Raw genomic sequence first — 122,146 nt, forward strand, 5'->3', positions numbered from 1 at the left:
TAATGAATGTATTAAAATTTGAAAGGAGTTTTTGAATACCCAGACATTGACAGTAGTAGGGAATTTAGTGCAAGAACCCCTCCACTTTGGTATAGAAGGCTCATTTTTGCAACAGTGGTTCTTTGGGTGCTCCTGAGTGGATTTCCGTCGGTAGACATCGGGAGCCCCCCCTGTGGTAGCAGGGGGAGGGGGGGCAAGTTTCCTTCCGCTGCGCTTCACTTTAAGGCCCATATCTTCAAAACTATGGGTATTAGGGCAAGTGTGGTATCATTTTCGGATAATTAAAGGATGGCAAATTCATTTCTAGAACAAACTTTTTGCCTTTTCATACAAAAAAATTGAAATATTGAGTAAAATTCACAATAATCAAAAAGTATTTTTTTTAATAAACATCGTTTACTTTTAAACCACTGGAGATAATCTAATAAAAAAAATATGACCTGAAAGCTACATTTATCAGGATTATAAAAATATAACATTGTATGGTACTTTTTTCGCAAAAAGTAGGTGAAAAAAATTTTTTCTTCAGGACAGCGGGCGAATTTTATTGCGCATCGGAAAAAAATATTTATTTTATCCATGAATTCATACTATGTGGTTCATAAGCAAGCAAGAATTATTATTTTAGAATTTATTTAGAGTTGCTGGCACATCAATCTACCATGATTTGTATTTTTTCGTCAATTGATTTTGAACTCTATGTGTGAGACATAAGGTTGAAAATAATTTAAATACATTTTAATATTGAAAATATCATAAGAAGAAAGCACTAAATAAAGAACTTTAATTTGTCTAAACGTCTTAATGATTATTATTATTTTAATTAACACTTTTATTTGTACATACTATTGTACCAGTGATTTAACGGAAAGGTAAGTGTGAGGAAAATGAGGTTTCACAATCATAGTACGGGAGATATTTTTAGTACAAAGGTTACGACTGTGACCGTTTTAGTTGTTTTTTTCAGACAGCACCAGCTTCTGCACTACTTCTTGCACTTACATCTCACCATTTCCAGGCAAGCCTCGACAGCTACGGGCAAACCGGTCCATGTAGGCTCCATCTTGCTATCGACTCTGGTCCACCCCCAACCAGTCGGGTAAAGGGAAGACTCGAGTCGGTTGCTTGCACCTGATCCTATACGCGAATCCCTTGATATACTGCCAGTAACCAAGGCTGATACAAAGCTGCTGCTGCTGTCTGGGTTATCTTATGTAGGGCCTAAGCTAAGCTAGGTCTAAGCGTAGTCCACAGCGACCCATTAGGATCTTTATGCTCCATTTTTTATTCCCTATCATCCAAAAAAATCCTATCCATTAGGTGAATTAAGCGTCTGAGTGAAAACCTTCTAAGTCTTCTGATGCCGGATATGCTGACCCAAGCAGACCCATCCTTACAGTATTGATTCATGGACCCCACATGTATTCCACATGCTCGAGAGCTGTCTTCTGTTGTTAGGCCCATTTTGTGGGACATGTGGTTCGTTCCATAATGCCCAGTTTGCGTACCAGTAATTGCTTGGGCTTAGATACCTTAATGCTTAATGAGTTTTCTCCATGACCCTGTGTTTCCCTTTAGGAATGATTTGGAGAGGCTTATCTTATATCGTTGGAGCTTTTCCTTTTAGCACTGTGCTTCTTGGATATGGCCATATTATGGCCATGAGGTATGCCGTTAGATAAAGGTAAGTATCCTATTCTGACCCAATAAGTATCGCCTCTGACCCTAGTTTCGCTAGACTGTCGGCTCTCCCATTGCATTTGAAACGTGTATGTCCAGGTATCCCACAGGATCAGGATGTAAATATTGCGTTTTTTACACCCCTGTTCTTTAGTGCACACATATTATAGCGTAGAATTCAGCTTGAAACACTGTAGCAAACCTCCTTAAGCGTTCACTATGTTCGAAGTGTTTACAGTAGACGCCCGTTCCCGTTCCCAAGGCCATCTTTACAGTGGCGGCGTAAGTCCTAAGGCACCCCCTGGTAACCCCCACGATTTTGGGGTTACCTACCGATTCCAAGATTGAAAGACAATGACATAGACCGCAGACTTGCTATGCAGATGCGCCAGTGAGTACTTATCTGTGCGACATGTGTCACCCTCTGATGCTTGGCACCACCCCCCCCCCCCCCCCCCCCTACGCCACTACTGCATCTTTGAGTTGTCAGTAAACCAGATTAGGCTGTTCTGTTGGGATTTTGGTCCTCTTTTCTAGTCGTCCCTTGTTCAAGATCTATCCACTTACTTATTAGATCAATCCAAGGGGTTCGCATATAGGATTAGTTGCAAGCAACCGACTCAGTCTTCCCTTTACCCGACTGGTTGGGGGTGGACCAGAGCCGATAGCAAGATGGAGCCTACATGGAATAATAATAGTTTATCTTTTAAAGACCATGTCAAAAAATATTCTAAAATGTTTAAAAAAGTTTGCTACTTGGCTAAATCTCTGTATATACGAGATAAAATAAACAACGCCAATAATAAAATAAAAGAGACATGGAATGTAATAAATCATGAAACTGGCAAAACTAAGCCGCGTGACAGTGAATTTGCACTCAAAATAGATGATTGTTCAATTAATACGGACAAAGAAGTAGCAGACGCTTTTGATAAATTCTTCTCTAACATACCACTTGTTACCACTGCAAACTTGAACTCCTCATCTACTGAGGCTGAATTAATCCTTAAAGATCATGTAGCTCCCTGTGACTCACAACTTACCTTTAAACACATCACTCCTTTGGATATTATAAAAGCTTTTAATATGCTAAATGTAAAAAATACTACTGATCTATGGGGAATCTCTGTGAAGGTAGTCAAGCATATTATCCACATCATTGCCCCACAGTTGGCGATTATATTTAACAACTGTGTGGATAAGGGGGTCTTCCCGGACCTTATGAAGCATAGCAAAGTTCTGCCGCTCTTTAAGTCTGGCAGCAGGCTCGAACCTGGTAATTTTAGGCCAATTTCAATCTTACCAGCTTTAAGTAAAATTTTTGAGAAAATTATACAAGAACAGCTTACGATCTATTTCACTTTAAATAAACTTTTTCATAGTGAACAGTATGGTTTTACTAAGGGTCGTTCCACTACCGACGCTGGTGCTACTCTCCTCAAACATATTTTTGGGGCTTGGGAGGATTCTCAGAATGCCTTAGGGGTGTTTTGCGACCTATCAAAGGCTTTCGATTGTGTTGAACATCAAACGCTAATTCGAAAACTAGAATATTACGGAGTCAGGGATTCAGCACTTTCATTAATTCTATCGTATCTCAGTGGCAGGATTCAAAGAGTAGATATAAACGGAACTATTTCATGTGGGTCACCCGTAAAAATGGGAGTTCCTCAAGGGTCCATTCTGGGTCCATTGTTATTTCTCATCTATATAAATGATCTTCCATCATTTGTAAAGAACTCCTGTGAAATCGTATTATTTGCCGACGACACATCTTTGATTTTTAATATTAATAGAAACAAGGCTAACTTTGACGATGTAAATGATGCACTATCAAGAATTCTAAGTTGGTTCACCGCAAACAATCTGCAGCTCAATGCTAAAAAAACAAAATGTATTAAATTCACTCTGCCCAACGTAAAATCTGTTGATACCCAAATAATATTGAATAATGATACAATTGAGCTTGTGGATACGACGATATTTTTGGGACTTACACTGGACTCTAAACTTCAGTGGGGACCCCATATAACAGCTCTAGCAAGTAGGCTTAGCTCAGCTGCTTTTGCAATTAAGAAAATAAGATCTCTAACTGATATTCCAACAGCTCGCTTAGTTTACTTTAGTTACTTTCATAGCCTGCTATCATATGGAATCTTACTATGGGGAAAGGCAGCTGATTTTGAAACTATATTCATCCTACAAAAAAGAGCTATTAGGTCCATTTATAAATTAAAACCAAGAGCATCCCTCAGGGAGAAGTTTAAAGAAATTGGTATTCTCACGGCCGCCTCACAATACATCTTAAATTGTATTATATTTGTTCACCAAAATATAAATAAATACTTGAAAAATAGCGACGTTCACAACTTTAACACGAGAAACAAAAATAAATTAGCTATACCTAATCTTAGACTTCAAAAAGTATATGGTACTTTTATGGGACAGAGTATTCACTATTATAACAAAGTTCCTGAAGACTATAAAAAACTACCCATTAATAAATTTAAAAGTATAGTTAAAGAACACTTACTAAAAAAAGCTTATTACACTACAAATGATTACCTTAATGATAAATTACCTTGGAAATAAGTCTCTCAGGCTCTCACAATGTACCTAATTAATTGTATAGATACATTAGTTGCCATCTCTTTCTATTATATTATGGTGCCTTGCTTTTCTGTCTGGAGTTTTCATACCACAGATAATATAATACTTTTCATACCTTGTCTACTAAATAGTTTTATATCTGACACTTAGTCAGAAGGGTATCTTGGACTTGTCATGCTCACTAAAATGTCTTTGGGGTAGTGGCGTGTGAGGCGGGTCGCTGCATTCCCTACAATATGGTCGAGTGAAGCGATGGCTGGTTCACACGTCATGTCTGTGAACAGGCGCTGCCTTCGGGGACTGGTCAAGACAAGATATACCTACCTTAAATTTTTTAACATAACAATTAACAATCAACTTAGACAGTGGCACGGCACTAAATATAAGTATATACAATTTATTTAAAACTACCACACGGTTTTGTTATGGTGCCTTGCTTTTCTCTCTAGAGTTTTCTTGCCTTGTCTCCTAAATAGTTTTATATCTGGCACTTAGCCAGAAGGATATCTTAGACTTGTCATGCTCACTAAAATGTCTCTGGGGTAGTGGCGTGTGAGGCGGGTCGTTACATTCCCTATAATATGGTCGAGTGAAGCGATGGCTGGTTCACACGTCATGTCTGTGAACAGGCGCTGCCTTCGGGGACTGGTCAAGGAAAGATATACCTGACATAAAATATATGTATCAAAACGCAACAATTAACCTAGAAATTAGCACGGCACTAAAGTAATATATTCAAAACTGCCACGCGGTCTCGTGCTAGATGGGCGTCTTAAAGGCCACCTTCTATCAACGGGAGCGCGTGGTAAGTAACTTGCTTCTGAATGTATGTAATTTCCTACTTTTTTATATTTTTAAACCGGCAGACAGTGGTGACTGAGTTTGTTGCGGCGCTTCTTCTCAGCACTTGCCAAATGTTTGTCTCGAAGCGCTGGTAGGGCAAAAAAAGAATGAGACATGTATAGGCTCCTTAAGAGCATTTGACGATTTGCAAGAACTAATTTAATTAGTCTAAACAAATAAAGATAATTTTGATTTTGATTTTTGATTTTGATGGACCGGTTTGCCCGTAGCTGCCGAGGCTTGCCTGGAAATGGTGAGATGTAAGTGCAAGAAGTAGTGCAGAAGCTGGTGCTGTCTGAAAAAAAACAACTAAAAAGGTCACAGCCGTAACCTTTGTGCTAAAAATATCTCCCGTACTATGATTGTGAAACCTCATTTTCCTCACACTTACCTTTCCGTTAAATCATTGGTACAATAGTATGTACAAATAAAAGTGTTAATTAAAATAATAATAATCATTAAGACGTTTAGACAAATTAAAGTTCTTTATTTAGTGCTTTCTTCTTATGATATTTTCAATATTAAAATGTATTTAAATTATTTTCAACCTTATGTCTCACACATAGAGTTCAAAATCAATTGACGAAAAAATACAAATCATGGTAGATTGATGTGCCAGCAACTCTAAATAAATTCTAAAATAATAATTCTTGCTTGCTTATGAACCAAATAGTATGAATTCATGGATAAAATAAATATTTTTTTCCGATGCGCAATAAAATTCGCCCGCTGTGTCCTGAAGAAAAAAATTTTTTCGCCTACTTTTTGCGAAAAAAGTACCATACAATGCTATATTTTTATAATCCTGATAAATATAGCTTTCAGGTCATATTTTTTTTATTAGATTATCTCCAGTGGTTTAAAAGTAAACGACGTTTATTTAAAAAAAAACTTTTGGATTTTTGTGAATTTTACTCAATATTTAATTTTTTTTGTATGAAAAGGCAAAAAGTTTGTTCTAGAAATGAATTCGCCATCCTTTAATTATCCGAAAATGATACCACACTTGCCCTAATACCCATAGTTTTGAAGATATGGGCCTTAAAGTGAAGCGCGGCGGAAGGAAACTTGCCCCCCCTCCCCCTGCTACCACAGGGGGGGCTCCCGATGTCTACCGACGGAAATCCACTCAGGAGCACCCAAAGAACCACTGTTGCAAAAATGAGCCTTCTATACCAAAGTGGAGGGGTCTCCATACAAATCATTGCACTAAATTCCCTACTACAGTGAATGACCTACATACATTTTCAGAGAGTGCAATTTGTTTCTCACGATTGTGTACAAGCAAACTAAGATTTAAACTAAACAATTTTGTTCCATTTACATTTGAAACTACGAACAACAAGACAAACTTAATGAAACTTGTAGCAACGCAACTCAAACATGAAGCTTTACTTACATAATAAATGTCGCGTTTCAGTCCAGTTGCTTGCTACCAGTTCTGTAATCATATTCTTGTTATAATAATATCACAACCAATGGTATGTCGACATAATGAATAAAAATCCCACTAATCTCTAACTTTTCTTTACAGGAAATGCCTGTGTCCGATGATTGGTTGTATGTAGGTAAAGACGAGCTGGCGTGTCTTCGCCGTGATTACCTCTACAAATGTTGGATTAGGTAAGTTTTTTAATACCTATGCAAAACAATGTTTTTGTAAATGAGTCCTTTTTTTGTAAATAAGTATTATAAAGAAATTAAGATTCCTATCAGCCTGTCTGTATAAAGTTTGTTATTTGTAGATTCCAAGATCCTGGGCATGAGTTTGAGGATTTGAATGAAGAATATCTGCAGAATTTGAAACTGTTGCTGGGCAATGATGAAGAGAAAATCTTGGAACTTCAACAACTCATAAAGAGTAAGCTATGTTATAAAATATGTTTATTTATTAAACTTATTTAAATATTGTACTAAACTAACACTTAAATTCCGTCCGATCAAAAATTTATGACCCGCCAGGCGTGTCATGTCATTGGTCCTCCTGCGTGATGACGCGCTAAGTGTGCCATTCGTTTATTAATTTCTAAATTTAGAGAAAAGCGATATGCATATTCATAATTTCAAATCTGCCCTAATTTTAAATAACAATGTCCTCCACCCTTTTTTGCGGCCTGTGGTTATCGCTAAGGCTCAGTGGTGTGCATTAGGGGATGCACATTTCCAGTATTTGCCACATTAATACTATGTAGGCCCTTTCTAAAGCGCTTATAATCTTATTCCCAGAATACGAAACCTGCCTCGAAGACGAAGCTGAAGCAGCCGCTAGAGCTGACGAAGCGAGACGAGTCGAGAGACGAGACGCGTTACTAAGCGGCCTCCGTGCAGAAAGGGCAGCCCGCCGCGCCGCCATCGCCGAGGCTGCCGCTCAAAGGGCGCTGCACACAGACCACACTGATGCTTTGAGGCAGCTGGACTTGGAGATCGAACGAGCTACGTAAGTCATTTCAAATATAGGGCTGAAGCGAGGAGGGTTGAGACGAGACGCGTTACTAAGCGGCCCGCCGCGCCGCCATCGCAGAAGCCGCGGCTCAGAGAGGATTGCATACAGTTCATACTGATGCCTTGAGGCAGCTGGACGTGGAAATCGAACGCGAGGACCTAACACTATTGTGTTATAGGTTTCCAAATTCGATGGGGCAGCCAGATCCTTGATTGGAAATTAGTAAAATTACCTTAAAGAGGTGTCAGGGTTGTCTTTAACTGGAGGCCTGTGAATTTAAGAATCTGGATCACCTTTTTACATTTTTGAGAGCATACAGCGGCATCATTCGCAGTGCTCTGGGCACATGGCCATTGGGGAAATTGGCCTGGTTGAAATGATTATTTATTTAAGGATAGTACACAGCACAATTTATCAATTTAGATGTGTTTTAGTGAGTGGTAATAAATTTTCCAAACCGGTCGTTGCAATACAGCTCTTATCCCCAGGGCGGAGAGTCAGCAACTGAAGCGGGAGGTGGAGCAGCAGCCGCTGACGGTGGCGGAGCGCACGCGGCTGCTGGACGACGTGGACTACGCGCTGCGCGTGCAGGACTCCAAGCGCGCGCTCGCCATCCAGATCGACAAGGTAATGTTTTCAACCGACTTCAAAAAAAGGAGGAGGTTCTCAATTCGACCCGTATGTTTTTTTTTTCTATGTTTGTTACGCGATAACTCCGTCAATTATGAACCGATTTGAACAAAACTTTTTTCGGCGTATAGGTAATACCTCAAGGGTGGTCCCATTTAAATTTAATAATAAAAAAAAACAACCCCCAAGGGTGGAAAATTGGGGATGAACTTTTTTATACGCAATATCTCCGCCGATTATGAACCAATTTGAACGATTATTTTTTTGTTGAATAGGTATTGTCAAAATTTTTTAATTTTTAGTTTTTTTTTGTGTTCACGCATTTGAAGTCGGTTATATTTTTTTTAAAAAGGTAATTATTATTTATCTACAACGAGGAACCTCTTGGCCTGTATCTCACCTGATGGTAAGCGATGATCAGGCCGAAGGTGGGAGCGAGCTTCACCCGGAATCCTCAACCACGGAGGAACTGGCTATCTTGCCTCTAACTGCCGGAACACAACATTGCATTACATTATTGTAATGGCGACAGACTTAGGTAAGTTGGTGGTAGGCAGCCAGGCGGACTTAGAACAAATCTACCACCAACCAAACCGAACAGAAAAATCTGCTCCGACTGGGAATCAAACCCAGGACCTCTGCATCTGGAGCAGGTGGTCTTACCACTACACTACGGAGGCGGTTAAAATGTAAAAATGTGGGCATTAGGTCCAATTCCCGCTGCAGCTGAGGCGGGACGTGGCGGAGCGTGCAGGACTCCAAGCGCGCGCTCGCGCACCAGATCGACAAGGTAACGTGGGCTTTATGGCGAGGACATTAGGCCCAGTTCCCGCTGCAGCTGAGGCGGAGCGTGCAGGACTCCAAGCGCGCGCTCGCCATCCAGATCGACAAGGTAACGTGGGCTTTATGGCGAGGACATTAGGCCCAGTTCCCGCTGCAGCTGAGGCGGAGCGTGCAGGACTCCAAGCGCGCGCTCGCCATCCAGATCGACAAGGTAACGTGGGCTTTATGGCGAGGACATTAGGCCCAGTTCCCGCTGCAGCTGAGGCGGAGCGTGCAGGACTCCAAGCGCGCGCTCGCCATCCAGATCGACAAGGTAACGTGGGCTTTATGGCGAGGACATTAGGCCCAGTTCCCGCTGCAGCTGAGGCGGAGCGTGCAGGACTCCAAGCGCGCGCTCGCCATCCAGATCGACAAGGTAACGTGGGCTTTATGGCGAGGACATTAGGCCCAGTTCCCGCTGCAGCTGAGGCGGAGCGTGCAGGACTCCAAGCGCGCGCTCGCCATCCAGATCGACAAGGTAACGTGGGCTTTATGGCGAGGACATTAGGCCCAGTTCCCGCTGCAGCTGAGGCGGAGCGTGCAGGACTCCAAGCGCGCGCTCGCCATCCAGATCGACAAGGTAACGTGGGCTTTATGGCGAGGACATTAGGCCCAGTTCCCGCTGCAGCTGAGGCGGAGCGTGCAGGACTCCAAGCGCGCGCTCGCCATCCAGATCGACAAGGTAACGTGGGCTTTATGGCGAGGACATTAGGCCCAGTTCCCGCTGCAGCTGAGGCGGAGCGTGCAGGACTCCAAGCGCGCGCTCGCCATCCAGATCGACAAGGTAACGTGGGCTTTATGGCGAGGACATTAGGCCCAGTTCCCGCTGCAGCTGAGGCGGAGCGTGCAGGACTCCAAGCGCGCGCTCGCCATCCAGATCGACAAGGTAACGTGGGCTTTATGGCGAGGACATTAGGCCCAGTTCCCGCTGCAGCTGAGGCGGAGCGTGCAGGACTCCAAGCGCGCGCTCGCCATCCAGATCGACAAGGTAACGTGGGCTTTATGGCGAGGACATTAGGCCCAGTTCCCGCTGCAGCTGAGGCGGAGCGTGCAGGACTCCAAGCGCGCGCTCGCCATCCAGATCGACAAGGTAACGTGGGCTTTATGGCGAGGACATTAGGCCCAGTTCCCGCTGCAGCTGAGGCGGAGCGTGCAGGACTCCAAGCGCGCGCTCGCCATCCAGATCGACAAGGTAACGTGGGCTTTATGGCGAGGACATTAGGCCCAGTTCCCGCTGCAGCTGAGGCGGAGCGTGCAGGACTCCAAGCGCGCGCTCGCCATCCAGATCGACAAGGTAACGTGGGCTTTATGGCGAGGACATTAGGCCCAGTTCCCGCTGCAGCTGAGGCGGAGCGTGCAGGACTCCAAGCGCGCGCTCGCCATCCAGATCGACAAGGTAACGTGGGCTTTATGGCGAGGACATTAGGCCCAGTTCCCGCTGCAGCTGAGGCGGAGCGTGCAGGACTCCAAGCGCGCGCTCGCCATCCAGATCGACAAGGTAACGTGGGCTTTATGGCGAGGACATTAGGCCCAGTTCCCGCTGCAGCTGAGGCGGAGCGTGCAGGACTCCAAGCGCGCGCTCGCCATCCAGATCGACAAGGTAACGTGGGCTTTATGGCGAGGACATTAGGCCCAGTTCCCGCTGCAGCTGAGGCGGAGCGTGCAGGACTCCAAGCGCGCGCTCGCCATCCAGATCGACAAGGTAACGTGGGCTTTATGGCGAGGACATTAGGCCCAGTTCCCGCTGCAGCTGAGGCGGAGCGTGCAGGACTCCAAGCGCGCGCTCGCCATCCAGATCGACAAGGTAACGTGGGCTTTATGGCGAGGACATTAGGCCCAGTTCCCGCTGCAGCTGAGGCGGAGCGTGCAGGACTCCAAGCGCGCGCTCGCCATCCAGATCGACAAGGTAACGTGGGCTTTATGGCGAGGACATTAGGCCCAGTTCCCGCTGCAGCTGAGGCGGAGCGTGCAGGACTCCAAGCGCGCGCTCGCCATCCAGATCGACAAGGTAACGTGGGCTTTATGGCGAGGACATTAGGCCCAGTTCCCGCTGCAGCTGAGGCGGAGCGTGCAGGACTCCAAGCGCGCGCTCGCCATCCAGATCGACAAGGTAACGTGGGCTTTATGGCGAGGACATTAGGCCCAGTTCCCGCTGCAGATGCAAGCGCGCGCTCGCGCACCAGATCGACAAGGTAACGTGGACTTTATGGCGAATGAAATAGATTTCTTTTTTGCTAGTGGAAACTTTGATGACCATTTTTTTATATTATTAGGCACCAAAAAAATTACATATAGTAGATACTTTTTAACTATTTTTTGTAAAAATATTGACTTGTCAGCGCATGCGACGATAGTTTAGGCTTCGGTCATTTATAAATGCCATACATCGCGTACAGCGTCACGCGATAGACCGCGTTAACAATGCTTACTATAGAAATGTAGGTTCAAATTCAAATAATTTATTTGTGAAACACAGGTAAGCAGTATGATGTACAAACAAAATATGTGTTCAAGCCGTGATCAGCCTTGTCGGCATACAAATGTTAAAGCGTGATTAGGTACTGGTAAGTATTAAAACTATGACGTCGACAGGAACGTTTGACGCTGACGTCGCACTGTTTAGCATAGTTAATGATCAGTAAAATCATTATCAAACCAAAAAATGACTTTTAAATTCAAGCCTCTTTGTCTATGAAACGCGATTTTCAGCCCACAGCGCGTCGTACTCGATAGACAAGCGGTTCCCAAACTTATTTAGTCTACTGCCCACTTTGAGAATAAAATATTTTTTAGCGACCCCCATTTTTGTAGTCAAGAGTCGAGCTCAGTCGGTGTCTAAGAGTCCTCCTAGTAGATGACGCCTCCCAAGCCTCTACACAACGTCCCGATTTTTTTTTCTGGGTCTCTTACCGCCCCCCTTTAAGCCTGCAGCGCCCACAAGGGGCGTTTTCGCCCACTTTGGGAAAGACTGATATAGACCATAGCATAAATGGTATTTCCTAATCAATATTTGTTGATGTTTTGAAGATGCTGCTAAGCAAGGAGACAGAGCTGGCTCTGTGGCAGAAGAAGACCCTGGACAGCTGCGTGGAGTACAAGCAGGGCCTCATCCATCTGTCCGCGCAGTTTCCGGAGCTGGCGTCACTTGCTATTGATGAGAAGTGAGTTACAATTTGTTGTTGTTCAGGTGTGAAACCAACATTTCAACATAGTTATTGTGCTCATTAGGGTTTTAATTTTATATTTTACTAGCTTTCCGCCCGCGACTTCGCCCGCGTGAAATTTAGTGCCACAGATCTGGGTTACAAATAATAATACTGTAAAGTTTCAACAAAATCCGTTCAGTAGATTTTGCGTGAAAAAGTAACAAACATCCACACAAACTTTCGCCTTTATAATATTAGTAGGATAGTAGGATGTGACAAAAATTTTATAATGTGTTTATAAATCACACTATGTATTTTGTATCTACATTTATTGAATTTTTTGATACAATTTTTTTATGACACGCCTGGTGCGTCATGGGGTTTTTCTGCATTAATTAGACAACGGTGCCATCTAGCTAATTATAATGAAAATTATACTGTTACAATTTTTTAAACCTTACGTAAAAATCGAGGTGCTAAGTTAGACGTGTTACTTCTGTCACCGTAGTGACCCGATTTGCTTAAGTTTTATTATTTGTTATATTCGCAGAGAACTGATGGGCCGCGAGTGCGCGGCGTGGGTGCAGCGGGCGGTGGAGGCTCTCCGCACGCGCTCGCAGCGCCTCGCCGACCAGCGAGCCGAATTCGCCGCGAGCAAGAGTGCGCTCTGCCGGAAACGGGCCATGATGCTGGTGAGATAGCACACTTCTTTAGACAAGCCCTAGATAAACAGGAGTCGTCATCTTTGCCATACAAAATCTATGAGAGCTACTCTCACGTTTTGAACGTTTCAGCTCATAATGACAACTTCTGAAAATGACAACCGGGACGAAAAAATGTCCACTTCTCGGAATGACAACTTCGCTAAAAGACAACTTCTCATATTATGTATATTTTTCACTATGACAAATTCGCATTTGGTCAACTTCGCATAATATCAACTGCTTGTTGATATTTTATTTTCATTATTTCTAGAGTTGTCAATTACTATTTTTAACATGTGTTAAAAATATTTAAATTGTGCTGAAAACATTGTAAATTTATTCCTTTCCTTCTCATAGGACGAAACCCGTACCAAGATAACCGAGTTAAAGGCCACAATTCAACGCGAGCAAGAGTCCCTCGACAACGAACTGTCCCGCGAGGCGAGCGAGGCGAGCGCGTGGAGCTTGGAGCAGCGCGAGCTGGGAGCGCGCCTCGACGCGCTGCGGGCCCACCAGGACGACTACGCCAGGCTGCAGGCCGAGCTGGACTGCTGGGAGAGGCAGGACGACGCGTGAGTGTCCCCAGCGAGTGTCCCGCAGGCGAGCGAGGCTCGCGTGGAGCAGGACGCGCTGCGGGCCCACCAGCAGGACTACGCCAGGCTGCAGGCCGAGCTGGACTGCTGGGAGAGGCAGGACGACGCGTGAGTGTCCCCAGCGAGTGTCCCGCAGGCGAGCGAGGCTCGCGTGGAGCAGGACGCGCTGCGGGCCCACCAGCAGGACTACGCCAGGCTGCAGGCCGAGCTGGACTGCTGGGAGAGGCAGGACGACGCGTGAGTGTCCCCAGCGAGTGTCCCGCAGGCGAGCGAGGCTAGCGTGGAGCAGGACGCGCTGCGGGCCCACCAGCAGGACTACGCCAGGCTGCAGGCCGAGCTGGACTGCTGGGAGAGGCAGGACGACGCGTGAGTGTCCCCAGCGAGTGTCCCGCAGGCGAGCGAGGCTCGCGTGGAGCAGGACGCGCTGCGGGCCCACCAGCAGGACTACGCCAGGCTGCAGGCCGAGCTGGACTGCTGGGAGAGGCAGGACGACGCGTGAGTGTCCCCAGCGAGTGTCCCGCAGGCGAGCGAGGCTCGCGTGGAGCAGGACGCGCTGCGGGCCCACCAGCAGGACTACGCCAGGCTGCAGGCCGAGCTGGACTGCTGGGAGAGGCAGGACGACGCGTGAGTGTCCCCAGCGAGTGTCCCGCAGGCGAGCGAGGCTAGCGTGGAGCAGGACGCGCTGCGGGCCCACCAGCAGGACTACGCCAGGCTGCAGGCCGAGCTGGACTGCTGGGAGAGGCAGGACGACGCGTGAGTGTCCCCAGCGAGTGTCCCGCAGGCGAGCGAGGCTAGCGCGTGGAGCTTGAAGCGGAAAGACCATTAGGACTTATACACAGCATCATATTTCAAGATCCTAGGAATGCTGTTTCGAACATTGACACCGCTGTCGCTGCTGTCGCGCTCGCACACTCACTGCGGGCGCGCGTCGCACAGTCGCGACAGCAATATAATTACGCGCGAGCGATAAGGATGGGTAGCTTGGGGTCATTGGACAAAATTCTACGTGCTCAGAAATCAGACTATAGACCATTGTTGTGAACCCGCACGTAACACCTAGAATTTAACTTGTCATGGGGAGTTAATAGTCCGATTAATATAAACTATTTTTTAAAATCGATTTTTCTTCTGTTCCCAGATGGCGCGCCAAGCTCAAAGCGCTAGAAGAATACATCGAGTCGCAGCGCGCTGAGATCGCTCGCGAGCTAGAATCAGCGCGAGCTAAGCGCCTGCGCTTGTTTGTGGAAACCGTACGCGCATGGGACGAAAGGCTCGCGCAGTGAAAAGTGAATGAAAATTATTCTTAGTGAATTAGAGTTACGATAACTTTTACGCGTCCCACCCAACATAACGATTTTGACATTAATACCCTACTACAGTTTGGGGACGAGCCAGTGCTGACACTACAGAAAAAAAAAAATTATCACCCTTTTTTTAAACAATTTTACAGAGTTATGTACTGTTTTAATTAGGTACGAAAAGCCTTTTGTAATGTACTTCTCAAAAACTTTTATACAACAAGCATTGCCGACTGCTGGATTACAGTCGTTCATTACAGCTTTATAATTATGTACTGCATGTAAATAATACCAAATAGACAATAATTTTAAATATTTTATAAGTTTACAAATAAAACAAAAAATATTTACACAGCCTATTTATTCACCTCGATCACCTATTACTGTTCTTGATGACCAAATCGACGCTGTTTTCGACGTTTTCGCACAAAGTTTTGAAGTCGTTCTGCACCCACGTGTGTCCATGGTTAACGGATTTGCTTTTCGGTTTGTCGCTCTTCTTCGGGGGAGGAATCGCGGGTTTGAACGCCATCTGCGAGCCGTTGTACGCGTCGAATATTTGCAACGGAGATCTAAAAAGATACAAGTTGTATGAGTTGCAATGATGTAATGCCTTATTTATTACAACCTATTTACATGACTTAGATATTGAATGGCGACTAAACTTATTTTATTTTTTATTTTATAAACTTGTAACAAGTGGGAGTCAGAAGAAAAAGCTATTCATGGCGGATGGCACCTTAGAGGTGTCATCAATTTTCCTTGGCACTCCAGAGGTGTCATGAAACTTTTTTATTTAATTAAGGTTTTTTTATTTTAACGAGTTTCATGTCACATTTGCGCACATCGGGAAAAATGTAGCGGGGACGGGACTACATAAATCTTCGCCGTACCACAGAATATTGTACACAGTACTCACAGTTTGTTCAACTCGGCCACTGTCTCAGCCTGCATCAAAGCCGTGGCCTGCTGCCTGAGTCGCGTGCGCGTTGCAGTGCTCGGGAGAGTGTGTCTTAGCAGTGAAGTGTACTCGATTTGTTCAGCTCGGCAATGGTTCCAGCTGGACCTGGTTGCATCCTGCACGTCTATTCCCGTAGGGGACACAGGACTGGCGGACATCTAGGAAAAAAGTAGCGGGGACGGGTTTCTTCTATAGTACTCTGTATATCCTGGTTGGTTGTACTCACAGTTTATTCAGCTCAGCAACCGTCCCAGCTTGTATCAACGCACTTACGACCGGATGGTAGTGCATCCAGCATGCCTATGCCAGAGTCCTCCGTTGGTGCATATCGGAAAAAAGAAGCGGCGACGAGACTAGTAGAGCGCCTTTAAATGAGAATTAGCATTTGGCGCTGCGACTCCACTTCTAGAAATTCTATGAAAACTAGTATTGACGCGTCAAGCGTGCCATAGTAGCGCCATGCAGCGCATCCTGGTGCCTCTAATTTGAAGGCGCCCTTACTCTATATCTGTCGTACTCTCAATTTGTTCAGCTCAGCTACAGATCCAGCTTGCATCAAGGCCTTGCTGCCTGACCTGCTCATCTATTCCCTAGTTTAATACTGGCGAACATTGGGATAAAGTGGGACAGGATTCTTCTATACTCACAGTTTATTTAGCTCAGCTCACTTCTAGAAATTCTATAAAAACTAGTATTGACGCGTCAAGCGTGCCATAGTAGCGCCACGCAGCGCTTCCTGGTGCCTCTGATTTGAAGGTGCCTTTACTCAGTTTGTTCAGCTCAGCTGCAGATCCAGCTTGCTGCCTGACCTGCTCGTCTATTCCCTAGTTTCCTACTGGCGAACATTGGGATAAAGTGGGACGGGTTTCTTCTATAGTACTCTGTTTATCCTGGCCGTACTCACAGTTTATTCAATTCAGCAACATTCCCAGCTTGCATCAAGGCCGCAGCTTGCTGCCTGACGACTGGATGGTAGTGCGTCCGCATAGCACAGAGTTCGTGAAGCGCGGCCGCGTGCGCGTTGCAATGCTCGAGCGACGCTAACGTCACACTTCCCGAGGATGACTTAGCAGTGAAGTAAAGTATCCTGGCCATACTCAGTTTGTTCAGCTCAGTCACGTTTCCAGCCAGACTAGACCGTAATCCGTCCAGTATGTCAATTTCCGAGATCCCCCTTTTTTTTGAAGGAACGCGCGCTGGTAGCTTGAGCTTTTCCAGCTTCACCGGGCAGAGTGGCGAGTATAGAAGGTACTCTAGCCGTTTGGCGGACCGACGTTCGCGATTGGGCCGTATCGAGCGCATAAGGCGCCCGATCAGTGGCGAACTCAACTAGAGGGTTGCCCACCGCGGTGTTGGACCAAAGTCCAGTCTACGGTGGGCTCACTAGTGCGCCCGATCGAGGGGATCCGAGATCCCCGAGGCTGGCGCATTTTAATATAAAGTAGAGGGGATAAGACTAATGCTCTTACATCGCCGCGGTACTCACAGTTTATTCAACTCAGCAACATTCCCAGCCTGCATCAAGGCCGCTGCTTGCTGCCTGACCACCGGATGGTAGTGCGTCCGCATAGCACAGAGTTCGTGCAGCGCGGCCGCGTGCGACATCATCATACACTCTGCATCAATTCTGAGTGTATGATGATCAACTCAGCATCATACACTTCCCATGTGTCTTAGCAGTGAAGTGTACTCAGTTTGTTCAGCTCAGCAAAGGTTCCAGCTGGACCTGGTTGCATACTGCACGTCTATTCCCGTAGGGGACACGACTGTCGGACATCTAGGAAAAAAGTAGCGGGGACGGGTTTCTTCTATAGTACTCTGTATATCCTGGTTGGTTGTACTCACAATTTGTTCAATTCAGCCACTGATCCAGCTTGCATCAAGGCCGCGGCTTGCTGCCTAACCACTGGATGGTAGTGCGTCCGCATAGCACAGAGTTCATGAAGCGCGGCCGCGTGCGCGTTGCAATGCTCCGGCGATGGCAGCAGCGGCTCGAAGCGGCCGGACCCTGCTTCTGAATCCGGTTCCAGGAGATTCGATACTGCTTTGCTTTGCTGGAAGTGGATTTGTTGATTAGTTTTTGAAGGGAGAAAATTGACGTTCACATTTTCTAAAGTTGTTCGGCAAAGTTTTCGATCCCGTCGGGTTTTTTTTTTATTCTTTACAAGTAACTTAAATCAGATCTGCCAAACTTTGCGACAGTTTGTCGGCAGTAGCTCTTGTCTTGCTCTAAATGCGGTGTAAGTGGGCCAATCTTGCCTACCGCAGAATCTTTCCGATCCTCGAATGAAGACCACGTACTCTGCATCTTCTATAAATCGCCTGCTTGATGGACCAATAAATAAGAAAATAACTGACAGTGAATGGACGAAAAAAAACCGGAAATCGTGCATGTGAAAATAGCTGGTAGTGAAGGACCGGTCGTTATGAAAATCTTTGGGGGAAGCCAAGCTATATCCAGCAGTGGGCGTGATTTCGCTGAAACGAACTCACCTGAGCCAACTGCTGCAGCAACGCCAGCGCCGCCAAAGCTGCGTGGTGCTGGGTCTGAGCCGCGAGCGTGGTCAGCCGCTTGGCGAAAGCTTGTAACACGGCGGACACTCGCTACGTGCGCTAAACCCGTCTCCCACGTCCTAAGTTCCTAAGTGGGTCAACATTGATTCGTTCATTTCAGCCAAATGACTGCTGCTGGACAAAGGCCTCCCCCAAGGTTTTCCACAATGAACGGTCCTGCGCTGCCCGCATCCAGGCTCTTCCCGCAACCTTTGCCAGATCGTCGGTCCACCTAGTGGGAGGCCTGCCCACGCTACGTCTTCCAGCCCGTGGTCGCCACTCTAGCACTTTCCTGCCCCAACGGCTATCTCTACGAGCTATGTGCCCCGCCCACTGCCACTTGATTTTAACAATCTGCGAGCTATGTCGGTTACTTTGGTTCTCCTGCGCATCTCCTCATTTCTGATACGATTCGGGTCAACATTGTCTGCCGCAGAATTTTAGCATATCTGCTGTAGATCGCCTGCACGCTGGATAGATGACTAAGAAAATAGCTAGGTGAATGGATGAAAAAAGGAGCCAACCTGTGCCAACTGCTGCAGCAGCGCCAGCGCCGCCAAAGCCGCGTGGTGCTGGGTCTGAGCCGCGAGCGTGGCCAGGCGCTTGGCGAATGCTTGTAACACCGCGGACACTCGCTACGTGCGCTAAACCCGTCTCCCACGTCCTAAGTTCCTAAGGCTCGGCGCAAATGGGCCACCGACCACAGCCACCGGTGGCCAGCGACGGCGACTTAACACACTTTAATATATTTTGTATAGACGCGCCGCAAACGTGTATCCGGTGGCGGCCACTCGCTACAGTAGTGTCCGCGACTCGCCACTACGCGCTAGAGATGGGTTGGATTAATATTTGGGTTAGGTGGATTAGGTACTGATTTACCTAATCCAAATATTTTAAAATACCTAATCCAAATACCAATTCCGAAAATATAGCAACGAGCGGGTTATAAAATGTGGCGGCTTCTAGACACTTACCCCCTTACTAATAAAAAGTTACACAGTTGTTGAACACTGTTTTAAAATGACATTTCCATACTAAACGTCACTTTAAAACACTGTTCAACGAGCGTGTAAGTTTTATTAGTAAGGGGGTTAGAAATTTGATGGTAACGCGCGACAGCCACCGGTGGCTGTGGTCGGTGTCCCATTTGCGCCGACACTAAATGGGCCAATATAGTTTTAGCATATCTGCTTTAGATCGCCTGCACGCTGGATAGATGACTAAGAAAATAGCAGCCAACCTGTGCCAACTGCTGCAGCAACGCCAGCGCCGCCAAAGCCGCGTGGTGCTGGGTCTGAGCCGCGAGCGTGGTCAGGCGCTTGGCGAATGCTTGTAACACGGCGGACACTCGCTACGTGCGCTAAACCCGTCTCCCACGTCCTAAGTTCCTAAGTGGGTCAACATTGATTCGTTCATTTCAGCCAAATGACTGCTGCTGGACAAAGGCCTCCCCCAAGGCTTTCCACAATGAACGGTCCTGCGCTGCCCGCATCCAGGCTCTTCTCGCGACCTTTACCAGATCGGCGGTCCACCTAGTGGGAGGCCTGCCCACGCTACGTCTTCCAGCCCGTGGTCGCCACTCAAGAACTTTCCTGCCCCAACGGCCATCTCTACGAGCTATATGCCCCGCCCACTGCCACTTGATTTTAGCAATCTGCGAGCTATGTCGGTTACTTTGGTTCTCCTGCGGATCTCATTTCTGATTCGATTCGGGTCAACATTGTCTGCCGAATTTTAGCATATCTGCTGTAGATCGCCTGCACGCTGGATAGATGACTAAGAAAATAGCAGCCAACCTGTGCCAACTGCTGCAGCAACGCCAGCGCCGCCAAAGCCGCGTGGTGCTGGGTCTGAGCCGCGAGCGTGACCAGGCGCTTGGCGAATGCTTGTAACACGGCGGACACTCGCTACGTGCGCTAAACCCGTCTCCCACGTCCTAAGTTCCTAAGGCTCGGCGCAAATGGGCCACCGACCACAGCCACCGGTGGCCAGCGACGGCGATTTAACACACTTTAATATATTTAGTATAGACGCGCCGCACACGTGTATCCGGTGGCGGCCACTCGCTACAGCAGTGTCCGCGACTCGCCACTACGCGCTAGAGATGGGTTGGATTAAAATATTTGGGTTAGGTGGATTAGGTACTGATTTACCTAATCCAAATACCAATTCCGAAAATATAGCAACGAGTGGGTTATAAAATGTGGCGGCTTCTAGCCACTTACCCCCTTACTAATAAAAAGTTACACAGTTGTTGAACACTGTTTTAAAATGACATTTCCATACTAAACGTCACTTTAGAACACTGTTCAACGAGCGTGTAAGTTTTATTAGTAAGGGGGTTAGAAATTTGATGGTAACGCGCGACAGCCACCGGTGGCTGTGGTCGGTGTCCCATTTGCGCCGACACTAAATGGGCCAATATAGTTTTAGCATATCTGCTTTAGATCGCCTGCACGCTGGATAGATGACTAAGAAAATAGCTTGGAAATATTATTGAAGAAATTAAAAAATCACTAACAATCAGCGACTAGAGAGATTTCATTAGTATAATGAATGATATTAGATTTATTGCTTTCCAGACCTGAGCCAACTGCTGCAGCAACGCCAGCGCCGCCAAAGCCGCGTGGTGCTGGGTCTGAGCCGCGAGCGTGGCTTGGCGAAGGCTTGTAACACGGCGGACACTCGCTACGTGCGCTAAACCCGTCTCCCACGTCCTAAGTTCCTAAGGCTCGGCGCAAATGGGCCACCGACCACAGCCAACCGGTGGCCAGCGACGGCGACTTAACACACTTTAATATATTTTGTATAGACGCGCCGCACACGTGTATCCGGTGGCGGCCACTCGCTACAGTAGTGTCCGCGACTCGCCACTACGCGCTAGAGATGGGTTGGATTAATATTTGGGTTAGGTGGATTAGGTACTGATTTACCTAATCCAAATATTTTAAAATACCTAATCCAAATACCAATTCCGAAAATATAGCAACGAGTGGGTTATAAAATGTGGCGGCTTCTAGACACTTACCCCCTTACTAATAAAAAGTTACACAGTTGTTGAACACTGTTTTAAAATGACATTTCCATACTAAACGTCACTTTAAAACACTGTTCAACGAGCGTGTAAGTTTTATTAGTAAGGGGGTTAGAAATTTGATGGTAACGCGCGACAGCCACCGGTGGCTGTGGTCGGTGTCCCATTTGCGCCGACACTAAATGGGCCAATATAGTTTTAGCATATCTGCTTTAGATCGCCTGCACGCTGGATAGATGACTAAGAAAATAGCAGCCAACCTGTGCCAACTGCTGCAGCAACGCCAGCGCCGCCAAAGCTGCGTGGTGCTGGGTCTGAGCCGCGAGGGTGGTCAGGCGCTTGGCGAATGCTTGTAACACGGCGGACACTCGCTACGTGCGACTATGAAATCCTAAGTGGGTCAACATTCGTTCGTTTGTTTCAGCCAAATGACGTTTACTGCTAGACAAAGGCCTCCCCCAAGGTTTTCCACAATGAACGGTCCTGTGCTGCCCGCATCCAGGCTCTTCTCGCGACCTTTACCAGATCGGCGGTCCACCTAGTGGGAGGCCTGCCCACGCTACGTCTTCCAGCCCGTGGTCGCCACTCGAGAACTTTCCTGCCCCAACGGCCATCTCTACGAGCTATATGCCCCGCCCACTGCCACTTGATTTTAGCAATTCTGCAAGCTATGTCGGTTACTTTGGTTCTCCTGCGGATCTCCTCATTTCTGATACGATTCGGGTCAACATTGTCTGCCGCAGAGTTTTAGCATACCTGCTTTAGATCGCTACGCCTGCATGCTGGATAGATGACTGAAAAAATAGCTAGGCTAGCAGTGAATGGATGAAAAAAATCAGCCCACCTGAGCCAACTGCTGCAGCAACGCCAGCGCCGCCAAAGCTGCGTGGTGCTGGGTCTGAGCCGCGAGCGTGGTCAGCCGCTTGGCGAAAGCTTGTAACACGGCGGACACTCGCTACGTGCGCTAAACCCGTCTCCCACGTCCTAAGTTCCTAAGGCTCGGCGCAAATGGGCCACCGACCACAGCCACCGGTGGCCAGCGACGGCGACTTAACACACTTTAATATATTTTGTATAGACGCGCCGCACACGTGTATCCGGTGGCGGCCACTCGCTACAGTAGTGTCCGCGACTCGCCACTACGCGCTAGAGATGGGTTGGATTAATATTTGGGTTATAAAATACCTAATCCAAATACCTATTCCGAATATTTAGCAACGAGTGGGTTATAAAATGTGGCGGCTTCTAGACATTTAGGTACCCCCTTACTAATAAAAAGTTACACAGTTGTTGAACACTGTTTTAAAATGACATTTCCATACTAAACGTCACTTTAAAACACTGTTCAACGAGCGTGTAAGTTTTATTAGTAAGGGGGTTAGAAATTTGATGGTAACGCGCGACAGCCACCGGTGGCTGTGGTCGGTGTCCCATTTGCGCCGACACTAAATGGGCCAATATAGTTTTAGCATATCTGCTTTAGATCGCCTGCACGCTGGATAGATGACTAAGAAAATAGCAGCCAACCTGTGCCAACTGCTGCAGCAACGCCAGCGCCGCCAAAGCTGCGTGGTGCTGGGTCTGAGCCGCGAGCGTGGTCAGGCGCTTGGCGAATGCTTGTAATACCGCGGGCGACACGCGGCGCGCGCGCGAGCATATCTGCCACACCGCTTCTAGCACTATCCGCGCGTCGGATTGGGAGGCTCCTGTGGGACAACAAAATACACATTTAATAAGCATAACGCACACGTAATAAGTGTCTACTACGACCACTCTCAACACAAATTTAATTAACTGTTTTATCTAAACTGTGGTAAATGATGCTGGTGTTGAATTTAGATAATATTGGTATATTATCACTATTTATTTGCTACTGTACTTCAATACTGTTTTTTTACCCAAATAAATAAATAAATAAATTTCTAAGGCACATCTGAAGTCTCGCTGACGTGTGATGCCACACTCTGCACCACAAAAGCTTTCTCAGTTATCAGGATCCAGTATAGGGGCACCTAATGTAGATATAACACACTTTATTATACACCACATAAAACAAAAAATAGAAAGAAATACAGAAAAGAGACTGCACAATTTAGCCGGTCTTATTGCTATAAAGCGACTTTACTTTTTACTAGAGGACTTGTTTTTGTTATAATGTGTAAACACAGTTCCCAAGCGTTGTCTTGCAGTTTTTATAGTCCAAACTGAGGGACGCAGCTGCCTCGCCTCGGTAAATGAAGCGATTCTATTAGTGCCTTACAAACACATCCCTCGCTAAGCATCCTCGCACCTCTTTGGTGAAAACGCAGCCTTAAACTGGCCACCAAGAAAACTTCATTCTTTTCTCGACGACCAATAATACCGTTTCTCTTTTGTTTCTTCTCTCGCTCTAGATTTTTCTCGTATGCATTTCCATGACTCGGATTAATAAATAGTTTGTAAATAAATGTAATATAAACACATTAGAATAAGAATTCTGCTGCTAAAAAAGGCGCTTGTCCTCTCTTATTGTAAAATGCCAAGACTCACTTTGGGTTACTGCGCCAGCTTAGTAAGTTTTATTGATAAGAGATTCTGATAGTACTTGTAAAACTATTCGACACTTACCCGCATGCACCCCAATAGCGCTAGCATACAGATGCTTGTGGAACTTGGCCGGGTCCACTGTTAACGCGTCTCCTGCCCCAGCTAATACTCCAAGTACTGTGCGCACGCATAGCAGACGCTCGCGGGGACCGATGAGCTCGTCTTCCACCAGCCGGGACAATATGGCGACCAGGTCTGAGTAGTACTCCATGTTGATTACGTGGGTGAACCTTGAAGTGAATAATGTTTGTTTTATAAACTGTTATCGCTTAAAATATCGCTGTTTATAAACTGAAGGGCCACAAATAAAAATTGTTCAGTTTTTTGAGGAAAACGCATAAAATCAGAGTGACTAATTATTAAATATAAAAAAAAGAATATTATAAATATTCATACATTAATTCTAGCAAGATTTTCTTTTTTTAAGTTATTTCGACTATTTTTTGTGAATTTAATAAGCAGTGATTTATTCGGAAGCTTTCATAGACGTTTAATAGTTAAAAAATAAAATGTCATGAAAATTCTGGGATTTCCAAAAATATCAAATAAAAAATTTTCTTTTTTTTTTAATTAAATAAAATAATTTAAAAATTTATTGAAAAAGAAAATACAAAAACTATGTTTCCGCCCGGGATCGAACCGGGGGCCTTCTGCGTGTTAGGCAGATGTGATAACCGCTACACCACGGAAACGTTAGGTACACTGCCGAAATTAACGATTAGGTCAAGTGAATGAAAGTAAACCAGTTTTTATTGACCCCAATTTTCAAAAGATCAAGATATTGATTCGATAAAAATAAAATAAATAATTAATTAGGTAGGTATCTAGGTACAAAGATAACAATCGCAATAACTGGTCAGTCTGTGTGCCTACCATGAGTTTACGTTAGGTGTGCTCGCTAGCGACTGCGTAAAAAAATGACATTTAAATGTATGACATATTGTGCAGCGCCCCTAGCGGCTACTTTCAAGAAATAAAATCTTCATAGAATTTTTTGACGTATTCGCTAGCGAGCTCACCTAACGTAAACTCATGGTAGGCACACTGGGAATCATTGGGGGATAGGCCTAGTAGTAGTAGCGGATAAGTGGACGACCTGTGGCTGAAATGATGATGATGAAAGATAACAAAATCATTGTAGACTTGTGATTATGTGTTGTAAGCATAATAAATTAGAACCTTCAAGTACCAGCGAATCGAGACACAATGAAAATCAATTATTACCGCGGCCGCTTAGGGTTCCATGAAAAGTATTTAACTTGGTCGTCATAAGTTTTATTGTGTTTATTGTGGGCGCAAGTTGCTCGCCATTACCATTATTGTCTTTTCCCTGTAGTAGAGTACCTATTATTATTCTGTGGTAGTAGTCAAATGATTGACAACACTGACCACTTTGACAAGAGATGACAGTAGAAAACGTGAGTAAGGAAGTGGACCTATTTTCGCAGTCTTATGCCCGTTTTCACCATCAATCTCTAATTTTTAAGTGACCCCTATGGTAACATATAACATGCATTATTTTGTTTTCATAGGGGTCACTTTAAGAATTATGGGTTGATGGTGAAAACGGGCATTATTCATCTCACTTAAAGATATGCAATTGTAAGTTATAAAATATAGCCATTTATCTGTGAAGTTTTTGTTTTGGAACTATTTTTTGTATGAGAAAACTAAACAGTCGTATCATGTACTAAGCAAATGTCGTGTATAGCTATAACTGGAGTGCAAAGGATGATGGGCACAAATGTATGGAAAGTGGTACCCGCTCCAATAGCCATAACCAATATATATTTCAAAAGGCCTTTAGATGTAGGAAAATATCTGCTATGGGGCCAGTTCTAATTCACGTTTTGAAAGCAGTAATTCCACTAAGTATTATAAGAAAGTATAACACAATCGTCCATGTATACGAGTATGTAATATGACTACAATCTATTAATATAACTAAAAGAAGTATTAAAAAGGAAAGGATTATACCTACGACGAACTACCCAAGCTATTAGCCCTTGATTCTCTTTCATCATCATCATCATGATCATTTTAGCCATAGCACATCCAGTTGAACATAGGCCTCCCCCAATGATTTCCACAATGGCCGGTTGGTTGCAGCCTGCATCCAGCGTATTCCCGTTACCTTTATGAGGTCGTCCTTTATTTGATGTGCCTTTTTGTTATCTAAATTATTTGTAAAAACTAATTTGTATTCTGTTGCTGTACCTAAATAAATAAAAATAATATTTAACATACTTGGTGAGTCCACTGAGCGCGGCGGCCAACAGTCTCGAGCGCGGCGCCGTCTTGAGCAGGCGGAAGTAGACGTGGAACACTGTCTTGGTGACCTCGGTGAGCTGCTTGCGCCGAGCTAGCTCACTCTCCTGAGCTTCCGTCTCCAGTAGCTCGCGCTCCACCTCCTTGAGCTTCTTTGCTCGCTGGAAGGAAGAAAACATGTGATTGGTAAGTATTTAAGTATGTTTATATCCATTGTTTGGTACTACAAGGCACAAGCTTTGCTAATTTTGGGACTAGATGGCGTAGTGTAAAATTGGACATTTTACACTGCACCAGTCTCTGAAACATTATGCAGAGTAAAAATAGGACTACCCAATCTTATACCATCTGGCCAGCATGGGGAGTGTAGGCCAAATCCTCCATTAGCCTCTGGTAAATTAGAGAGGGCTGTCCTTCTGTAGTGGAGACTTGCCTCTGATAAATTAGAGTGACCTTCCTCGCACAGTGGAGATTAAATAACTTGATGATCTGTAAAATAGAGAAACACGGGTCTCAATGCCGCCGCGCCGGACGGACTTTTTTTATATAAGTTACATAATGTACTTATATTATGATGATGGTTTCATCTCCAATCCCCTATTTTTTTCTCCTTTCAGACTATTCAACATCACTGGTCGGGTTTAATCGGAGGATCTTGGCTATCGAAAGTGGCTATTTCATCTCCTTCTTAGACAGGTTAATGATCCTTTTCTTATGCTTGCTGTCCTGCTTCTTCTTGTGCTGCAGATCGTGCATTTATTTATTTATTTATTTATTATTCAATCATCTTACAAGTTAACAGAATATATTCCAAAGCGCTTATAAGACTAATTGCATGCGTCCATGTCTACGTCTCGTTACGAGATAAGTCGTAAGTTGATAAGTCTGCGCATACGAGACTCTCGTATGCGCAGACTTATCAACTCGGAAAGGGATCAACACCATGTTGCCTTCTGCGCACTGTCAACCGCGAGGTGTATCGCATTTCGCGAGCTGTCATCACCTATCGCGCGTTGTCAACCGCGAGGTATCGCCTTTCGCGAGCTGTCAACCGCGAGGTGAGGCGTTTACGTTACGGTGCGGATAAGTGCGTTGCAGTATGGAGTTTCATACAAAGAATACTGACCGCCTCGAGTTGATAAAATGTGCTAAGGCTTTTATGAGGCAGTTTAAAAGGGGCCGGGTGCAGGCGCTTAGGAGAGTCTCCTTAGGCTGAGTTGTACCAACTTACTTTGACAATAACCAGTGCTTTTTGTATGGAGTTTGACAGATTTTTGATGTTTGTCAGCGTTAAAGTAAGACGGTGAAATAGCCTTAGACAGTCGGCTGGAAGCAGGAGCTATGATCCATCCTCAATTACATACCTTTTTCTCCTTCTTGGACAAGTTAACGATCCTCTTCTTATGCTTGCTGTCCTGTTTCTTCTTGTGTTGAAGGTCGGCGGCCGCGTCCATGTCCACGTCTCGTATGCGCAGACTTAGGAGGCAGTCTAAAGCGGCCGGGTGTAAGCGCTCGCCGCGGCGCTTCACTAGCTGGTTGATGAGGCGGACGATCTGTGGAAAAAATGTCAGTTTTCAAAGGTTTTGGCGGGAATGTGACAATTTTGTGTTTAGTCGAATACTCATGTAAAATAATGATCGATTATGCTAAAGTCTGGTCCGTAAGCACGTAGAATTTTGTCCAATGACCCCAAGCTACCCATCCTTATCGCTCGCGCGTAATTATATTGCTGTCGCGACTGTGCGACGCGCGCCCGCAGTGAGTGTGCGAGCGCGACAGTAAGTAGCTTGGGGTCATTGGACAAAATTCTACGTGCTCACGGACCAGGCTTTAGCAAACATAAGTGTAGGTCTTAAGAAGTCTGGGGAGGACATCAGTTACCATTCATCAGCGCCGTTGTCAAGGAACCCAGTAGCGGATGGCAGTGTAACTGAAGATCACAATCAGAGGCTTATGTCTATACTCGGCCCAAAGACTCGTGGCAAGCGAGACCATAAGTAATTTTTGAAACAAAGGTGCACCGTCACCAATATTTGTGTGTGACGTCACCAATATTTGTGTGTGACGTCACCCATAACCAGTGTGAGTGCAAAAGAAAACGTGATAATTATGCACTGTTTTATTATTACTGGTGTGGCGTGTAAATAGCCACACCAGGCGGGATCTTAATCGGAAGTCCAAATCACGTTTCCCAAATGATTTTGCCTGCAGAGGAGAAATAGTTGGTCCCACTAACCTCTGAGCCAATCTCGGGTCCCCTTCCGTCAGCTCGACCACTGCTGGCACCGGGACACTCCGGGATGAAGATGGATCGGCTTCACTTCCCCTGCAGGGGGTTCAGGTCACGAGCAATTTGGGCTTTGACTGCGTAGGTGGTTTGATGCGAATGCGTTGTGCGTTATGATGCGATTTGCGGGAGAAAAGTGCGGTTTTTTCACTCGCGAGACTGCGAAGATGTGCGTTGCGATAAAGTTTTTACGGTGAAGTGTGTCAAAGCTTGACGTTCAGAAACGCCAAGAATGACCACAGAGATGTGGAAACCAAACAGTTTTCTACCTGCAGACAAAACTATTTGGGAATTAAAAATAAAAATAAACTACGCGTACATCTGCGTAACCATACTCCCCGCCTTGGAAGTTCGCAGAACTTTCAAAAAACTTAATAAATGTGAACGTATTACGTTGCCATCCTTGCAATGCAACGGTGCAAATTAAAAGAAAATAAAAAATAAATCAAAAAACTCAGACCTCGAGTCTAATAACTTAACAATAAAGAATTAAACGCGTTAAAATAAACATATTATTGCGTAGGTACTGGGTACAACTTCACGACAGGACGTTTAAAGTTACCATATTTGGTCCTAACCATCGCTACGCGAGTGACACCATCTGTACCTGGGTACACCTCAGAAATGTTAAATGCTAATTAAATGCGCTAGCCTTATGTTCAGGTAAATCCGTAGATTCAGTAGGAGAAAAAGATGCGAGAGGCCACTCCGATGGTAGTGATTGCATCCCTGTGGGTCCTTTCCACCATAAATCGTTATTAACGAGGTGAGAAGGCAATAAGCCTCTAGAGAGACAGTCACTCGGATTCTCGTCTCCTCTGACATGATGAAAATTATCTGGAGATATATTCTCCTGTATTTGCGCAACTCTATTGCTCACGAACACCGACCATCGATGCGGTGACGAGCGTATCCACGACAATGCGATCGTAGAATCAGAAAATGCGTATATATTTGCGATAGGAATGCGTTTGCGGTAAGTATCAGCCACAAGTTTTACTAACTTGGACATTAAAAGCGCTGCGCACAACTCGAGACGCGCGAGCGTTTGAATTTTTGTAGGCGAGACCTTTGATTTGGCACATAATAATCTGACCGTTATATTTTCCTGATCTATCGTCTGCAAGTAAACAACACAACCGTAACCGTTCATACTTGCGTCGCAGAAAGCAACGATATTCACAACAGAACTATCAGAAACCCCAATATGACGTGGAATTTTCACAGTGGAAACCAAGGGTAGCTCTTGGATTAATGCAGAAAAACGTTGTACTATTGTTTCGGAAGGTGTATCGTCCCAGCCTGCGTTACTAAGCCAAAGCTCTTTAATAAGTAACTTGGCGTATAATATAACCGGAGCTATCAAACCGAGCACATCGAACAGGCGGGCCACAACCGAAAGAATATTCCGTTTTGTGCATTTCTCAATCATCTGAGATGCTTTGAAATGGAAGGAATCATTTACAGGGTCCCATGAAAGACCAAGGATCTTAGAGGAGACATTGTTTCCTTCTGAAAAGTTTATAGGACTCCGGTGTGACTCAGGGAGATTCTCCAATAAAGTACGATAGTTACTACACCATTTGACCAAGTCAAATGCACCGGACTTGAATAGCGAGATCAATTCTTGCGCCAAACAAGCGGCAGTCTTCTCATCAGGAACAGAATGAACGAGATCGTCCATATAAAACTTAGTCTCAGCAATACTAGCTGCGACAGGATATTCTGCGCTCAAGTCAGACGCTAGCTGTCGCACAGTGCGCATAGCTAGGAACGGACTTGATTTAAGTCCAAATGGGACGCGGTTGAATTGAAATGTGCGGATAGGCTCATTGCCATGAAAGCGATACAATATCTTTGAATATTTGCGATGGTCATCAATAACACCAATCTGCAAATACATTTGTTTAATATCAGCCGTAATGGCTATTGGGAAAAGTCTAAAATCAAGTAATAGAAGAAACAGATCGGCCTGTAAATTAGGACCGACGTGAAGAACGTCATTCAAGGACACACCAGTGTGCGTCTTCGCGCTCGCATCTAATACTATGCGCGGCATGGGTTTGTCAGGTCGCACGACGGCGTGGTGTGGAATATAATATCCCTCATCAGCGTTATCGGAAGTAACCTCAGACAGGTAATCGTTATCAATGTAATCTTGAATGACCTTATTATATTGCTCTTGCAACGAAGGATCCTGTATAAACTTCCTTTCCAGGGCCATAAATCGTCGCTGGGCGGGAGTGCGAGAATTGCCTAAGTTACTAGGATCTTTGGAGAAAGGTAAAGATACGCAATATCTACCGGTGTCATCTCGCGAGACAGACGATGCGAATAAATTCTCGCAGATCGTGTCTTCCTGGCTCAAATAACCTTTGATCGGTAACTCCTCTAATTGCCAAAACTTATGTACCATTTCATCTAGCGCCAATGCTGAGAATGAAGTTGCCATATTATTAACACCTTGAGTACCTCCCATGAGCACGTAACCAAAAGCAGTAGATAAAGCTGGCGGAGCTTGTGAGCCAGAATCTACTCGATTTCCCAGATAAATATACGGAAATAGTTGCGCTCCTAGAACTAGGTCTATATTACCAGGCACATTCCAGGTAAGATCCGCTAACGGCAAATCATTCAAATACTCCATGTTACAATTCTCAATAAAGTGCGAAGGCAGTTGATCAGTTATAGAATCTACCACTAATGCCTGTATTCGGTATTTATTGTTCAAATCAATGCGCGACTGAATCTCCATGTCTACGTATCCACGTATCGGCCTAGATGATAAACCAACACCCTTTACATATGAATTCGTAAGTGGAATAACAACTAAATTCAGAGATTTGCAACACTCGACTGTAATCAAATTGTTCTGAGAGCCATTATCTATCAAACATCGAATAATGCGTTTATAATTGTTAGCATTGGGCTGCATGGCATACACTTGCGCGGTTGAAAGTAAAATTGTAGAGGTAGGCTTTAAATTAGCGCTAAAAGACAGCGAAGAACCGCCTTGCGGTGGCTTCTCATTCGAAGCTGCGCTCCCCGCAGTATGGGTAAGCTGCACGGGTTCGCGACTCACTGCCCGCAATTCCGGGTTCGAGTCCATTGCGGCGGAATGAACCGGTGCGGACGTGCTCATGTGCACAGCATGCGTATGCGTATTTTTGCGAATATCATCATTACTCGTCTCAAAATGCAAAAGTGTATTATGCTTCTTACCGCACTGCTTGCAAACTGACGTGGATTTGCAATTAGTTAACGTATGCAATGCGCTAAGACAGTTGACACAACTATTTTTGGATTTAATAAAATTAAACTTCGCTTGCGGAGAACTTAAACCTTTGAATTGGTTGCAGTTGTAAATTTTATGGTTGCCATCGTTACAATATAAACAAGAGCTGTTATTATTATTTACTTTGACATAAAAGATTTATATAAAGTCTCAGCTGGTTTGTTCGAGCTGCGTGCGTTCGACTGCGAATTCGAACTATTGAAGTTATTAGAAAGCGTCATAATCTTAGTTTGATCTTGCATAAATTTTATAAAATCATCTGAGGTGGGCAACTCCTTATCTCTTACTGAAAATTCAAAGGCGTGAGCTGTTTGCCCATCAACCTTGCGTAGGGCACAATGGAGCAATATAAAATCAGTCAAATCCTCTATACCTAACTGTTTTAGAGCTGCGACCGAAGAGGCATATCGTTGTATGAAATTATCCAAACTTCCCGCAGATGATGTACCAGTTTTGGAATCTAAGATGTTGCTTAAGTAATGGATGCCTAATCGACGCTTGTCCTGATATTTCTTTTCCAGACTGTCCCAAAGCACGCGATAGGTATCACCAGTCGGAATTATGCCAGCAGTAATTTTGAGGGCATTATGCGTAAGTTTCCCTACTAGATACTGCACACGCTGCGAGTCGGTCAGCTGGGGATTATTATGTATATTAGCCTTGAAGGATTCATAGAAAACCGGCCATTTTTCCATGCTACCATCAAAGGATGGAATGTCAATTGGTGGTAATTTGATATGCATATGCGTTTCAACCGGCCTCGATGGCGCGGCTGAAGAGGCACTCATCTTGTTCCTCATTCTTTTGATGCGAGTGTATAAATCCTCAAAAGCTATCATTGGGCTATAATCAGGCACAGCCTCTGCGTTTTCTAACAAACTAAATTCGTTAATACTGTCCATAATAGCCTCAAATTTGGAATGTAATGCGTCAATAGATTCCGACTCGATCATGAAGTGTTCGTTTGACCGAGTATCCACAAATGATGTCACTTTTAAAGAAAGCTCGTAAATGCTGTTCACTTTCTGAAATATCGCGTCTTTTTTTGCGTGAAGAATCTTCAATTTACGTTGAAAATCCTCCATTCTGAGTATTTATTAATTATAAAGTGCGTAACAAAAAATAAAAATATTAAAATTATTTGCGAATATGCGAAATTGCGAATATGCGAAATTGCGAACGTTCGGTCCAAAATTGTACCCAGAATAACCTCAGGTTCCTTAACCGTACCTATTGAAATTATAATGCGTAACAATAATGCAATGATCCCGAAAATTATTTGCGATAAAATATAATTTTATAATCGTAATTTGAAAAATTTTCCAAAGATGTCAGACAGATGTCAAAATTTGGAATTTTCTAAAAGTTCACAAAATTACGTGAATTTCATGAAAATTATGCTGCGAAAATTGCTGATGCAATATCCAAGCTGAAGGACCACAAAACTATGGTGTGGCGTGTAAATAGCCACACCAGGCGGGATCTTAATCGGAAGTCCAAATCACGTTTCCCAAATGATTTTGCCTGCAGAGGAGAAATAGTTGGTCCCACTAACCTCTGAGTCAATCTCGGGTCCCCTTCCGTCAGCTCGACCACTGCTGGCACCGGGACACTCCGGGATGAAGATGGATCGGCTTCACTTCCCCTGCAGGGGGTTCAGGTCACGAGCAATTTGGGCTTTGACTGCGTAGGTGGTTTGATGCGAATGCGTTGTGCGTTATGATGCGATTTGCGGGAGAAAAGTGCGGTTTTTTCACTCGCGAGACTGCGAAGATGTGCGTTGCGATAAAGTTTTTACGGTGAAGTGTGTCAAAGCTTGACGTTCAGAAACGCCAAGAATGACCACAGAGATGTGGAAACCAAACAGTTTTCTACCTGCAGACAAAACTATTTGGGAATTAAAAATAAAAATAAACTACGCGTACATCTGCGTAACCAATTACTCTGCCACGAGTCTGCGCCGAGTATAGTATTAAGACTAATTCTACTTCTCAATTCCTCTGCAACTCTTATTTAGCAAGGACTGAATATCCTGCCTGGCTAATACCACTAATACTCACTGCCAACGTGATTTCTCCCTTCTGGTCTTCCCCAAACACAGTCCTACAGCATTCCGTCACAATCTCCCTTGCCTGGTCCTCCCTGCAGTCCAGGTAAGGCACCACGCTCTGCGCGATGTTCGCTGCGTAGTTGAACTGTGGACGGGCTTCTAGCATCCCGCACATGCAGCGGAGCGAGACTAGGGCTAAGCTTATTGTGGGCTCGTCTGGCTTTCTGGGAACAAATTCAAATTATTAAAATGTAGGTCTATTCCATGTCGTCAGTCCACCTTGTAGGTGGACGTCCCACGCTGCGTTTTCCGGTACGCTTGGTATCGTAAAGGTAGCAGGGAAGCGCTGGATCCAGGCTGCTACCAATCGATCAACGTGGAAAGCATTAGGGAATGATGATGATGATGATGAGGTCTATTCCAAGGTGGACTCCAAGTCTTGATCACTAGGTGATCAAAGGACACCAAAGTGTCGCCTGGAGTTGACTTTGATCACCTGGGTGACCACTGACCAAATCCAGATGATCAAAATGGAATAGACCTTTTCAGGGCACTGTATGAGTCCCAAACATAGCTTGCCATACCACCACTTCGGGACAACCAACATACAGCTGGTGTTCAGAATAAGTGGGGGAAGAAACTCAAAATTCTAACTTAGAAACACAAATAGACATTATGGTAGTAGTAAGGTATCTCCCATGATTCAAGGACACGTGAAAGCCACCGAAAACGGCGCGCGGGGTTTGGTGTATTTACTGGTATTTAGCTTTGAGCATTATTTTGCGATATTAATGACATGTGAACGATTCTATGGCTCATACTCGTAATCGTATGCCGTATGTATTTGGCAATATTGATTTTTAGTTGTTTTGAGATTGATAAACAGTCAATAGAATAGGCGAGGATGAATCGCATTCAGATAGCTTATTATTTATTTATTTATTTAATAGGATAACCAACAAGACATACACTGGAAGACAATCAATATTTACAACGTATTTATTTTAATCTAAGTGCTGCCTTAATTATAGGTCTTATAAAAGTCACAAGAAAGATACATTCTTATCATCAAGTTTTTTGCATCAGACTCACTTTGTGTCTCCTTTCTTACGCCGTAGCACCATGGCTGCCTTCTCTAGCCTTTGCAGATATCTTTTGTAGAATTCTACTAACTCTTTTTCATATTTGTATAACGCCAATGTGTCCTTTTTCACTGCAAACAAGAACAATAAGGGTTAAAGAAGTAGGCACTAGGTTCCACCAAATTTTTAAAAAGCAGCATACCTATTTAAATTCAAGTTTTGTCTCGAAGCGCTGGTAGGGTCCAAAAGATAAGGAGACATGTAAAGTGCCCCATAAGGGCTACCTTTTCTTTTTTATTATTTACTATATTTTGACTTCATAAGTGCCACTTGTGGTCTAACCTGAATAAATATTTTTGATTTTGATTTTGAAACTTACATTTGATATTAGAGTAATCTTGATGCCGTATCATATAGTCTGGTAAGATGTCCTTGAACACTTCATAAGCTGAGAGAGTGGCCAGTTTACGGACTGAATGCAAGTTTAGTGTGTTGTCCTTTAGTCGCTCTTCCATTAAGTACAGGATTGGGAAGAAGTTCTTTAGCTGCAATAAAAATGTATTTACTATTTACTATGCATATTTATTATGGCAAATACTACAGTTGGTTGGTCCAACTGTGTTGATGCTGGATGCTTGGAGGCTAGAATATGTATTATGTGAAGACTGTAGAAGAGAAATGAGAATTTACACATAGACTTCTCTCTAAAGAACATTAAAATAGAGACAAAGCATAATATGATTATGTCTTAGTTGATGTAGGAAAAAAAGTGTGACCACCTTGTGAGTCACAATGATCTTGCTTGATACCATTTTGTTTATCTCTTAAATTTTTTCAGCAACACCTTATCAGCAGAATAATATTATTTCCACAGTGATTAATTTACTAACATGAATAAATAAAATATGTTTCCTTACTTTTTTCTCCGGGCTCTCCAACAAAGATGAGCACAAAGCTCCTATCCTCAGTTTATCATGCTGCAGCTTGTCTCTCCTTGCCGCTAGCAGCTGCACCGCGCTGATCGTCTCACCGTCACCAGCTTCGTTATCTTCTACTGTGCCCTCCATTCCCGAGTCTGACTCGGACTCCTGAGGTTGCTCTTCCTCTTTAGAAGGTTCCTCTTCTTGATAGGACTCCTCCTGTTCTGATTCCGTATCTGTGAAAGTGTTAGTGGTTGATTTATTATCATATTTTAGCAGATCATTTTGAACTCTGCCTTTTTTGAACTACTTGCTTTTAGTTTAGGAATTAAAACAATTTTTTTATGCTTATCTGTATTACACTATGCTGTATGTTTTCTTACTAAAGAAAATTAAAATGTAATAAAATAAGGCATTTGTATGAGTTAATTTCTTTCAAAATCCTAACTTCTTTATTTCAAAAGTGTTCTTTGAAAAGAACACTATGTTTGTATCATGGAAAGTGTAACTATTCAGGAAAAAGAATTGTGCTATTTACTTATACTTTTTTTTTTACAAAAGAAAAACGTTTCTTAATGTTTACAAAAGAGTATCAAACCCAAATTTTAAAATTTTAATAAAATATAACATCCAATAACATACCTTCAACTTCTACAGCCCTTTCCAACAGCCCATGCTTAGTCTTAATGGGCAGCAGCGGCCTCATTCTCTTGGCCGGGTTCTCGGACATCTCTTTTTCGTACTTGTCTTCCAATTCACTGTCCGAGTCATCGTCAGTCTCAGCCCCACTGTCGCTGTTCTGTTGCTGACGTTTGGGCACCTTGCCCTTGTCTTCTCTTTTGCGTTTCTTGGACCTGAATAAGAGATAAAAAATCATACAATGTTTTTTGTTCCAGAACTTACAAGCTTAGTCTGATAGCAGAATATTATTGCCATCACCATCCTCATCCTTTATTTTGCCATAAAAATAAAAACAAGTAGTTTCTACTTAACAATGTTTTTCTTTTCATAATTTCTATAATCTACAGGCCACAAAATCATTATCCTTATATTCTCAACAATAACTCATATGACCCGACCCCTTTCAAAGCAAGAACTTCTAACTAAATGAGACATCATCTAAGGTCCACAGTTGAAGTTTCAATACAATTTAAATACCACAATATTTCTGTTTGTTTACCTCTGCACTTGCTCCTTCTCAGGCACGTTAGACAGCAGTGACGGCTGCGTGGCCAGCCGCTGCATGATGTACTGCTGTTCGTCAGCGTCCAACATGTCAGCCCACTCCTCACCGGACGCGGAATCACTCTCACTGCTGTACTCCACCTCCTGACTCTGCTGAGGTTGCTTCTGCTTCTGAACCTTCGCTCTGTGCCTTTGGAGCCTCAGCGTCCCTTGCTTCCTCATCTTGTTCGTCGTATGATTGTTCCTCTTCACTTTGCTGATCTTCATTTTACCTTTTTTCTGGAATTTATGCGATTTTTTGGTTAGAATACAGTCGAGCGTTTTTCAGGTCATTTATGAAATTTTATGACAAGAGACTTGTCTGAGTACTTACGGCCATCGTGTAGGATAAAATGTATTACAATTAAATGTAATAAATTACAGCTCAAATCAATAATTAAATAAATAAAACAACGTGGGCTCCAGCAGCAACAATGCGCTGACAATAATGACAATTGACACATGACAGTTTGACATTTGTTTTTTTTGTTTGTAGTGCTGCCCATTAAAAACATGATTGTTTTTCCACTAGCTCTTGCTCCTAGGAGCTAAGTTTATGAAAAAAAATCTCATAACTTTTTTCAAGGTGGCAGCACTGATACTAAATGTCATGTACACGTCAAAAACATATTGTCAAAAAAATAAACATTTGATTTCACTGAAAACGTGATGGTGTGGTGTTTTTTCAAAAATAATTCAGATTTGATTTAAATACAACTCATAAAATGTCTAACTCGGAGGATAAACTCCCGAAACTAAACGGCGTGGGCGCGGCAGATCCCATGCAGAGGCTGGCCTCGTTAAAGGCACCCCGCGATCTTTCTCTAGGCGGTGCTAAGCCGAATAAAAAAGTATTCATACCCAATTTGAACGTAGCTAGGAACAAAAACAAGGGGTAAGTAAGCTATCTTGAAAAGTTATCCGCCATAATTGTTAGCATGTATTGGGCCTAGAAACTTACATTTCACTGGAGTTGCTTCCAGTTCCAACCAAATGGATTTATCAAGTATCAGTCATCCTCGTACTTCGTGTAGTTGTATTTAAAATCATGTTTCAGACCTATCTCCACAAACCCTCGTGACCACAAAAAAGACGACAAGAGCAGACAAGACCGCAAGAACAACAAGAGAAATAATAACAGAAATGGCCCCAATGTCATCAAGTCTGCTGGAGTGTTTTCAGAAGGTAAAGGTTTTGCAATAAATAATTTAGTCCGATGTGTAAGTTTACTAGGACAAGTCTCACTCACCTACTCATTAGTTCAAAATGCTTTCAGATTTTTTTCCTACTTTCATCTTTTTATAAGGCAAATTGTTTTCCAGTTTTGCAGTCGTAAAACTCCTGTGAAGTTATTTAGATAAGAACCATGTTCAGTTAGAACAAAAAACAAATTAGCCAATGATTGTCTGTTTATTTCTACAGGCCTGGGAAGTGCAGAGAGGGTTGCCTCAAGGAACTACTATGGTAACAGGGACTCGGAATCCACTCCTACTTTGCAGAAGCCTGCCATCAGAGTCAAGGATGTTATTAAGGTAAAGAATTGTGGATTTATTTTAAAATCTCTTTTTCTATTGTTTTTTAAATAAAAAATAACTGAGCTAAAATATCTTTACTTTACCTTTTTATTGTGTGACATCTTCAAGAGTTACTAAATATTTAAAAATATTATGTAACTCTACAAATGTTAAGTAAATAAAATATCTTAAAATAAGTATTATAAAGAAATAAAATTTTTTTGTTCTTTTTAGTTTCATTGTATATGCATGATAAAAAAATTTGAAGAATAAAATTGAAAATGACTCAATAAAATAGAAGAATTTGTAATGTAATTTTTATTCAGCCCCACTACTTATACTTTTCACAGATTGACAAAGAGTTGGAAGAGCAAAAAATCAGGTCGGCTTTCGGAGAACTGGGGAACCTAGACGAAGAAGGCCAAGACTTCAAGCAGGTGAACGAGCAGGATGCCCCCATCAAGCTGCCCATGGATGACGGAGGTATTTATAGAAACTACTTGCTGTATAAAATCAGTGAATGTGATTTCATAAAAGAGGATGACTAAAGATGTATGGACTTTGGTTTTAAATTTTATGTCATTGTATACCCTCATGAAACCTACCTTTTTTTTTTCAAAGATTTAGTTTGAGAGAAATATTTCCTGCATTAAGCGTAAAATTTACTTATTACTGTTGTGAATGAATGCCCTTGCGTAATATTCTGTAATTCAAATCTGTAAAAAATAGGTTTTATTGTTGTTGTTTTTTTGTTCCGTGTACCCTGATTCCAGACTGATCTAGATACTGCTGTGGAATTGTCGTGTCGCACATGAGGCGTCAAAATAACTTTTGATGTTTACTTTTTCTTATTAATATTATTCATAAGTATTGAATTGCATGTATTTTTTTTATAATTTGGGTCAGATTTTTTATCTTGTTTTTTTTATTTTGTCTCCAGAAGTAGCTGTATAATCCCTGATGTTTACATTTTGTTTCAGATTTATATAAGTTTTATTTATGACTAAATAAGGTTAATAACGTTTCCTTTTAGGCTGGCATAGCAAATCCAAACCAGTGGTCAAGGTTAAGCAGGAGGTGATCATCAAAAACGAACCGGCAGACGATGTAGACTGCGCCAGTAAGAACATTTTGTGCGGCATTATTATTTGGCATAACATTAATTTTCCTACTGTAATCCACTTCACCCTCTTTAATGTTTCCAGTGGCAATATTTCGTTTTAAACTTGATTTTTATTTAAATCAAATCTTTAAGGGTTTCTAAAGACTTGCTCCCAATCCGACTGGCGATTGAAAAGTCGACCATTATGTTTCTTCATAGTAATGTTATCCTTTTATTATAAGTTATATATTTATTAACCTACCTAATTTCCAATTGCCTAACTAATTGTCTTACACGGCAATGAACACGTTATTTTTGAAAGCCAGGGTGTATCAGAAAATGGATGATTAATATTATGCCTCATACAATATTCCGTAGCCTCAGCTTCTGCAGTTCCTGAGAGCCAGGCGGACCGTTTCGCCTGGCGGCACGGAGCAGCACAGACGAGAGATTTAAATAACTGTAGAGATTTCGATGCATTTCCTTGTGTATTCGGAATTTCAGGACGGCTTTGGTGGTGGAGAAAGATTATAGTTCTAAAGCCACACTGCGACGCTTGAGCGCCTTATGATCAGTGCCGTAACTAGGGCGGTGCCAGCGGTGCCCAGGCACAGGGCGCAGACCCTGGAGGGGCGCAGAAATGACCAGACCAGTATCTAGTTTTGTTTCATGCACGCTCCGCGCACCCCCCCCCCCCCCCCCCCCCCACCGTAGAAGGTTACTTTTTATTCAAAAAGGTTTCATTTTTTTATATTTCTCGCACCGGGCGCATAAAAGGCTAGTTACGGCACTGCTTATGATTACAGCGGACATATAGAAAATGAAGCTTTTAAAGTATATTTATATTGCTACGTGCGTCATACAGACTCGTGCATGCCGATTGCCGTCTCACAAGCGTAACTTTTAAGCAATGAGCGTATCTTTAATTTAATTACGTTAAAAAACCATATTATAATTAAATGGAGTCATATTTCAAGTATTTCACACCTTTTGCGTAGCGTACCTTCCATTAAATCACTTGTAGTGTGCCTTTAGCCTACGCTAGCGGCTATTTATACATTAAATGATGTATATTTTATCAATTATATTATCATTTCTTGTAAGGTGACTAAAGCTGAGGGGCCGCTTAATTGCGCTACTAAATCATGGGGTCTTTTTTCAGATCAGATGGCACTTAAATGCTCCTTCATAATAGTACAAGTTTTACAAAACAATAAAACTTGTATTATTGAGCAGAGACGATGCACAGCATCTGGTGAGAGATGCGTCTACTTCCGGTGTAGTTTTTTACCATTTTATATCTTAAATGACGTCATTTCCGCAATTATTTAATAGGAATTGATTTGACTTACTTCCGTTTGCCGCCATTTTAGTCACCTGGGGGCGAGCTTGCTCGGAGTTCTTCATAGAGAGCTCACCAGGAGGCCTTCTTGGGATGCTGTGCATCGTCTCTGCTCAATAATACAAGTTTTATTGTTTTGTAAAACTTGTACTATTATTCGGCATGTGACGATGCACAGCATCTGGTGAGAGACTTGTTTATTAGCTCCTGGTGACTACTTACCAATGGCGCTATGTGATGAAAGTTTTCGAGTTTCTGTAACAGAACTAGATTAGAACATGATAATTTTAGGGTATTAACATGTTTTGTTCTAAATGCCCAGTGAGAGCAGCACTTATATCACAAAGTAGGAGGGTTTGTACTTTTGTATGTTTGAAATGAATAAACTGGAAAGCTACTGAACTGAATTCAGAAATTCTTTCCTCATTAAAATGCAGATTGAGTGTGTATTGATATAATTTGCCCGCGTGGCAGTGAGATTCATGCGAGTCATCAACATAAGTTTATATTACAGGCGTACGATGTGATTGAAGAGTATCCAACATGCTTTAGATCTGTTGATTGAAAGTTATTAATTAAATAATATGTTATTTGGCGTATCGGTCGTAGATCAGTTAATAAAAGTGTCTGCATTATAATATTGCTATTATTGTTCTGCCTACGCCAATATTATCTCATCAAATAATTTCATCTATGGCTAAATATCAACCCGAATTAAAGATGCCACAACGAAGTCAACGATGCCAAGAGAGGTTTTAAATCCAACAACCTTTATACTGTTTTTATCCATGTAGATTCCTAGTATCACTTGGTGTTGAAAAATAAATAAATAATGTGTTATTATATTCCGCTGTTCGCCTCTGCTCGCCTGATTCTAGTAACTTACACAACCGTAACAAGGGCATACCTATGTTGTTTTTTTGGATTTGCTGTCATTTTTTCCAGTTGTTTGTATGATGCCGTAACGGTGCCGAACTTACTCGTAGGTCAAGGTTTATTAACTTAATCTTGAAATTATTCAGGTGAGACTATGTTTTAACATGTCAGCAGCTGATGTAGATGGTAGGAGAAAAATATACATAAGCTAGTCTGCGAGAAGCCTCGTAAAGGTCACATTTTAGATACCTACTGTTGGGTTTAAGGCCTTTATCAGGAAGTGAAATTGGTTAAGCTTTTATGCTTAGTAAGAAAATTAGAGTTATCTTTAATATAGTTTTAGATTAGTAATACCAGCCCCCCTAGACAAGTAGCACTTTTTGATCGAATGGAAAATTGGATACGTTATAACTTCATATAGAAAAAAGAAGGCTTATCGACCATCCTTCGACTGGTTTGCAATTTTAAAGTGAATTTTGTCTAGACCCACATGGCATAAAGGTAGTAGAAGAGTAGATAAACGATTTAGTCTAGCAAATAAATCTTGCTGTCGAGCTTCAAGAGGTAAGTATATAGCTACGACTGTTTTCCTTAGGCCATTAGTTTAACAACCAAGGCCAGGTTATTTTATAAGTTTTTAAAGTGGATTTTTGCCAGGTATGTTTTAGGAACGATACCTTATTACCCCCAACTCAACAGACTAAAAAATTACATGTTACCTGATCCAGACGTGGAGGTCACCATGTGGTAAGAACATGGTGGAGATTCTGTATTTGAGGGTCGGCCTCGAGCCCTGGTAAGAAAAGCCAGAAAGGTCACTTCGAGGTGCTAAGCAGGTACCTTTTGCCGTGGTGAGAAACGGGACAGCAAAGATTTAGCCTAGTTTAACACCATAGCCACCCTGGCTGAAGTCGTTGCAAAGGCTGCTGGTGAATCTCTGTGGGGTCTCTGGATATCCGGTTTCCCGAACTTTTGGAATATTTACCGTTGGATCTGAACGCAGGAGATGCCACTAAGTAGGTTGTTTTCCCCGTAAATCGACCTAGATCGTCAGATAAATTTGATTGAATCGACCTAGGAGATAATATTTTGCGCTGTCAGAGCTATTTTTACCCGACTGAACCGGAAGGAGGTGATGTTTTTCAAGTTGAAAAGCTGAGCTGGAGTCTTGTGTATTGGATCGGTTGTGTGGGGTCGAGTTGTGATGAGCCCTCACTGGAGATCAAGCTTACCATTATAGGCACTTGTTGAGTCGTATAGATTTCGTATTTACCGACAAAACCCTTACAGATGACGACTTGTTGAACCCGAGTTCACGTAATTGACAAGGTTTAAAGTGTTTCAGAAGATGAAATGTTGCACACAAACCTTCCGTTCTAGTAGTTGCTGTCTCGTCTGGTTTGTCAAAGGTGACGAGGTTTATTAAGTAGTTTGTGATTGTATCAATGTTTTTCGGTATGCAGTAGATAACGAGATATTGATAATTTTAGGGTACCTTGACAAGACATGCGGAGAGGCCGGCGGTGTCTCTGTGATCGGTATCTGCATCCAGATTTAGAATTTAGCATTCAACTACTTCAGATCGGATCAATACTTACATAATTGTATCTACTGATTAGGACATTTAATAGAATAGGTTGTTTGGTCTGTCCTTCTTGCGAAGGGATAGTGTGGAGAGCAGGCTCATGCTGAGCGGTGCCTTATCTGGTAATTTCAGCACCTGTTTTAACAGGATTTCGGTTTATTTGGTCAGCGTTAGACAGTCAAGAGTGTTAAAACGCTGAATAAAGCACGGCGTTGCGTTGAAGGGACAAGCACCGGCTTGGAGGTGAATGGCAGACGCATCCCTGGAACCATTGTCAGGTAAGAGGTTGACCTCCGCAGTCTGATGACGCCTGCCACTGCCTAAGATACGCTCAAAGGCAGCCTCCGTAGAATTTACTGAGTGGAAAGTCACTTGACTTTGCTATTCTTATTTGGTCAGCGTTAGACAGTCAAGAGTGATAAAACGCTGAATAAAGCACGGCGTTGAAGGGACAAGCACCGGCTTGGAGGTGAATGGCAGACGCATCCCTGGAACCATTGTAAGGTAACAGGTTGACCTCCGCAGTCTGATGACGCCTGCCACTGCCTAAGATACGCTCAAAGGCAGCCTCCGTAGAATTTGCTGAGTGGAAAGTCACTTGACTTTGCTATTCTTATTTGGTCAGCGTTAGACAGTCAAAGTGTTAAGACGCTGCATAAAGCACGGCGTTGCAGGGGCAAGCACCGGCTTGGAGGTGAATGGCAGACGCATCCCTGGAACCATTGTCAGGTAACAGGTTGACCTCCGCAGAATGATCTTATTACGCTGCCCTGCCCTTCATTTCTAATGAATTTTATAATTATTGATTTATTGGTCGTCAAGGGGACCTGAAGGGACTGATTTGGAATCCTTGGCTTTTTGTTCTAAATCGAAGGGAGTTATTTTGAGGCTTATGTATTTGCTTTAAAGATAATAAGATGTGTAGGTAAATGTTACTTACTTATTCGTATTTGACGATTTGTAAGAACTAATTTAATCAGTCTAAGCAAATAAAGATATTATTATGTTTTGATTTTGCTTGAAGTGACCGGCTAGAGAACCAAGGTCGGATTATTTTTTAGATATCACCAGTACGAGCACAGGGTGATTTTGCCGAACAAAAATCCAGCACTGGGAGGGTGCTCCTCGCACAATGCTTATTAGGAATTTTAGCCAGGATACGCTCGTGACATGTTCAAATTCAAATTCAAAAACGTTTATTGCATGTCACATTACAATTTATATGTTGTTGCAAAATAGAGGTATACATGTTAGATGCACTCAGCACATTTTGTCATACTTATTAAGCTTCTTGATTTGCAAAAAACATTAGAATTTAATAATTCAAGCTGTAAGCTGGCTCAGTGTTGGGGGTGGCCGCCCAGTCTACTAATAGTAAAGTGCTTTGTTGATGTGGTAAAGCATTTGTAGGTGCTTTATTTTATGAGCATAATGAGCCTTTTTAAAGGGGTATTTATTAAGAAACTCGTACCAGAAAGAGTTATCGTTCGATTGTGGTGATGCTAACAACGTATTTCGATTGGTACCTAATGTTTGCGATTGGGGCTGACGGGGCCGCCGTTAAAATTGTATAAGATGGTTGTGGGTACGTTATTCAATCTATTTATACAATATAGAGATTCGCGAGAATGCTCATTTGATCGAAAAGAGTGTTAAAACTATTAGAATCCCACGTACCTCGTTTCATCCGTTATGGATCTCGCCGGGGTCCGAGTTTCTCTGGTATCCGACGCTCTGGGTCCACCTGCTCGTCGTCCGGAAGACACTCGTCCCTTTTGGCGCCAACCACCATCACGTACATGTTGTTCGCGGTCACACACGCGCGGTCAATTGCACTTTTTAATTTTAAACTTAGTATAAGAACGTTGAGAAATAAATTATTTCAGTAAAAATCTGAGCAGAGTTTCTGCTTACGATGTTGGTAGTTTGGAAGTTAAAGACGCTATGAAGAACTCCGAGCAAGCTCGCCCCCAGGTGACTAAAATGGCGGCAAACGGAAGTAAGTCAAATCAATTCCTATTAAATAATTGCGGAAATGACGTCATTTAAGATATAAAATGGTAAAAAACTACACCGGAAGTAGACGCATCTCTCACCAGATGCTGTGCATCGTCACATGCCGAATAATGTTTATTTTCATGTCAATATAATTTTGCTTGTTTGTATATTGATATCGCATTTGTAACATGTGTTATTAGAAGCTTTTTGGAAATGTATATTTTTATACAAGCGTACACAATTTTACGGTGAAAACTTTTTAATGCATCCCTACACGACACGTGTTACAAATGTGAATCCGGCTTTAGCCAGCCTGCAGCGCGGTGCCTTATCTTAGCCTGTGTACTCCAAATATATTAAAATATATTTTTATATCGATTTATCAATTTTGCAGTCACGTCGGTGACGGAGACGAAGCCGGTGGTGGACGTGAAGAAAGAGGTCTTCGAGGACACTGATGTGGTCAACATATTGAGGAGCGAAGAACCGAAAATGATACTGTTACAGGTAAAAAAGTCATTTTCTGCAAATAAACTTTTATAAAGCGATTTTACCCTACATTTTCTGTCATTTTCAAGTGTGAAGTGGCAATATTTAAATAATGGTATAATTTATTCAGCTGCCAGATTCTCTGCCGGGGCGCGGTGGTAGCACTGACGACGACGCGCCGCGCCGCAAGCGCGACGAGCCTTCCACGTCCAGCGGCGAGCCACAGGAAGAGAAACCGGTACGTAACAAACACTGTCGAAAAAATCATCCCACACGGTATTGGTGCATGACCGACGACCGTACTTACAGGGGCAACATCCTTTTTTTTTTGACGGAGAAAAAATACATTTATCGCAAAGGCAGGGCGTACCTTATGTAGGGCTCTCATTTAATGTGTAATCATTAATCAATAATCATGTACATTATACTAAAAAAATGAGACTTCCACTCTATAACTAACATTAAGGTTGTTTTTGCAGGTGGACAACAGATGCAGATTAGAAAACTTGGAAGAAGGTCGAATAGGGAAGCTGAGGATCCACCAGTCTGGTCGCGTCACACTGGCGTTAGGAGATACTATATTTGAGGTTTGTTACATTTCATTTACTTATTATAAACTGCATAATCTATTTTTAAGTATCTTTTTATTATTGTGTCCTTTCATAAAACAGGCCTTAATTTCGACAAATAGTGGAATGGTGAAAGCAACTGTTTTAGTTGTAAAACAAATTGTTACCAGAATAGTAGCAATCATATCAATCTGTCACTAATCTTAAAATTCGTCCTGTATTTGTGCAAATCTCTCAATTTAATATCTATCCAGGTGTGTTCCGGCACCAAAGCATCGTTCCACCAAGAGGTGGTGTCCATCGCAGCTGACGAGGCCTCCCGCTCTGCCAACCTGGTGGCCCTGGGACCCTTGCAGCACAAACTGAACGTGGCTCCGGACTGGGAGACCATGTTTGCTCAGCTGCCTCTCTGACAGAAGGATGACAAGGAGTGAGGAGACAGGACAGTGCTGTTAACTTCTTTTCTCCTATAACTCTGATAAAAAGACAGCTTAAAGGGACAGAAGTGTTGTGAACTTGTAATGTGACAGTGTAAATAGTGCCACGAGAATGCAGTGTAGTTTGCATCTCCTGGAATAATGCAGAAACTGTTTATCTAGAAAAGTGATTTGTACATTGCATTTTATGCTTAAAATAAGTCAGAATGGAGATAAAACTATTATAATACTAATAAGACAAGAAATGGACAATATTATATTGGTGTAACAAATTAAGAAAATATTGCTGTTCAGAATCATTGATTCTTACAATTTTTTTATTTTAGGTTGTATTTGGTTTACATCCCTCCATATTTGTTTGTATGAACAAATTATTATGTTGACTTATATTTTAATATATTACCTTTGTACATAAAATGATTTGTTTTATTTTGAATCCTTAATTTGCCAAAAATAGACAGGATTAAAAATGTAAGAGGCCAAACAAAAGTTCAAGAAGTTTTTGTAACATAATTATCTATTTAGTACATAAAGTGGTAAATATTCTCTCAAGCAGATGTTGCAAGCTTTTGTTCTGGTTTCTTAGGAGGTACAGGCGTGTCTCTGCCTTGGAACTGGTTCCCTTGCAGGTCAATCGCAAAATTGTAGTCCACAGGATTGGCAAGCGCATGGTCTATAGCTGCATCAAGGGTGTCTGGGGTGATGAATGTGCTACTTAGTTCCTGCAAGCAAAATATAAAAAGGTTAGAAATTATTATACATCATAACAAAATCACGTGCTGTCTCATTCACATGTTTTTTAAATACTGTAGCCAAATGTTGCCAATTTCTATGAAATAAATTAATTCTATTATATTTTTTTATGCCTCTATTATATTATATTTTCGCCTGCATGGCTAGTGACTACACAGTTTTACTAATTTTATTCCAACAATAAAGCAAGGAGTGTGTGCAATAGTTGATAGAGTAGTAGATTAGTATTGAAATTAACTCAGTATGTACCTTTTCTCTTCTAATTTGCTCAGAAGCTTTCTGGATTCTCTCTCTCAGCTCCCTGTCCTTGGCTTCCATCCTCATCAGTGCTGCCTCCTCCATCTTAACTAATTCCTGCTTCCGTCTCTCCTCACGCTCTAAGGCCACTTGAGCGTTCCATTTCTCGTTTAATTCCACACAGCGTTCCCATTCTTGCGCCTCCAAACGCAGAGACATTTCTGAACTCGCACTGTCTTTGGTCGACTTCTCTTTGATCATATCCTCATGGTAAAACCGCCGAATGGCGCGCATCTGCGTTTTGTAATTATTATTTATCCTCAGCAATTCCAATCGCTCCTCCTCCGAGACTTCAGGGCGCTTTGGTATTCTGTAAATCTTACTTTTTGCTACTGGTACCCATCGAGGTTTCCTATGAGCTTCAGCGCACTGCACAATCATTGGCCATGTTCGCTTCAATAGCGATTGCTGGGAAATCATTTCTGTCTTTGAAAATAAGTGCCTCTAGTGTAATTTATTCAATTTAAATTATTATTTGTGAATATTTCGATTTAGCAAAACATAACCTCACTCACATGACAGCTGACAGTTTTTTTCTTTGTCAGTTTTTTTTTAATGAGTGAATTTGAGCAAAATAGTTTAAGCCACTCACTCTACATGAGCTATGAAGGCAAAGAAATAAAATGTACGAACTCGTTTCATTTTTTTATCCAACTAATTTCCGAACGAAAATGTCAAAACTTGACAATAGCAAATGGACCGGTCCGGTCGATGAACTTTTTTTGCTGTTTTGTAAACTATTGTGATGGGCTAAAGCAGAACCAATCTTTTCATGCTTAGAAATCATCAAAATGATTAAAATAAGCGCCTTAAATGACGAGTCGGAGGATGAAAGCGGATCTGAACTGGAGGTGACCAAGGAGGCGTTAGAGCAGATCGCACTGCAGCAATACTCTAAAGCTTTGGATCTACAACGAAAAGGGAATCTCAAGGATGCTACGCAACTTCTGAAAGATCTACTGGACACTGAACTGTTGTACGATGTCCAAAAGCCAGCGCCCGGTGAGAAGGTCTCGGGGCCTTTGTTTAATTTGAAGTATTTGTGTTATAAGAACCTTGCGGCTATGATGAGCTCTGCCGATGACATCGAAGGCGCTATAGAGGCTTTTATCGCTGCGTCGGACTTGGACGATACCGACATAACTCTTTGGCATCGGCTGGGGATGCTGTGTATGCGAGGCAAGCGCTACGAAATGGCTCTGCACGCGTTTCAGCGCGGCGCCGAACGAAACCCGCGCCACTGGCCCTGTCTCGACAAGATAGTCACGCTGTTACTCGGCTTAGACTTCAAAGAGGAATGCATCTCCACTATTTATGATACACTCCAACTTGATCCTGGCTATTTGAGAGGACTCGCTTACAGAAAACACATTTTCACTGTGTATCCATACATAAGAGATTTCATGGAGTACCTAAATCCAATTTATAAGTGGAGTGAGAAAGATGACGAACCAATAGATGAGGATAAGGCTAAACAGTTGCTGAAGGAGGCAGAGGAGATTCATGAAACGTTTCTAGAGCAGCAAAGAGCAGAGCAGTTCAAGTATGTGTTGCCTGATTTGAAGTTGAAGAAACCGATTGCTAATCTGACATGGCTTTCAGTTGGGGAATCTCTTGTGCACATGCATGAGTACATGACTGAAAACTGTTACAGTCACGCTTGTCGTATCGAACTTTTATTTGAACAAGAGACGATGGAAGAACCAATGGAAGTAGTAGAGGAGACTAAAGTCCAGCAAGAGAAATCAGAGTCGGAAGAAAACATAAAACCAGAGGAGTCAAACACAGATGCAAATTCCACTGAAAATAAAAATACAAAAAGTGCACCCGAATCAAAAAGTGCTGAAAATGTGTCAGAGAGTGAAAACAATGAGCTGTCAGATAAAGATAAAGCTGCAACTGATACTGAAAAAGTTGAGAGTGATGTGGAGATGGTCCCATGTGAATTAGCTTCAGATGCTGCACCAGAGCCCAAAACAACTAAGAAAAACCCTGTACGTAGACGTGGCAGTGCACTCAGTTTTCTCCAGCAATGGGAATGGTGTTATAAACGCAGATCAGGCCGTAAAAAAGTCAATCGACAAGATGATGAAAACATTTACGATATTTTGAGGAGCATGGTTCCTGTGTGTTTGTCTCCAGATATTGTCCAAAAGAAAGAAAATCAAGCTCAAAATGAGACAATAGAAACTGCAGATTTGGAAAAGCTTTTTGAAGAAAAAGAGAGCCCAGAAAAAACTACAGAAGAACTGTATTTTGGAACAGAGTCAGAGCAGAAAGATGTCAAGCAGTTTATTGATAAATATACAGAAAGTAAGAAAGACATTATTGATATATTAAAAGACTATTTAAGCATACTATCTGATAAGTGGAAGTTGCTGTGGCCAGAAGGATTATCAAAGATATTTATTTCTGCAAACAAATGCTATGACAATCATATTGATATACCATCATGCACTAATGATAATCATCCAGAACTGGTTCATTATGCCAATGTTAATGTATTGGTAGAGGAATTTACTGTCAATGAGAAACTCCAGTCCAATTCTGATGACAATAATACACATGACTTGAGTGTTATAGAAACTATAAGCATTATAATTAATATGAAGCCACATATTTTTTCCAGTAACAATTGTCTAGAACTAGTGCTGAGAACTCTCTGGGTGAAGCACCACATTCATATACTGAACAAATGTGAGGAATTTGCATTGGATTGTATGTATCAGTTAGCTTATGAATTTGAAGCAATGGGAGAACATCATGACACATACAATTTGAACTTGATTAATTTCACATTCAAACCAATGATAAGTGAGGCTGAAATATTAGATTCTATCAAGTTTTTAGAAAGGAACAAAAAACTGTCAACTGTTATGGATTTGTATGACAGAGGGAACTATGAGGAAGTTCTATCTATAATAACAGATTCTTTTGAACATTGTAAGAATATGGCAAAGAAACAAGAAGAAGAAATGTCTTTAGATTTTGCTGTTCAGTTGGCTCTGATATTGGACACTTATTGGGCTCTCAACAAGGTGGACTGTTGCTTTAAGTGGGCCTTAATCTGTCTGCATGAGGCATTAAAACACTATTTTCGATACACTACTGGTTCCTCAGAGTATGATAAGTGGACAACCACTGTTGTTAAAATACTCTACTGCATGGATCATATACTCACAACAGAGGGGTTATCCTGTTTAGAAACAATATCAACAAAAGAATTAAGCCAAGGTCTGGAAGACCTCATAAGAGTAATAGGGCATCAAGTGGAAACTAATGCTGCTGAGATGCCATTCGGAACTGTCATTCCCTGGATTATAATGCACTATATTTTACAAAGAGAGGAGGATCAGGGTAGAGGCAGGACTCCTGGCGATAAAGACAAAATTGCGTGTGACGAAGTGCCAAATCCATTGATGGTGTTGTTCGTAGCACATGAACAACTAGGAGGCAGAGGCTGGTGTTGTAATTCTGAAGGGAAACTTCTCTACTTCATTCTTGATACGGTCGTGCCGAGGCTGCGATCGCCCCTGTTGGCCAAATCATTGGAACAAGTTTGCCAGTACATGGAGCAATGTGTGTACTGTCTGTATGGCCACCCTGGAAGGAAGAACAAGTTGAAATATCTTGTTGATCATAATGTAACAGCACATACTTTGGATTGGCCAAGAGCGCAACAGATATACGAAATTTTTAGACCTATCACAATGCCTCTTTTAGAAGGGAAGGTGACACCGATTACAGTAGATATAGAACAATTGTTCCTTCGCATTTTGGCGCTGTTGCCATCTGAGTGCGACCCACAAAAGTATGTCCCTGAAATAGAAAAATATATTAAGGGCATTGAAGAGAAGCTACCCACTATTCCACCTCTTCTGCCATACAAAATGAAAGACATCTATTTCCTTCTTGGAGATTTTTATTTTAAGAAAGAAGATACTAAACAGTCTGTTAAATTCAATATGTTGGACGTTGTCGTAAATAACGATCGCTTGGAATCGTGGGCCGAGATATCTTTGGCTAAGAGTAATAATGTAGAGAGAATATTGAACTCTTGCAAGAATCTTAATAATGAAAGGGACTTTCTCAATCCTGCCAAGTGTATTATCAGATGCTACAAGCGCGCGTTGGAAATCAAACCTTCACATTGCAACATGTGGATTGAGTATGGCATTTTCGTGTATGCAGTTCACTCATTCTGTTCGAGGTTGCTAAAGCAGGCCAGCGAGTCTTTGAGTATGGAGAACTTTGAATCTTTAGAAAAACAAAAAGAGGAAATGCTTGACACTACGCGCAAATGTTTCATAACAGTATTAGGGGATTTAAATAACAGCACCACTGATGATGATTCTTGGCTTCCATACTACATATTGGGTAAAGAAGCAGAAAAAAGAAACAAACAACCCTCAGTCTACATGGAGTATTACATGCGAGGCGTCAAGAGCTTACAGGAAATCGGAGCGACGTACCCGCTTAAAATAAATTACAGTTCACCATCACGTTTATGCATTGAGGTGTTGGAACTCCATTATAGAATTCACGCTTCGATTCTCAAGTATATCGAACAGCATGAAAATAAACCAATCCCGATATCTGTAGGGAAAGTATTCACAAATTGCATCGAAGCGTGGAAGAAAGGGCCTTTCTCGAAAAAACCTAAAAAAGATGGCGTTGAAACAGATACCGAGTCAAAACCTGCTGAAGCCGTGCATGCGGCGAATATCCTCAAACGCTCAGTCAGCGACGCGGGCGAGGAGGAGACTCACGAAGCGAAAAGGCTTAAGTTGGAATCGGCCGCCGCTAAAGTTAGGAGATCTGCCTCGTACGACACCGAACGACTATCACAAAAAGAAACAACGGTTATCGCTTCTACAGAAGGAGCTACCGAAACTAATAAAGCTGCCGAAGAAGTCGCTCCACCGTCTGATACAGTAATCGTTAATGCTACAAAGGAAGATTTGCCAAATGCGTCAGAAGTCAAGCCGACAGAAGAGGCAACAAAAGAAAGTACCGAAAAAGTTGTAGAGAAGAAAGATAGTGATACAGAGAAAAAAGGCGAGAGTTCCAGCAGCACATCGTCTTCATCTTCGTCGGACTCCAGCTCTTCTGACACCACCAGTAGCAGCAGCACAGACTCGAGCAGCACCGCCTCAAGTAAATCCTCCAACGACGCCAAGTTTCTGACAGACGAAGAAATCATGAAAATAGTAGGCGCCTGTCTAGACGCCCTAGAGGACTGCGCGAGTCGCTTCCCTCCACACTACAAAGCCATTTACAGGCTCGCCCATTACCACTTTTACTACAAAAAAGGGAAAGACATAGAGAGGTGTCGGGACTTGATGCTGTCAAACTTCACGTCCAGGGCGGGTCAGAAGTTGGCGGGGCTCTTCAGCGAGAAGAAACATTCGAACTTCTTCAATAACATTTGGAAAATACCGCACACCGAAGTCGACAGGGCCGGCAGCTTCGCGTTCCACATGAGCCGCTCCGTGCAGCTAACCATGGAGATACTGAAAGAAATAGATGACCACAAAACTTTACTGGACCTCAGCGTGAATCTGCAACGGACACCCGAACTCGACAAGAAGTACCTGCGCGACTCCGACAGGGAAGAATTGGCTCAACAAGCTTTCTTGCTCTGCGTTCAGTCGCTGAAGGGCCAGGTGACGAAGTTCAGCCAGCAGGACGACCTCAGGAGCAACGACGTCGAGAAACAGGCGCTCAAGAGCTTAACCCTCGATATCTACAGAGCGTACCAGCGCGTGCAGAAGCAGGCGAATTCGAAGCAACTCACGAATCTGTTAATCGAGGCCTACAAGCTGGTCTGCACGACGCCGATCACGGAGAACATGAATCTGGTCGACCTGAGCATGAAGTACTGCCAGGCGTTGATCCAGGAGCGGAAGCAGCAAGCGACGCAGGCAAGCCTCGACAAGAGTCAGGCCCAGAAGAAGCAGGTGCCGAAGCCCGCCGAGGTCGCGAAGCCCGCCGTCATTGTGACCACGAACCCGCCCAAAGTGGACCCCAAGCCGGCCGTCCCGGCGTCCGCGTCAGGCCTGCCCAAGATCTCGCCGCACGACATATCCGCCGCGTTCCAAAACTACCTGCCGATGCTGAACGACCCGGTCATGTCGCAGCAGGCGGCGGCCGCGCTGTCGCTCACGTACCTCAGCAACGCGCTGTCCGGCTACGGCTACCAGAACACGCTGCAGACCTCGCTGCAGACAACCCTGCAGAACTCCTTCCAGGCGGAGTATTATCGCCAGCTGATGGGCCTGTCGTCCTTCGGGATGCCGCCGCAGAAGAAGCAGAAACGCGGGCCGAAGCCCGGCGCGCCGAGAGCGGCGGCGCCGAGCAAGGCCAAGTCCTTCGCGGGCTCGGCGGCGCCGCCCGTGGCCAAAGTGGCGCCTCAGGTGGCCAAAGTGGCGCCGCAAGTGGCTAAAGCCGCGCCGACGCCGGTAATTACCAGTCTTCAGAAGGCCGCGTCGGCGACTTTGGCGCCGAGCATGGGGACTGTGCTGCCGACTCTGCCGGCGTCGATGACCGCTAACTTATCTTCGTTCGGAGCGTCTCACTCCGCGCATAGCAGTGCCCCGGCGCACGCGCACTTACCCTCATCGCTAACGAGCACGACGCTACACTCCAAGCCGCCGCTTCCTCACCAGCAGGTGAGCCCAGGCAAAACGCTGCAAGAAAAACTGGCAGAGCGGCAGAAGCATACGAAATCTTCTGCGCAGGATATAACCGCGTCCATTAGCAAGCTTCCTTCGTCCCTGACTATCACCAAGACGTCGGTATCGAAGCCGCCGGTGGTGCAAGGCAAGAAGCCCGAGGTCAAAAAGTCCCTTTCTTTCACTGAACCGCGCCCAAAACAGATCTCTACCGACGAAGTTATTGTACTCGACGACGATGATTAGATTTTAAATAATCAATTGTATGTAATAATTAGGAGTGTCAAATATAATCGAAATTAAAAATCATAATGCATTTCATTTAAACTTTTAATACAAAATATTAAATTAATATTATTTACATAATATGGTAAATCTATAAAACTTAATTGCTAACAGTTACATCAGTTATACGCCTTACCCGAAACTTATTGCCTTAAAGATTTAAATATTAATTAAATAAAAATATTATTAATAATGTTCCCGTTTGTAATCGGAATAATAATAGGAAATAGTCAACTATTCGCCAACCAAAGCGAATTTATACTTAGTGCTTAAGAGACGCTTAATTGCTTTTAAGCTCAATGTACTCTGTCAGTCACCCACGCAACAGGAACACTCATCTGATAAAGTCTGGTCCGTGAGCACGTAGAATTTTGTCCAATGACCCCAAGCTACCCATCCTTATCGCTCGCGCGTAATTATATTGCTGTCGCAACTGTCCGATGGGTAGCTTGGGGTCATTGGACAAAATTCTACGTGCTCACGGACCAGGCTTTAGATTCACTGCTCAAAAATATCGTGATACATAATATTTTGAAAATTAGTTTTTTGTAATTTATTTTAAAGCATGGTGTGGTGTCGATCTGCAGCACCCGGTAATAGTAGGTCACGAGCAGCGGTTGATTTAATAAAGGGTGTTCGATGCAGCCCTGTGGTGTCGTGGTGGTCATACGATAACCACGTGGCGGCCACTTGGTAGCGTGGTGGTCATACGATGACCACGTGGCGGCCACTTGGTAGCGTGGTGGTCATACGATGACCACGTGGCGGCCACTTGGTAGCGTGGTGATCATACGATGACCACGTGGCGGCCACTTGGTGGCGTGGTGGTCATACGATGACCACGTGGCGGCCACTTGGTGGCGTTGTGGTCGCGTAGCGGCATGTTCGTCACGTATTGGTGTGGTGGTCACATGGTGGCGTGGTGGTCGCGTGGTCGCCTATAACACCCGGTAGTGGTAGAAGGTCATGAGCATACGGCTGAAGTTCCATCCAGCGGCGAGCGAGCCTACGAACAGCAGCGCCAATACCGGCAGCGGAAGCAGGAAGGCTCGCACGTTCTGCAGCGTCGGGATATCTGTCCAAAACATTATCATCATCATCATCAGGAGCACAAACCTCTCAAGTCTCGTCACTTGCCTCTCTAACTGACGTCATCATCATCATCATCAACAACCCTTTACAGTCCACTGCTGGACTATGAGCCTCCTCCACTATAGTGAAGAGTTTTGCCATAATCTCCACGCTTGGCAGGCGGGTTGGAGATCGCAGTTTAAAAGATTGATGTTTTTCAGAGAGCACTGCTGCCCATTCTCTGTTTGATGTGTAGTCCCTAAGTCGCCTCTTACGACACCCGCTGAAAGAGTAGGGGTTGGTGACAAATGTATTCTACTCTAACTGACGTATCTGACATTTTTTCGAAACTGAGTTATCTACACCATCTTAATCAATTTCGCAAGACGAATCGATCTGTCTAATCGCCTGAAAATTTTGCAAAATGTCAGTTACGTCAGTTAGAGAGGCAAGCGACGGTCTGGTTGCCGAGCACGTAAAATTTAGTCCAATGACCCCAAGCTACCCATCCTATCGCTCGCGCGTAAATATTGCTGTCGCGACTGTGCGACGGGCGGTCTAAGTAAGTGTGCGAGTACGAAATTCTACTGCTCGGCGACCGGAATTTAATTTAGGTACTAGAGGAGGAAAATTGAGGGATATTACACTTCCCACTGGGAATGTACTGGGAAGTTCCCAGTGCCCGTGATGGTTATTTCAAATACTTAGCTCAGTAGCTCAGTGGTCAAAGCAGTCACTTAGGAAGCGCAAGTTTGTATCAACTTAAAACTATAAGCTTACTAACATTACTTTTTGTAAAAAAAACATGTCAACTGATGGTTACTTTAAAAACCACCTATTGCATTAAAGGCGACTGCTTTGACCGCTGAGCTACTGAAATTGGTTAAACTGTCGCATTTTTCACTGGCTTGTAGTCTTAAAAACAGCTGTAAACTATAAAAAAAAACTAGCCATTATACCCACATCAAAGTGTGTGGAAAATTACACTTGAATCAAACCCCAAAGGAATAGGTGCTGTAATGGCATTTTAAAAAATAAGTATCGTAGAAAACGACAGTCAAATGTCGGTTTTACGATAACATAAAAAACCGATTAAAGGAAGTAAAGAATCAGATTTTTTTGGAAAAATCACACAGGCAGACAGTTTCTTAAAAAGTTACACAGTCCCCGAGAAATGCGCGAGTCCCTTTTGGATTTAAGAAACAACACGGAGTGAAGTCCCAAAGGATTATAAGGATGTTGAAATATAAAGTTTAGTCAAGACTTATGTAAATAAATAAATATAATAAATCCACGCTATTCGCTTAATATTTTACGGTATTTTTATACCCGGCTTAGTAGTAGTGCAACTCAGTGCAAGACAATAACAGTTAGTGACTTTAACTAATCAACCACTCATACACTCACCAGAGTCGATTACTTTGCCGTAATCTGAAATTTTAACGGTTAAGTATCTCAATTTGTTACGGTTACGGCAGAGAGAATATCGCGCATATCTCGTTAACTGTTTTCAAAACGTCACATTTAATAAATTAGACCTTCGATAGTTACTATTGATAATAAAAGATAAACAATTAACACATTAAATTCATCAACTTCTGGGTCAGAGAAATATCATAAAATCCCAAGACGTTACAAATATGAATCCTACTAATATTATAAATGCGAAAGTTTGGATTTCTGGATGTTTGTTACTCTTTCACGCAAAAACTACTGAACGGATTTTGATAAAACTTTACAGTATTATTGTTTATAACCCAGAATAACATATAGGCTATACCTAATTGATGACGATCTGTGACAAACTATATTTCACGCGGGTGAAGCCGAGGGCAAAAGCTAGTATTGTAACAAAGTTAGCTCTCTGGACATGGGGAGTAATTTACGAAATCGAATATACAGGGTGTTAGGTAAATGGGTATATGAGCCGACACTAGCCCATGTTAACATGGTCATATAAATGGTATGGTGAAGTCAGAAAATTGATATCTTCATTTTAATTATTTTAATTTTCATACAAATCTGATTTTATAAAATTTATTTTGGGTTATATTTGGGTTGGATACTTTACTGTTGAATAGTAGGTTCTATAGGATTATTAATGACTCACTGCTGTATCCCAGAAAGGTGATGTACAAGTAGTAGACGATGGAGGCCAGCCAGAAGGAGTTGGACACCAGGCACGACAGGAACCCGTCGTGGTTTAGTAGACCTGGAAATGTTTAAAATAATATCTTGAGTTTTATTTTTCAATTGAAAAAAAAAATAACGCCTCAGGTGGGAACTTGAATCTCTGACCTGGTGGCAAATAACAGGAATTTTGTTTACATAGGGGTCACTTAAAAATTAGAGATTGATGGTGAAAACGGGCATTTGTTACTCTCCAAGGTACTCTGAGCTACCTTGTTAACTTACACAATTAGGTATTTTACGGTTGACACCATTAACTAATAGACAAAACTTTCTAAAAATACTTACAATCTAGCCTTGAAATAAATTAAATTCACGAACAAATAACGTCATAATTTCTCTAGGAGCGTCACGTTTGGAGAGCACATTTAAAGTACATTAATGGTGATGACTACTCGCTTGCACACTTACTGCGGGCGCCCGTCGCACAGTCGCGAGACAAAATTATTCTACGTGCTCACAGACCGGGCTTTAGCACTTACGTAACTAAAGTCCGGTCACCGAGCTCATAGAATTTCGTCCAATGATCCCAAGCTGCTGTCGCGACTGTGCGACGGGCGGCCGCAGTGAGTGTGCGAGCGCGACACGCGAAATTCTATGTGCTCGGCGACCGGACTTTAGTTTTTGTGAGAAGTTTTGGTTTGATATTGTTCATGAATGTGTCTTTTGTACCTTTTATTAAGAGCAATAAAGTTTAAAACAAATGATTAAATAACTGACTGTTGAACAGCACGATCTGGAAGCAGTGCAGCAGCGACAGCGGCGGGAAGAAGGCGTTGATGTGCACGTCGAAGGCGTAGCCCCACTCCACGTCCGGCCCGTCGCGGTCGCGTCGCAGGTACTTATTGCTGATGTACCTGATAACACAATAATAATAGTATTATGTAAATTGTTTGCAGTCCGCAAATATCACATAGATTAGCACTTTTACATCGTTCGTTCATTTCAGCCTAATGACGTCCACAGCTGGACAAAGGCTCTTCCCGCGACCTTCACTACATCGTCGGTCCACTTAGTGAGAGGCCTGCCCACGCTACGTCCTCCATGCATTTTTACATGTCCCAGTATAATTAATTTTTACCCTACTACCACAAGTGCTATGAATGCTGCTGCACTGCACAGTACAGAATGACCACAGTCAAATAGCTGGGTTCATACTGGATGATCTACCACGAAACATCGCGCGCGACCGATCGAGCAAGTGACTAACAAATTACTGATTTCAAAGTTACAAAAAAACTAATCTTAAAACATTGAAAGGAAACCCGATTTTCAGGGAAATAAAATAAGTCTAATGTAAAACTTTTGAAAATCCTGTCTATTTTGACCACTGAGCTACCAAAGTGAATTAAATTTAATTACGAACATCACTACTAGTAGAAACTTACCAAAATATTGTGGAGACGAGTATCCCAGCTCCGATAAAGTCTACAAACACTACGAACAGCACAAAGAGCGCCACTTGTGTCCAGCTGAGCCCCATACCCAGCGCAAAGCATATTGATGACACTAGAATTTGTACAAACATTTTCTTAAAACCACTTTCTAACTTAATGTAGCATAACAGAATAATAGGTAGAAGGAAAATAGATTTTCTTAAAACAATTTAATTATTCAGGTATGTACAAGTAAGTACACGTAATGTCAAGAACTACAGTTTTCATTTTTTGCTACTTTAATTTTATATTCTTGCAGGTCAAAGATTGTAACACAAAAGTTGTGCCACTAACAAATCTTTTTTTTTTATTCTAAGAATACCTATCTAGGTCAACAATATTCCATTCTTATCTCTTTACCAATTGCTAGATTCTGATATTATTTAACTAATCACTGAATAAGTGTATCAAACCAAATATTTATACACACACACAAATACATAATAACACACACACATAAATATTTGGTTTGATACACTTATTCAGTGATTAGTTAAATAATATCAGAATCTAGCAATTGGTAAAGAGATAAGAATGGAATATTGTTGACCTAGATAGGTATTCTTAGAATAAAAAAAAAGATTTGTTTTCTTGTAATTTATACATGTTGTGGGTACTTACAAAATAGCCAGATACATAAAAGTACCAGGAACGCTGGATCATCTCTTGCAAACTGTGATTTTGTATCTGAAAATTGATGAAATACAAAATTAAGTTATAGTTTTGACGAATGAACATCATGACATTATAAACATGTTGTTGATTAATTTTCTATATCAGAGATCCTCAACTTTATATTTGATTTCATAAACAGAGTATAAAATCAAAGAAGTTAACACAGTTTCATAAAATTATTCTTTTCTTTGAGCAACAACATGTTATGTGATGTTCATAATCATAATAAGGTTAGTCTAATCGCTTCTGTTGACTACAAAATACTCACGTTTTCTATAATTGAAGTTCCTAAACACTTTTTGTGGTGCCACGAACAAATAGACCATTTGCCAGGCCGCAAACTCGAAGTCCATTTGGTTGAACTTGAACAGTCTTCTCAAGTACTTGTATCGCTTCACGGCTGCACTGGCCGTCGTCGGCTGGTAGTTAGCAGGCGCTGGGAGCGGAGACGTGCTCCTTGGATAATTACTAAGACTTGGAGTCGGTGATGTGGAGTACTTCATGATTACTTCTATTTCTAGGTTACATTAAAGATTAATTTACTATAACTGTTATTGGCACTTGGATGCGAAGTGGATAACGATTCTGGTGCACTGTTTCACACTGTTGCTGTTTATTTACGAACATAAATTATTTTGCAATAAAATTACTCAGCTCGGTGATGATGACAATCACGAAGACAAATCAAATGTTTATCTGTCAATGTCAGATTTGTGACATTGACGTTTTAGTGTTACGTTCGGAAAGTGCGGAAGCACAGAAGGTTTATTGAGCTCAATATTTTTTTTTCTATAGCTCATTTGTGGATATCGCCAATATTGCTCACAATTTGCGCTTGTGAATTTTCTATAAATTCTTTTTGTTATGAAATACCAAAAAATGATTTTATGTTGCTCAATATTGGAGTATGAGGATAAAACAAACACACAAGCATGTATAAACCCCGTATCGTTAGCAACACACTGTGGCTGTTGTGGCCAGTGGCAGTGGCGTAATCTCCTACATACAGGAAGGCGGGAATTTTAAATAAAAATCGTCTTTGTCGTTAAATATTTATACTTATTTAGTTGTTTACAAATGTATATAACTAGAAGAATATTTATAATTTATTTAACTTAGAAATAGTTACGTCTTTCGTTGCATGTTACGAGTAAACATTTCATCAAGTAGTTAAAAGTATTAAGTAAGTTAGTTTATGTTATTTTTAAATTATTGCAGTCATTGTTTTATCACAAGTACTTATCAAAGTAATAAATAACCCAATTCCAAAAAACTATAAGTTAAAATAAGTTAAGTACGACGCCACTTTAACTTGAAAAAATATGGCATTATGAATGTTACAGTCATCGTAAGAACATGTTTAATGCTCTGTAATAGATTTGGTAACTGAACAAATTGTTATAAAGATTTGGTCATTTTTCTGAAGGTTATTGAAATTATCTAGATTAGAAATCCCATTATAAATGTAGACTGAGAGGTATCGTGCGAGGAGTGCGTTATTTGTATGAAAGAGACTGCATATGCCCGGGCATGATTTTATACAAAGACCGCAAGCCCCCGAACACGCGACACGGCCATGGCTATGTATGTATGTGATAATCTTAGATCAAGTTTCTTTGAGACCCTGTTACAAAACCTTCAACTACTTTAAGCACCTTTATTTCGTGTTATTCTTTTTCAGAAGGCACGAGTGTCGTATTAATGTTTTGTCATAGATCCATGAACTTACTTGCATATTTTCAAGACAAAACCAAGACAGAGGTCTTCGAGATTTAGAAGCCTTCGATAGAAACGATATTGCGATAGCAATGGCGCAATTGGCGTTTGAGCGATTCGAAAAATTATGCCATGACCATGACCATTTTGACAACATGTAGAATCTGGATCATCCTCCAATTGTTAGTCGATCTTCAAACACCATTTCTAGTTTGTGCTAGAGAACAATATATTGCTCGTAAAAAACCTTTTCAAGGACACACATAATCGCGATAACCCAAAGATTCGCGCTATCGCGTTGTGTGGAGCGCGGGAATACTTTTGTGTTTTTTGGATAGTCGCAAGAGTTCGTTCCGTCGTCGACTGATGTGTGGCCCAGGGTGGGAGAAATAGTGTTATGCTGCTTTTACACTGCGCGGAAATTAGCCAAGTCAAGTCAAAAAAACAGCGGGGTGGGGATGAAAATGAATGAATTTCATCCCCACTCCTCTGTTTTTTTGACTAGACTCGGCTAATTTCCGCATAGTGTAAATCCGCCATTAGATGATCGCCATGTACCTACAAAGGGTAGGTACATAGGCAGTTCCAAAACAGAACTAAACAGAAGGTCCTCAAAGCAGGTTCTGCTGCAGCCAGGAGTTGTAGTGCGTGACGCGCGTGTAGACGCCGGGATAGCCGGGCTCGCCGCACTTGTTGCCGAACGACACCACGCCGATCTGCGTCCAGCGGCCCTGCACTTGCAGCATGAGCGGCCCGCCGGAGTCACCCTGGAACAGAGAAAATAAGGACTTTAAATGACTGACAATACTGACAACGCCACTCTTGTGGCGGAGTTTTGGGCTGACTCTGTGTAGGTTTGTTGTCGACACGAAAAGAAGAAGAAGGGCTTTAAACATGCAATATGGAAGACTGACAACGAAAATTCTATTTAGTAGGTATCCCTTCCCATCTTGATCTGGCTTATATTTATTAGCTATATTGATTTACATCAGATTGTAGACCAAAGTTGCAAAGTAGTTTCTATTTTAACTGTAAAGACAGTGTTAAGCTTGATGTGCTGTTTTTAAGTTTACTGAACATCTCGTACAGTAAATGTTAGCACGTTCATCCTAGCTTCGCACTATGTCAATGACATAACAATTAGCACGTCCATAATATCTTGCAAACTCCTGAAAGCTCTTGGAACTTTCCTCCTAGAAGCAATGGAAAATACGACAACAAAAGCTCAGCTTAAACTGAGTGCTGATAGTGGCTGGGTTCAATGCTATGTTATCAGGCAACCCCCACCCACCAAGTGCCCAAGTTTACAATCCCGAATGTAAAGAAAATGTTACCGTTTCAAAATCAGAGAACAGATGAATGTAACCTACCTGACAAGCGTCAACGCCTCCTCTAGCGTACCCAGCACACAAGAACGTCTCCGTGATAGGCTGAAAGTACGCTCTATCGCAGTCTTCGTTCCTCCAAACAGGCAGTTTGGCTTCAAGCTGTTTGGAGCTCTCCCCTCCTCCATAGCGGGTGGTTCCCCAGCCGACCACCGTGGCTAAGGAGCCGTCGAAGAGTTGCCGGGATAGCTCGCCCGTGGGTAAGCAGATGGGGATCACGTATTTGGATTTTAGGACGTTATCTGGAAATAGGAAACGAGAATTTATAGTTTTTATAAGCTCATGTAAGCTCCGGTTTTGAAGACGTTTAGGTATAATGTAATATCGACTGAAGAAAGAAACTCTCCAAAAACTAATTAGAGCTAGGTAAAATATTATTAAAGCTATAGCTAGGTTCTCAGGTAGAATTTTTCTCCTTATTTATGGATTAATAAAACTTCATGATAGCGAATGGAAGCCAGTCTAGAATTTGGGACAGTACTGTAACATCCTTGTAGGTCTGTCAAGTCTACGTCACTGAGACGCAATCTAAACCTGAAAAACGAGACTATTCCCACTTCTCGTTCCCACCGCTGCAACTCCTGCGTAGCCAGGATCTACAGCTTGACAACTACACTTACCAGCTAGCACCAGTAAGGCGATGTCGTTGTAGAAGCCGACTCTTGAGAACTGCTCGTGCGCTCTGACTGCGGTGACCCGGTGGGTGACCGGCCGCGAGGGCTCGTCATCCCGCGCCAAGTCCACGTCCCCTAGACGAACGCTGAACTGACGCGCTGGGAATCTGAAATGAAAAGAGGATGATTTTAGGAATAATAAAACCGGCAGCTGACGCGCATATTTCAGCAATTATCGTATGGAGAGAGAGAGATAGAGAGATCACTATCTGTCTGGGGTTGTCTGCATCTATGGTATGTAACTAGCAATGTACATCTCTGCTTGGCTTTTCTGTGGCATCCCACATCCTCTGTCCCCATTGGCATCCCCTTTGGCGGCATCCTCCTGTGGCATCCCCCATCCTTTGCATCTAGTTATCTGCTAGGAATTTTACTTACGGTCGTTGCTTGGAGTCCCTGGTACAGTGAGCGGCAGTAAGAACATGCCGTCGGTTCACCAGGGTCCCGCCGCACCAGAACTCGCGGCGCTTGCTGCCGGCAGGTATATGGCCCTCATTTGTGCGGTTCTAGTAAACTGCTAGACCTAACAGTGGTACATACGGTCGCTGCTTGGAGTCCCTGGTGCAGTGAGCGGCGGTGAGGACGTGTCGTCGGTTGACCAGGGTCCCGCCGCACCAGAACTCGCGGCGCTTGCTGCCGTGAAGGTAGATAGCTGCCATCCAGGGCCACGCGCCGGGTTTGGACTCCGTGCCGCCCACGATGCGCCCGCCCTCATCTTCGCGCTGTCCGCACTCTGAAAGGTAAGTCAAATAATAAATAACTGATATCCTAGGACATTTATACTGTACCATCTTAGATTCCAAGAAAAGCTAATAGTACTTATCTATGAGTGAAATTCAATAAAACATTTGATGTAACAATCATCTTTAAAATATCTTACCTTCCATGCTAACGATGTTGGAGAAGTTCGTCAGGATTGGTGGTGGCACAGTGAAGAAGGTGGAAGTCGGAGGAGGTCTCGGAGTCGTCACCGCAACTGCAGTGGTGGTGGTCGGCCTCGTAGTTGTCGTCGCCGGCTTCGGCCTCTTTGTCGTAAGAACCAAGATGGCGGACGGTTTCTTAGTTGTCGTTGGCTTCGGTGGCTTTTGCGGCCTCTGAGGCCTCTGAGTCGTCACAGGCACTAAATATGTAGGCTTGGTCGTTGTTGTCACAATCGGCTTTTCCACCAACGGCGTGGCCAGAACAACAGCGTCTTTCGGACAACACACTCCAGGAACGAAAAGGTCTTTGAAACAAAGCGATTCTCTGAGGTTGACTAGATTCAAAAGCAGCTGTGGACAGTTGCTCAGGTCCTCACAGATGCCTTCTTCACCTTCAGGAGTGGTGCACGATTTGGTGTTGTCCTTTTCATTGGCCGTAGCTATTTTGGTAATGGGAGCATCAGGAAGTACTCTTGGCAGCGCTTTCTTGACGATAGGCGCTATCTTGTCCGTGACGTTTCTGCCAAGAACGTTCTTGCTGATCGTGTAGAGCGCTTGAGGTAACTGTTTCAGGTTCGGGTCAGTCTCATCTCTCTCATTTTCATTGACCATATCTACGAGATAGTGTCCCACAGTGTTTATGGCACCCAGAGTTTCGGATATTCTGGTAAAAGCAGAGTCTGAGAGAAGTCGTCCATCGTTTGGGGAGTCTCTCGTTTCAGAATTGACCAGGTCAAATGACGATCTGCTTTCGTAGTTTTGGGGGTATCTTAGGAGGTTTTGTTGGTCAGGTCGGGGACCAAAGGGCCCTTGATTGTACGATGTAGGTTGCGTGTTATATTCTCCATTGTAGTATGGATGACCTGGCGCGAACTCAGGTGACCTTTTCCTTGGTGAGGAGAACTGGTGCCATGGCGGGTTTCCTTGCTGCATGTGAGGGTGCGGCCAGTCGCCCGGGTGCTGTGCGTAGGAACCTGGAAAGTGAGCGGGGCCTTGTATTGGAATATGTTGTAGCCGGACTAAAGTATTTCAGGTTAGTTAGACGTGAGTATTGATGCATACCTACCCGGGTGGTGAACTTGATACTGGCATTTCGTTTGTGAGGAGAATAGGAGAATACCTGTGAACAATAAACAAATACATTATAGTTTTGACTTCTTTGATTGCTAAGTAGGAAAGTAGTATACCTAATAATAAATATTCAGAACTAAGTTGATATAAATACATTTTCATTTCCCTTTAATACAGTTACGTGAACTTGCAAAAATAACAGCAACATCCAAACTTTTCACCGTTATCTTTATATCACGCCTACGCTCCTACGTTTTAGTGAAGCCAAAGCCTTTATAAGTATATTTATTTAGTAATTTAGTAAAGAGTTTAAGGTAATGAAATCAGCTCCATCTTGGTCGAAGGAGAAACCGTATTGCCTAATGCATTCCGAGAAGCTGGTCGTTTTGTTTTTGTTGTTGTACCCATCTCATGCTCGGATTTCGTCGAGGAATGTAATTTGTTTAATTCGATGTAATCTCGTTACTTAAGTGCCGTCACTGCCTGTTCTGACTGCATTATACAATGCAGTCTTGTGAAAGTCTCTCATTAAAATTAAATGATCTTTTGTTTACTTTGGGTTTACTCGTATCTTAACGCATAGGTATTAGGTATAGTGAAAATGAGTAATTAAGTATGAGTTATCGAATTCAAGTTACCTACCTATGTGATGGATAGTTTACTTAGGTAAAAGTTATCCTTCGCGTAACTAAGTAAGCTAATAATGATAAAATAAGGATTTTTTCCTTTGAACTCATCGAGGTAATGGGACTAACTATTCCCACCGCTGCAACTCCTGTGTAGCCAGGATCTACAGCTTGACCGCCAAGAAAAACCCAACCACTAAAGGTCAAGTTCCGACTCATACAGGTAGCAGGAAGGACCTGGATGCAGGCCGCTACTAACCAGGCAATATGGAAATCATGAGGTCTACGTTCAGCAGTGGACGTCCTGTGGTTGAAATGATGAAGAATAATTTTCAAGGGTGTTCGTATGTAGAGTCACAACTGTATTAAGTGTCCTGAGACTCCTGGGCCAGATTTTTCAAATGACGATTTGGCTTACCAACAGAAAGGTTATTTTTAGGTATAAAATATTTCGCACGCGAGTCCCTCAACCAAAAACGCGAGAAAGCGTCGCCGGCGCAGATCGGAGGTTGCGCAAGCACACATTCTTTGTTTGGCCATTGTTACGATCAGCTGACGGAAACTGAACTTGGGTTTTGGGTTTTGAAAGACTTCTCGAAACTTCCATAAAGTTATTTTATGTATCCTACCTACATATTTTGTCGGTTTTAACAAATTCTCGACTCTCTACCATTTGTAGCGGTCATCCGGTCATGAGTTATTCGTCATCTCGCACCTCTAAAGGCGCGAGTTGGCACCTTCTGTTTTTTATGTCATCAACTCGCACCTTTTTGAAATCTGACGTGTTTATGTATAGTCATCTACAAAAATGTTTTAATAAATTACTTATATTGAATTGTGTAAGACTCTTGCAACGACTCGAGTTTAATAATAAAACAATAATGTACTTTTCAGATTAATTACTAGTGATGTTGATAGATGGCGTTTCACGGCTTCCCCCGCATGAATAATTTACAAACGTCAAAATTGGATATCCATAAGTCGAGTGGGCCCGATGGAATCCCTCCTATCGTGCTGAGGACGTGCGCTCCAGAGTTAGCACCGGTTTTAACGCGCCTTTTTCGGCTCTCCTACCTCTCTGGCATAGTCCCGACCTCATGGAGGACAGCTTTGGTGCACCCGATCCCTAAAAAAGGTGACCGCTCAAATCCGTCCAACTATAGGCCGATAGCAATCACCTCCTTGTTCTCGAAGATAATGGAATCCATTATCAACAGCCAGCTCCTTCGGTACCTAGAGGCCCACCAGTTGCTAAGTGACCGACAGTACGGTTTCCGTGGAGGTCGCTCGGCTGGTGATCTTCTGGTCTACTTGACACATTGTTGGGCACAGGCGATCGAGACTAAGGGGGAAGCATTGGCGGTCAGTTTGGATATGGCGAAGGCCTTCGATCGGGTTTGGCACAAAGCGCTTCTTTCGAAGCTCCCTTCCTATGGGCTTCCCGAGAAATTATGCGGATGGGTCGCCAGCTTTTTAGCAGACAGAAGCATTAAGGTCGTTGTCGACAGCAAATGCTCAGACTCTATGTCTGTGAATGCTGGTGTCCCCCAAGGCTGTGTGCTATCGCCTACGCTCTTCCTTCTGCATATCAATGATATGCTGCAAATTAGCGGCATTCATTGCTATGCGGACGACAGCACGGTTGATGCCGCTTATACCGGCCGCGCAAATATCTCTCGGGAGAACGTCATTGAGAGCCGTAACAAACTTGTGTCCGACATTGAAACCTCCTTGAAGGAGGTCTCAGACTGGGGTCGACGCAATTTGGTCCAATTTAACCCTACAAAGACACAAGTTTGCGCGTTCACCGCCAAAAAGTTGCCGTTTGTCGTATCCCGCTGTTTCGAGAGCACTCCCCTAACTGCCTCAGCCAATATCGGAATCCTTGGTGTCGACATATCGAGCGAAGTCCAGTTCCGTGGTCATTTAGAGGGTAAGGCTAAATTAGCCTCGAAGAAGCTTGGTGTGCTCAATAGATCGAGACGGTATTTCACTCCAGCCCATCGTCTGCAACTTTACAAGGCGCAGGTTCGGCCTCATATGGAATACTGTTCTCATCTTTGGGCAGGTGCGCCCCAGTACCAGCCTCTCCCTCTGGACCGCATTGAACGGAGAGCAGCTCGAATCGTTTTTATTTGACTGTACTTTTGAAAAGGTGCGAGTTGACGAACAAAATAATAGGTAAAATCGGAATTTCCCAACTCGCACCTGCTAGCGAGTTTGACAGGTGCGAGATGACGAACAAAAGAAGGAGTAAGGAGTTAAGAAGAAAAGAGTGTTATCATTTTGTCCTTATTAATTGTTTTCTGTTTGAATGAAGAAAAGAAGAGTTTTGTTTTGTTAAAATGTAGAGTACCAACTAAAATCAAAATCAAAATCCAAACGACTGCTGGACAAAGGCCTCCCACAAGGATTTCCACTTACCTACATTGTAAGAATTTCAAAATCATGCGCTAAGTAATTAATCAAAATATAAAACAAGGATCCAGTTTTCCTTACATAAATTCTGATTATTATTTTGCATTGTGTAACAAGTAGCATGTAGTGTCGAAATATTTTGTAATAGTAAGTAGGCAATCGTCCTCGATTCGGACCTATTTATTGCATCGGAAAATCCGAGTGATTAATATTGCACGCGCATGCGCTGGACCAAAACAATCGACACGTAACTATTACCACAATATCTGTTACTATAAAAACTAATCAAATTCTTTAGTAGTACTTTTAGGTCACGCCTAAGTAATATGTAGAGGTTAAGTCAGGGAATTAAAAAGTAAAGCTACAAGTAAAATAAATAGAACGTCGATTGTATGTAAGTTGACAGAGAATGATAGATAACAGAAATGTGTTGATAACATACATTTTCATCATTCATCAATAATATTAAAGGAACTTATGCAAAAATAAGTAGAGTTAGAAAGACAGTTCCTGAAAATATCGGCAAAACATATTTAGCCTTAAAACGTCACATGTTGCAAGATCTTGTTTTGTTCGTCACATGTTGCAAGATCAAACCCGGAATGGGTGACAGTAGCCCACCCAGTGACTCAGTGACAGATATCATACTGTTTCATCAAAAAGCTTAAAGAAACTTATGCAAAAATTACACAGTTTCTGAAAATATCGGCAAAACATATTTAGCCTTAAAACGTCACATGTTGCATGATCTTGTTTTGTTTTCATCGGTATCAAGCCCCGGAATGGGTGAGTGACAGTAGCCCGCCCAGTGATGCAGTGACAGAATATAACGTAACTGTTTCATTAAAATGCAAAAAATGTACGTAGAATTCCTGCAAACATTGGCATACTCGTATTTCCTCTAGAGGTGGGCGCCACGCCGGCGCGCCGCCGCCGCCGCGAATTTTTTCACGCCGCCGCCGCCGACGACCAGCTGTCGGCGCGCCGATACTGATACTGTACAAACTATTGGCAATTTATTCCTCTCCTATACTGTACTAATTTGTGTTTCAAACGCAGAAGAACTATTTTTTTATTGAGTTGAACGGCTATTCTAGTTCAATAAAGTCCTAGTATAACTGCGACCGGTACCGATCTATTGTGATCGCCGCTATTTTCCTTACAGTTCGCCTCCGAGTCTTGCATCCATTAGGAATTGCAGTATCTTTTGTTGTTGGCTTAGGATGTGTTTGCCCAGGTGTAAGTTCCGCTTGCGCATCAAAGGTCCGCAGTCCGTGAGAATGTGTAGTGGCGTTTCATCTGCCTCTTGGCACATCCTGCACGTTCTTGATTCGGACAGTCCCATAGTGGACAAGTGCTTGTTTAAGCTGCAGTGTCCAGTGAAGGCCCGAACTAAGATGCGCATTTTGATCCTTTGGAAATGCCACAAAAGGGTTCTAGACCATATGATGTTCCCTCCGCTCCCGCTCTGGCCAGTTTCACGATTCCCGCGTGACCTGGAACCCATCTCAGCGTTAGGTACTCTGTTACGTTTTACTAGGGTATTCAGTCGACTCATGCAGTTTTCTACCAACTTTGAGGTGATTAACATGGAGTTTAAGGCCATCAGCGCGGCCTGACTGTCTGAGTTAATGTAAATTATGTGGTTGGTATAATTTTTTTCGCAGGTTAGCTTCCGCACATTCAATAATGGCGTAGACTTCTGCCTGAAAAATAGAGGCAAATTTGACCAGGCTTTGAGATAGCCTAAGCCTAGACCCATCAGTAAAAACCATATTATAACAAAAGAACTATAATATTTATTCTTTAATGCCATATAAATTGGTACACAAGGCGAACTTAATGCCGTAATTTATTAGTATATAATAAATTTAATGAATAACTTAATACTAACTATATTAACAGTTAATCAAGTACATTATTCAAGTTACTGCTTGGTCTAGTAAATAATTGATCGCGAGAGGCGCCGGTCCCTCTTGCTGTCAAGAAAAAAATCCCCGCCTTCGTCTGGCAGATAACCCACACTATTGGACTATAATTTAAGCGAATCACTCACACAGAGATTGGCAATTATGTCTCGGAATGCAAATGGGAACCACAACCTCTGGAAGGCAACAAAGTACCTCCCTCAAAGTGTTCTCCGCTTATTAGGTCCGGTAATACATGAGTGGCGAGTGCGAACTGACAAGAAAAATCTCAGACTTTTGCTACATGACAAGCCGGTTTATTTAAACCCATTGACACGGATAATCCCTTACTACCCTATACCTTAATAACCTTCCCATTGTGATTTGAGAGGGCTCATTTTGCATCTTTTCGTATGCTACTTCTGGACATTTTTGTACTTGACTATCTGAGGAGTTGACCGCCATGTTTCCATTTGCCTAAGTATGACCAATGTAATATAGTATACCCGACCATAAATTTTGGCAGAAACCATACTAACCATAATCAGTACAATGTTTGGAAAAGAAAGAATCCTGTACGTCTGCTACAGGATTCTTTTGCTGTTTCGCTGCGGCTTCAGCTGGGTTTATCATAAAGGACTACTCTATGAAATTAAAAAGTACCTTCTAGCACACTTCTACTACCTGCTGATGGATTCTTATCTCAGTGACAGACAGTTTTAAATCAAACTCGGTGATAAAATCTTCTCTTTTTAGCTGCAGAGCTGGAGTACCCCAGGACTCTGTACTTGGTCCGATACTATATAATATCTACTAGTAAAGTAGCCCAGACACCAGACAGCTGCGGCATTCCTCAAATGTAACTGTGATCTTAAAGTGACTAGACTGTTGCAAAGTCAGCTGCTTGGCTGACCAAGTGGCGCATGTAATTAAGCCCCGAAGTCTCACCATATTATCATTTAAGACGTGAAACTTATCCTCCGGCCAATCTAGACCTCGACACATTGCTGCAATCAACCTGCATTAAAATCCTGAACCGTAGAAATTAGGATGACATGGAATGGAAAGACCATAAATATAAATAAAACAGAACTGAATGTAATATTCCACCGACAGTCAGCTAATCCTATGTGCCTCCAAAGAGGTAAAAAATACATGTTAAAGGTACTTTTATCGGCACATTGTTACGCTCGCCTTTAGGAAGTACACGAGAACCTGATCTCAGCCAAACCCGCTATCCAAATATCAAAGTACCTATCTATGATCAAGAGAGCTAATTTACTAGGGTAAACCATTGCTCTAGTGGCTCAAACCCAAACCAACTGCAAATCACCTGATTAGTCTTGACGACAGATACTAAAAAAACCGGATTTAAAAAAAATACCTAATAAACAAAGGTCAAACAAGGTCACGCCGCCGACGCCGCCGCCGCCGAGGTCAAAAAGTCGGCGCGCCGCCGCCGGCCAATTTTATATCGGCGCCCACCTCTAATTTCCTCTAAATAAGTACGTCACATTTTGCAAGAACTTGTTTTTTTTCTTTGCTGTCAAACCCCGGTATGGTTGACAGTAGCCCACCCAGTGACTCAGTGACAGATAACATACTGTTTCATCAAAATGTTAAAAGAAACTTATGCAAAAATAAGTAGAGTTCCTGCAAATCTCTAAAAACGTCACATGTTGCAAGAACTTGTTTTGTTTTCATTGCTATCAAACCCTAGAATGGGTGACAGTAGCCCACCCAGTGACTCAGTGACAGACAACATAACTGTGACAGATATAAATGCAACTTATGCAAAAAAAAAGTTTCTGCAAATTTCCTCTAAAAAGTTACATGTTGCAAGAGCTTGTTTTGTTTTCATTGCTATCATACCCGGAATGGGTGACAGTAGCCCACCCAGTGACTCAGTGACCGGAGTGAAAGTCGGTGATGTCAGTAGTTATGTAAGCGCGCGCGCAGATGCGAACGTTTCGCGAGCCGGCCTTCAACGACCTTACTCGCCATTGTGTTGTGATCCGGTTGTGAGATTCAGGTTATGAAAGAACTATCGGGAATTGCTTTAAAACTGTTTTGGAGAAAAGTACAGAGTAGAGATAAGCCGGCGAAAGTCCTGTTCAAACGAATTCAATAGTTGTTCTTGAATTGGAACAAAATTAAACTAAATACATGGAAACAATAATAAATAAACAAACGCAGATAAAACAAACCAGACATCATGATATTTCTAAGTCAATCTTTTCGGACTTAAGACCTACTCATCTTCGACTCAAGAATAACGCCCGTATTCACAATCATTACTGAGGTCTCACAGTGCGCGTGAACGCACAGGGTGACACACGAACCAATCACAGAGCTCTCGCTGTGCGTTCGATTTGCTGCTTCACTTAAGCAAGTATCGTTTGTGAATACGGGCGTAAATCTCATATGAAGAGATCAAATGATGCACGATGCATGCTCAAGTCAAAAATTTCAGTTTTGAAACCGGGCTTTAGACAGCAAAAAGATGAATATTCCCCGTGCAGTCATAATAAAGATTAACTGTATCAATTCACCAAGGAGCTCTTTAATTAAAATTGATCATATCAATGATAAAGAAGATAAACGTTATAATTTTCTGATATCGCCGTAACCACTGGTTGGATATAGGTGTGAAAGGGATTTCATTAGGTCTTGATGATAGACATGGCCAATGGGGAGTTAGAGAGCAAGTGAAAATTAATGAACTTGGAGGTGCTTATACCTTTAGTTGTTGATTTAAAAAAGGTATAAGGTAAGATTGAAAAGAAAAAGGGTCTATTAGTTTTAAGTATCAATGTGATAATTTTATAGATGCTCTTTATTTTAACTTAAAAAAAAGTAATTTGTTATTTCACAAATTACTAATACTCCCGTTAGCCCCTCGTACTAAACTAAATATGCTTGTGTCACGAGTGAGCACACCACAATAGTCAAGCGGCGGCGGAGACCGAACCCGCGAAACAATGTTTACTTTTCAAAAGCGTTCAACGGACGAAATAGTCACGCGAAAAGAAAAATAGAACAAACATTAAATACATACAATAATTACAGGAAATACAACCAATTGGAACGGCATATTTCAGGTGCATATCGCTAGTAAACGATCTCTTCCAGTCAAAAATAAAGATAAAAGTATAAGTGCGAGTGGTATAATATATCCCGCATCTCTCAAAATGTCTGGCGAACGCATGGGTAGTATAGGCCAAATTCTTCATTTGTCTCTTGGTGCATTAGAGGGCCGTGCTCCTGCAATGGAGGCTCCCAACAGACATAGCTAGGATGCGCACCATTATATCGTTTTATCTAGGCATTTTATCCATTTTAAACGATAGATATGCCCATATATTGTCATCTAAATTGACTATAAGATTATATCTCATATAGTACTCGTAATCTACATAAGAGTCAACAGTTTCGCGTTTCGTAAGCTCCATTCACAAGATCTTCATTCATAGCTAATTGCATCAGCTCTGGAGGCACTCCAGATGACCTCACGCGACCTGACGAATACAAACGTCCATGGACTTACAACGTGCATCATTTGCATGGCCGATCCGGGTCAAACTATTACTTAATAACTGCGATGAGCCGGATACACCGGCCGCAGCCGTGTCGTAACCGGACCGCAGAATCGTACGTTCGCTACGGATATTTCAGCAACGAATTCATGTTCCAATTGCATTGCTTAATAACTAGAAAAATATATCAAAGAATATCTACGATACATAAATCAACCTTTGACAAATCAATAATCACATCGATTGGTATTTATCAAAATTTTGCTCACATGGGAAAATCGACACTAAATATAGGGCGAGTACCTTTAATTGAAATGTGTATTTCATTCAACAGTAGATTTGAGCGAAGCGTCTTATTAAGGCAATAAAATTCATGTAGATTAAAGAGTACTTAATTATATCTGATTCGTCATGCAATTAGCTTTAGCTAGTTATACTATACTTTACATCTCTATCCAAATAAGAAGTTATTTTTCCGTAGGTAAAGTTCAACACAAGGGAAAATCAGGAACTGAGTTCAAAGTTTAATCGACTTTCTTCAGCGCTGAGAAAAAACATAATTTATGATCCAGTACTGCTTAGTCTAAAGGTTTTAATTACTTCCTATTAGAGACGGTTCTACAAAGACACCTACTTTCTTGGAACGAACGAATTTGTTTTAATTAAATGTCTTATTATATACCAAAAAATAACATTCTATTACGATAAAATGTGGATAAAAGCCTCTGAATTTCGAAAAAATCGCTTTTATATTAAACATTTTTAACAACGTTTTGATAATGACATAAGATTTGACAGTAATGACATAAGATTTTTGCCTCACTTTTGACGAAGGGTTTGTATGAAGACTATCCATCCATCTAGGCTTTATTATTCTAAGGCTGAATTGCACCACCTTCCCTCAACTGTAGCAAACGTCAAAAGTCTGTCAAACTTCATACGTAACAGCGGTTAATTAAAGTTATAGTTACGGTAAAGTTATGGTGGTGCAAGAGGCTAACAGTTTTCTATTGAAAAATATACCGCTTGACAAGCTCTCCATATAAGTTGTTAGATCATAAACAATTTCCAGAACATTATAGGCGGCTCATATGGCTATTTCCTTCATAAGCTGATGATTGATAGTTAGGTATATGTAGTTATTTTCTCGTGCGGCCACTGATTATTGTGTTTATTTTCCGAGCTATGTTTATTTATAGCCGATATTGGGACTGTTTTGGCGTTTTCTTTTACGTTTGTTTGTATGTCTACGAAATACTTAGAGCAGGGGTGGCCAAACTTTTGACCTGTGAGGTCTACTTATGCTCGAAAATATTTCTTGCGGTCGACTGCAAGGTAGTTTATAAGAGTGAAATAAAACATTTTAGCAGCAACAATACTACCACGTAACGACGGACCGAAGCGTGTGAGTACCTATATTTATAGGTGGATAGATAGTCAGTGTTCTTGGCGCGAATAGTACAGTCGCAGAATGAAAAGGTTCGTCACCTTAGTGTCGGTTTTCGCTTGCACCAGGTACCTACTGTAAGAGTCAAACCTGCCAACATAACAGTGCAAGAAACAGTGCTGCTAACATTTAAATAAATATGACGTTTGCTAACAAATAAGGTTTTGCTTGTTTATTTTTCTATCCCATCAGTGCAATGCAATGATGACATTGACCAATTGACAATAGTTTTTTTTATTTAATAGAAATAATAATGGCAGGTTGAACCAACAAGAAGGTTTTAGTTTATCAATCATAATAATCTTCTTGACAAGATAAATCGTCAAACAACTTTGATCCGAATAATTTTAAACTTTACTGACGAACAGTTAAAGATTATTTTCTCTAACTCGAGATTATTCTGTAACATAGTTTCAAAAGGTAATATGTGCTCGCGATTCGTTGAAGGAATCAATTTGAAAACTGACGAACCTTTTCATTCCGTGACTGTACATTTTAAAAAAAGTTCAGTTTATTGAACTCTCGCGGGCTACCAAAATCGTCTTCGCGGTCGACCTCTTGGCCATCACTGACTTAGGCTGAGTTGCACCACCTAACTTTGACCGTAACAATAACGTTAACCGATGTTTTTTGTATGGAGATTGACAGATTTTTGACGTTTGTCAAAAGGCATAGAGGCAATTAGGCAACCTATGTTATTGTATCTACTGCCTACTTACTACAACTAAATCCCGCCACTGTGACAATCCTTTGATCACGTTACGAACCCCATGAAGCGTGTAGAAAATTAATGAAGTAGACAGATATACAGAACATACTTTATAGTAGGTAAATACATCACACAAGAAAAGAAAAAAATAGACAAAAGAGACGGTACAATTGTAGGCGGTCTTAATGCTATGAAGCGATCTTTTTCAGGGCAGTAATTACTTGATGACAGTGATTCATTAAGTCCGCCACTTTACATCAGTTTTACTTGCAAAAGTCAAAATAAATAAAAATCGCGTGCGCGCGCGCCGGCTGCGTAACGCCTGTCGTTGCTCTGCGCGTTATCTCAAGAATGTACGCACTTTTGGTGGGCGCGCCGGTCCGTGACAGAAAACAAGAGTTCTTACGTTACTTATTGACGGATGTCTACGCGATCGTGTAGCAATAGCCTTTGTTATTATGTCTTTATTAAGGTCCGTTAAAAACCATACTCAATAGTAGATTCAGTCCGATTCCTGCCTAATAATTAGTCTAATTTACCAGTAAAAAGCCTCAGTTGATAGAATTGGTGGTAAAGTCCGGTCGCCGAGCAGATAGAATTTCAATTCTCTCTCTCTTTCTCTATCTGCTCGGTGACCGGACTTTAGAGCCACAAAACAGATAAATGTTTTGTGATAGAGCTTTCATATAAATTTTTCTGATATTAATTACCTACTTGGTGCTTTTGGGAGCTTTTATATTCTGATAAACATAGACCTATGTTGCAGAATGAAATAATGATATTCTTTAAAACTTTAATCAAATTCTGCCTCTTTTGGCGTAGAGTTATGAATTAAAGTAAGTAATTAATATTAAAGTTTTGTAATCTTTTATTTCACACGCGGCGTTTGACACCACACGAATGATCTAAACATGTTAATTGTTTGTTTGTCCTCTGATTGATTGATTGTGATTGAGTGAAACATATCATCGATATTATTTTCAATTTAATTATGCTCTCACGAGCAAATTAACTTGTAATTATTGTCGGATAATATCTTGTCGGAGCCGGCGAGTTTCGTAATTAGCTTTGCTTTAATTTTTTTGGGATTTTGTTGATGTTTATAAAACGACAACATTGTTGTTGTTGGCAGTTTCACTGCGTAAGTTTGTTCTTTTGTATTTTCTAAACTTTTTTGTTTATTTATAGGTACTTACGTCAAAAATCTCACAGTTTCGTGATCTTGAAGCAATTAAAGGTTGTTTCTATCAATATTAATTTTTAGTCGGTACTTATGTAGCATTAGAGTCGTCATTTTCTCTTATTTAAATCCTAAATTACATAGATCATGGATTTTCAAACATTTACATTCTATATACCTTATTTTTACTGATGGCTAGTAAAACAGTAACTAAAATCTAATGCAGTTACTTATTAATTTTCTTCCATTCATTTTTATTTATAGCTCCGGGCCATATTTTATTTTAATTATTTCTATGTTTAATTATATTACCGTATGTGGTATTTATTAGCTGGATATCGTGAAAGTTGGGACAAGAAAAGTTCTTGTTGAGGCCGCTGGCTCTAAATAAATCATTTAAATTCAGTTCAGAGCCTTGTTAATATGGCGTAAACAGGGACATGCATTACTCTAAGGTCCAGTTGTTCCCAAATAGTGGTCTACAGACCATCAGTGGTCCGCAGGAGTTGAAATCGCGAGTGATAGACTTTCAACGCGAATAAGCTTAATACCGAACGCGATGGAGGACTGTTGTGGACGCCCTCTGGCCCAGGGGGCATAGGACATTGTTAATGTGGCGTAAACAGGGACATGCATTACTCTAAGGTCCAGGGGTTTCCAAATAGTCCACGGACCACCGGTGGTCCGCAGGAGATGAAATCGCGAGCGATAGACTTTCAACGCGAAACGCGAAGCTTTAGACCGAACGCGATGAAGGACTATTGTGGACGCCCTCTGCCCCAGGGGACATAATAAGACCTTGTTAATGTTGCGTAAACAGGGACATGCATTACTCTAAGGCACAGGGGTTCCCAAATAAGAACCACCGGTGGTCCGCAGGATTGAAATATCGTCCGAGAACTTTAAAATTTCGCGAGCGATAGACTTTCAACGCGAAACGCGAAGCTCAAGATCGAACGCGATGGAGGACAGTTGTGGACGCCCTCTGCCCTAGGGCCCCAGGGGACATAGTAGGACCTTAAGTCAAGAGCGATAGACTTTTGCGTGTCATGAGAGGATATAAGTAATAAGTAATATTAGTTTAGGATTACAGAGCTTGTACAGAAGAATTCAAGCTCAAAAATCAAATTAATACGAATTGATTTGGTATCGTATTTGATTTCTCAAATCAAGACGTCTTCCTTTTAAATAACGATTATTTCAGATAAAAACTATGTCACTTTATTTACGTTTTTTTAAATGATCCCTGCGAACAATAAAGAAATCAAAGTGGTCCTTAGTCCAAAAAATGTTGGGAACCACTGCTCTAAGTACTGTGTTTACGCCCTTGGCTTCTATTAGGTACTAATAAAAATATGTCACGAGTGTCTGTTAATACGGATTTCCGTTGCTCGGCCTTGTTACTCTTAAACAGTTCCAGGTTACATGCTAATATTTACGTGGCTTAGGTTATTGAATATCCACTGTCACCCTTTCAGTTCCGATTACCGTGACGTCACTTGGTTATATTAGTTAACAACTGGGGCCCTTAGCGGTTTTTACATGTTTTTATAATCTTTCGCAGGAGAACCAAATTGAGTGAAATTAAGTTGCAGTGGGCGGGGCACATAGCTCGCAGAGCTGATGGCCGCTGGGTCAAAAAAGTTCTCGAGTGGCGACCACGGGCCGGAAGACGTAGTGTGGGCAGGACCCTCACTAAGTGGACCGACAATTTGGTAAAGGTCGCGGGAAGTGCCTGGATGCGGGTAGCGCAGGACCGGAAATCCTTGGGGGAGTCCTTTGTCCAGCAGTGGGCGTCATTTGACTAAAACGATAATCTTTTTCCTTACAATGTAATGTCATCTTCACGTTGCTAGGTATTTACTTTATCCAGCAGTGGACGTCATTCGACTGAAACGATAATCTCTTTGCCTTATATGTTTCCATTGCTAGGTTATTATCAAGTTGGTCTTCTGCCAAGTAAACCCGCACCCTGTACTTCTTTAAATTAGAAATTTTCATAAATACTGATAGGCCTATCTCAGGCTTTTTCTAATTTGAATAATGGTGCCCTATTAATTAGAACACCAAGACTCCCCGCAGACTACCCGCAGACAGACTTTTATCCGGCCGATAGTTGGGCCCAATTATAATTTGTTTGAAAAATCGGCCGATACCAATGTGCGCACTTTCAAACAAGTATAAACTGAATAACAGACCGACTCAATGAGGGCTATCATTTTAGCGCTCACCAGTTAGCGCCACTGTAGAGTAAGGTCCTGTCACTTGCTAGTAGCGAAGACAGTGGCACCAACTGGTGAGCGCTAAAGTGGTAGTAGGACTATCGCATTTGCACTCATCAAGATGGCGCCACTGTAGAGTAAGGTCCTGTCAATCGCCAGGGGTGCCAACTGTTAAGTATAAAAACGATAGCCCTCATTATCGGCCAACCAAAAGTCTGTACTCTGCGGCTAGGCTAAAAGTAGTTGTACTTTTTTATACAATTTAATTTTGATTAGTTTGTAAAACTTATGAACTTGTACTCATGTCTAGATTTTAGAGATCCAACAAGAACTTCTAGGTGTCGCGCCCGAATCAGTAGAAAGCCCGGTTCCGCCCGATGGTTTCTAAAGCACTTTCCTTGTTTTGTTGTCGCCATTGTTTCGATTTAATGCGTGATCATAAGCCTTTCCGATCACCTGAAGCCATGCCACGGATATTTTACTGCGATTTTTGAAACTACGGCAACTCTATTATGTTACTATATTGATTGAGCTTAGTTATCATCATCATCATCTCAGCCATAGGACGTCCACTGCTGAACATAGGCCTCCTCCCCCAATGCTTTCCATGTTGCCCGGCTGGTAGCGGACTGCGTCCAGCGCCTTCCTGCTACCTTTATGATGTCGTAATACTGACAAACAATTTAATTAATTTTAACAGGTTTTAACGCGATACCCGGATAGGTATTGTTGAAATATTGCCTGTATTTGCCTGGATGTTTAAATTAATTAAATTATGCAACACGAAAGTTTAAAATTAATTACTGACAAAAGTCTTCATTTATTATTGGTTTTGATTAAAAGGTAGCTAGCTACAAAACCTACGTACTGTTGCCAATTTTGAATTTAATTTTAAGTCAGTGCAATATTTACAAATAAGGCAAATATGGTAATAAATACTAACAACTTGTATCATGGGACCAAGTTATAATATACATACATGCATGCATCCATACACTTAGGAATAAGGAAGGTAAGTAGTCGGCAAGCAAAGTTAGCACTTATACCTACTGAAGACATGTAGGTAACAATCACTCCGAGCCCTTTAAATACCCTACAATATAGCATAGCATCGCCTAGCTCTCCCTGGTATCACTGCCTTACAGCCTGCACGGCGAAATTTATTAATTGTCGGATTAAGCCGGAAAAGCGCTCACTTTCTGTTACGACATCGACTGCGACAGTAAGGCTCTCGTTTTCGATGCATTGTTTAACATGCTCTACATTTTTTATTGAACGCTACTTTGTTGGAAAAGATGGGTAATTATGGCTTAATTAGAGGCACGCTATCTTATTTATTTATTACGCTGGTAGAGCAAAAAGAGTATGAGACATAGAGGCTCCATAAGAGTAAAACTATTTTTTTATTGGTGTTTTATGATTAATATTTGACGATTTGCAAGCACTATCTAATAGTCTACACAAAGACATTTTGACTTTATAAATGCAGAACTAGCTAACCCGGCGAACTTCTTACCGCCTATGTTCATTAGAAATAATGTAGGTTTCTAATGGTGAACGAATTTTTCAAATCGGTCCAGTAGTTTTGGAGCCTATTCAACAAAGAAATCAAAATAAATCTTTCCTCTATTCAAGGCGGGTATTTAACTACAATTACACCTGATGTTAAGTGAGATGCTTTATGTTTAGGATGGTACATTTACTCTCGGTGTAAAAATAGACAAAGGTATCTTTTGCGGAGAACATTGAAAATTCGCGTAGTAGTAGGTAGACGTAGAAGCATTGCGCCTTGAGTGACATTATAGTAAACGTTGTGGATAGAAAGTGTGACATGACGGCGCGTAACTTGGAACAGATGGGTGAGTATGACATAAATGACCTTTTAAACGACGCCATTGTGTCACAAATCACAGTAACGTTGGCAAAAACCTATACAGTGGACTCAAATTACTATACTAATATAAACAGACTAGAAATTAAGGGCGATATTACAAAAAGTTAAACGAAACAAAAACAAACAAGTTTTTGCTGTCAGGCCCTACATTTTATGAACACAACACAGGACAATACACGTGCCGCGGATTTCTGTATCCTACTAATCCTACTAAACTTAATACACTCAACATCAAATAAACGTGAACGTCAGAATGGCGGGTGTATGATCATAGAAATTAACAAAATAAATACGATTAATTAATACCTGATGTGTACCTTGGTGTACCTTTAGTTATTTATTTTGTACTTCTCTAAGATGGGAGCAATTACGATTGCAAAATGAGCCGCCAACCTGATATCAGGTTGGCGGGTGTATGCTGAAATTGGACGAAACAGGTAAGTTATGGTTTTCTAATATTTATCATTATTTAGTACCTGAGATGTACCTCACAAATAATGAATATGAACCAAATGCGACGAATAATTAAGGAGAAAATCGATACGAAAAATTTGATGTCCACCATTTTTTTGATGGCCACCATTTCTTATAACAAGTTAGAAAGTTGATACTGACCCAGATAATACATACCGTAGTATTTTTTAAGTCTGTTTTTTATGGCACGCACACTTTTGCATTTGCCAATGCCATTAATTTGCTAAAATCAAAAAGTTAGTATTGATAGTAGCGCCCTCCTGTAAATGTCATAAATAAGGTTGTCCAATGTGGCAACAATCGGAACTAATAATCGAGACATCGTCTTCCTCTTCTTCAAATTTTATTCTCTTCTTTTTTTCCTCTCCTGTCCTTCTTCTGTTTCTCTGATTTGTAAAATAAGAAGAAATAAGACGAAAAAATAAAAAGATGAGAAAAGAATAAAAAGATATAAGGCAAAAAATAAAAAGATAATAATAAGAAGAAGAACGTGAGAAGATGAAGAGTCGAAGAAGAAGAGGAAGAAACAGAAGAAGATGAGAAGAAGAATAGAAGATGAAGAAGAAGAGATGAAAAGAAGAAAAAAATAATATTAGAACAAGAAGACTATGTCCCGATTACTAGTTCCGATTGTTGGCACGTTGGACAACCTTATTTATGACATTTACAGGAGGGCGCTACTATCAATACTAACTTTTTGATTTTAGCAAATTAATGGCATTGGCAAATGCAAAAGTGTGCGTGCCATAAAAAACAGACTTAAAAAATACTACGGTATGTATTATCTGGGTCAGTATCAACTTTCTAACTTGTTATAAGAAATGGTGGCCATCAAAAAAATGGTGGACATCAAATTTTTCGTATCGATTTTCTCAGTAATTATTCGTCGCATTTGGTTTATAATAATATATTTGTGAGGTACATCTGAGGTACTAAATAATGATAAATATAAGAAAACCATAACTTACCTGTTTCGTCCAATTTCAGCATACACCCGCCAACCTGATATCAGGTTGGCGGCTCATTTTGTAATTGTAATTGTTCCCGTTTTAGGGAGGTACAAAATTAATAACTAAAGGTACACCAAGGTACATCTCAGGTATTAAAAATTTATATTTATATTATTCAGTTCTGTGACCATACACCCGCCATTCTGACGTTCACAAATAAACCGCACCTTCCGCGACGCGAACTTTAAAGATTTTCTTCTGACACAATCATGGTACCCCAACAATATTGGTGTTATTTGAAAGCCCAATAAATATCCTTAAAGAAAAATACATTTCATTTCTAAATAAATGATTAACATATACCATAAATGCGACTTGAAAATAGACCTCACTTTGGGCTCACCTCTGGGATCAATTAGACCAATTTTTATGGTTATAAAACCAAATAAAGATCTCACGTGTCCTCTTTAACAGATGGATAGCGATTAATCCCAACTTAACAGTTTTATAGTCATTAAAAATGGCTATAGCGTAACTACCTATTTTTTGAAGAAGAGACTCTGGATCCTTGTAAAGACACATTTTTGGGGTAAAAACCTTTCCTTTAATGAAATGAAGTTTAGAACTAGGCTTTCAAATGGTACCAATGTTGGTGGGAACTGGGGATGCATACGTTTGATAAGTGCTTGTCGCGAGAGGTGCGATTTATTTGATGCCGAGTGTATTATAAATGCGAAACTTTGTGTAGATGTCTGGATGTCTGGATGTTTGTTACTCTTTCACGCAAAAACTACTAAACGGATTTTGATAAAACTTTACAGTATTATTGTTGATAACCCAGAATAACATATAGGCTATAATTTATGACGATCTGTGACAAACTAAAATTCACGCGGGTGAAGCCGCGGGCAAAAGCTAGTATAAAAATAAATAAAAAATTGCATTTGCGTTTCTACGTATTTTCGCGATAGATCAGTAGATTCAGTAGAGCTGACATTTGAGTTCGCAGATTAGCCAGGATTCTATTTTCGTGTGGAAATCGAAAATTCATTATTGGAAAATTCCAGTGACGAGCGTTACTGGATATATGGAAATGCACCCACGTTTGCTAGACGAAAAGGTTACATCCAATTTGGTATTTTTGTTCGTTCGTTCGTTTCAGCCAAATGACGTCCACTGCTGGACAGGCCTCCCCCAAGGTTTTACACAATGAAAGGTCCTGCGCTGCCCGCATCCAGGCTATTCCCGCGACCTTCACCAGATCGTCGGTCCACCTAGTAGGAGGCCTGCCCGCGCTACCTCTTCCAGCCTGTGGTCGCCATTCGAGAACTATTCTGCCCCAACGGCCATCGTCTCTACGAGCTATGTGCCCCGCCCACTGCCACTTGATTTTAGCGATTCTGCGAGCTATGTCGGTCACTTTGGTCGGTATTTTTGTACCGCAGAGCTGTATAGTTGAACTTAGCTAATCAATTTTAAAATGTACATGAGGTGCTCTTTGCTGGGCATTAATTATTAGTTTAAACTTATTAAATTATTAGCATAAGTTAGCAATAGCGTGTAGTTTATTAAGATAACATGTGTAGAGAAAATTAAGTAAAATCTGTATTACATTAACGAGTGTCTTGTCTTTTTTTTTATTAGGTATGTGCCGCCTTATAGGCGTATTGTATGGCTCAATCGGTCCAGCCGCCTTTATGAAGGCACTGTCCGAAGCAAGGAATAATGTTTTTTTTTTCAGAAAAACAATACTCAAGCCTGCAATTTTATAACAAAATTGGGAACAACACAGTGTCGTTTGAACCATGTAAAGTAAGTACCTATGTGTTAACCACCTGAGGAGTCAGTACCTTTTAGTCAGTCACCTAAAACTCATAAAACTCATCTTTTTTTGCAATTAGGCTTTTAAAAAGCACTTCTACACGTCCCAGTATTAACCCTACCACTGCTTCGGGACAATAAATGGGTCAGAGCTGAGAAGAAGCAGCGCAAGAAACTCAGTCACTATTTTCACCTGGCTGAATATGTTAGTACATTGTATACACAGAAATCTTAAAACTTAATAATGAAATGCCAAGTTATTTAATCAATTCACTAACCTGTCCTCCCAGATGCAGGCTCAGTGATGTAAGCAATTAATTGGACTGCGAAACAATCCCGGGTCCCGAATGCATATCCAGAACAAAGGTCATACGCGGCCTGGCCAAATGCCAGCCTCTGTAATGCCACTACACGTGTGATCCTACTAGTGCTGGTCGTACAGCTGAAAATAATGTCTATATCGATGGTGCAACATGTTTCATAATTTGATAACTGACGGACTCAGGGTTACTTTGCCCAAATAATTCAGGAGAACTGTAGCCATGGTTTATCTATAGCATTCCCACCAATGACATTCAACCAGAAGGTAAGTTAGTCATGAGGGTCTACTTTTTCCACCGTTAGGTTGCATGCAGGTGAGTTAAATCACCAGTCTTCTCAAACACTTTATTTGGTATTGGTTTAGGGCCATCAATTTACCTACTTACTTGATATGATTCTTTGATATGAATATGAAGGTATGTATGAAGCCATGCCTATGGCGGCTCATGAAGTCTGACACCGGAATTGTGGTGAGTTAATAAGCTATACAATTCATGACGAGTAGAAGGAACTCCACCGAAAAAAGCTTTTGATTGATTGTCAAACTAAACTGATTTATCGATAAACCGTAGCCTACTGTACCACAACACTAGTCTCAAATGCAGACAGCCAAAGGGCAGCACGTGTAACCGTCAAAAGACTTGTAATTAAACAAGCTAAAAGGGATGCTGTAGTTGGTTTAAAGTTTTAACTGCACTGTACTGAAACTGTAAAGCTACATATTCTGTAAATGAGAGCGTTTCAGTTAAATCTGTAACGTCTACATAAAAAAGTTATCAGTTTCAGACTTTATGTAAGTACTAGCTGACGCGGCGAACTTCGTACCGCCTTAGCGTAGAGATTTTCTTTATATTTTTTTCCGTAAAAACCTTGTACAGAGTATTAGAAAACTACAAAAAAAAATCAGCCAAATCGGTCAAGCCGTTTTCATGTTATGTCGTGACAACGGAAAACGGGTTTCATTTTTATATATATAGATTTGGTAATTGTAGCTTAATGAACAGTTTGATTGACTTTGATGACCTAGATATCAAAAATAGATTCTCTAGTGTATCATGAAATTTGCTAATGTTAAACGTTTTGTTGGCTTTCTATAATAACTTCGACTTGATTTAGCTGAAATGCTTTGGTAAATATTGCATTCAAGCTGACACGGTTAAAAAGAAAACTATGCTATGGAAACCGTAGCGAAATGCATAACTTATTTAAAATGCTTTGTCCTAAAGCATTAAGCATAATTCAACATCAAAAATGAGTGCACAAAAAGAGAGCTTTTATGATTTTTTTACCTTTGATAGAAATCTGAAACATGCTTTTTAAAAAACTAGTAATATTTTTCCCAACCATATCCAGCCGTGCAATACTTTGTGCTTTCGATTCGAGCTTTATGCCAAAGGGCGCACGTGTAACGTCAAAAAAGTTCAATACAACCAATCACGCCAAAGGGAATGCAGCGGGCGTCAAATGCAAAAAGCTTTCTGAAAATACCGGCCAGTGGAATTCAATTAGCCATTTCCACGTGAATTTCAGCGTAAAACCTGAAATTCAGTGAACAAATGGTGTTTCAGTGTTCGATGCTGTAACGCTGCTGCCACTACGAGCGAACCAAGGACAGTGCGGTTGGATTTTTAGAGACTTTAGTAGTGCGGCGGTTGAGACTAATTTTAGGAACTCACTCCCTGAGAGTTAAATCTGGGGGCACGGCAGTGCCCCCGCCAAGTCGAGCGCGAAGCAAACACTGCCGTACCATCCATTACTGGAACCATTTCGCCGCATTTTCAGGCCCCTATTTGAGAACCTCTGGATAAGACCAGAACGCAGAAATTTTCGTCATCTAGTAAGCTATAATTACATACTTAAAATCCAAAATTTCAAGTCTGTAGGTCATTTAGTTCCGAAGTTAAGCGAAAGCAAAGTTTCGCATTGATGACACGGCCAAGTCACACAACATTAACTATAATAATAAAGAAATCGCAGTAAGGAACCATAGACTTGGCACGACTTTGTCTAGATTTCATTACTTTTTAGAGATAAACAAGCAGCTCCATCGAGACTTGGCTAGTTTTTTACAGAATGTTTTTGGTGGGATTAATTAATTAATAGATTTGGTAACTTCTTTTGTTTCTCTTTTTCTTCCTCATAAATAGATTTTGTTACCGCCATATCTAAAAGGCTGGTACAATGCAAAGGCTTTTGTTTGCGTTATAATCCGAGAGGAAGGCTTTCTCTACGCGACATCTGTTTGGAAATATTAATTATGTTGTTCGACAAATATGAAGAAAAAGTAGTGACTATGAAATCGGATGAAAGTTGGAGCATGAGTCATATGTATACAATTCGAAAAGCTGCGAGATTTAAAATTATTTAACTTTGTACTAATTATTTTAGGCATTCTCCAAAAATTACCAGCAAGCAAGAAAAGTAAAATGTTCTTGAAGGTTCAAAGCAGATTGTAGTATCAAGTGATTTCATACAGTTAATTTCTAAGCTAGTTGTTGTGTTCCACAACCGTATCAAACGAAGTTTTACCCTAATCATCTTGATGGCCGGCGATCAACTACAGTGACGAGAAATCACCTTATTAACAGGTTTTAACATAGTTCTAAATTAAAGTTTTAAAGAGTGGTCTACTAATAGGTAGGTGGTAATATCATGCTTTTAACACTCTTTTACAAAATAATACTAATAGTAGGCCTAACAAAAAATGTAATTTCGTTTTATAGTCAATATTACTTTTAATATAATTTTACTAGCACTATTACAAAACTATTCGTTTTTCATTGTATACGAAGTTTACTTCAGGACAACTGTTCCTTGGACATTTACGAATATATCTGGGTCGTGGTCATAAATGGCACGACGCTAGCAAATATGGTTACCGAGAGTGCTGACTGTGTCTGATGAGGGAACCGATCGAGAATTCCTGTCGCAGTATTTGGTAAAAAAAAACTTTTAAACATAACGGGGAAGCTTTTGGCCTTTACTTCATCTATGGACAGTATGATCAGGGTACGATGAATGTTATTATTCTGATGAAAGCCGAATGTTACCAGAAATCCTTAACCACAGAAGAACTGGCTGTCTTACCGCCAACAGGCGAAAAGCAACAGTGGTTGTTATGGCGACAAATGAATTATTCGTACTCTTTTTTTTAGTTCAAAGCAGTTAATCACCCTTAGAAACGAGAGAAAAGATTTTGTTTGCATAGTAAATCGTTAAAAAACCAGTGTTAATGGTGTGAAAAATTGTTACAAAAAGAAAATTAGGTACTTATTTCAATTTGATAGCCTTGTTTTCAACCGTGAAATAAATTGTGCCCGTAAGTGGAGAAAAAAGAAATTGACCACAGCATTTGCGGTTTGCGCAGATAGGTGATAATAATAGTTTATCCGTCAAAAGAAACTCACAATTTGTCAAATAAATAAAGTCACTGACACTACGGTAATTGTCGCAGTTGTTTAGTGGAGCAGTGGACACTGGAGTGCAGTCCAGTGACTGGACGCTCTAGTTAATTTTTATAAATTGTCAAAACGCGACTCTCCCATAGATTTTATATGGCAATGGGTACAATGACGTCATCAGGTTCTTCCATCAATTTATTTATTTCAGAGCTACTAAAAATCTTATAAATAAATAACTGCCAACTTAGTTTTCAGGGCTAAAATTACATGTTTTTAAAGAAGTTACCTGTCTTGGATTTTTTTTCTCAATTTCGTACACATTTTTTGTCCACGACATTCTACTAAAATATGAATCAAAGCGGCACCAGGATAAGATCCTGTGCACTGCAGATCCTGCACACTGTCGACTAACTTAGTTAGAGGCAGCCTATAAAAGACTGAAGCTTCGTACTGAAGCTCAAGCTAAGGCTGAACTCTGAGGCCTCAGCCTCGAATTTAGCGGGCAGCGGGGCGGCGGCGGTAGCGGCAGGATCTTATGCGTAAAATCAAATAGACCGGTTCTCGAAAACAGCGGCGCGGCAGCGAGCAACGAGCGGGCAGCGGCGCGGGAGCGGGCAACGAGCGGGCAGCGCACTCCTTCTTTTGCCCACAATAAATCGAGCGTTAGGAATAATAAATTTGAATCGAAATAAAATTGTCGCCGTTGTTCAGACATTTCGTTTGCCTAAATAAGTTTGCCAATAAAAACAAATATCTCGACAACACAACCCCGAACACAACACTTCGCCGCTAAAGTGCCGAGCGAGCTGCCCGCTTGTTTCGAGAACGGGTCTGCGTTGCCCGCCCCGCTCCCGCGCCGCTGCCCGCTAAATTCGAGGCTGAGGCCTAAAGCTTAGTATTTCTGAATAATCCACTTCTAGTCTCAGCAATCGGATTATGAAGAATTAGATTTTTGTGTTTCTATTTAAAGCGTTGATGTCTTTTCCTAGACGAAGTAAATTAGCTTTTAAATGATTGAGAAAAAGCTCAAAACTAGTTTTAATTTTGAGCTTAGTTTGAGGCTTTTCATTGATTTAATTTTAATTTAGACCAAGAATATAAAATAGAATCTATGACTGACATTGAGTCTAGTTAATTAATTAATCTATACTAATATTATAAATGCGAAAGTAACTCTGTCTGTGTCGCTTTCACGCCTAAACCACTAAACCGAATTTGATGAAATTTGGCATAGAGACAGTTTGAGTCCCGGGAAAGGACATAGGATAGTTTTTATCCCGGTTTTAGAAACAGGGACGCGCGCGATAAAGTTTTTCTGTCACAGACAAAATTCCACGCGGGCGAAGCCGCGGACGGAAAGCTAGTTATTTATAAAAACATAACTAACTTTGTAATGTTATGTAATTAAGTTACGTTTAGTTATGTAAACAGCAGTAATTTCATTATAATCAATATAAAAATGTGACACGTATTTTACAGACACAAATTAAACAAATCGCTAATGACCGTTCGTTTAGTATTAAATTAACACAAACAAAATCAGTCTGTCATCTTTTTACATTGTCAAATGTTTGTTTCATATCTTGTTATTAATATAACAAGTTAATATTACGATAGATTGAATTAAATAAACATCAATTACCTTCAGTTTCGTGTGCAATAATCAATTTAGCAAGTAAACGCTGTGGTACAGTCATAGAAATAATTCTAAAAACTGTGTACCTTTTGACGTTGTGATAAGTGCGATTTTGGAACAGAACTGCTGTGCGTTACTCGTACGCTCATCGATGCGTGAGCGCACATAATCTGAAACGTAATCGTCGTCAAGTGATATCATCAGGGCCGTTGAACCAGGCATCATCCATACTGATATATGCGAAAGTAACGCTGTCCATCTGTCCGTTACGGTTATATTACTGAACCAATTTTGATGCAGCCTTGCAGCTTAGGACATCAACATCATCATATTTTTTTAGAAAATGAAGGATTTAGCCTACATTCTCCACGCCGCACTGGCCAGACTTAGTCGTTTTTTACGACAAACACGGGAGAGAACTGTCTACTTTTAGTCGCCAAAATAGAGGTGGGATGGATGAAATAGAGGTTGAAAGTTTGTAATACGCAATTAATAGTTTAAATTGTCTTGGATAAATCATCATAAATTAATGTTAAAGGTAAGAAATAAACTTGTTTGGAACACACGCTCGATAACCAGATTTTCTACGAAAAACTGAAAACGCGGGCAAAGCCGTGGGCTAGAACGAGTGAAGAAAGACGCAATTCCAATTATTACATTAATTAATTATGTCGTTAAACATAAGCATACATGACTCCGTATATTGCTTGGCCATATCACTGCAACATTTGCCCCTGCGGGAGTTGAACACGCAACCTTGTAGTTCGTTCCGCGAACCACCGGACCACGCTGTCTTCGAAATTAATTTGTAATTTATTAACATCTTTGAGTTGTTTGTTTATTTATTGCTCAAAATTATTGGTAAAGTTCTATTCTATTGAGTAGGTAGGGTATATTGTATTCTTTAAATATTGGAATGTTTAACTGCCTAGCTCGCATCAATACATATGACTATGTATAAAACCCTTCAAAAAGAGGCTGACAATAGTAACTGAGTTTCTTGCACTGCTTCCTCTCAGCACTGGCCCATTTATTGTCCCGAAGCAGTGGTAGGGTTAGGGTTAATACTGGGACGTTTAAGTGCTTTTTAAAAGCCTATTTGCAAAAATAAAAGAGGTTTATGAGTTTTTTAACACGTTTATAAATTATTTAGTCAAAAACTTTAAAGATAAAAGGGTAAGAATCTAAATGAAAATTCATAGAACTGTTGTGTGTTTCGCATTGTTCCTCAAAATTAATGGCCAAAGTTTTTCACAAATTAATCTTTTATTACCATCAAGGGACACAAAGTTTTAAGCATGCCTTATTGTTTACGAGCTCAACAATTGTTCAACTTCAAAAATAGTGTACTTATTTGTTATAATGTTTAAGATAGTGTAATAAAACTCACATTATTTTCCAAGTAGACTTCTATTTTCTTCAGATACTCGTTACAGGTTCCAGGCACGTCTGTCCACGACAACGGCTCCAGCAAAAGTGATTCGATTCGCCATGTTTTTATCCCTCCTCAATTTAGCAGCCGGTGTTGCCAATAAAAATATTTAAGTTTTAGCCTTGTTTCCACTAGGGGGCACTTTGTGCGCACTCGTGAAAACAAGGCTTTATTCCATCGACCGTAGTTTTTAAAATTTAGCACGGTGTTGCCAGTAATAAAAATAAAAATATTCGTTCGGAAATAGATAATTTTAATGAAACCTAACACTCGTCCATCCTGACGCAGTGCATGTCCTCATGCACTGGCAAACCTAACACATGGCCAATCGAATCACCTAACAATGTTATGAATTATATTTATTATTTCAAAATGTACTAGTTATCAAATCATAATAGAACCTTGCAAACCCTCCTTCTTGCAAGTTACAACATCATAAGTCTTATTATCTTGCAAATCCTCCTTGCAAGTTACAACATCATAAGTCTTATTATCTTGCAAACCCTCCTTCTTGCAAGTTACAATAAATAATTTACAAATGAATAGCTTGCAAACCCTCCTTCTTGCAAGATTCATTGTAACCAATGTCATTCAAAACAATAATAATTAAAACTGAATATCTTGCAAACCCTCCTTCTTGCAAGTTACAATAAATAATATCAAATGAACATCTTGCAAACCCTCCTTCTTGCAAGTTACAATAAATCATTAACAAATGAACATCTTGCAAACCATCCTTCTTGCAAGTTTCATTGTAACTAATGTCATTTAAAACCAAGTTATTTAAAGCTGAATCCTCTTTCTCATGACTATTTCATCTTTACTTAAAATCAAACTATCCATTACTTGTTTTTATTTATTATAGTTTATTCATTAACTCAAGTAGCGACCTATATATTATTTATTTATTCATTATTTATTATCCAATCATATTTACCTTATATGTAATGTAGTAGATATTATATGTATAACTTATTAATTCCACTAACAAAACAAATCATCTTTCATGCGTAACTAAATGTGTTCTCCAAACTTATTAAACGTAATTAAAACAACCCCTTTTTATTTAGAACTTCTAACAAGGTAAATGACTAAGAGCAAGAGCGCTACAAACAATAATTGTTACCTAGCACATAATTATCTGCATAAACGTACAGAATTAGAAAATAAAGTAAAATCACCGGTGAGATGGAAATTATTAGTATGAATAATTGAATATTCTTGTTTATAATAAAATAATTAAAATTTAAGTTCATCAAAAGTAAATAAATGATTCATTTCATTCATTTCATTTCAAATCTCCCCTTTCTTTTTATAATTATTTACATGTACAATAAAAACAATTACTTACATTAAGTACTATAAGTATACAATATATTAATAAACAAACTAATGATTACTTTCAGTGTCACTCGCAATAGAACTATTATCTTCAGCATCCTTATCCTCATTGCCCTCATTTACATCTAAAGCGGCTACGTGAACCCAGGGTAACATTCTATCAGCAGCGACGGTAGTCTGGCGTTTGTTCCTAGTACTGCTTAGACCAGGTATAGAAGCTAACCGATATCGATCGTTGCCTAACACAGTTACTACTCGGTAAGGTCCAATATAAGGAGACATCAGTTTTTTGCTCTTTCCGTCATTCGAGAAGCATGTTCGAGTAATTTTAACAAGTTCTCCCTCCTTATATATCCTAGCTGGACGTCGATTTTTATCATAAGCTTTTTTTTGTTTTTCCTGTTCCTCATCAATCCTATCTTTAACCGATTCCCGTATAGTTGTCAAATCCGTATTTTCACGAGTCTCATGCACAATCTCATTCATTCTAGGATCTAATTCAGAGTTCATACTTGGCCCAAACATAATCTCTGCCGGCGTCCTACCTGTAGTTTCCTGACGAGTGTTATTCATTCCCCATTGCACTCTACCTATTTTGTCATCCCAGACTTTCTCATCAAAGTTAAGATTCTGGGCAGTCAAAGAGCTAATAATGGTGCGATTGCACCGTTCCACTTGCCCGTTAGACCTCGGACTCGCAACCGCATTCAGAACATGTCGAATCCCCTTATCCAGACAAAATTTCTTAAAGGCGTGCGAAGTAAAACACGTTCCACGATCACTTATTATTCTGTCTGGATTACGAAACGTATAGAATATATCTTCGAGTACTCTGATTGCGGTTTGAGTCTTAGTATTACGGACAGGCCTGATAAATATGAATTTTGTAAAAGAGTCGACCACAACAAGGAGATATGAATTCCCTCTATTGGATCGCACAAAGGGCCCAAGGTGGTCTATATGTACAGTATGGAAAGGAACTTCTACTTTAGGTATAGTATGCAACTGTCCCTCATTCGTACTAACCTTTTTAGAATACGCACATTCTATACAAGCCTGAACGTACTTTTTGACGAATTTGGACATTTTGGGAAACCAGTATGTTTTCTTAATTCGTTCTAGAGTCTTCTCGATACCAAAATGTCCAATTTCGTCGTGATTCATACGACAAACTTGCCACCTTGCCCCTTTGGGCACCACCCAGCGCAAATCTGTTTTGTCCCCATTTACACACTTATATAGTTTATTGTCCCTAATCAGATAGTTGTCTTTTATATATTTTAGACCATCTATATCCATGTTAGAATCGATGATATTACGAATTCGATTAAGTTCAGAGTCTCCTAGTTGCAAAGTTTGAAGCCAGTCCTGACCCGTGATTTGCATGACGCTTGGATATGGATCTGTTTCTGTTGTCACATAAGAGTGTTCAGTGGGGTTACGAGACAACGCGTCCACATGAGCCATTTTGGTGCCTGCCCTATATTCAATGTTACATTGAAATTCTTGTAATAAGAGCCACCAACGGGCTATGCGTGGAATCAGATCACGCTTGGAAAATGTTGAGCGCAAAGCGCTACAGTCCGTAACTATTTTGAAGTTTTGCCCTAACAGATACACTCTGAATTTCTTTAGGGAGCACACCACAGCCAGCGTTTCCAACTCAAAAGCATGGAAGTTCTTTTCCTCTGGTGACGTTTGGCGGCTGTAATACGCCACGGGCTGAAAACTGTCACCATCACTAGACTTCTGTAACAGAATTCCACCTATACCAACCCTGCTGGCGTCAGTGTGTAATTCTGTCACAGCAGTTGGATCAAAGATAGCTAGTATGGGCCTATGGACTAACCTATCCTTGAGAGTCTGAAACGCTGCCTGTTGGTCCTCAGTCCATACCCATTCTGCGTCCTTTTTAAGCAATTTGTTTAGGGGATGCGCTAGTGCGGCAAAATTGCGAATAAACTTCCTAAAGTAGCTTACTAGCCCTAAAAATTGGCGGACCGCGTGCACGTTAGTGGGACATGGAAAATCGACTACGGATTGAATTTTCTTATCACCAGGTCGTATACCCTCTGAACTGATCTCATATCCTAAATAATTGATTTTGGTTTTAAGGAAATCGCACTTCGACAAATTTAATTTCAGATCTGCTTCCTCTATTAATCGTAGGACTCTCTCCAGTCTTTCCAAGCATTCATCCACACTTTTTCCGTATATTAAAATGTCGTCAATATAAGCAGTTGCTTCAGAAAATCTAGCTGACCCTAAAACTTTATTCATCATTCGTTGAAAAACCGCCGGCGCGTTTGCCAGCCCGAAGGGCATACGGTTAAATTCGTATTGCCCATCCGGGGTGACAAACGACGTCAGCTGTTTAGAGTCATCTGATAAAGGCACCTGATAATAGCCAGAAGACATGTCTAAAGATACGAAATATGCCTGTCCTGACAGCCTCGCAATCTCGTCTTCTATCACTGGCATTGGGTACCGTTCTTTCACAGTTATAGAGTTTAGCTGCCTATAGTCAACACACAACCTTTGTCGTCCATCTTTCTTTCGCACCAGAATAATAGGACTGGCATATTCCGAAACTGACTCTCGTACAATCCCTGCCTCTAACATTTCTCCAATCATTTCCCTAACCTGTTCACGTTCCTTGTGAGACAATCTATACGGTCGATATACTACGGGCCGCTTACTATTCAATTCTATGTGCATTTCGGTGATATTAGTGCACCCTAATTCTTTCAAAGATGACGCAAAACAATGTTCATATTCCCTCAATAGTTGTAGTAATTTTTGTTTGTGTTCGTCGCTAATTGTACTGCCTATATGAACCTGCTCGATGTCTATGACATTGTTTTGTGTTTGAGCGACATCATTAGTCACACGCGTAAGGCGTTTTACCACATTGACTTTAATACCCCTCCCGAATATAACCCCTTCGCGAAACTGACAACTCTTTGATACAGGAGTTATGTACACATAGAGCTTTCCTCCTCTTACTTCGTACACACCCCCATTGATCTTAAATTGTTGGGTGGGTTTCCCCACTATCCTAGTATTTAGCAAGATGGTTCCATTTGTGATTGAGTTTGTACATGCCCTAACGGCAGCTGGACCATAAATATTGCTACTAGTCATGCTGTAAACTGTAATAGAGGTATTTTCCATGATATCGGTATTTGAGAATGGAAGCTCGGTGGCTACGTTTGTGAACTTTAATTGTTGTGCGTCCTTATATACAACAATATGCGGCTGTTCAGTATAAGATTGTCCCACCAGCAACGGATAATCAAGTAATTTATCATCAACTAGGTGACATTTCACACGCGCATCCACACCATCAATGTTGACATTCACTTCAACACTACCTAACGACTGAATTATGTTATTGCCAAAACCCTTAAGCGGGGTAGAACAAGTATTGTCACACGACAACCCTAAAGTTGTTGCAATAGATTGTGAAAGTAACGTAACTTCACTGCCGAAGTCAATAAAAGATTTAAATGGGATGTCATTTACCCTACATTCCTTAATAAATTTTGAGTTGGTCCCTGACATTGAAATGCTCATTGTCTTGCGTGCGGGAACTACACTATCATTAGTACCAACGTGTTCAGATCTAATTGTACAATTATCTGACTTGTGACCTATTCTACGACACTTCGTACATTGAATTAGTGGTTTTGGACATTTTAAGTATGGGTGTCCATTTTCCTTGCAGTTAAAGCAGTATAACTGTGTATTATTGCCACTAGGCTTGATTGGGCGGAGAAGGGAGCTATTCCTCGAATCGTTAGATCTAGTTTTAAAGTTATTGCGGTCAAACGGTTGCTGGCTTTCTTTATTACTCATTAAGAATTGAAGTAACTGTTCGGGTTGCGTACAACGTAATGCATTAGCACTAGATCGCATAGTTTTATCGGTTAACCCATGTATAATACAGTCTACCGCTCGCTTGCCTTCAATGTCACACTGGTTTAACAGGGCCAACTTTTCATAAAAATATACTTCTAGGGGTTCATTGTACCTACTCTTTCTTTTCAGCATATCCTCCAAGGATTGGCCATAATTCTGTTCGAAAGGAAAAGCATTCAAAAGTTTTTGTTGCCACTCAGTCCAACTAAATAATATGGAATTTAAACTTTCGTACCACGTTTTAGCCAATCCTTGGAGTTTTTGCATCGCGAAATGAATTACTGTTTTTTCATCCCAGCCGTACACCGTAGCACACTCATTCACCTTCTTAAGCCAAATATCTATGCGTTGACTCTTTGAAGAAGGGTCAAAGTCTGGCAGAATATTTTTAGAGTGTATATTGTTACTATGCATCTGAGTGGGTAGGGTGGACGGCTGAGACTGATTCTTAACGTTACTAAGTGAATTTATCATATTAATCACGTCCCTAGCAGAAAAAGTTGGGCTTTCTGACCTTTTAGACTTCTGAGCTGGGGCGCCATCCTCGATGAATTCTCCGATGCGTGCCCGGCGAAACTCCGAGCTGCGCGACCGGCGGGTACCCCTGCGTGCGCGTCGCTCCTCACTTTCTCGTTCTCCCCGACGTTGCTGCTCACGATGATAGTTGCGGCCGCGGCTCTCCCTTTCCGATGCCATCCGGTGCAGCTGGCTCCGTTCTCTCCGTAATTGGTCCTCCAGGTCCCGTATGCGTTGACGTTCACGTTCTAGGTCTACATCCTTCTTAAGTAAACTTCTGTCACGTTCCGTACTTCTCAGTCGGCTTCGGCTGCGGTGGCTTCGGCTACGGTAGCCCCGGCTTCCTCGGCGAGTACGGCTGCGACTGCGTCGCATCGATTCTCGGCTACCACCAGCTGTTTGTTTTTCAGGCGTCTTCAAACGGCGCAGCGGTGGTAATTCATCATCGTGCGGCATTATTCTGAAACTCGAAAACGTAAGCTATGTATTCGTCCTTTATTAAATACTTGATATCCTGTTATCTCGAAAACGGTGCGTCCTAGCGCAAAAATAACAAAATTTTGGCCCCCGTAGACCCCATACTGAGCACAGGTCTCATTATACAAGTTAACAAAAATGACCTTCGAATGACCTTTCAAGTTTTCTAAAAATTAAAACTGTAATAAATACCTATATTTGGTTTTAAAGTGTTATAAAATGCAAAAAGAAATGTTTTCAGCTACCTACGTAAGTAATTAAAGTGCAAAAATAAGAAATAAATAAAAAATACTGTAAGTGGGTACATGCCACTTCTGAAATGTAATAAAACTCACATTATTTTCCAAGTAGACTTCTATTTTCTTCAGATACTCGTTACAGGTTCCAGGCACGTCTGTCCACGACAACGGCTCCAGCAAAAGTGATTCGATTCGCCATGTTTTTATCCCTCCTCAATTTAGCAGCCGGTGTTGCCAATAAAAATATTTAAGTTTTAGCCTTGTTTCCACTAGGGGGCACTTTGTGCGCACTCGTGAAAACAAGGCTTTATTCCATCGACCGTAGTTTTTAAAATTTAGCACGGTGTTGCCAGTAATAAAAATAAAAATATTCGTTCGGAAATAGATAATTTTAATGAAACCTAACAATAGATGGTAAAGTTTCAAGAATATAAATGAGGAAATAGGGGATCAAATTTTCCAAGAAAAAGCTCCACCTACTAAAGCCTGGTCCAATTCAATCAATCACATTGGACAAAATTCTACGTGCTCACGGACCAGGCTTTTACTTAAAATACGTAATTGTGGAAATAGCCATTCTGTTTCTTGCGTAATATAATTTAATTAATTAATAAATAATATAATTATAACGTAAACACTTATTTAACTTGTCTATGTCACCGTAAAATTGTGAATTCCGTCAGATTATAATCTGACGTAGTTAAATTACAATCTAACCTAACCTAACCCACTGTTAGTTTACAATCTAACGCGTTATATTATAAACTGACAGAGTTCACAATTTCACGTTGACATCTATAAAACTGAATAAATCTAGTTACGCTCAACTAGCTATATTTAACTGCACATGCACTAATAAAAGCATAACATTTTTACTTTTGTTTGTTTGTTTTGCTAACTAACATGACATTTGTATGTAATGTGTGGGTAATTAATTATTCTTTGTGAATATTCTGTGAGAACAATAAAGCTACATTATTAAAATGTTGTGTTTGACAATCAATTTAGAATAAGCAATTGTTTCATTGTAAGTTCACAAGAGATAATTATTTGGAGTTAAAGAACTTTGCATTCTCATTTAACTTAATAATGAGAATGAAATAAAAACGATTAGGAAAATAATTATTATAATAATTAAGCAATTCCACTTTCCGTGCTGCTACTTCGAGTATTGTGATTAGATTATGCTATCGTTGGTTATTTTTAGCAATATAGCTTAAGTTTACCTTACCTACTTTAACCGTAACTGTAACCATAACCGGTATTTTTGTATGAAGTTTGACATCGAACTCCGTAGCTCAGGCGGTCCAAGCAATCACCTAGCAATCGAAAGGCCGTGGATTCGATTCTCACCTGAGTTAAGTTTATAAAATTTCTTGGCGTTTAGTTTTCTCCGACTACTAATAATAAAATGCAGATAATAATGTCTCAAGAAGGTTAGATCTATTTAGTGCTTAAACTAGATAAGTACTCGTATAAGATGAAATAGAAATCTGATTGAGTAGAAAACCTATGATTGCACTTATTTATTGCAGAATGACATTTACATGTTTATGTAAACTATGTTTTATCACTATTTCTGCTAATTCGAAATGAAATAACGTTCAGTAAAAACTCATCAATGCTTAATACGAGTACAATGTTCTTTAACTATTTAATTTTACTGCGAATTACTGGTTAGTTTACGCTGATAGTTATTTAATATCTTGTTAATATACTGTATAATTGCTCGATGAACAATGATTATATAAAGATATTTATTAGCTACGTGCTAGCTTGCATTATGATACACAAGTATGTTCGATCTAGTTCAAAAGTAGCGACGATAATTTGAAATTTTTAACAAAGTTTAAATCAATTCATCATAATTAAGATGTTGTCCAAAATAATAAAAATAACCAATAAGATAGAGCGAAGCAAAGTCAGATAATTTATTTGTTGGTTACAAATAAAAATAGTCTGGATATCGGTTTTACTTTAAGTATCAATGGTACTTTAATCTCATCCCGTAGTATCGGGCTCGAAGGACTATGTACGCCTTCCTCGACTGAATGTACAACAGAGCCTTGTACACCATGCGTTTGGGTTGAATTCATGAAAATAAAATTATAATTATTATTGTAATTTTCGCTAAATAGTCTCAAACATGTTTTTCTTCATGATTCATCCCGCTGTAAAATCTGCGGGTTGCAGAAACCGTTTTTATATGAGTTGTAAATATTTCGTTGTCTCTCAAGACTTAAAAAAACTTAGTAGGCTTATTTCACAACAACAATGTATAAATAAATTGGGGAAAACCCCAGAGCCAACATTATTTCGTAATATGAAATTGGTTTGCTTTCATCCAATCTTGCGGTTGTGGTCATCGCAATGACGAACCAATGACCTTGGCTCAAAAGTTTTGGTGATTTTGTGTCATTGGCACCCGTTCTGTGACCTTATTTTTGAAAGAACATAAAGTACCGTTTTTCAATAAATACAAAGAATTGAAGAACGTTTTCAAAAAATAAGTGGAAAATGAGACCGTCGTAATTGAAGTGGTGTTAAAATAAGATATTTATGGGGATTTTGGTGGTTACATACAACTTTAATCACAAAACAAAATTCATTTAGGTAAGATAAAATTACGAAATACTGTGCTTTTTATTTTGTTCTAACTACCCCCAGTAACCTAGCTCTACTCGTAAATCGAGTAGAGATTGTGCTATGACAACTAGATTGAACGTACTTCATACATAATGTATATGAATATTCCATACAACTTTATGCTTGTATTATGAAACTAGGTACGATCAAAACTAGAATGCAATTCACTCATAAATTGCTTGTCAATGCTTTAATTTCAATATTGAGATCAATCGCACTTCAATCTATCTAGACTCTAGTTGAAATTGAGACTTGAGTGTCATTTTAGTACCGATATAATTTACCTTTCAGTAGGTCGAAAAATGATGCCTAATCTGACCTATAACATTGCTATGCATATATTATCACTGTAACATGTTCGCCGTGTTCGAAGTGGCACTTCTATTCCTACCACCTGTGCACCCAATTTTACTCAACAAGATTCTTGATGCTTACTTTGATTACAAGTGCAGCTTTGATCCTGCAAAGAGTCTTGAGCAGTGTTAACCTACTTTACTTCCATGAAATTATAGCGAGAGTGTGTAACTGTGTGCAGGGACTTCAGAGAACGTTTACAACGAAATGCATGTTGACCTCAAGAACGTAACGAGCAATGTAAGTGCCCTTCAAATTACCTGAAAGCAGAGAGCTTTGGGGGCTTTTGTGCATTTGTATAAAAGCTTAACGGATATACTACTTATATACTTTTTTTTAAAAATACATACATATTATACATAGTCACACCCAGACCCGTCACAGAAATTAAAATTCATCATTTCAATTTCTGCCCGGCCGGGAATCGAACCCGGGACCTCTCGGCATAGTAGTCCGTTCTGAACCACTACACCAAACGGCCGACAAATGAAGATGACTTTCTTCAGTGTGTTTTTTGTCAAAGTCAAAGCTTTTATTCAGTATTAGGCCCTTTCCAGAGTTTCCAGGGCGCTTATAAACGTCCCAAATATAGCTTGCCCTGTCACTTTGGGACAACATATGGGCTGGTGCTGAAAAGAAGTGGCGGAAGAAACTCAGTCAGAGGAACACACAGGAATTATTTTCCTCAGCAATGTTATTGGGAGCCGTGCCCGCGACTTCGTACGCGTGAAAACCCGTTTTCGCAACATTTTTCATTGTTACTCTGCTCCTATTAATCGTAGCGTGATGTTGTATTGCCTATAGCCTTCCTCGATAAATGGGCTATCTAACACTGAAAGAATTTTTCAAATCGGACCAGCAGTTCCGGAGATTAGTGCGTTCAAGTAAACAAACAAACAAACTCTTCAGCTTTATAATATTAGTATAGATTAGACAAAGTAATTAGCTGTTCACTATACAATTGTAATAAAACTCACATTATTTTCCAAGTAGACTTCTATTTTCTTCAGATACTCGTTACAGGTTCCAGGCACGTCTGTCCACGACAACGGCTCCAGCAAAAGTGATTCGATTCGCCATGTTTTTATCCCTCCTCAATTTAGCAGCCGGTGTTGCCAATAAAAATATTTAAGTTTTAGCCTTGTTTCCACTAGGGGGCACTTTGTGCGCACTCGTGAAAACAAGGCTTTATTCCATCGACCGTAGTTTTTAAAATTTAGCACGGTGTTGCCAGTAATAAAAATAAAAATATTCGTTCGGAAATAGATAATTTTAATGAAACCTAACACTCGTCCATCCTGACGCAGTGCATGTCCTCATGCACTGGCAAACCTAACACATGGCCAATCGAATCACCTAACAATGTTATGAATTATATTTATTATTTCAAAATGTACTAGTTATCAAATCATAATAGAACCTTGCAAACCCTCCTTCTTGCAAGTTACAACATCATAAGTCTTATTATCTTGCAAATCCTCCTTGCAAGTTACAACATCATAAGTCTTATTATCTTGCAAACCCTCCTTCTTGCAAGTTACAATAAATAATTTACAAATGAATAGCTTGCAAACCCTCCTTCTTGCAAGATTCATTGTAACCAATGTCATTCAAAACAATAATAATTAAAACTGAATATCTTGCAAACCCTCCTTCTTGCAAGTTACAATAAATAATATCAAATGAACATCTTGCAAACCCTCCTTCTTGCAAGTTACAATAAATCATTAACAAATGAACATCTTGCAAACCATCCTTCTTGCAAGTTTCATTGTAACTAATGTCATTTAAAACCAAGTTATTTAAAGCTGAATCCTCTTTCTCATGACTATTTCATCTTTACTTAAAATCAAACTATCCATTACTTGTTTTTATTTATTATAGTTTATTCATTAACTCAAGTAGCGACCTATATATTATTTATTTATTCATTATTTATTATCCAATCATATTTACCTTATATGTAATGTAGTAGATATTATATGTATAACTTATTAATTCCACTAACAAAACAAATCATCTTTCATGCGTAACTAAATGTGTTCTCCAAACTTATTAAACGTAATTAAAACAACCCCTTTTTATTTAGAACTTCTAACAAGGTAAATGACTAAGAGCAAGAGCGCTACAAACAATAATTGTTACCTAGCACATAATTATCTGCATAAACGTACAGAATTAGAAAATAAAGTAAAATCACCGGTGAGATGGAAATTATTAGTATGAATAATTGAATATTCTTGTTTATAATAAAATAATTAAAATTTAAGTTCATCAAAAGTAAATAAATGATTCATTTCATTCATTTCATTTCAAATCTCCCCTTTCTTTTTATAATTATTTACATGTACAATAAAAACAATTACTTACATTAAGTACTATAAGTATACAATATATTAATAAACAAACTAATGATTACTTTCAGTGTCACTCGCAATAGAACTATTATCTTCAGCATCCTTATCCTCATTGCCCTCATTTACATCTAAAGCGGCTACGTGAACCCAGGGTAACATTCTATCAGCAGCGACGGTAGTCTGGCGTTTGTTCCTAGTACTGCTTAGACCAGGTATAGAAGCTAACCGATATCGATCGTTGCCTAACACAGTTACTACTCGGTAAGGTCCAATATAAGGAGACATCAGTTTTTTGCTCTTTCCGTCATTCGAGAAGCATGTTCGAGTAATTTTAACAAGTTCTCCCTCCTTATATATCCTAGCTGGACGTCGATTTTTATCATAAGCTTTTTTTTGTTTTTCCTGTTCCTCATCAATCCTATCTTTAACCGATTCCCGTATAGTTGTCAAATCCGTATTTTCACGAGTCTCATGCACAATCTCATTCATTCTAGGATCTAATTCAGAGTTCATACTTGGCCCAAACATAATCTCTGCCGGCGTCCTACCTGTAGTTTCCTGACGAGTGTTATTCATTCCCCATTGCACTCTACCTATTTTGTCATCCCAGACTTTCTCATCAAAGTTAAGATTCTGGGCAGTCAAAGAGCTAATAATGGTGCGATTGCACCGTTCCACTTGCCCGTTAGACCTCGGACTCGCAACCGCATTCAGAACATGTCGAATCCCCTTATCCAGACAAAATTTCTTAAAGGCGTGCGAAGTAAAACACGTTCCACGATCACTTATTATTCTGTCTGGATTACGAAACGTATAGAATATATCTTCGAGTACTCTGATTGCGGTTTGAGTCTTAGTATTACGGACAGGCCTGATAAATATGAATTTTGTAAAAGAGTCGACCACAACAAGGAGATATGAATTCCCTCTATTGGATCGCACAAAGGGCCCAAGGTGGTCTATATGTACAGTATGGAAAGGAACTTCTACTTTAGGTATAGTATGCAACTGTCCCTCATTCGTACTAACCTTTTTAGAATACGCACATTCTATACAAGCCTGAACGTACTTTTTGACGAATTTGGACATTTTGGGAAACCAGTATGTTTTCTTAATTCGTTCTAGAGTCTTCTCGATACCAAAATGTCCAATTTCGTCGTGATTCATACGACAAACTTGCCACCTTGCCCCTTTGGGCACCACCCAGCGCAAATCTGTTTTGTCCCCATTTACACACTTATATAGTTTATTGTCCCTAATCAGATAGTTGTCTTTTATATATTTTAGACCATCTATATCCATGTTAGAATCGATGATATTACGAATTCGATTAAGTTCAGAGTCTCCTAGTTGCAAAGTTTGAAGCCAGTCCTGACCCGTGATTTGCATGACGCTTGGATATGGATCTGTTTCTGTTGTCACATAAGAGTGTTCAGTGGGGTTACGAGACAACGCGTCCACATGAGCCATTTTGGTGCCTGCCCTATATTCAATGTTACATTGAAATTCTTGTAATAAGAGCCACCAACGGGCTATGCGTGGAATCAGATCACGCTTGGAAAATGTTGAGCGCAAAGCGCTACAGTCCGTAACTATTTTGAAGTTTTGCCCTAACAGATACACTCTGAATTTCTTTAGGGAGCACACCACAGCCAGCGTTTCCAACTCAAAAGCATGGAAGTTCTTTTCCTCTGGTGACGTTTGGCGGCTGTAATACGCCACGGGCTGAAAACTGTCACCATCACTAGACTTCTGTAACAGAATTCCACCTATACCAACCCTGCTGGCGTCAGTGTGTAATTCTGTCACAGCAGTTGGATCAAAGATAGCTAGTATGGGCCTATGGACTAACCTATCCTTGAGAGTCTGAAACGCTGCCTGTTGGTCCTCAGTCCATACCCATTCTGCGTCCTTTTTAAGCAATTTGTTTAGGGGATGCGCTAGTGCGGCAAAATTGCGAATAAACTTCCTAAAGTAGCTTACTAGCCCTAAAAATTGGCGGACCGCGTGCACGTTAGTGGGACATGGAAAATCGACTACGGATTGAATTTTCTTATCACCAGGTCGTATACCCTCTGAACTGATCTCATATCCTAAATAATTGATTTTGGTTTTAAGGAAATCGCACTTCGACAAATTTAATTTCAGATCTGCTTCCTCTATTAATCGTAGGACTCTCTCCAGTCTTTCCAAGCATTCATCCACACTTTTTCCGTATATTAAAATGTCGTCAATATAAGCAGTTGCTTCAGAAAATCTAGCTGACCCTAAAACTTTATTCATCATTCGTTGAAAAACCGCCGGCGCGTTTGCCAGCCCGAAGGGCATACGGTTAAATTCGTATTGCCCATCCGGGGTGACAAACGACGTCAGCTGTTTAGAGTCATCTGATAAAGGCACCTGATAATAGCCAGAAGACATGTCTAAAGATACGAAATATGCCTGTCCTGACAGCCTCGCAATCTCGTCTTCTATCACTGGCATTGGGTACCGTTCTTTCACAGTTATAGAGTTTAGCTGCCTATAGTCAACACACAACCTTTGTCGTCCATCTTTCTTTCGCACCAGAATAATAGGACTGGCATATTCCGAAACTGACTCTCGTACAATCCCTGCCTCTAACATTTCTCCAATCATTTCCCTAACCTGTTCACGTTCCTTGTGAGACAATCTATACGGTCGATATACTACGGGCCGCTTACTATTCAATTCTATGTGCATTTCGGTGATATTAGTGCACCCTAATTCTTTCAAAGATGACGCAAAACAATGTTCATATTCCCTCAATAGTTGTAGTAATTTTTGTTTGTGTTCGTCGCTAATTGTACTGCCTATATGAACCTGCTCGATGTCTATGACATTGTTTTGTGTTTGAGCGACATCATTAGTCACACGCGTAAGGCGTTTTACCACATTGACTTTAATACCCCTCCCGAATATAACCCCTTCGCGAAACTGACAACTCTTTGATACAGGAGTTATGTACACATAGAGCTTTCCTCCTCTTACTTCGTACACACCCCCATTGATCTTAAATTGTTGGGTGGGTTTCCCCACTATCCTAGTATTTAGCAAGATGGTTCCATTTGTGATTGAGTTTGTACATGCCCTAACGGCAGCTGGACCATAAATATTGCTACTAGTCATGCTGTAAACTGTAATAGAGGTATTTTCCATGATATCGGTATTTGAGAATGGAAGCTCGGTGGCTACGTTTGTGAACTTTAATTGTTGTGCGTCCTTATATACAACAATATGCGGCTGTTCAGTATAAGATTGTCCCACCAGCAACGGATAATCAAGTAATTTATCATCAACTAGGTGACATTTCACACGCGCATCCACACCATCAATGTTGACATTCACTTCAACACTACCTAACGACTGAATTATGTTATTGCCAAAACCCTTAAGCGGGGTAGAACAAGTATTGTCACACGACAACCCTAAAGTTGTTGCAATAGATTGTGAAAGTAACGTAACTTCACTGCCGAAGTCAATAAAAGATTTAAATGGGATGTCATTTACCCTACATTCCTTAATAAATTTTGAGTTGGTCCCTGACATTGAAATGCTCATTGTCTTGCGTGCGGGAACTACACTATCATTAGTACCAACGTGTTCAGATCTAATTGTACAATTATCTGACTTGTGACCTATTCTACGACACTTCGTACATTGAATTAGTGGTTTTGGACATTTTAAGTATGGGTGTCCATTTTCCTTGCAGTTAAAGCAGTATAACTGTGTATTATTGCCACTAGGCTTGATTGGGCGGAGAAGGGAGCTATTCCTCGAATCGTTAGATCTAGTTTTAAAGTTATTGCGGTCAAACGGTTGCTGGCTTTCTTTATTACTCATTAAGAATTGAAGTAACTGTTCGGGTTGCGTACAACGTAATGCATTAGCACTAGATCGCATAGTTTTATCGGTTAACCCATGTATAATACAGTCTACCGCTCGCTTGCCTTCAATGTCACACTGGTTTAACAGGGCCAACTTTTCATAAAAATATACTTCTAGGGGTTCATTGTACCTACTCTTTCTTTTCAGCATATCCTCCAAGGATTGGCCATAATTCTGTTCGAAAGGAAAAGCATTCAAAAGTTTTTGTTGCCACTCAGTCCAACTAAATAATATGGAATTTAAACTTTCGTACCACGTTTTAGCCAATCCTTGGAGTTTTTGCATCGCGAAATGAATTACTGTTTTTTCATCCCAGCCGTACACCGTAGCACACTCATTCACCTTCTTAAGCCAAATATCTATGCGTTGACTCTTTGAAGAAGGGTCAAAGTCTGGCAGAATATTTTTAGAGTGTATATTGTTACTATGCATCTGAGTGGGTAGGGTGGACGGCTGAGACTGATTCTTAACGTTACTAAGTGAATTTATCATATTAATCACGTCCCTAGCAGAAAAAGTTGGGCTTTCTGACCTTTTAGACTTCTGAGCTGGGGCGCCATCCTCGATGAATTCTCCGATGCGTGCCCGGCGAAACTCCGAGCTGCGCGACCGGCGGGTACCCCTGCGTGCGCGTCGCTCCTCACTTTCTCGTTCTCCCCGACGTTGCTGCTCACGATGATAGTTGCGGCCGCGGCTCTCCCTTTCCGATGCCATCCGGTGCAGCTGGCTCCGTTCTCTCCGTAATTGGTCCTCCAGGTCCCGTATGCGTTGACGTTCACGTTCTAGGTCTACATCCTTCTTAAGTAAACTTCTGTCACGTTCCGTACTTCTCAGTCGGCTTCGGCTGCGGTGGCTTCGGCTACGGTAGCCCCGGCTTCCTCGGCGAGTACGGCTGCGACTGCGTCGCATCGATTCTCGGCTACCACCAGCTGTTTGTTTTTCAGGCGTCTTCAAACGGCGCAGCGGTGGTAATTCATCATCGTGCGGCATTATTCTGAAACTCGAAAACGTAAGCTATGTATTCGTCCTTTATTAAATACTTGATATCCTGTTATCTCGAAAACGGTGCGTCCTAGCGCAAAAATAACAAAATTTTGGCCCCCGTAGACCCCATACTGAGCACAGGTCTCATTATACAAGTTAACAAAAATGACCTTCGAATGACCTTTCAAGTTTTCTAAAAATTAAAACTGTAATAAATACCTATATTTGGTTTTAAAGTGTTATAAAATGCAAAAAGAAATGTTTTCAGCTACCTACGTAAGTAATTAAAGTGCAAAAATAAGAAATAAATAAAAAATACTGTAAGTGGGTACATGCCACTTCTGAAATGTAATAAAACTCACATTATTTTCCAAGTAGACTTCTATTTTCTTCAGATACTCGTTACAGGTTCCAGGCACGTCTGTCCACGACAACGGCTCCAGCAAAAGTGATTCGATTCGCCATGTTTTTATCCCTCCTCAATTTAGCAGCCGGTGTTGCCAATAAAAATATTTAAGTTTTAGCCTTGTTTCCACTAGGGGGCACTTTGTGCGCACTCGTGAAAACAAGGCTTTATTCCATCGACCGTAGTTTTTAAAATTTAGCACGGTGTTGCCAGTAATAAAAATAAAAATATTCGTTCGGAAATAGATAATTTTAATGAAACCTAACACAATAAAGGATCTAACAACATTACCAGTCATTGTAATCATAATTTATAACATTATTATTGAGCGTAAACTAGATTATAATTTTCGTATCGCACTGCATGTAAATTAATCGTAATTTACTGGTCTTTATCCGCTTATGCTCGCTAGCTTGCGTAAAGCTCGAACTTGTTAACTCTTGTTCGAGAACACTTCGATACTTGGAGCTATGTTAGCTAAGCTGTGTGGCTTACAATTAGTGCAAATTATGAATAGCACTAACCTACTTTTCAGAATATTACACTAAAGACACGACAGGCAAACGTTTGGGATGTTTAACTGCCTACATAGCTCGCATCAATATTTATAACTATGTATTTTAAAGACAAACCCTTGGAAAAGAGGCGGACAATAGTGACTGAGTTTCACGCTGCTTCTTCTCAGCACTGGCCCATTTATTGTCCCGAAGCAGTGGTAGGGTGGGTACTGGGACGTGTAGGTAAAAGTGCTTTTTAAAAGCCTACTTGCAAAGATAAAATGAGTTTATGAGTATTTAAACAATTTGCTTATTTTGGAAAAGTAACTGAAGTTTTAAGCTATAAAATCTTATCTTTCATTCGTACTCTCTTAATTTTTTAATTCAACCAATTTATAAGGTAATAATTAAGTTAGAAACTAATAAAACTATTTTTATTTTTTAATATTATTCCTTGCTGGAATGTTCAAAACTATACCAGAGCATATCCCCACCCACCCACAACATTCTTATTAAAATGTATAATTTTACGATTACCTTACAGGCTCTCGATGGTTAATAGGGAAATCTCTAATTGTCAACATATCGTGGAATAAACAAACAAAAGGAGGTTAATTAACTAATTAAAACATGGATGATGATTATGATACAGCGAAAACAGCTTTCTTTGAATTTAGTTCAAAATGTGAGTTATCGTTTAAGTACACCTGATTCTAGCTATAAAAACGCAGTAAAAGTTTGTTTATTTCTCTTGATTATTTTGTATTTGATGACATAAACACCATAATTATTACGAACGGGTAAATAAAATATGTATTAAACAGGTTTTCTCAGAGGTTGATTAATTTGTCAAGCTTACTTATACAATCTCACCAAGTTAAAAATCGGCTTCATCTTCATTTCAGGGAGTCCACTGCTGAACATCCCGCAAAAAAAATATTTACCTACAGTTAAGTAAGTAATTCTAAAAAAGAAATATGTTTCTTAAATTTTATTTATTTAAAACGTTCATGCACTTATTCATATTCATAAATGGATTCATTTCCGCGTAACTTAATTTTTATTAAAAATTTTCGCGCGTGCACTTAAAAATAAATTATGTATGAATAGAAGGTACGAACAATTTGAATTATTTGTGTGTCAATACATAATATATACCTTCATATTTTTCAGCGGAAACTCAAAAACTAAAATGTTACTATAATAAACTTTAGACGTTTCCCGAGTTCCCGAAAGTTTAAACGACATTAATATATTATTTTACTCTCATTTAATACATGCTTTACATAGTCTTTAATCGCATACTAATATTTGAAACCTTTAGCCATAGCTAGTAGACTAATAAAGCCCATTTCATTTTGTGATCCCTATGAAAACAAAATTCATTATTATGTGTTAGGTACCATAGGCGTCACTTAAAGATTAGGGATTGATGGTGAAAACGGGCATAAGGTTGAGTTGCACCACCTAACTTTGACCGTAACTTTATTACGATAAACGGCGTTTTTTGTATGGAGTTTGACAGATTTTTGACGTTTGTCAAAGTTAAAGTAAGATGGTGTTAGCTAGTCTATAGGACCCAAAGTGCAAAGTAAACGTTTCTATTACTTAAACTCTACAGCGGAATCTTATTGCACCAACATTATTGTTTTTCTGCAATAAATTTAAATTTTATTCATCAATTAATATTATATATTTTGCATGCCATACTGATCTCTAAATTATTTTATCATACTTTCAAGTGAAATATAAGATTGTGTTGTATAGCAAAATGAGGGTAGATAGAGATACTGATATTGAATGAAACAGCTGATGGTAAATAGCCAGTCTTAAGTTTATATAAATTTATAATTAATATAAACGTTAAACGTTTATTAATTCTATCGATACATAATTAACACCTATTTACTTACATATTCTAAAACAAAATAATTAAGTGTATTTTTTATTGTTATCGACAAAACATATACAGGAACTTTGTTGGCAATTATTTTAGTAACGAGCTGTTGAAGCAAGATAATTATGCCTTTTAAATATTATGCATGTTTTGCGGAAGTCGTAGGTGTTAGAAGCGTCGTATTTTCAACTTCAGTGATTTTATGCTTCGCAAATATTAGCTCTTCCTTAATGTGTAACAAAGTTATACAAATATTTAATTAAATTTTAGCTTTAAAGAATTTATGAATATGTTTTATTGAATGCGCACTGCGTGTTTTAATATAGATTGTTACTTATTGTCAGTTTCATAAGGAATTTAAGACAAGACAATACAATTTGAGTGCTGTTACATAATATTAATAAATTGTAAAAAAAAAGAATAAAGACTCACAGAGAACAGTAAGACACCGCTTCCCGAAACGGCCAATATCCGCCATAACTCTCGTCTAATGTAACTCTTACGTCACTTCACTTTCACTGCGCGCACTATAATATCATGCGATAATCACTTATGAAACCGCGGCCGAGGACGCTGCACTCTCATGCCAGTTCAATGCACCGAAAAAAAAAGTTCCAAAAAAAAGTAAAGTGTCAAAAAAAGGCGCGAAGGGCTCCCGAACGCGTTTTTGGTGGGAGATTTGGAAAAAAGAACGCGTCGCGCACGCTCACTTTCATAGCGGCCAGTGAGCCGCAGCGCGCGCGGCGGTGTGCTTTTACTTTCGTGGCCGCCCAGTGGGGATCAAGTGATCGCGATGACAGTGGATCTGTCACGATCTTGATCACCGTCCCATGATTTGGGGCTGGAGTCACGAGCACAGCCGAGCGAAGAAAGGAACGCTTCTAGTTCCCACACAAAGACAGACCCTCAAATTTTTTGTAACTTTTTCTCATGTATACATTAGTATAAGATTATAAGATTTCCCAGAGTATAAGAATTATGCTTAGGTACTACAGTTCCCATTCATAAGTATCGCACGCTAGAGAAAACGTCCACGATCATAGTTCTGTTAGTTCTTGGTATTTTAATGTCCAATAGTAAAACAGTAGTAAACCATAAGCTCCTTCGCTACGCACTACCTGGTAATAACGTCCGTATTCTAAAACGAAACTCAAGTATGAATACTCAAGAATAGATTTAAGTCTGTGATTGTTCTAATCATTGAGTAGGTTTCTGCTGCCACTTCTTCTCAGCTGGTGTCATGTAGTTCCGAAGTGGTAGGTATTTCGTTCGTTTCAGCTAAATGACATCCACTGTTGGACAAAGGCTTTCCAAATGGTAGTAGGACAAGTTACATTTGGATCATGTAAAAGCTCCTTAGAAGGGTCTGTAATACAAGCTATGAGAGCTCACAGAGCTTGAGAGACCAACCACAACAGCCTTGACTCTTTGCTTAAGTATGAATCGAGTCTTGAGCAAAGCTTCGTAATACAGGTTTGTTCATGAAGGTAAATCTATTTCGAATAGGACCGTTCAATTGCTAATCAAATCTCAGTAACTATTTAAGTCAATAAGTTACAAGTATTATTATTTGTTTACCCGGCCACCTGACCTGTTGGTAAGTGCTCGACTTCAACTAGATTCGTGGTTGCGGGTTTGATTCCCGGTGGTAGGAAAGGCTAGTTGAGCTAGCTAGCGCTGAGCACAAGGATCAAATCAAATCAAACTGTTTATTTAGTAATTAGGCCCTTTTCAGGGCGCTTAAACACGTCCCAAATATTGTTTGCTCTACCAATCAAAAATTGAAGATAAAAATAGTCCCTAACGTTGGAACGGAACACTTCTTAAAAAACCCGACTCGCACTTGTCCGTTTTTTACTAACACTGCAATGATTACAGGGTACACAAAGAATGTGGAATAATTTAGCAAGACCGTAAATCCCAACCATCCAAAAGTATCTTCAGTGTCCATAAAAGCCTTAAAAGTTTCTTCGTAACATTGTTATGAATCCCGGACCTTAGGTTTTGAAATGTTTTCGAGAATCGGCCATTGCGACGGTTACCCAACGCTACATGTTGGCCAATGTTTGGTTTTTACATATACTTAGTCATAACTTCATATTTTGTGATAATTTTCCTTTAGCGTACGAGCCAGAGACCTCAGTAGAAGGAACTGAGTAGTTGACACGTTTACAATTATGGTGACTACGTTAACCAATAATTCTATTTCCAAAGATTTTCTCAAAATAAACATGCTGACCTATTTTAGTCCTGAAAACATAAATCAACCGTAAAATTAGATAAAGTTGCTATCTTTAAACAGACAGTCTAAAATATCCGCCAGATAACAAGAAAAGTCATAACGGAATTAGCTAAAAGGTTACCAACCCACATTAGCTAAAAAGCTTTGATTTATAAACCATCAAAGTTACAAAGTTTTGAAATTTTATGAACCCTAACGCTTCCAAGTCATGAAAATAAAGTGAACAACACAAAATTTTAAAGACTCGGTACAAAAGCTGCCAAAACACTTGAGAGCTAATCAACATTTCCCGTACTTTCGTTTTATGCATCAAGGTTGATCTTTTCATACCGTCATAAAATAACAAAGGAATATCCCGGAGGCTCGACGAGCCTCATCCTGTCTATTGTGCCCAGTGATCTACATTCAGCTCGCCGAGAGCCATTGTGGCCTAGGTGTATAGACCTCCAATAACCGCCATTCAATGTTTGAAAATTTACTCACGTGCTGATCGAGCCTTCCCAATGAAACTCCTGCTCATTTTATATGAGCAATTCCTAAGCGTTCTAATTTTGTGCCGGTGTGAATACTTGCTCTATTTTTTATGCAGGCGCCGCAATTGTTTTCGTATAAGAATAGAAGGTGTTTTTCGTGGATGTTCTTTATCTATCCAATACAATGTCTCATTAAAAGAGTTCGCGTTTTCTTTTAATCGTAAAACAAAGGCAACAATTAAGGCTGGGTTGCACCATCTTACTTTAACTTTGACAAACGTAAAAAATCTATCAAACCATAAAAAAAGCACCGGTTATCGTTATAGTTACGGTCAAAGTTAGGTGGTGCAACTCAGCCTTTGTCAAATGGCACAAATATTTTTTTACTGTCACGATGTAATAAGCCCTCATAACGCGCGTCGCGCAGCCCACAATGGTTAGTATAAGCTAGTTAACATTTAGCACAAAAGACTGCAGTGGCATAATTGGCACTTACCCCCCCAATCCACAATAAGGGCCTGGGCCCTCCCCACCTGACATTTAAAACATTGTCTCAAAGCTTCCAGACTGCTCCATAGCTCTACTTGTATTCCAGGAATTGTTAGTGATTCCACAATAAGGTATTGCCTTTGACATTAGCTCGGGGAACGGCAATTATATTGTAAAGCAAGTTTGTTAACACGAGGATGCGTTAGAGATCCTACTCATTATTGTCTCGTTTACACTGCACGCGATCTTTCGTTTATTTTTGACGACTGTAATAAGTTTCTAATGCCACAAGAGATAAACGATTATGTGAAGCTTTGGAGTAGTTCAGTAATAGTCCTATCTCATAGTTAAATATGCAGAGGTAGATACAAGCTTATTTTTGTTGTGTGGTCAATAACTAATATCTTTTGCTTCCTTTTGGTATTGGAGTCGGATCGGAGGACAAAATATACTCGTAAAATGATCTATGGTTGTGACCCAGTATCACCCACGACTTACTGTAGGTATTTCCCTTATTTTTTTACTTTTATGGGCATTTTAATTAATCCTTCTGAACTCTCAAGTAAACGGCCCAATGTGCATACTCCTTATCAATTTTACAGCACCTACAGGACCCCTGACCTTTGATTCGCTCGCGCGCGACTTTGCCTTCGCATCACTGCAGGCGCCTCGCTACAACAATGCATCCTTTGTAGGAGGATATTGGAAATTGGATGCCTATTATATTAGCTACGGTTCTATAAATAAGATAGCTAGAGGTTGTGTACGAGAGAATTCCATTTTCATAACTGGTTATCGAGCAAGAAAAAAAATCCATGTTCGTAGCTGGTTACAGTTACGAACGTGGACTAAAGGGAGAAAATATTTTGCAGATATTGTGGTTAGGTTTTTAGAGTTACAATTTCAGTTCATTGGTATTTTTGATTACTCGTCAAACTTACATTTCATAGTCTGTTATTTTAGCTTTTCCATGAAATTATACTCATTAAAATATAGATTGCTAAAAATAAAAATAAAACGAATCGCAATCCGCATCTAAACATTTTGGTAGCGTTTTTCGTTAAAATTTCACGCCACGTCTCGTAGACAAGTCATCTACGAAAAGCAATTAGGCCACGTGAACGGAATTATACGAAAAATAACATTCATGTAACTCGCCAGATGAATTTAAAGTGGAATTGGCGATTCGCGCCAAATGGAGTCGCAGCGAGACTGCTTGGCGCATAGACTCTGCTGTTTTCTACCATCATTGATCGAATAATAACCTCATAACATCTCACAATAATAACGTCATCAACCTACTAAAGGACATTGTCAGAAATCGCCTAAAAAACCGCCCAAAAACATTAACCCATCATAATTATTTTCTATTTTTTTTAATACATTAAGCACCCTTTCATTCTAATGGACACTTAAGCATTGAAAAATGAAATAAATAAGTCTTTTAACGTTTATTCTATAATACTATTACAACTTCCGGACGTTTTGGTGCGTGGCATGGTCTAAAACCTATCAAGTTCCATAATTTTTGCCGATAAAATCTGTACGAGGCATTACCGTACTTTATTGCTGGGAGTCCATGTATAGTGATGTTCCTGCGGCCATCATAGACAATAAAATATCGATTTTGAAAATAAAATAAATCGATTAAACTGCTTTGAAGACTAGATTTGCGTTAAAAGCTAAAAAGATATTGACACTATTACAAGAAGCTATTTAAAGTGTCCAACTGGTCGAAGGTCGTAAATACATATAATAAAAATAATTAGGACCATAAACTAATATTCATGGTATCATAACTGTAAAAGTGTCAGAATCCGATGTTGAATCCAATGCCAGTTGAAGTGAGAGAAACATATATCAACTTAGTATAGTTGCCAGTCTCTCATAATCTATGCCAATGAGGGTTTTCGCGATTGAAAAATCCGCCAGATGGCAATACGTAGACGTGAGGTCCAAATGCTGCATGATTGGTTATTTTTGACATGACATTGACAGATAGGTCAAAATCCACCAATCATGCAGCATTTGGACCTCACGTCTACGTATTGCCATCTGGCGGATTTTTCAATCGCGAAAACCCTCATTCATAGCACATGTATAACAATAGACCAAATGAACTTTTATAGATTGTAAAAGAGAAGATAAAGATTTTATTATTTTATTAAAATCTTGCCACGAGGTAGTTTTTCAGTAGAAACCAGGATTGGATAATCGCTTCAGGCAAGTATCAGAACATTTTATAAATATTTTTAATCGATTATATCCTTGTGAATCGTTTTAATAAATTGTCATTTTACTTTTTCAATTAAAACTTTTTCAATCCCTAGTATTGTCAAACTGTCATAATGTCAACAAATTATAAATGTCACGTCAGTTGACTCAATTTCAGTCTTCTGTGCGTTTATTGTATTTTTATTTCAATGAAATAGTGCTAAAGGGTTAGTACTAAAAGTGAAAGCCTTTTTTCAGAAAAAAAACCAATGTGGTGCCCTTATTATTCATACTGTTTGAAAGTTACAAGTCAGTGATACAGAGTTGCCGCCATTATAACTCCGTGGTGATACCATACCAAAGAAGAAGTTTTCCTAAAAACTTGTGTTATTTTTATATGTGATCAAATAAAAAGGATTAATTCTACTGGAATAACTTATCCCAAGAGACCGAATATAAAAAAAAAACCTCTCCATAGAAATTATCACCATCACGAGGATGTGATTTTTTTTGAGAATTTGATATTGGTCCTGTAAGAAAAGTAGTTGTATTTCAGTAGTAGAATCAACCCTTCTTGTTTCATCAGCAAGATTAACTATAAAAACGCCCTGTAGGTAGGTATTATTAAGCTGAAGAGTTTGTTTAGTGTCAAAGACTGTCACACAGTGTAACTTAAAGTGGCATAAAATATTATGATAATGAACATAAAAACTTAAATAAATATTTATGTTAATATTTTTTCTATTTATTTATTTTCCCAAAGCTTCACAGTGACAGCTGAAACAGCAATACTGTTGTAAAACTAAACTTAGAACAAACTGTTACAAATATTTTACAAATTAAAATAAAACCGCATGTTGCTTTACTTTCTCGTATAGGTAATAAATGTAATTAATGGCTAGATTATTAATGTTACTTTGTTACCCTCAATAGTGAGGAGATCTTACAAAATGGTAACCCTGATTTTCATTGTCATTCAAGTGCTCTTTCTTCGCATAGGCTTCTGTGATTTGGCCAAGGGCCACACACATTGCGATAACATTATGCGACATTGATTTGACAGCAGCGGAGTGAAGTCTTGCGACTATGCAAAATGATACCCTGTAATCGTAGCGCATATAGACATAGACGGGGCGGGGCACATAGCTCGTAGAGCTGATGGCCGCTGGGGCAGGAAAGTTCTTGAGTGGCGACCACGAGCCGAAAGACGTAGCGTGGGCAGGCCTCCCACTAGGTGGACCGACGATCTGGTGAAGGTCGCGGGAGGTGCCTGTATGCGAGCGGTGCAGGATCGGTCTTCGTGGAAATCCTTGCGGGAGACCTTTGTCCAGCAATGGACGTCTTTTCGGCTGAAACGAACGAACGAACGATACGTATTACCACTATTTACCAGACATTACTATTTATTGTATACTCGCCGGATTACACGTAGGAGCACGCGCGTTACAGCTTCGGCCTTGCATTATTATAAGATCTTGTTCCGCCATTTTTCGAACTTCCTCCGTGAGGATATCCCCGCCGAATTCTATGATAAACCTATCAAAAGTCATATTCTGCAATGTCAAAATTAATTTGCCGAAATTCGCCGAGCCAGCTATGTCAAATAATATTATTATAGTTCCAAAATACTGGACTGTCCTGTCGATGACATTGACAGTGGGGCGCCACCGTCAATACTGGATCGCTGGTTGAGATTTTTGCCATGTTGGAAACCATATAGTTGAACGATGGTAGCGCCCCCCTGTCATTGAGTTTGGTGGGACAGTTCAGCGTGGGTCATCTATAGGTGTCAAACAGGATACGTTCAGAAATTAATATTACGATTTTAAAGATAAGACAAGACAACTTTTTATTGACGAAGTTGCTGGGACAGCTAGAAACTATTTTTTTTCCGGCACTTTAAGAAAATAATAAATGAATGAAACGCAGCGTGGGACGTCCACCCACAAGGTGGACCGACGACCTTATAAAGGTAGCAGGAAGGCGCTGGATGCAGGCCGCTACCAACCGTGCGATGTGGAAGTCATTGGGGGAGGCCTTTGTTCAGCAGTGGACGTCCTGTGGCTGAAATGATGATGATGATGATGATGAAATGAATGAAAATGACAAATCTTCGAACGTGTATAATACCGTGCCAAAGTAATCATATAATGTTGGCACCTTAATAACTATTGCTGTTTTTGTTGTAAAGCATACTTGCGGATATTATTGGCAAGAAAACTATGTAGGCTCTAGATCTGAAGCCGCTTTAACGAACACGAAGTGCTCATACAATGCGGCGTATTTTCTTCCAGTCTTTAGTCAGGACTTTAGTCGAATTAAAACCCCGGTTGAACGTGATATAGCCGCACTAGAATACGGTGCTTTTTTGCATAATCGCAAAACTTCGTTCCGGTGTCGACCGAATGTTATCACGATGTATGTGGCCCAGGGGTTACTGTAGCCGCTAAGGTTTGAAACTTCTTGCTTAAAATATTGTAGTCTTTGGCATAGACTACGACGGTAGTCATGGAGATAGGAGTTTGTTATCTCGTGTCAGATGTAAATGGTGAAAAGAAACCCATGATTCGTGTTATTTTTATGCAATATGTAGGTATTTTATAAAAGTGGAACCCCGAGTGATCTCCAAAACCCATTCTATTATTATATACGATTCGGCTTCGATATCTATAATACAATAGGAGTTTATTTCATGTGTCAGATGACAAGGGTAGAAACAACCTACGATTCATGTTGTTTATTTACGTGCAATATGTGGACATATTATAAAAGTGGAATGCCGAGTTGTATTTCTAAAACTTGTTCTATTATTTTATACTATTTGGCTGCGACTCGGCGTGACGACAATACAAAACATTTTTCGCGAATCGGTGTTCATACATTCACACAATACATTAGACGCCATGTTGTCATAAACGACATATTATAAAATCGCTGTGATTTAATATTCTTAATCATTAATTTTATGGCAAGTGTCCATCAGGAATCATTGTTCTTACACACAGGATCGTATTATTTCGCTTTCGGGTAGTAATATGTCAAAATTGTTGGTTTTTAGGCGAACAATGTATGGAGAACGAACATTGTCCTTTCATCAATACACTTTGAGTCTTAATCCAAAGATGAAAAGTTCAAAAGTCGTTAGGGAAGACGAAAAGCTCTTTCATCAGGCGCGTGTCAAGTAATTCCTACTTATTCTGTCAAAATTTCAACTGTCTACTTACAGTTCTCGAGATCGAGATCCAGACAGACAGCGGAGGCATATTATTTACACTTTAAATACTTTATTTTACAAATGACGGACCTAATGCCAATGGGCATTCTCTCCTAGTGAACCATTTCAATCACACGAGGATCCCTTTGGTATGTGATTTTTAGGTACGAAATTCTAAAAATAAAGCCTTTTTGACATTAGGCGGCGTCTAGCCCAGGGTTGCCTGTGCAGCCAGCTCTGGAAATTCAGAAAATGTTGCCCGTTTAAAATGTAGCGCGGGCTAAACCTATAATCATGGCATGGCGGGCGGGAATGGAAAACTTGCCGTGTTTCATATTTAAAATCTAGATCTGTATCGTTGGGAAATGGAAATGGGAGGCTTTTTTATTTTATTCCATTTGGTAAATCCTGCATAATGAGTTTGCAGGACGTTGGAAGAGGGAAACAAAAGGATGATGTTTTCAAATCATTTTGGATTAAAAAGATATTAAGATGAAAAAATAGAGAAGAGGCAGGTTATTAGTAAGTTGACACTTCGGACGCGAAAAGTCGCAATTTTACTTAACTTCATTGAGTTATCCTCTTATTAGCCAGTGCAGCATGCTGCGCCAGCCAACGTTACTGAGTTACTACACAAGAAACACTGTGACAGAGCCCCCATGTCTATCACTGAAAGGGCGAGAAACACTGAGCTACCCACCCATGTCTATTACTGAATATGTAACACATGTTACTGAGTCTGAGTTACCAATGTTTAGGTATTACTCTAGTTACACAAGACATGTTGCTGAGTTACCCTTGTCAATATAGGTCTGATAGTTGGTAAGTATTTTTATAGCGCAGCGGGGTGGGCGCTACACACGTTTCAACGGCGCAACTGGGGCGCGTGCGGTTGATAAGTAAGGCGCAAGTGATAGGAAAGATAGAATGCAATAGAACTTAACTTGATTGTTGGGTTTTTATTGGCGGTCAAGATAAGGCTTGGCTATACAGAAGTCGCACCGGTGCAATGGGAACGAGACGTGGAGACATCCCTGTAAATGTGGTTGTAAGAAGAAGTCGAATCCTGCAAGCTGAATTAAACCCACTTTCTGTCAAACGATTGAGCTGAAACGTTAAAATATGCTTTTAGAATTTTAGTGCTGATGACAATACATGCACATATTGTGCAATGCTCCATTTTGTAATCTTTTCAATACCGCCACCGCCGTACCAAGATGGCGGAATACATACTTTCTCTCAACCCATTATTTTTGTTTTATTTAGATGATGATTAGACGATGAGCGAAATAAAGCAGGTACTCGACTAACACATCTTTCGCAACGCTTTGCCCATCTTTGGTGTTAAACCTGCCCAGCCTTAAATTTAATCAGATTTGATATAATCATACGATAGTTTATCAGTTATCTAACTTATCAGTTTAGATACTCATAGCCCGCTTAAAACAAAAGTTTGAGCCACAGGCCGCAACTGCCGCGTCAAACTTGTCGCGACCGCGGCCCCACGCTCCGGTGGCCACACACCAAGGAAAATGGGGAAATGCCCGCTTTTCTCCCACTTATTTTGTTGAAACTTCATCTCAATGTAGCTCGAGATTCAAAGAAACCTTTTCTATTATTAAACGGTCTAGAATAGCAACAAAGAACCGTAGAACTGCACCCACGTGACTTAGTTGCATTTTATTCACTCGGTGAGAAAGGCATTTTGAATGTATAATACGGTTTTCTTCTGGTAGTACATAAGTATAGGAGTTAGGTACTAGTAATTTGAGTTTATGACGCCTTTAAGGAAACTACACTAGTGTTATTTGTGGATAAGATAGATAGAGTTCCGTAGATCACCACTTTTCCATGAAAGAAAAAGTTTCAGTTAGTGAAGCTCTCTGAATAAGATGTTCTTCCCGAACAATT

General features: G+C 40.8%; 5 protein-coding genes and 1 non-coding gene across 7 annotated transcripts; 1 reads left to right on the plus strand and 5 right to left on the minus strand.

Annotated features, from left to right (window-relative positions):
- Positions 1–15,113: 15,113 nt before the first annotated feature.
- LOC135081909 (nucleolar complex protein 3 homolog) lies at positions 15,114–37,477 on the minus strand. Its single transcript, XM_063976691.1, has 18 exons — positions 37,364–37,477; positions 36,986–37,269; positions 36,448–36,659; positions 35,803–36,041; positions 35,265–35,430; positions 34,896–35,016; positions 33,814–34,027; positions 27,536–27,724; positions 26,151–26,332; positions 23,925–24,133; positions 22,845–23,023; positions 22,162–22,272; positions 21,578–21,688; positions 20,080–20,190; positions 19,524–19,634; positions 17,576–17,784; positions 17,217–17,357; positions 15,114–15,341 (listed from the first exon to the last, which is right to left on the minus strand). Exons 1-18 carry the CDS (start codon positions 37,367–37,369, stop codon positions 15,143–15,145), a joined length of 2,994 nt encoding a protein of 997 aa, XP_063832761.1. The 5' UTR covers positions 37,370–37,477; the 3' UTR covers positions 15,114–15,142.
- On the minus strand, positions 24,523–24,595 carry Trnav-aac (transfer RNA valine (anticodon AAC)). The gene has a single exon. It is a non-coding gene; the product is annotated as a tRNA-Val (tRNA).
- A 180-nt stretch (positions 37,478–37,657) lies between the features above and the next one.
- LOC135081683 (DNA-directed RNA polymerase III subunit RPC4) lies at positions 37,658–47,336 on the plus strand. Of its 2 annotated transcripts, XM_063976470.1 has the most exons (9): positions 37,658–37,924; positions 38,087–38,214; positions 38,452–38,561; positions 38,894–39,026; positions 39,577–39,663; positions 45,841–45,953; positions 46,066–46,173; positions 46,415–46,522; positions 46,759–47,336. In XM_063976470.1, exons 1-9 carry the CDS (start codon positions 37,755–37,757, stop codon positions 46,915–46,917), a joined length of 1,116 nt encoding a protein of 371 aa, XP_063832540.1. In that variant the 5' UTR covers positions 37,658–37,754; the 3' UTR covers positions 46,918–47,336. The 2 variants fall into 2 exon arrangements, with proteins under 2 accessions (XP_063832540.1, XP_063832541.1); XM_063976471.1 differs by lacking the exon at positions 39,577–39,663.
- Positions 47,337–47,440: 104 nt separating this feature from the next.
- On the minus strand, positions 47,441–48,530 carry LOC135081687 (small ribosomal subunit protein mS26). Its single transcript, XM_063976475.1, has 2 exons — positions 47,944–48,530; positions 47,441–47,663 (listed from the first exon to the last, which is right to left on the minus strand). Exons 1-2 carry the CDS (start codon positions 48,409–48,411, stop codon positions 47,490–47,492), a joined length of 642 nt encoding a protein of 213 aa, XP_063832545.1. The 5' UTR covers positions 48,412–48,530; the 3' UTR covers positions 47,441–47,489.
- Positions 48,531–54,977: 6,447 nt separating this feature from the next.
- LOC135081667 (protein unc-50 homolog) lies at positions 54,978–61,005 on the minus strand. The gene is made up of 6 exons (XM_063976435.1): positions 60,591–61,005; positions 60,269–60,334; positions 59,600–59,720; positions 58,932–59,068; positions 58,132–58,233; positions 54,978–56,025 (listed from the first exon to the last, which is right to left on the minus strand). The coding sequence occupies exons 1-6, from the start codon at positions 60,823–60,825 to the stop codon at positions 55,889–55,891; spliced, it is 798 nt and encodes a 265-aa protein (XP_063832505.1). The 5' UTR covers positions 60,826–61,005; the 3' UTR covers positions 54,978–55,888.
- Positions 61,006–62,582: 1,577 nt separating this feature from the next.
- Positions 62,583–112,328, minus strand: LOC135081798 (transmembrane protease serine 9-like). Its single transcript, XM_063976585.1, has 7 exons — positions 112,036–112,328; positions 66,084–66,137; positions 64,978–66,009; positions 64,638–64,830; positions 64,044–64,204; positions 63,409–63,665; positions 62,583–62,805 (listed from the first exon to the last, which is right to left on the minus strand). The coding sequence occupies exons 1-7, from the start codon at positions 112,079–112,081 to the stop codon at positions 62,650–62,652; spliced, it is 1,899 nt and encodes a 632-aa protein (XP_063832655.1). The 5' UTR covers positions 112,082–112,328; the 3' UTR covers positions 62,583–62,649.
- Positions 112,329–122,146: the final 9,818 nt, after the last annotated feature.

Source organism: Ostrinia nubilalis, chromosome 20, assembly GCF_963855985.1.
Source record: "Ostrinia nubilalis chromosome 20, ilOstNubi1.1, whole genome shotgun sequence".
NCBI classification, from domain to species: Eukaryota; Metazoa; Arthropoda; class Insecta; order Lepidoptera; family Crambidae; genus Ostrinia; species Ostrinia nubilalis.

What these genes read in the sequence shown, in the direction of transcription:
- LOC135081798 (XM_063976585.1), bottom strand. Translation starts at nt 112,081, where the DNA reads ATGGCGGATATTGGCCGTTTCGGGAAGCGGTGTCTTACTGTTCTCT. An exon ending in GTATCAAGTTCACCACCCGG is followed by an intron (nt 66,010 to 66,083) that starts GTAGGTATGCAT and finishes TTCCAATACAAG; the next exon opens with GCCCCGCTCACTTTCCAGGT. An exon ending in GAGGCGTTGACGCTTGTCAG is followed by an intron (nt 62,806 to 63,408) that starts GTAGGTTACATT and finishes TCTCTGTTCCAG; the next exon opens with GGTGACTCCGGCGGGCCGCT.
- LOC135081667 (XM_063976435.1), bottom strand. Translation starts at nt 60,825, where the DNA reads ATGAAGTACTCCACATCACCGACTCCAAGTCTTAGTAATTATCCAAGG. An exon ending in CTCGTCTCCACAATATTTTG is followed by an intron (nt 59,069 to 59,599) that starts GTAAGTTTCTAC and finishes TTGTGTTATCAG; the next exon opens with GTACATCAGCAATAAGTACC. An exon ending in CACCTTTCTGGGATACAGCA is followed by an intron (nt 56,026 to 58,131) that starts GTGAGTCATTAA and finishes TGTTTTGGACAG; the next exon opens with ATATCCCGACGCTGCAGAAC.
- LOC135081687 (XM_063976475.1), bottom strand. Translation starts at nt 48,411, where the DNA reads ATGATTTCCCAGCAATCGCTATTGAAGCGAACATGGCCAATGATTGTG. An exon ending in AGCAAATTAGAAGAGAAAAG is followed by an intron (nt 47,664 to 47,943) that starts GTACATACTGAG and finishes TTTTGCTTGCAG; the next exon opens with GAACTAAGTAGCACATTCAT.
- LOC135081683 (XM_063976470.1), top strand. Translation starts at nt 37,755, where the DNA reads ATGTCTAACTCGGAGGATAAACTCCCGAAACTAAACGGCGTGGGCGCG. An exon ending in GCTAGGAACAAAAACAAGGG is followed by an intron (nt 37,925 to 38,086) that starts GTAAGTAAGCTA and finishes ATCATGTTTCAG; the next exon opens with ACCTATCTCCACAAACCCTC. An exon ending in TAGGAGATACTATATTTGAG is followed by an intron (nt 46,523 to 46,758) that starts GTTTGTTACATT and finishes ATATCTATCCAG; the next exon opens with GTGTGTTCCGGCACCAAAGC.
- LOC135081909 (XM_063976691.1), bottom strand. An exon ending in TGCTGCAGCAGTTGGCACAG is followed by an intron (nt 22,273 to 22,844) that starts GTTGGCTGCTAT and finishes TAGCGCACGTAG; the next exon opens with CGAGTGTCCGCCGTGTTACA. An exon ending in TGCTGCAGCAGTTGGCTCAG is followed by an intron (nt 21,689 to 22,161) that starts GTGGGCTGATTT and finishes AGTCGCACGTAG; the next exon opens with CGAGTGTCCGCCGTGTTACA.